Raw genomic sequence first — 144,179 nt, forward strand, 5'->3', positions numbered from 1 at the left:
GTGAAACTAAGATGATCTCCCGGCCGTTATTGTCTGTACTTTCTCCAATAAAACTCTTCAGTGCTTTTGGCTAACAACGGTTCCAGACTCCTTCATTCTACCTCAACATTGCAACAACAGAAGTTTACCTTCACACTTACCAGTTCTGAAGATCTTTTGGTATACTGTTCGTGACGCTAATCTGTGAGGAAAACTTCTGTGTAGCAATGTTGAGGTGAAATTATGGAGTCTGGGTCGTCGTTAACCAAAGCACTGAGAGTTTATTAAAGAGTACGGAAATACAGCCGGAGAGATTACATGGTTTCACACTGCCCGTGCAGCCACCAAGTCATCTCTGAACACAAAGGGGAGACACAGCTAACCAACATGAGAAGAGGCGGAACCACAGAAACCCGCGCTTTACCTAATCAATGCCAGATGTCGGGACAAAGGTCTGTTTGTCTCGCAAATGCATGGGGACAGGAAACCCTCCCCCACAGGAAAAGCAGCGAAGCTTCTGACCTGTGACCTCAACTTACAGAGAGGATCATATGACTAACGAAAAGCATGTTTGCAATAAGACAGATTCTAAGAAAAGCTGAGAAACTCTATACAATCAAGATCGGATTAAAATATTCTCTCACACTAATGACATTCAGCTGGGGACTTTAAAAGGAGACGCTGGAGGAGAAGAGGCTCTCTTTTCCTGCCCTGATGCCGAGGGATTATATCCGTGGATTTCCTCTCACCCCACGTGTGGATCCATTATTCTTTTGCTGTCTTATACTGTGTGAACTCTGGAGGATGTTAGTGTAGGATTTTTCGCGGCTTTGTTTTTTTCCCAGTAGGTTGTGTTAGATCTCTGGGTAGAGGAGGGAAGTCTGGGTCCTACGGCCCATGGTGTGGCTGGCCCAGGCCCCCTTCTTCCTTTTTGTTTGTTTATTGCCGTCCTCCAGATTTGGTTCCTTTTTGCCAGTAGGCATGTAAGTTACGGCTGTGCTGACAATAAATGCCCGTCCTTAACAATATTCTGTGTTTGGCGTGGTTTGTTTTTAAGTTACGGGTCTTCCCACGAGCCACTACCGCTTGGTAGGGGGACGGGTCGTAACAGAAAGGTATGCTGTAATTACTGGCAGTTGTATTTTCTTGGTTTGTAGCCTTTTCTTTTTTTTCTGTAGGCAAAAGCACATGTGAGACTTTTTGTATTTGACTGGCTTAATAAATCTATTCTAAATGTCTTCTAGCATCTTACCCTATACTTATTCATGTTGATACTTTCCCCGTTTTTTTTTTATTGCATTTTAGAAATGTCGTTGCCACAAGTGTGCTACATGTTCACCTTTCTATAACAGGACACCCACATAATATCAGCTTCTTGTTGAGAAAATACTTCACAAATCGGTGTGATTTCCATGATTTATTCAAAGTAATTAAAGTGTATGATGTAATGGCTAACAGGTCCTGGGATGAGAAATGGACATAAAGCTGTGGGGTAGCAGGGCGGCTCGAATGCACTGAAGAGCCGTCCTGAACCCCAGACTCCGAAGAGGCACCACAGATTTACTGTTTTCAAGCCTCATCTTCATTAAACATGCCATTTTCATAGATCAGAATCTGTTGACATTACTATTTTTTACATTCAACATAAGCTCTACTTATCCTGGTACTTCATAAGTTGGACAATACTGTATGAGGCGATCTAATTTAACCTCTGCTGTGGGTATAGTTGCAGGAGCAGATATTTGCGGATGTCTGCTCGGACCTGAGGAATGGAGATACTTGGGTGCCACCTCATCACTGGCTTCCCGTCTGGGCCCACCAGAAACTTTTCAAAGTTCCACTTGATGTCGCTGAGCTTTATGGGCCCCCAGAACAACCTGCTGGGGTCGCCCAACAGCTCTCCAACAGGAGGGCATGATTTCTGCGTGGCACAAAGGACAAGATGTCACACAATGCAGGAAGAACTATTCAGATCTCTGACTTAATACAATAATGCAGATAACACTCTGTTACAAGTCCTGCATTAAAACTGTGCATAAAGTACAAGAGTATTAGCATTAAAATATACTTAAAGCAGGGAGACCCATTTCAGAATCTTATACTTTATATTACTGGATTATAATTATGTCTGCATCAATGCAATCATCACCCTACCATTGCAGCTAAAAATAGAGCTCTCTTTAATGCCTTTATTTACTGCTGGTATAGTTTAATCCACAAGGATATATTATTATTTGATTTGTATTCTGTATTTATAATTTAGACATTTGCAAAGTAAATAGTAACTAAAGTATAAATAAAGTAAAGTGGCAATCAAAAAACCAGAAGGCATTTCCGAGTGGGTGCGCAAATCATCCATTTTGCTTAGTAAACTAAACCTTTAAATTATGCTGGAATAACTCAGAGTTGATGTATATCAGGTATTTAAGAAAGTAATCACACAGAGACGTACCTTAAGGAATGTGAAAACCTCTTGCTCGTCTTTTCCATTGACATCACCTTTCTCAAACAGCAGGAAGTTTGGAACAAATCCGTTTCCTGGTCTAACATGCCTGGAATTCAGGAAGAGGGCAGATTATCAGTGGACAGAACTGTGAGCACTTTGGGCTTGGCAGCTGCCACTACATTCACTACAAGCTGAGGAAAAACACATCTCTTGCAGTGGCTTTGCTATGGCTCGCTGATGGAACCTGAGACATAAGATATATGTGTGTAACAGAGGCCACTAACAGAAACTGATCGTATTGCCAAAGGATGTTTTCCCTGATTAAATGAAGCTTTGGTGATTGAAGAGGATTTACCATTATTGCAAATTCCTCTCTGCATCCAGCTTTGTAGGTTCTTAAGTTACAGAACCGTACAATGTATAGGGTATTGTGACTGAGGCTTTGAGACTTAAATTCTCATGTTTTCATGTCTTAAAGCAATACAAAAAATCAAGTATTAAGGACTTCAAACTTTCCAAAAAGCTTTCATTTAGGAGGAAAAGGGAACGTTACTTTATTTATTTGGATTGGGTTCAATGTGTTGTTTTTTTTACTGAGTTGTGGCTGTCCTAATACTGATTTGCATTAAAGAGAAACATTTCTCACATTAGACCTGGCAGAATTTCATGTTTTTGCCCTGGTTCCTGCTTCCCAAACTGGTTGCAGGGAAAGCCGAGAATGGTGAGTCCAAGAGGTTTCATCTCTTCGTGCAGTGCATTCAGTTCTGATAACAAAAATAAATTAGAGAGCGCTGATTTGTTCTAATACTGTTACATACAAAATATGGCTTTTGTGGTGTTTCTTACCAGCATACTGGAAGGTGTATCCTCAGTAGGTGGCCACGTTGATGAAGAGGACACTCTTGCCCCTGTAGTCGCTGAAGTTCACAGTGCGTTCGTCGTTTAGAATGTTTGCATGGTATCTGTAAATGTCACCATCTATTGGTTCACACAGCTGGGAGTACAAATGCAGGTCACAGCAGATTAGCTTCGTTTTCACAGGCCAACAGCCAATACAATGCTTGTGTTTTTCTTAGTGTAGTACGTGTTGCTTAAAAAAGATGCTTGCTGGACATGTATGCAAAAAAGCCTTCGACTTTACCATATCTGGCTAGACAGGATAAGTTTTTGCTTTAGATTTACATTTTCTACAACGGCCATCTTCTGCCTGTTAGGCTTTGGCATGGAATTTACATATATTTGATCATGTTGGTTTGTAGCCTAACATTTCACCCACTAGTATCAATCAGGCCCGGACTGGCCATCGGGAGCACCGGGAGGTTTCCCGATGGCCTGGCCTGCTAAGTGGCCTGCTGGCCTGAAGATTTTTTTTATGTATGTATTGTGAACGCAACGCTGCGCAAATGTGGGTCTGACTCACAGAGGGTGACTGGCTGTCTACATGATATGGCCTGCCGACATGGCCACTTTCATACAGACCACATGCCCTCGATTGGTCTCTGTGTGTCATTCAAGCTCGGGAGGGTGTGTGTGTATGTGTGGCGCGAGCGAGAGAGAGAAAGCGCGTGCACCGGTTACGTGTAGGCTATTGTTGTTGTTAGCATCTGGTGCTAGCTAGCTGCGCTAACGGATATAAGGAGCTGTTTCCACAACAAGGTGGAGGAGAGTCCTCTCCTGTCAGACTGAGAGACTGATAACTACAGCTCAGGTGAGGTAAAGGACTCTGCTGAGTGTTTAGATACTTAACTTAGTTCACAGTGGGTCTCACGGTTTGGTCACCATTCATGTAAACACATATTTCCATTTGAAGGGGGAGTGATTAGTAAAATATGCATGAATAATAATAAAAAAACGTTAACTAGGTGAAAAAATGTAAGATAAACTTTAAAACTTGTTGAGAGCTAAAACTAGTCTTTGCTGCTGCCTCAAAGAGGAGAAGGGGGAGAGAGGGGAGACAGGAGAGGCTGATTCAGGAGCACAGACACACTCACAACTATAAATGAACCAAAAACAAATAAATAAACAAGTTTCAATGTTTTTTCATATTGGATATGGTATGCTATTGGTTATGGCCATGTTATTATGATTTTATGATTATTTAAATGTATACAGTTCTGTTTCATGTGGGTGTAGTCTCTCTCTTTATGTCCCCCTCAAAGTGCACCAGATTGATGCATTTAAGTCCATCCATCCATCCATCCATCTTCTCCCGCTTATCCGTGGTCGGGTCGCGGGGGTAGCAGTTCCAGCAGAGAGCCCCAAACTTTCTTTTCCCTGGCGACATCAACCAGCTCTGACTGGGGGATCCCAAGGCGCTCCCAGGCCAGCGAAGAGATATAATCCCTCCACCTGGTCCTAGGTCTACCCCTTGGTCTCTTCCCAGCTGGACGTGCCTGGAACACCTCCCTAGGGAGGCGCCCAGGTGGCATCCTAACTAGGTGCCCGAACCACCTCAACTGGCTCCTTTCGACGCGAAGGAGGAGCGGCTCAACTCCGAGTCCCTCCCTGATGACCGAACTTCTCACCTTATCCCTAAGGGAGACACCAGCCACCCTGCGGAGAAAACCCATCTCGGCCGCTTGTATCTTGCATTTAAGTCCAACATTGAAAAAAAAATCTTACCGGGGGAGAATGCCCCCGGACCCTCCTATAGGATTTGAGGTCCACCCCCACTTAAAATATGTTCACATGTATAGGTTCCTAAATAGATTTGCACATTTGTTTAAATAGTAACCCATCTCCATATGTTTATTTTTGGGTAGTAGATTTAAACTATCACTATGGGCAGCAACGCTGTAAATATTGACAAATAAATCCAGCAAAATGGCACAAAAAACTGGTAGTGGCCTGGCTGGGTGTATAATTCCCGGCCTGATTTATTGTCCCAGTCCGGCCCTGGTATCAATGATTTGTTTTCATCCACGTCACTTTCCCTGAAATTAACAACAACAAAAAACACTTTAATTACAATATGTGTATTGCAGCAGCCCTATGAGTCCCAAATCTATTTGAATATCATAGTCATTGAAAAAAACCGATATCTTTAATACACAGACCTGTTAGACATTTCATATCATTAAATCAATCATAAATTTAACAAAATAGCCAGTTCGCCTTGTGCAGTTTAATCAGGGTGAACCTACCAGCTGTGAAGTGCATCATTAGAAAATAGACTGATGTCATCTGTATATCTATCTGGAGTGATTAGATGCAGGTGTTGTGGCGGATATCAACAGGTGGCCTACCTGTGTGAGTGCCAGTGGGCATCCAGCGGTGAATGGTCGCAGCAGACCGAGCAGCAGCAGCAGCGGGAAGAGGGGTCGCATCATGTCGTCCTCTCACGACACGTTCGTTGCTCTGAGTGTCTCTCCGCTTCTCCCTGGGGATTAATAAAGTCTTCTGGCGGGGGGCGGAGGCGCGGAGGGCCGTACAGCTGCTCAACGACGCCTAGTGGCTAGAAATGTACACAGTGAGATAGGCCCATGCATGGATAAACGCTGTCTGTAATTGAACATAAAGTGCTTGTCTTTTACTTTACAATGACTATTTCAAACTCTGGAAACCTAGAATTGGTGAGAACACTTGCTCCGATGGACTTTTATGAAATCCTTAAACGTTTTATGATTCAGAATTGTGACCTACACCCAGGGCCGTTTCTAGCTTTTGTATGCAAGATGCTGTTTGGGGGCCCTAGTTTTGACAGTTTTTTTTAACTACAATGGGGGGGATTCCAAAGCCTTTAAGATGATCTGTGGAGATGCATCAATCTGTTACACTTTAATAGGAAAACAGGCTAATTTCACGAAAACCAAGCAATTGAAAATTACAAAAAAATGATATTAAAAAGGTAAACAATAAGGCTCCTCTATGTCAATAAATGCAAGAGATGCAGCATTTTCTCAGCTGTCAGCCCAACAATGATTTGGACTTTATTACCCCAAAAACCCAAGCCACAGCTTTGCTATCATTGCAGTTTAGTCGTGTTTATATCCTACATTGGATTTGTAAGCATATAATGCTTCACCGAACAACACAGGAGGGGGCTTGGCTGTCTACAAATAAAGACGGCTCATTTTAATTCTGCCCAAATATATTGAGGCTGAACCTGAACTTTGAATTCTCTGCTCCCATCATAATCTTGGCGATCTTGTTAAAATTGTTAATGCAGAATTAAAAATACTATGTAACTGGTTTGCAGTTAATAAATTATCCCTTAATGTGGCCAAAACAAATTACATGTTATTCAATACAAAGTCTGAGAGTAGAAATGACTGCATTATACGGATTTGCAATACAGAGATAGAACAAGTTGGTGCATGTACATTTTTAGGACTGCTTGTTGACGAAAAACTCAATTGGAAGCACTATATAAATTATGTACAGACTAAACTGTCAAAAACAATAGGTATTTTGTATCATACTAAGAACATTCTTGAAGAAAATATACTCTTTATAACAGTCTATTTCTCCCTTACCTTTAATACTGCTCCGAAATATGGGGAAACACTTACTCAACAAATCTACAAAAAATAATAACATCCCAACAAAAAGTATTACGAATAGTCTGTGGTGTTGGTAAATATGAACACACAACTCTCATATTTAAAAAAACTCAATCTATTAAAATGTGTTGAGCTTAAAACAGTACTGATTATGCACAACATTTTCCAAACAAAATGCCTAATAACATTCAAAAGCAGTTCCAACCCACAGCGTGAACATATGAATGTAAAAATAGTCACTTGAAAATAAGTGTTCACAATGTTTATATGCAATTATGCATATATTATTATTATTATTCATTTTCCAAGTGCATGTGTACCTATGTATATATTTATATATAGTATTTTAATTTCCAAAAAAAGATAGTTGAAACTGCTATTGACATGTGCAGAAAATGACCCTATATCTAGTTTTCGTATATATATATCCATTTATTGTTTACCTGCCCTAACTTTTATTTAATTTGTTCTCCTGTTTTCTTTATTTTTTTGTACTCCTTCATTTCTATTCGTTTTTGACGCAATAATGCCGCTGTATTAGGATGATGCACGGGAGGGCTACTTTCCACAAGCTACGCTTCTACTAATTTTGTTCATCTTTGTGTGTATGAATTAAACTTTTTTTGTTTTTCGGATGAATAAAAAAATAAAAAATAAATAAAATACTTTCAGCTTGGGGGCCCCCTAGTAGCCACGGGGGCCCTATGCCCCCGCATAGTCCGCATATAGGAAGAAACGGCCCTGCCTACACCCAAATGTCTGTTTTTACAGTAATATTTGAATTTGAATTGACAAACATTATGATCCAACGGATATGTGTTCAGTAAGCCTACTTAACTTTAAGCCTCTACCCCAGGGGTGCCCAACCTTTTTTGAACTGAGAGCTACTTTTAAAGTTGCCAGTCTGCTGAGATCTACCAGTCCAAATAGAGAGGCGTAGCCATTACTACCAGGTAAATACACACTTCTACTTGAATAAAACTATAGGTTACTTACGTAACCCCAGTTCTCAGAGTAACATGTAGTGAGATGTCTCACTATGGGATGCGCCTCATCGCGGAGCAAACAGAAGCATCAATCTCATTACGCCAATCCTGATTGGCTGGTGATCTTGACGTCAGCGTCAGGGAATCCACCCCCTATAAGTAGCTTGCGCTACGTCGCATGCGTCATTCAAAATAAGCACCTCTTCTCGCTTCACCATAGCAAGGAGGGCCGTCTGGTGAGACATCTCACTACATGTTACTCTGATAACTGGGGTTACGTAAGTAACCTATACAGTAGTTCTCATTCATAACACTCCGTTCGATGTCTCACTATGGGATATTGTAGCTCCCGTATTGCCAGACGAGCTTATCTCGAAATTCACCAAACCAACCAGAACTTAACAGGTAGAGCTCTGACTCAACAAGGTGCCCAGCACTGTCGGGCCACACTAGGTGCAGAGACGTCTAGCCTGTAAAAGCGGACAAAAGTGAGCGGCGAGGACCAGCTCGCTGCTGCACAAATGTCTTGGATGGAAACACCCTTGAACAAAGCCCAGGATGTAGCCAGACCACGAGTCGAATGAGCACGCAGACCCGAAGGTGCCTGCAAACCCTGACTCGTATAGGCCAAAGCAATTGCCTCCACAATCCAGTGGGAGAGCCGTTGCTTAGTAACGGGCTTGCCCTTCTGAGGGTTAGCCCAGGACACAAAGAGTTGGTCATTATGACGAAACTCTTTTGATCTGTCCATATAGGTGCGTAAAGCACGGACTAGACACAGCAAATCCGGCTGCTGTTCCCCGGAGGAACACAGCGGCGGAGGAAATGCCTCAATGTCAATTGGGGTAGCCTACATGAACCAACCACCTTAGGTATAAAGGCAGGGTTGGGCTTCAACAACATTCTCGTTTGCCCTGGGGCGAACTGAGTGCATGAAGGATGTACAGATAGCGCATGAATGTCACTGACTCGCTTGGCGGATGCCAGGGCCAGTAACAGCACTGTCTTGAGTTGCAAGTGCTTCATGTCAGCTTCTTCAAGGGGTTCAAATGGGGTTAGAGTGAGCCCATCTAAAACCACTGCCAAGTCCCATAGGGCACCAGTGACCTGGAAACAGGGAGGAGCCTGTGAGCCCCTTTCATAAAACGGCAGACCAAAGGATGTTGGCTAGCGGTCTTTCCCTCAAAACCCACATGGCATGCAGCAATAGCAGCCAGGTACACTTTGATCGTAGAGAAAGCTCTGTGTTTATCAATTAAGTCCTAGAAATGATAAAATCACCCAGTGAATCACCCAGCAGTGTCTGTGTCATCAGACACAGACACTGCTGATTGACACACCGGCACCCAGTGAAAATCAGCGATCTCATTCGCCAGTTGCCAAATCCACTCCCCCATAAATACGCCGACTACCTGCTAGACGGCAGCTATTCTTCTCTTGACAGTTGCTGCCTCACCTTGTCGCAGATCGGACCGGATCCCTCATAGATATATATAAACACTAGATGGCTCATGGGAGATTTTCCAGCGTAGCTCACCGGCCGCCATCTTGCTACAGTCAACAGCTACTCTGGTACGCGCTATGGTAGCTGTTGTAAGGTGAGTGATCTGCACAAAAATACTCTGAAATCGCTGAAATCTTGACTGATTTACAAACGGTTTTGTTTATTATAAACGTTATTAGCATGGCCATGACACAGGATGCTTGGACATGTTGAAATTGCAGCTTTTCTTTGTGTATGACGTGGTTGTATTTATTAGCTGGCTAATAACAAGAGGCTGTGAGTGAGACCCAGGCGCGCCGGATTCATTTTAGAAGTGGGGGGGCCAAAAAAAGTGCGTGTGTATGGCCCAATCCCAAACCACGCCCTACACCCTACCCCTACACACTCCCCCTCCGTGACGGAGTGAACTCCGTGGAGTGACACATGAAGCTCCCTCCTGTCAGATGGAGGGAGTAAATACAGCGGCAAGCTTTGGGACAAACTCCCCTCTCTCCGGCAGAAACAAGAAATACCGTAACTGTATGTAGGCCTAAAAACGGTTTCAAATCAGCATCTCTTTGACAAAAAATGTAAATGAATAACTCAAATAAAACTCCAAACATCTTTAATTGTGTTACTTTTTTGTAAAGCTCTTTTAGTTTTAAACCTGATGTTTATAAGCTTCTTAGTTTTTGCAATAGTCTGTACATATACATAACTTTATAATAAAATGCACACATTTACCTTTTTCTAGACTAATCACAGGTTTGATCCTAAGTTAAAAACATATGAGGTTATCATGAGGTTGTTAACATCGCAATTTATCACTATCGTTTAGTGGTTTTGCAAAGAATGAACCACTCTCTGTTTTTGTACCATTCTGCGTTGAAGTACCTTCTCTTTGCTCAAATAATCTACTAGCGGTCTCCTTTTTTCCGATAGTTAGCTGTACAGCTTTACCCGCCTCAATGTCCCGACAACAAACCTCCATGCAGTCGGAACCAGCCTGTTTCGGTTCAACGACGGCGGCGGTGGGGGTGGGGCCGGCGGCGGTTTTGACAGTTTCTGCGGCCGCAGAGGTGCTGCTTTTGGGTTCATCTGGCTTCGCTGTTTCTATGATTGATGAAGGTCCAGGCTCCGGAGATGTGGATGTCAGGGATGTGACCTTCCAGTTGTTACATTTAAGTTTAGATTGACTGTATTTAGTTTTCTTCTGCGCTGGTTCTTCTGACATGTTGCTTTGCAAGTGTATATATTCTTTCTATCTGGTTAACGGCTGACACACACAGAACAACGTAACAAAAAAGTAAACAAGGTCACAAATAAACAAATCTAAGCTTTTTTTATTGGTTGCAATTTACATGGATACATTTGAATGGTGTGACAATGTCCTATTTGATTGGGTTAAAATGTACATATTCTTCCTGTTATGTCTGCCTGCTTTATTTTACCTAATGCAAAGTGACCTGCTCCATCGAAATCAGTCGCATTAACCCGAAGACACATTTTGATTCCTAGCTTTCTAATGATATCAGGATTGTTTTTGTACTCCAAATATTAAGCAAAATATGTCACATTATATAATGACTGTCACCGAGTCATCATTTTGAGAAAAAGGCCTTTAAAGTTTTCTCTTCTCTGGAATCCATCATTTCTCATCATCAATCATCATGATTGATTATTAGCGGAGCAAATGATCAAAATACTACGGAGGTAAGATATTTTTGTTTGGATTACTGCACTCACGAGAAACACCGGCTGTGTATGCCTGCTGTGACGTCAAGTTACTCCGTTCTCCGCTTGTAATTATGCCGAAGCTTCAAAGTTGTATTTATCATCTGAATTTGCCGAAACAAGTTTAATATTCTGAAAGCCAAGACTTTGCTTATTTGAAATCAGATAAAAACAAACTGTAACGGACCCTGTCGTGTTATCTATGATTACTATACGCCTTACATTCATAATTTCAGCGGGAGGTAGGGGGGGCGGCGCTGAGGAACAGCAGAGTGGCGAGAGCTGTCATCTTCCCTTTACAAGCTTCAAACATGCCTGTAGCTAATGAGATTCAATATAACAATCAAAAATAACAAAATATACACAGCGAGATCAGATCACGTTGTAGATGCGACTTTAGAGTAGAGGGGAATTATTGAAACGGGATTTGTACAGTTTTCCGCGGCACAGTTTCATGGAAACACATCAGCTTTTGGACGACAGTCAATATGGATTCAGGAAAGATAGATCAACATCTATGGCACTAATGGAATTAAGTGAGGAAATAGCAAACTGCATGGACAATAAAAAACAAGCAGTGGGAATATTTATAGATTTACAAAAAGCATTTGACACCATAGATCACAATATTTTACTGATAAAACTGGAACGGTATGGCATCAGAGGGGTGGGATTAAACTGGGTGAGAGATTATTTAAACAACAGACAACAATTTGTTGAAATTGGTGAACATAAATCAGAATACATGAACATAACTTGTGGAGTACCTCAGGGGTCCATGTTGGGTCCAAAGCTGTTCATAATATACATCAACGACATTTGCAGAGTATCAAATATATTGAAATGTATTTTATTTGCTGATGACACTAATATTTTTTGTTCCGGTGAACATTTGAATGAGCTAATGGAAGTGATAACAGCAGAAATGATTAAAGTAAAACATTGGTTTGACACAAACAAATTATCATTAAATATAAGCAAAACAAAGATTATGTTATTTAGAAAACATATAACAAATCCACAGATACAATTAATACTAGATAACATACACATAGAAAGAGTATATGAAATTAAGTTCCTTGGTGTGGTTTTAGACCACAAAATCAGCTGGAAACCTCATATCGCTCATGTAAAAGCAATATTCGCAATATTGGGAAAAGCCAGATACATTCTGGACTATAACTCATTGTATACTCTATATAACACACTAATATTGCCATATCTGATTTACTGTGTGGAGATTTGGGGAAACATACAAAACCAACCTACAGCCGTTATGCACATTACAAAAAAGGGCTATAAGAGTTATCAATAATGTTGGATATCTTGAACACACTAATGTATTATTTTTGAAGTCACACATATTGAAGTTCATTGATCTGGTTAAATTTAAAACGGCACAAATCATGTACAGAGCAAGACATAATCTACTTTCTAGGAAATTAAAAACATTGTTCGTAGACAGAGAGGGTGGGTATAATTTGAGAGGAAATCTACATTTGAAACAACTCAAGGTCAGAACAACTCTGAGAAGTATGAGTTTAACAATCTGTGGGGTGATTTTATGGAATGGTTTGGAGCAGGAGTTAAAACAAAGCATAAGCATAATTCAGTTTAAAAGGATGTACAGAAACACTTTTTTGGAAAAATATGAGAATGAAGAAAGGTGATTGAAGATGAGAAATTATTGTGTATGTATACATGTAAATGTATGTAGGAATAACTTGCATAATGATTTAAAGGACAATCATTGATCAAGTAAGGGGTGGGAATGAATAAGCATTTGCTTCCTCCTGCTCCCTTTCGGACACATTATTATTATTAATATGAAGACTTTTTTTTTCTTTTTTTTGTTGAATATACAAATATTACCATGAATGTGGATAAATACTGTATTATAACAATACGGTATTCTGTTTTTCACATTTGTTATTTTTTATTTGTTATTTTTTAATCTGTTCGAAATAAAGACTGAAAAAAGAAAAAAGAAAAAAAGATCTGCTGCTACGAAAATGTGGGGCAGGGCTGAAAAGTGGGGGGGCCAATGGCCCCCTGGACCCCCCACTTCCGGCGCCCTTGGTGAGACCTAGTATTACAAAGTTGACCCAGCAACTTTACACCAGTGGGAGAGGCATAACTGCTCTTTCTTTTCAACATAATTCAAGTTACACATGATTTCTTCCAAGTGGTTGGGCTTGTTAAAAACATCTTACATTTTAGATACATTATGATACAGGAAATTGCTGGCTTTGTGTTTACAGAAGTACCTGACTATGCCTGACTTTTGTGCAGCCTACGGCTGCTCTAATCGCCGCAGTCTGCAAACAAGAACCCGTGGAATCACCTTTCACGTGTAAGATATGACAATATTATGACTATAATTAGGATAATCGTTAATTACTTAGTGGATGTATGTACATTACAAGTCCTGCTACACAGGATCAGTGGGGCTATGTGAGATAATAGTATTGCAAGATTGATGTTGACCCAGCCTCTTTAGAATATGTTGCTACCATTTCTTTACACAATTATGTAATGTTTCTTTTGGACACCTTTTTTATTACTCTTAGTGTGGTTGTCTTATTCTTAAAGTATACATACATACATTACATACATACATACATACATATATACATACAATTACCCCAAAAATATGATAATTTCGGTGTGTATTTTTGTCCTTACCCTTAATGTTAAAGGAAAGAAGGGCGGACAATGTTGACAATAATTTATATATCTGGCTACCTTTCTCATGTTTTTAAGGTTTCCCAAAACCGGAGAGAGGAGGAGGCAGTGGGAAGTTGCCCTAAGAAGGGACGGTTTTGTTTCCTCTGGCAGGACGCTGCTCTGCAGTGAGCACTTCAGGAGTGAGGACTTTGACAGGACGGGGCAGACTGTCCGGCTTAAAGAAGGTGTTGTGCCAACAGTATTCAATTTCCCAGCTCATCTTCAAAGGGTATGTGTATCATTGGCCAACAAGAATTCAAGGTGTATAAGATTGATTGATAAATATGTGATTAAATGTCACCCTTTAGTTTTTCTTTCTGCAAGTTTAGGAATAAATAATGTGTTGTGTATTACAGCACATTTTAAACACTCAAAATGTCTTTAATTATGTTTATTTTAGCCAGAAGCAACAAGAAGCACAACCACTTCAAGAAGAGCGGAAGATGAACCTCAGCCTAATGTTGTGAGTATTCTGAATGTGGCCAAGACTAGAGAGATGGTCATTGATTTCAGGACGGGTGAGGACGTCTCTTCTACCCCTGTGCATTCTGGATGTGGCTGTTGTGGAGGACTACAAATACCTGGGAGTGCACTTAGACAACGGACTGAACTGGAGGATCAACACTGATGCTGTGCAGAAGAAGGGGATGAGCAGACTCTATTTTCTGAGGAAGCTGAGATACTTCCACGTGTGCAGCAAGATGCTGGAGATCTTCTACCGGTCTGTTGTGGCCAGTGCACTCTTCTTTGCTCCGGTCTGCTGGGGGGGCAGCATCAGAGCCGGTGACACCAGCAGGATCAATAAACTGATCAGGAAAGCTGGGTCTGTCATCGGCATCAAGCTGGACCCCTTTGAAGCTGTGGTGGAGAGGAGGACACTGAACAGGCTGTTGTCCATCATGGATAACCCCACCCATCCTCTCCACCTGCAGCTGGACAGTCAACGGAGCTCCTTCTCCAACAGACTGCTGCAGCTCCGCAGTGCCATAACTCAACAAATCACCTCTGGCTGGAAGATAACTCTCTGCTCCATAGTTTCTCTTGAATATAACCACGTTGTACATTTTACACATATATAATCTATTTAATATTTAACATTAATATTCCATATGCCTTATATTTATGTATATTATATATATAATATCCTGCCAAACTCAACATGTATATTTTCCTCTTTTTTTATTTTCTTTATTTTTCTTGCTTATTTCTAATTCATTGTAAAATGCTTTGTCCCTTATGCTGCTGTAACTAAAAATGTTTTCCCACATAGGGATCAATAAAGTACCATCTTATCTTGTTTTATTTGCATGTGGAATGTCACTAACAAATGAGAGCATCATATGGCTTGTCATGTTAAATCCTTTATCTCGGTGGTACCCAGGAAGGTATATGATGGTGTTACTAGGAGAGCCCAATATAATTTGAGGTGGTACTCTGTGTAAAAGGTTTGAGAACCACTGGCCATCTCACTTGCTCTATGTCACTCATACACTTGAATAAACATGTGCAAACATTGAAACTACACCCAGGGATTGGCAACCTTTACAATCAAAATAGCCATTTTTGTCCAGAGCCTCAAAACATATGTTTGCCTTATAAGGGGAAAAGCCTATTAAGATCAATTTCTTAAAAGTACGCTGAGTTGTGTTTTCTGTTGGAGAATGTAAAAAAAAATCAGGCTCACAGTATTGATAAGTGAACATTGAATTGTTAAAAAAGTAACTTATTAATTTCCATATTACTATTATTTATATATTCGTATAATTGTGATAAATGAGACAGAACTGGCCTGTCTGTGAGCTCATTTTATGTTGGTTTGGTTCTTCTGATAAAGGTGTGAATATCTAAATAATATACCACCATATGCTATTGTCATTAGTTGTGTCCCTATTCTTCAAGCTAAGGCATTGCTAAATTAACAACTCTTGGCTTACAGAGTGATAACATGAGACCGATTTTTATATATATATATATAAATATATTTTAATTTTATAATTTATTTTAAATATTAACAATATAATAAAAATAAATGGAAATATATACACCGGCAAATATTTAATATAAATACCTTGTGTGTGTGTGTATAGCTATTGCTTTATCTGCTTAATGTTATTTTCATAAGAAAGTCCATGACTATAAGTATACAGTATCATAACTACATCTTTGATGTTTATAAAAAACCAAACCGTTTGAAAATTGAGCAAGCTATGGTTATTTAAATAGTAAACCATAATGTTATGAATGAGAGTACTACCTGTAGCAAGGTGGCAACGTCGGTCTCCATTGGCCAGCAGCGCGGGTGAGTCATCTAGTGTTTATATATATCTATGGGATCCCTCCTCCTGCTCCTCCTAACCTCGCAGCAAATCGAACCGGATCGGATCCCTCCTGCTCCTCCTCACCTCGCAGCAAATCGGACCGGATCGGATCCCACCTGCTCCTCCTTACCTCGCCGCAGATCGGACCGGACCCTCCTCTAACCATCGGATTCAACGCTGAAACAAACTCCAGATAAAGGGAAGTGGCTATTTCTCCTGCTTTTGGGCGTCTAGTTTTACGCAGTGCTTGAATTGGAATGAAAAAGGTGCCAGTACTCTAAAATCAGCAACTTTTTCAAGTCAATTTTATATATACAGCCCACAAACAAGAATTTGGCTACTATAATGCTGGTGGGTTTGTCTCTTTACTACTGTTTTTTTTTTCAAAAGGTTCACTGTACTTAACATTTTTTATGATAGGCAGCGGATATGGCTAAAGCTCAGTAAGGTCAATATTAACTGAAAATATAGCAATCAAAGTCTAGATCTTCTGCTGAAGACACATGAAGCAGAGACCTTTCAGGTGAGAGCCCCTCTGGTGGTGTTCAACATTAATGAATCTGGGTGTGACCCTAGATAACAACCTGTCCTTCACTGCAAACATCGCTGCTACAACCCGCTGCTGCAGATACACGCTTTACAACATCAGGAAGATACGTCCCCAGCTGACTCAGAAAGCGACTCAGGTTCTGGTCCAGGCTCTCGTCATCTCACGCCTAGACTACTGCAACTCCCTCCTGGCTGGTCTACCTGCATGTGCCATCCGACCTCTGCAGCTCATCCAGAATGCAGCGGCTCGTCTGGTTTTCAACCTTCCTAAATTCTCCCACACCACTCCGCTCCTCCGCTCCCTTCACTGGCTTCCGGTAACTGCTAGAATCCACTTCAAGACACTGGTACTTGCTTACCGTGCTGCGAATGGATCTGGCCCTTCCTACATCCAGGACATGGTTAAACCGTACACCCCAGCGCGCGCACTACGCTCTGCATCAGCCAAACGACTCGTTGCGCCCTCGCTGCGAGGGGGACCCAAGTTCCCATCGGCGAAAACACGTGGGTTTGCTATCCTGGCTCCAAGATGGTGGAATGAGCTCCCCATTGACATCAGGACGGCAGATAGCTTGCACATCTTCCGGCGCAAACTGAAAACTCATCTCTTTCGACTCCACTTCGAGCGTTAGAACGATTAACGAAGCACTTTTATACTAATAAAGGACTGGATTACCTAAAGCCAGTTGAGTAGCACTTGAAATGTTTGGCTCTATGAAACCTGATATACTTATATGATTCTGTTTTCTTCAAGGTTGTGTCTTCCTGGTCGAATGTACTTATTGTAAGTCGCTTTGGACAAAAGCGTCAGCTAAATGCAATGTAATGTAATGTAATGACAAGGAAACAAAGCTCTGGTCAGAAGCATTTTTTATAAAAAGCTTTAACAAAATTAAGTATTTCTGTACATTTTGAATGCAATCTAACTATCCAACTCAGAAAACGAAAAACGAAAAAGTGCCAAAAGTCTTCTCACATGGCTGAGCTGCTTTGCAATATACTTCACCACTGAAGAATACAAATATGTATAAAGTAAACTATGATGCAATCTAACTTTCCAACTCAGAAAAATGATAAAGAGCATGAACAAAGAACATGTAAAAACAAATGCAAAATTTGCACAATCTAAAATGAGAAACTGTAACTGCAAGTAACAAAGTCTGAGCCATGGTAAAGAGTTACATTGAACACCAAGCTGATCAGATAACTCCCTGGTTGGTCTGAAGTCCTTCTATCTCCAGGATCTGTACAAATCGGCACATTATGCCAAAAGTCTTCTCACTGGGTGAGCTGCTTTGCAATATACTTCACATTGTTAGAAAAGGCTCCAGAAGGCCTTGGGGACATCAGTATCAGGGGCTGGAGCTGGACAGGCTCTTTCATCAGCACTTCTCCTTCCCTTTGCCAGCCAGGACCTCACATACTGTTCCGGATTGAACTGTCCTAGTGATGGTCCATTACATTTAATGAAAACCAGGCTGGACAGTCGGCTGACAGAGAGAGAATTCCTTTTTGCAGTAAGGATATCGTTCATGCAGCTGAATGCCCGCTCACACTCACTAGTGGAGACAGCGATGGTTCGGACTGCTTTCAGTAGAGGCTCCATGACAGCAGGTGTACGGGATGCCCTGGTTTCCTTGTATTCGCGAAAGCCCTGAACAGTCTCTCTTCTGTCCACTTTCAGCACTTCGCACAAACGTAGCACCTCTACGTCCCCATACTGTACGTCTAACTCCTCTTCAGGCCAACTTCCAGGATGGATAACTTTCATGTCCTGGATTAGCTGATTGTCCCGGGCCTCCCGGCCAAGTAATGGGATTTCTCTTGTGCTGACATGAGAGGAGGTTGTGGAAGTCATTCTGTGTCTCAGATTCTCTACCATACTGCGGAAAAACTGACCTGCATGAATCTGTACAAGCCTGCCATTCTCACGCAGGGCAACACCCTTGAAGGACTTCTCAGCTAGAGCTGTATGAACTGTAGTCATGTGTGGGCCAGGCATGGTGACCATGGATTCAAAAACTCGTATTTCTCGAGTTAAGAGCCTATCTGCTGTAGGCAGTGTCATCTCTCTTTTTTGGAGTTGCCGAGAGAGGTCGCTGAGCTCTGTGAGCGCATCGTACATCAGTCCCAGATTGCTGACAAACGTTGCAGATGTGAGCACATCATCCAGGCCCTTGTACTTTGCTCTGTCTCTGGAATCCCTGCTCGTGTCGTTTGCAGCATTTGTGAAGTGATCATGAAGCACTCGGTAGTTTTCCCAGACTGCTCTGACGCTCCTTTCACTTGAAGCCACCCAGCGGATGGACAAAACACACCCTATCACCAGGAGACGCTGTCCGACTGCTTGCGCACACTGCGCTAACTGCCTCTGATTTTTGGGGGAGGCATGGAACAAGGAATAGAGTTTGTCAAAAAAGATCTGGAAATGATTGAGCCCTGAGACCTCCTTGACCACATCCCCAACTGCCAGCTCTAGACGATGATTGGAGCAGTGCCACACAAACAGGCTTGGGAATTTACTACGGGTAGCAACGCCTGTTCTCTTCCCTAGCATGACTGAAGCCCCATCACATGCAAAAGAAACGAAACACTGACCTAAAAAGTCCTCGTTAAAATCTCTTCCAAGACACTCCATTAACGCCTTTGTGATGTCATCAGCCGTTGTTCCATCCAACTCGATCAGCTCCCAAAAAAACGTTTCGGGCTCAGCATCAGCTAATGCTGAGCGTAGACACACACAAGCACCGTTTTACCACTAATAGTGGTAGATTCATCGACCAAAACACAGAGTTTTCTTTGGTTTTCTGTAATGTCTTTTGCCATTTTTTTCTTCAGCTCATGAGCTATGTGGTCGATGATTTCGCCACAGGTTTTATTGGAGTGCAAAACCCTGCCCACGTTCAGCCCATTCAGTTTCTGTACATTCAAATCAATTGGCATGTCTGTGAATGGCCGGCTATGTTTGCCAATTTTATATGCCGTTCGAAAAACTCTGATAGTGGTGTCTAATTCAGATTTATGCATAGACTGCACTTGATGTTGAATAGTTTCACGTGAAGCAGATGTAAGGATGTCAGCAGCTTTTACATGGGCTTGTGATTCTTTATGTTCTTTGATTTTTTTTCTCAGGCTAGCTTGTTGTTTGCCCTTGTCAACACCGAAATGAGACACTGCACACTCACCTCATTCAGTTGACAGTTTCAGTCCTTGTCCAGTGTGTATTCCCAAAGATTTGACATCTCTGCATAGCATATCCGACATCCTAGCTTCTTATCTTTAAGAAGGAGCCATGCATTGGTCTTGCAAAAATATTGCACCTGGTCCGTTGTCCAGCAGTCAGGTGCATCGCTTTGCCCGGTGTTGGTGGTGGCAGTTGAGCCAGCAGCAGCTAACGTTAGAGGCTCTGGAGGAGGCGGCGGAGCTAGTGCTAATGCTAATGCACTAGAACTTGGAGCAGGAGGATCAACCAAAGAAAGCTCCCCATCAGACACAATTTCCAACACAGGCACAGCATTCTCTGTATTTGAAGTTTCTTCCGGCGACAACCGCTGTCTTTTTGCACTTTTATTAATCCACGCTAACATTTTAGAAATGCTAATTTGTGACGTGACTTGCTTTCCTTCTCTCGGGGGCGTGCCTGCTCTGTTCTATCACTCTACATATAGCCACCCACTGGGTGGGAGTTGCACTGCATAAACACAACACACGTGCATCTAGGTATGTAAATTGTAAAGCATTAAAACATGGTTTTACTAACAGTTTTCAGTATGTTGTTACTTCGGCATTATTATTATTATTATTATTTTGAAACGTGTATTACTATTAAATCACGGTCAAATAGGTTAATTTTGACATAGTCGTTTCCACCACAGTATTTACATGGAGAAGATAAGCCCCGCCCCCTCTCCAGCACGTTCTGTTTGAATGACAGGAGTAAACAGCTGACAGCCGCTGTGAAACTCCAGCGGTTAGAGCGATGAGAATGTCCGTTCGGCACCTCATGACGCATCTACTGAGTACCGGGCGGCTGTATATATATATATGGATGTATAATAAGAACGGCGGGAGAGTATTGAGTACTGGCACGGTGCATGAGTACCGGAGTACCGCCAGCATGCCGGTACTGAGCAAGAAGTGCCGGTACTCCATGGGTCAGAACCAGAAGTGCCGGTACTGCGTACCGGTGAGTACCGGCCCAATTCCAGCACTGGTTTTACGTCACGAAAGTTACATTGTTGTCTCCTCCCTTGAGTCTCCTTTTGTTGTTTACCGAGGGCTCCGCGACCAGAGGCTGACGGACAGAGTGCGGCGGGCCGGCAACGTGGAAATCCTGGCACTGGATTTCCTGGAAGGGACTTGAACCTTGCACTTCTGCCTGGCAAAAACCCGGAGTTGAGTTCGCTTCCAAGCGGACAGGACTTTCAGGATTTTATCAGCCCCTGCTAGAACTGTAATTCTTAAGTAACTGGTTTATATTTATTGAACATTATTTTAACCTTACGTTATTTTAAGTATTTATCAAAGGAGTGTTTTTAAAGTAACTTTGTACAAATAAACCATTTTACACCTATTGTGCTGTCCTTCTCGCTGTATTGGTGTGGCCGGGAATCCGAATCTTTTAATATCAATTTGATGTTAACAGGCCTCACTAGGCTGTTACAGTTACACAACAGTGTTGTTGATACGGAGTTGGAGTTTATTCACACGTCACATACTACAAGAGGTGGGTAATGTGTTCAAGAAACATTGAACAGTGCTGCCACATATGACACAGGAAAAAAAGAAAATACTCTGAATCCTTTCTTTGCCATGATATAAAAATAGTGTTGCTACAAAAGTATAAATTAGGCTTACTAATAACAAGACAACTCAGATCTGAAGCTACACAGGAATCTGCTGCCGAAGTGCAATAAAAAAGACAAAATTAATAGAATCAAACCCTTTTTTTGTTGCATTTTAGTAGAGTATACAAATAAATGCCTTTAAAATAGGATGCAAGCAACACTAGTTACTTAACCTGAATTGATAATAGACTATAATCAATTTAAGTTTGCATTCTTATACCATTTTGTACAATAATTATAATGAATGAGTTCGTTCAAACAAACTAAAACTTACAGCTGATTAATAACGTATCCAACTTGAGTTTTTATTATATCAAAAACCTGTTGAAATGCTACTGTTTTTTTTTACTGTTCCCAAAAGCGCGTCGGCAGCCTCCAGGAAAGCTTCTTTCACAACTTCGCCGTCTTTGAAAGACTTCATGTGTTTCCAGTGGCGTTTTTATATGTACAAAAGTGGTGGGGCACAAAAAACGTAGATGTCTATAGCTTCTGCAGTGAGGTTCATGGCTGGTGAGGCACTGGCACTGACTCTTCAGGTTTACAAATATTATATTTTGACCTAAATCAAAATATAATATTATTTTCAAAAGTTTTTTTTGTCTGATGCTTCAATTAATTTTAAACAGACATGGCAGTTCAACAAAAGGATACCCAAAAAATGTAATTTTATCATTTAAATATTGAATTGTTCTCTCTTAGTAAGATCCCATTTTCAATAAAATTGCACTCTTACCTTGACTTGAAGATTAAGTCCATTTGCCTATCCTTCTGGACAAAAATCTCTATTACTTTTTTGTAAAAGTCCTCCTTTTCTTGTAGTTTCAAAAGTCTATCATAAATCTAATCTAATCAATAGATTTATGATTCGAAAATTATAAAAGTAGGGTAGACATGTGGATATTATCCGGCTGAACAAAACGTGCATTTATCTAACAGCTACGTTTTCCACAGACCTTATTTGGAGCTATTTTCTAAAATCCTATGGAGAAATCTCATTGCTTTTTTGTCGATGCGCAGCTTACTTCCGGGTTTTAGGACGCCTCACTGCAGGGTTGCATTCCAATAGTCCATTTCGCTTAGGAACCTTCCTAACGGAGTGAAATGACCCGGAAGTACGTCACTGGCAGCCATGATAAGTGCCGTTCCAATTCTCCAAATGAAAGGAAAGGAGGTTTCAAACTTCCTTTATAACCTCCTTTAGCTTAGGAACCACTGGACCTCCCTAACCGAAAGGAGAGGAGAAAATGCTGCCCCACAATGCATTGCAGCCGCAGCATTTGCCATCACAACAGTCGGCCGTTCACGGAAACAACCGATTATGACCGAGAAATTATATCATGAAAGTTACGGTGCTTATTAAGCATTTTAAAACTTATGTGGTAAGTTGCCAAAGTGCTTTTTTCTGAACGTTCATCAGTATTATAAACAAAAAGAGAAATATGAACGTTAGTTTTTACTGAAATGATCAAATAAAGTCAACATCTCACAGCCTTTACTGAGCTGTGTGGGGTTTGTTCAACTTTTAAAAGATGTTTGAATGGTGATATACACAGTGATAGATGTTAAGGACTAACGTTTATAATAAATACATCTGTATTGATTTTAAGATATTTTCATACAATCATACGTATTGGGATCATTTGTATTAATGTGGACCGGAGGGAGAGGGTGACGAGCATAAGTTTCACTTTCCTTTTTTATTTCAATTCCAACTTTGATCATGAAGAATATATTTCTCTGTTGTCCACGTTCATAAAGCATAAAGCAACAGCATCAGAGCACGGTGCAGAGTCTCTAGATGAGTTTACTGTAGTCCCTCGTTCTTATTAACCATCCATGTTGTAGTCCGCTATAGAAAACTGTAGATTCCATAGTTTCCCCACAGCAGCAGACGCACATTCATGACGTCCGCTGGCGCATCATAAACACGTCGGATAGTGAAAGTGCATTCGGATTCTCTAAAGTACCGCGGTCTCTTCTCCTAAGTCCTTTTGAATTCTCCTATCCACTATCCCTTAACCCCGTGACGTTTCACTCAGAGGTCAAGGAATAGGAGATAGGGTTAGAATTTAGGAGCTGATTTTTGGATTATCGGAACGCAACCCAGCTCTCTCGTCTCCTCTTCACACACCACACTTTTTGCGGCACACGTACTTACAGCCAATCAGCTCGGAATGATGTGAGATGACGTATGGTGGGGATGGCATCTCTATGCCCCTATGGTCATTATTTTTTTGCCACACACATTAAATAGGAACATATTCTGAGCATGCGCAGTGTAGTTTGTACAGTCACCGTTCACTTAGACAGAGAGAGGGAGGGGCAGGATCGGGTTTTGTCCCACATGGCTCTAAACAGCTCAATAGACACACACTGTAGACACTAATTAGAAGAACACAGACTAAAACAGCAATGTACAGACGAATCAGATGATTAAACACCCCAGCGCGTGCACTACGCTCTGCATCAGCCAAACGACTCGCTGCGCCCTCGCTGCGAGGGGGACCCAAGTTCCCATCGGCGAAAACACGTGGGTTTGCTGTCCTGGCTCCAGGATGGTGGAATGAGCTCCCCATTGACATCAGGATGGCAGATAGCTTGCACATCTTCCGGCGCAAACTGAAAACTCATCTCTTTCGACTCCACTTCGAGCGATAGAACTATTAACGAAGCACTTTTATACTAATAAAGGACTGGCTTATCTTTAAAGCCAGTTGAGTAGCACTTGAAATGTTTTTGCTCTATGAAGCATGATGTACTTATATGATTCTGTTTTCTTCAAGTTGTATTTTGTTGGTCGAACGCACTTATTGTAAGTCGCTTTGGATAAAAGCGTCAGCTAAATGCAATGTAATGTAATGTAAACATGATCTTAAAATATATATTATATATTTTTTAATTTATTTTTTACATTTTGTTGTAATCATTATTTGTAATACTTTCTGCTGACACTAGGTGGGGCTGTGCCCCACCTGCCCCTAATGACCAGTCGCCACTGTGTGTTTCGCTAGAACGTGACTGAGACGATAAGATGCTATGGTAGCAGCCTTGCTCTTGTTGTTGGGCCTGGTGAAAATGGACTGCTGTGCATTTAGCTGTCCTTTCAGGTCCCTCCCCTTTTGGGAGCGTAGGGCAGAATTAGGAGGGAATTCCGTCTCGTAGCTTTTGTGCACTGTTTTGAAATGCCGCTCCTAAATTACCCTTCTTCGATAAAGCCACGCTCGCATTGCAGATGAGAGAGATGGACTTTGAATTGGAATAGATACAAAAATAATCATCCTCCCACTCGGAGTGAAAATTATATATTTTGGGCTTCTTTGCTTCTGCCATAATTGCGGTCTTGTGTGTGTGACACGGACAACATCAGCGAAATAGTGCCCACTGCCCAACAGCCACGCCCAGACACATGGGGTCACGCCGGCCAATCACAAAGCTTTGATGCGTTCAAGTACATTATTCTGGCACAGGAAGATTATGTTATAGGACATTAACGATAAAACAGAATATTGTTGTTCTATTTTTAGACACATCTCGCGATCGACTGGGAATCTCCCCGACCGGTCGATCGCGATCGACTGGTTGGGCACCCCTGCTCTACCCCATGCTCTACCCCCACTGCCTCAACTAGAGTTTGCCACTTGCATTGTAGGTCCTGGATAACTTCTGTGGCAGTTTTAATGTTGACCACATGAGGTCTCCAGCGTTGTGTTTCCTCTCAGCCAGACAACTAGCGGTGACATCAGTCCTAGCAGTGCAGGCAGTCAGCCCACAGACTCGTCTGCGCTGCTCAGAGATGGCGTCCCTTCTGCAGCCAGATAGAGTTGTCTATCTGGTTCGTGGAGAAAAAAGAATCAGAGCCCCTTTATCTCAACTTTATTTCTGTCGTTACTGTAGTGAGCTACGGTCTCTGGAATGTGTGTCTCACGAGGTACGTAAACCGTTTGCCCTGCTATCATCAAGCTAGCTGTTGTTAGCTTAATTTAGCTATTGTGATGTTAGCCGGCTTGCTAGTAGTTTGACAGGTAGGCGGGATTAGTCCAACCATCTGGCCCATTGAATGGCTACGCTGCTTGTCAATCACGAGTTCTCCGCATCTCATTGGCTGCGAGCGACGGTTGAACTTCCATTTATGTTAGCATATGTCGAGCACAGCAGAATTGGGCTAACAAGCTAGCTAGATAGTTAGCTCTTTCTATTATTTGAGCTTAACGTTAAATCATTCGTCTTCCCACATTTAAGGAATATTTCCGACTAGTAAATTCTATTTTATACAACATTAGTCCACCCTATTCATGTCTTCACTGTCAAAATCCATCTTGTAAACGTGTCTCACAGACACCACACCCTTGTGCTTTAGACTTTTCACGTATTTCAACTACAAATGACCTGATGTTTCTTTGTAAACACGTGATTAAGCTGCTTAAAACCACCACTAAGCCCTCCTCCTGAAACAATTACTTCTCCCATCTTCGCCACCACATAAATGCTGTGATATTTAAGAATAATCCCATTTGTATTTGTATCACCAACACACTCAAGAACCGAACAAGTGTAACATAAGCTTTAAAATGTGGATGACTGACTCCTCTCCTGAACCCCTTTCTTGGTTATCAGGTGGACTCTCACTATTGTCCAAGCTGTCTGGAGAACATGCCATCTGCAGAGGCCAAGCTTAAAAAGAATAGGTGAGAATGACATGTACACACTAAAACTATTTGCACAACACCCTGCAGTTCATTGCTTACTTCTTAATGTTTATTTCATTAATGACCTGTCATTCATTATGGATTATCTGTGCTCTGCTGTAGGTGTGCAAACTGTTTTGACTGCCCGTGTTGCATGCACACACTGTCTACCCGAGCCACCAACATCCCAGCTCCTCTGCCTGATGACCCCACCAAGACGGCCATGAAGAAGGCCTACTACCTGGCCTGTGGCTTCTGTCGCTGGACCTCCAGGGACGTGGGGATGGCCGACAAATCAGTTGGTTAGTGCTATTATAATATATTGACATTATATTCTCACTTTAAATATTTTTCTAAGCTCACAACAACCCAAAGTCCTGATGTATATCTAGAGTTGCTCATTCATTCAGCTCATGAAGACAGCTGTCCTCCGCTGTTTGAGTTACTTATCGTTATATAAAGTCTCATGTTTTGGTGATTGTTTTTGTTCTGTACAGCCAGTGGTGGATGGCAGGAGCCAGAGAACCCTCATACTCAGCGGGTATGTTTTCCCCTGTGGTCATTTGAAATCCTCACAAGTTGCTCACATGCTTCCTGATCATAACTTGTTTTTAAATAAATGTGTCTCTGAATAAGTGAGACCCATACAAAACCAGCCAGAGGCAAAGGCAATAATAACTGTTTGTATTACTTGTGGGACCACAAATGTGCCAGCAAATCATAAAATTACCCCCTTTTACGTGTTATGTACGTTTTTTTTATAAACAGCCAATGTAGGAGGCATAATGTTTTTTGGTTTTCCTTCTAGTGAGTGCAATATATGTTGAAAGCCTAGAGGTCAAAAGACACCGCTTGGATTGTGTTACTTCAAAGTAACTGCTGTATTTTACCACATTCCTTTTAAAATTATGTTTACTAACCTCAAACCCCCCAATTCTTCATCACTCTTATTTAATAACAAAAAGCTGTTTCTGGATAATATTTTGTTCCCTACAGATCAACAAGCTGATCGAGTATTACCAGCAGCTGGCTCACAGAGAGAAGCAGGATAGAGATCGTAAGAAGCTGGCCCGGAGACGACAGTGCATGCCTCTGGCCTTCTCGGTACTTATTACTCATTCTGAGCCCTCTTTAGCCTTTTCAAAAACTCCAAACCTTCTTCTTTTACTTTTTAAAAGTCTGAAAGCTGTTGTCTCGCTGCAAGCTGTTAGAAAATGTGCAATTCTTGTTGAAGCAGAAATTACAAAAAAATAAATAAACGGAGGTTCAATAACTACCAAAGTATGCGCAATAGTATAATAGTATGATAATATACAATTAGCACACCTTTGAACCAAAGCAAGAGAGAATAATAAGCTGCCAAGTGTTTGGTTGGAGTACACAATTAACACCACGTCTATGATTTGGGAGGATAAATGAGAAATGCTGTATTCTTGTGCATTAACGTTTTTCAAGTTGCTTTCATTAATCTGCCCTGATGTGGACATGGTCTTCATGCTAATTGAGCTTGTTGGCACATGGTGTTACACCTCTGCATTCTGCTTTTACAATAACTAACATTCAATACTGCAAACTAGCCTTTCCTATTGTGTAGTAATGGAAACATTTGAAACACTTAAGCTGTGATGTCCTGCAGTTGATTTCCATTACTGATGCATTTCTGTTGCTGTTGCATGCCACGAATGTTTGCTAAATTGCTTTGGTTTCAACTGGTTCTTTATTCTCTCCTTTTTTCTTTGCTTATGCACTCTGATATTTTGGTTTTGCCTCCCAGCAACACACTATTCATGTGGTGGTGAGTTGTATTTTTCACAACTTGGATAGTCTCATTTTTGCTGTAGCACTGTCTTCTCTGCATGTCTGTTCCTGTCTAATCTGTTTCCGAGTGACCTCACAGATCACATGAATGTCTCCTTGGCTAAATGACACTGGGATGGGCACAATGGGAGCCTTTATGTTGGATAGAGGGAGAGAAGAAATAGAAGACTTTGTTGAAGTTTATGTAACCAGGTCATACTAATGAAGTCCTGAACCCTCAGTTTATCAGAGTTGATTCCCTCCCACTATCCTCGTCAGAAATGCTCCTGTTATTGTCTCTTACCACAAGATAAATGGAATTGTGTATTGGCTTGCTTATTTTTTTTTTTAAATAGCCTTATTTGCTTTTCAAAGTTGTCATAAATTCCTCTTCAATTCCAAGACATTTTGTTAAAAGTACTAGTAGTAGTGTGTAAATTGGTTTTAGATTGTGTCATTCCATAAATTGTCGTGAGTTAAGTTCTATTTTCATTATGCAGAATGCTTGATCTTGCTTTCCCCCCTAAATTCACTCAGGAAAAATATGGTCTTGGAACCAGACTGCAGAGGCAGAGGTCTGGAGCCCCCATCTCAGGCCTGTCCGGCCTTACGTGAGTGCTTCTTTGTCACACAAAGCGCATTACATCTGCTTATTACCTCAATACTACATGCATATTATTGGTGACTTAGATAAATTGATTTCTTACTATCCAGCAGCCATTGTTTCATTAATTTCAGTGTGCCATGAAAATCAATTTGTAAAGCCTTGAAACTTGGCTTGAGACACAAAGGTAATCCATCACAGTGAACGCTTCGTCACCCTTATTGTTTCTCAAAGTTCCACCATCGCCTTGTAGTAATACATTTATGAGGGGTAACCCTTTTCATATTACACAACCAGGAAACATTCAAGGACCCTGCTTAAAGATGAAAGTTAATAATTGGCTGACAAAAGGCACTTGTTTGACAAAGTGCGCTGTCAGATCCAGGAAATGCATGAAAAAAAAAAAGGACCATGAAAAGAATTGTGTGAAGTTAGTCTCTTGTCTCAAAAAGGTTGCCGTTCTTCTAGTCATCTAGAATCTTGGACCTTGAAGTTGCCACCACTGAGTTCTTAAAAGTAATTTGTTTCTTAAGTGTATCTCTAGGCAACTTAAACGTCCTGAAATACAGCTGCTGGAGTGTTAACTGGATAACTTTCCTCTGGTGTTGTTTCAATTCGTCACCATTTTGAAAACCAGTGGCTCCCTAGATTGTACTAACTAATCCTAAAGCCTTACTTTATGCCGGGTAAATGCCCAGTAGCTATGTAAGATACATATTTGCAGGTCTTTAGTAGTTGAAGGATTACTTTACCCAAAATATTACCATTTGCATAGGAAATACTCACATTGAATGAAGACACAATGCATGTTGCTAAAACTTTACTATTGAAAGTACATTTGCATAAATAGTCTCTGAGTACTGATTATGTGCAATTGTTTGTAAAGTACTGAGCAAACAACTGTATAAATGGTCCTTTGATTGTACTGCGCAAGTTGTCGACAGTTTCTAAACAGATCTTTTTAAATAGTTTTCCTGTTGTGGTCCCCATTTACTTTAGTTTTAGGATTTCTTTTTTTTGTTGATCAAAAATCTTTGTATTGCCCTCGACAATGCATAACCAGTGTTTGTCATTTAGAAATGGAAAGCAAAAATATATGCATACAACTGAGACGGTGGTTGTACTGATTGTATGTACAAAGAGAGACACAATTACAAAGAACACAAACAAACAATAACAACGACTAAAGTAATGCCCTGCATTCACTGCCAGTGAGCCTCATACACACGATTATTTACCAGGAACATTGTTAAATGAATATATATGCATGTAATACATATGCTTATAGATACATAATAATAATAATGATAATATATTACATTTATATAGTGCTTTTCCTGGTGCTCAAAGCGCTTTAACATGCAGCAAATACATATACTCATGCACATCTACTGTATACATACACACATACATATATATGCTGCAGATAAGCTATACCAATAGCAGATTGGATTTATTTTACTGTCAAAGTTATAACAGATTGTTGATGGGAGTATTTGTGTATATCTATTCCAGCCTTAAAGAGGGTGAAGACCAGAAGGAGATCACCATTGAACCTGCACAGGCTCTGGATGAAGTGGAGCCCCTGCCTGAGGACTGTTATACCAGACCCATCAGCCTACCAGAGGGTAAGACTTAGTTTGGAGCGTGGTAAAGAAATCTGATCATGTGTGTTTCTCTAGTTGAGTTGAATCTGAGATGTGTTGTGTCCTCTCAGTGACCACGCTGCGCCAGCGTCTCCTGCAGCCGGACTTCCAGCCTGCCGGGGCGTCTCAGCTGCACCCCCGACACAAGCACCTGCTGATGAAGCGCTCACTGCGCTGCAGGGTCAGTACCTCTCCAGGGTCTTACTCCACTGTATCTGTCGAAGGCTGTTGTTTTTATGAAGATTATATTGAGATAATAATCTTCTTTCTTAATTTCCTCCTCCAGAAATGTGAGCACAACTTGAGCAAGCCAGAGTTTAATCCTACTTCAATCAAGTTCAAAATCCAGCTGGTGGCTGTGTGAGTATTAGATCCTTAACATGTGTCTTCATAATGATGCTGATCCTTTTTTAAATGATATAAAAATACAAACCAGCCTGAAGCCTGATGTAGTTTAATAAGATGAAGTTCCTAAAGTTACAGTGTGGCCAAATGTAACTGTAAACACATGTCCAGGAAATGATCCATGCAAAGTTATCTTTGTAAAGTAAAATAACCAAACTATACCTGATCTATGCCATAATGTCCTGGATAATAAATCTGTCATGTGTTTTCCTTATGGTTCGCTCCATTCTGTGCAAAAAACGTGTGTATGTTTTCAGTAGGTCATGCTTTGTGAGTGGTTGACATGTAACTCTTACTATTACAGATCCACTCTCAACTCTTAGTGAGAGTGGTTGTGTTAAAATGAAAAAACAATCTGTGTGTTTGGGTGTAACTGTAATTGATTGGCATTTGCCTGTTTGTTCCACAGGAGCTACATCCCTGAAGTGAGAATTATGTCCATTCCAAACCTCCGGACCATGAAGGTCAGTGTGCACACTGCTTGGGACATCTTGTGTATATCTTTGACATGTTTTATTAATCCGTTTGTATTTCAAACCTTGAAAGGCTGAGACTATAACATACTATTCATACCAACTATTCAACTTTGTACTGTTTTCACTGACGCTGCACTGAAACACAGCTTTCTCATCAGTAACTCAGCTTTTGGGTTTTAGTCAGTCTCTTCCTTTATTGGCCTACATTGCTTTCCAGTCCAGCTATTGAACGGTTACTCAGATATATAACAAAATGCATAATTCATGAAAAAAAGACAAGATAAAAAAGGAAATGTTCACCTAGTACAAAGGCTAGAAGTGAATTGTTGACGAGGTTTAAACGCTAAGCAAACCTTGCTTTTCTTAGTAAATGTCAGCCTGATGTCCAGTGTTGATTAGGAAGCACCAGCATCCCTGATCAGCTTTGTTCCTCTACATTTAATACATGGTCTATTTTAATGATCAACTCAGCTTGAAAGGTCATTTGTCTTGTTCCCCATCCTGTCTATCTAGGAGAGTCAAGTGCTGCTGACCTTGACCAACCCTGTGGAGAACATCACACACGTCACTCTGTCCGCTTGTGAGGACGAGGATCCCGATGATATCAACAGCACTGCTAAGGTAGGAAAGTACTTTGGTATGATCCTGATTCTTAAGATGTTGTTAAATCTAAAAAGGGGTTTCTCATGACAAACCTGTGGAGCACTATCACCCAGCTCTGCTGTCTAACAGCCAAAACACTAAAGGTATTTTAAAAGCTATAACTGGATTGTCTGCAAAATGCTCTCACCTCTAATGTCACAACCACACATGAAGATGGCTGAGCCCAAATGGCTACACCTAGCATTGCTAACAGTGCTGACAGAGCAAACAGGGATAACCAGGTGGGGATCCAGAGCTTCAGTGTTACATTTGAATAACGTACCCGCTGATTGGGCTTCATGCAGGGAGGTGACCATTAGTGAGTCAGTGGGACATGAAGGCAGAGACTCACATGCTGTAAGTGAGTGAGGGTTATGGGTGCTTATAAAAAGAGGGAAGAAGAGAACCAAATTGGAACAAAAACTGGTGCATGCTGGGAAGGGGGGTGACATTGTTAGTAGAAGCCAGGGCTCTATAGACAGTAATGCCTCCTTGCCACCAGGTATCTGGAAAACAAGACAAACGACAGATCGGCAGGGAAAGGCTGGGGTCGTCGCAGGTGATCATTTGGTTCCATGTTGACTGCTGGGTACACAGTAGTTTACTAAAACCACTTTATGAGGCAATAATAATTCAGGGCGGTTTGTTTATTCGCTTGTTTAGAAGCACTTCTGCCCCACATGGTGCACATGGAGCTTTAACTGCTGGAAAGAGCGTCATGGCTGGATTAGAGAATATAAGAAATGTGGCATATGTTCACCACCTGCTGCCTGCTCTTAAATCTTGCTTATTATATAAAGCAGTTCCTGCTACGTTACCAGCCAGCCTCAGCGAGCACAGGGCCTTCTGCTGCTTCACCCGCCCGTTCCTTCTGGAGGAGCTAGCCTGGTCATTCTCTCATATGCAGAGCAGTTGGGTCCCGTTTCCACCTCCATCTGTCAGCTGTCACACGCACAGCTAAGAGAGCCGTGTTCCTGCGGTAAATGGTCTGCTGAGCTGCCAGTTGCTGCGAGGCTCTCTGTGACTACAGGCTGTTTGTGTTGGCCTCTTTAGCGATGAAGTCATCGGCCAGCCTGGGTAAGAAAGAGCTCCTGGCCAAAACAGAGCATCTTCATGACCCATTTCCATTCACATCCAGGCCGAACTCGGTGTGCAGTCATGCCATTCTGCTTGATCAGATATTCAAACACCTGTGGCATGAACCACAGCGAGCCATGCTCGGTTGGTTTTTATCGACCAGCTCTTTCCAAAGCCTACTTCGATGTCCCCTAACATGCATAATTAATACGACAAAACATTATGTAATGTTTGCTGATGACTACAGGGGAACAGTTTATTTATTTTACAGGTAAATGCAATCCAAAGCACTTCTCTTCCCCCACAAATAGCACTAATATGACAGGTTTGTTGTCTAGGCAGTGCGCACAGAAATCCCTTTTGGGACACTTTCACAAGAAGTCTGAGAGTAGCAGCAAAACCCAAAGAGCTGTAAGTGGAGCTTGTAGAAACGGAAAGGTGAACATGAAAGTGGTCATTCATTGAGCCCCAAGCTTATGTCAAATGTTCTGAGGAGATAGGATCACAGCCAACATTTTGTAAAGTGATTATTTGGGTCTTTATTATAGCTATAACCTCATCTTTTATTTCCTGTTTTTGCAAATTGCTATGCGTCTGTTAATTTAATAATAAAGTTGTCCTTTCTACAACCTTAAGTCATACAATGATACTTAAACTCAGATTTAAGCTATTTAACTTTCCCCCCCTCACCAGAGGAACTTTTTTAAACAGCCTTCGAGTGACACATTCTACGCATCCATCACTCTGCACAGTGAAAGTCAAGCTTTCAAGTGAAGCAACGAGTAAATCACATTTTTGAGTCGAGGGGGATTTTTACAAAACACACACTTTGACATTGGTATGTTTCAAAACAGAGAAGCTTTATGATGTTTTAAATCTAGGTTTGAAAGTCACTGAATGGTGAAACTTTTGGGTTTATTTCAGGTTATGGTACCCAGCAAAGAACTGGTGTTGGCGGGGAAGGATGCTGCCGCTGAATACGATGAGCTGGCTGAACCTCAGGACTTCCAGGACGACCCAGAGTAAGTTAACACACACACTCACAAAGAATTAGAAGTGTGTGTGTGTGAGGTAACTCTTAACCTGAACCCTCTGTTTATTCCGCAGTGTCGTTGCCTTCAGGAAATCCAACAAGATTGGTTTCTTCATCAAAGTGATCCCCCAGAAAGAGGAGGATGGGGACGTCACCGTTTCATTTAAGATCCGACACGACTTCCGCAACCTCGCGGCCCCCGTCAAGCCAAGCGAAGAGGGGCCCGAGACCCCCGCAGAGGCAATTTGGCTGACACATCACGTGGAGCTGAGCCTGGGACCGCTCGCTCTCTGAACACAAATAATTCTATCACACAGTGCTAGTGTTGGGTGCTTTGAACTAATTTCTGTAAACTGTGCGATGCGTTTAGTTTTTAAATGAATTCTGATTCTGCTTATTGTCATTTAAGAGCTATTTGTGATCTGTTTGGCGTACAGTGGGCGTTACCTCAAGGTGCGCCACCAAAAACATTGTGGTACATTTAGTCATTGTACAATAGCTGAGTTTATAAAACTACATGAAACCATGACTGACTGCAGACTGATAATTGCTTAAGATTTAACTTTATCTGATTTGCTGATATCTTGTTGGTTTTTGTTTCAAAAAAGCAAATGATATTTTTTTACAACCTGATTGTCCTCAGCTTAAACAATATCATTTCATTAAATAGCCCCTTTCAGTAATCTACAAGATGCACAACCTAATACATAGTTAAAATAAAAAATGTGTTGTATACATACAATATTTTCTTGAATTGGAAAGCAACTATGTATGCTTTGTCTTATTCAATGTAATTGCTCTGGATTTCTTTCTTTAGTGCTATGGTTGAGGTTATTAATGTATGTGGGAAACAGGAGTTTGCACAAAGAGGAGTGATTGGTTCTACATTATTATTATTATTATTACAATTATTATTATAACACCATAGAGATTACAGAAACAGAAATTGGGTGATGAGCAGAATCAGAAATCCTAACTGAGAACAATCTGAACATTTCCCGCCTGAGCAGCAATCTCTTCTGCGCTTTCAGCTTATGTATCCTCATCAAAATCCCTTTACGCAGACTGTAATATCGTATTAACTCGCATGCTTCAACTCTAGTGAATATCGCACATGTAAAACAATATCATCACAGTTACTTTTTTCTCATTTGAAAGGTTTTTATTTTTAAGGTGATACCTGCTCATACAGTAACCCCCACTGGCACTTTGGAGAGGATGAAGCTCTGTAAATGACATTAAATGCAAAGTGTTTATTATTTAAATGTACTCAGACACTATCTTTTTTTTTCTGATTAAAAAAAAGTATCCTTCTGGTTTGCAGAAGTATAAGTAAACAAGCTGCTTTCATATTTGGTCTCCAGTGTGTTAGTAGAACAGAGCCTTACAACACAGTTAATCTTCTGTACTGGCTAATAAAATAATGTGATACTGTAACACACCTTGTGACTTTTTTGTTGTTGAGCTATGATGATTTGAAGTAGGTGAACGTTTGTATTATGAATTAGGACTGAGACCCATCATGACTTGAAACTCTTTTTGTGGTGTTATTTTCACTCTGACCACAGGATGGCGCTGCAGGCAAACAGTTTTTAGCTGCATGGAAGAAAGCTTTGACAGGACGAGAGCATACAGGGACATGATTGTGTGATCTTGAGTTACCCTACACGCTGAAACTGTATGTCTGATTGACTGAGGAGACATTTGGATCCAGGCAGAAACATTTGGATAACAATCCAAGCAATGTTGGATGTTTCTCCTTCAGGATGTGAGTCATGGGGATACAATGTCAACATTAGGAGTAGATAATAATGGAATGTGTGTTCCAACAGGAACCATTTGTATTTACCAGATATCAGTACCTCTCAGTGATGCCTCGCACACACTGGGACAGTTTATCCTCTAAAAGGCAGATCAGATGTGTGGGATGGAAGCTCTCCAATGAAACCCGTCTGCTGGGTAAACAGACCCACTCCCTCTGGGTAATAAAGCTATGATTTTATTTTATCTTTCGGCAGATATAAACAGCTCAGAAGAGTGGCCTGTGAAAGTGCCATAAATCACCACAGAAGATGAGGTAATAAAGCACACATGGGGCGAGTCCGTACCACTGAAACAGCCAAGACCCCCCCCCCCTTCAGGCCCAGCTGATGAGAGCAGTAGCTGACTCAGTGCACAGCAGCCAAGTGTTGTACCTGCACCTGCTGGAGGTTCCTTTCAGTCATGCTGGGAATATCATAGTTTTGTTAAACTTGTATACTGACGGCCAGAGGTGTGAGATATACTCAGATCTTGTACTTGAGTAAAAGTAGAAGTACCAGAGTGTAGGTATGTTGAAAGTAAAAGTCCTGCATTCCAAAGGTTACTAAAGTAAAAGTACAAAAGTATTAGCATCAAAATATACTTAAAGTACCAAAAGTAAAAGTAGTCACTGTGCAGATCTGTCCATTTCAGAATAATATATAGTATATGTTTTGATTATAATTATTTATGCATTAAAGTGTTTATCAAAGCTAGTAAAGGTGCAGCAAGTTTTAAAGACTTTGTATACTGCAGGGTAGCTTGTGAATTCACTCCAGGTGTAATTAAAGTCTTATTTAAGGGTTGATTATATTACACATCATTATTGCAAATCTAAAAAGTAACTAAAGGTATTAAATAAATGTAGGGGAGTGAAAGTACATGATTTACCTCTGAATTGTAGTGGAGTACACGTACAAAGTAATAAATTAGTGTACTAAAGTACAGCACTTGAGTAAATGTACTTAGTTACCTCCCACCTCTTTTGACGGCTATAACTGAAGTAACATTTGGAATTGAATTGCATATGGCAGTGGAGATTGTTTGCAGTAACCTTCCAACTCATGAACAGACCTTGAATGATTCCCAAAAAGCACCGTCTGGAAGATAAGTTCTGGATTCCTCTGGTCAGGATAATATTTTCCTAGATCAAGACTGCAGTTATTTCATGCTCAGCAACACTGGGCTCTTATTTGTAGAACCTCACACTGTAAACAGCACAGAAAGCTGACCTGTGACCATGTTATGGAGATTAGAAATGAGTATGAAGGTTCTCCGGCAGTGTTGAGTAGGTGAGTGAAAGGGCTTTCATGTCTATCCTTTCCTCTTCCTCTGTTTTTCACTCTTCTGAAGACTCACATCTTTATTTATAAAGACAGACCCGGCCAGCCTTGACCAGATGAGAAATTCCTCACTGAAATACAAGTTTGACTGCACCCGGGACCTTTCCACAATTACGTCATCCGCCCAAACCGCAGTAACTCACCCACAGAATAAGCATGACACAAACGAGCAAAAGAGAAGAAAAACTACACCTTAACAGAGGCAGTAAATTCCCTCCATCTCATAAAAAGAGGGCAATTTGAAGACCGCACTGCTGTCATTTCTATGTATTACAGTAGCCTACATGCATGAGTTAAGGTGTGCTTCATTACATCTACATAGATTTAGCTCATATGATGGTCAGATGAGTCTTTTTTCTCCTGTGTGGGCAAGAATAGTTTGGTCTAGTCCTTTTTCTTACCATGAGGAGGAAAAGCACAAAAAGTCCCAAGAGAACGTTCAGCGTCCACTTGCCCCTTTTATATTTAGGTTGAACAGTCTGCCTGGAGGTGCTTTGAGTGATTAATCGCCTCCTTCATTTTCTGCTCACCAGACCATCATCTGGTTAATTAGAGGTAATGGATTATGTCTACCCAGATGAATAACTGTAACCATGTCAGCTTCCAAAGCTGGGAAAGCCAAACCTGTGAAACATTAGCTCTTTAGGAGAAAGTATTTTGTCCTTTTCTCTCCTTCTCCCTCTATTTCCTCTCACTTTCTTACAGTCTGTATTCTGATGTAGGTTAGCTGGAATGTTGACTTTGGACTGCTGGTTGAAAAAGATCGCTCTGAGAATGCAGCTGACCCTCGACACCCCCTCTGAGCCCCTTCAGACTGCAGGCTGAGGGTCCGCTTTTTGCTTTCATTTATTATTTGCTCAATTGCTCACCGGGCGCATTACGTCTGCTTGGGGCACATGGTGTCAGCACACAGGCCTCGGCAGTGACACAGGTTGGGGGGCCCGGGGTCTGAAAGTCTGCTATTTGCTCTGAATCTTCCCATCCAATGGAGAGAGCAGTGTAGAAGTAGAATAAGACAATAATTGTTAGTCTTGTTTTGTAAAAGATGATGGATAGCCCCAAATGTCACACAGCTGTCTTCTCTCTACCCGAAGAGATAACATTTTTCACAAAGCAAAAAGTTTAAACATCATATTACAGCAAATAATTAGTCATTTGACCTTAAACTAAGGTTGTGCGCTGGCAGTCAATTAGCCTAGCTTAGCACAAATACTGGAAAAAGCAAAACAACTTTATCACCGGATTAATCAATGTGATATTAGTACGTTTAAGATGTGCAGGCAGTTGAATTTCCTTTTTATGTTAGGACAGTCAGCTGAGTCCCCATGTTTCCAGACTTTATGCTAAGCTAAGCTAACAGGCTGCTTGCGGGGTCTCCAGGGTTTTGTTTTTTCCTAGCTCAATATCCTCTCAATAGGAAATATTAAGGATACTTTTCAAACTATTTTATGTTTTCATCAAGTTTTTAACAGAGGTCAAAGGTGCAATGTATGTTTCGCTGGGTAAAAATGTTTACTTCGCCCACAGCTTATAGCTTAGCCTACTGGTTATTCTCCTCAAATTTGAAGGCAAGACAGTTTCCTTTACCTTTGACATTTATATCTCCAGATTGGCCACAGATTTTGACCATCCCCGCTGCAGTTACAACATGCATTTCTCCGTTTTGCACTATGAACGACACACTTTTTGCATCACTATATTCATGTTCTAAGATCATACTGGATCAATCTTCCAATGCATCTATTCGTATGAAAGCTTATTAGTGTATTTTCCAAATAAAATAGCATATACAGTACACTTTTGTGCTGAGTTGTCTTGACCCCTTTAAGATTAGCTTGAGTTTGCTGGCATAGACACGGCGAGGCCCCACTTTCCCAAAAGGCTTACGGTCTCTTTGCACAGACGTATAATTCCAGTCACAGGACATTTCACCCTGGAGCACAAATTACACACATTTATTTGCTTATATCAGCAAACAGAGCAGAGCTTGAGATCATCTGACATTGAAAGAAAGATTAGAAAAAGAGTCATGCATCTCTGCACCTGCCACACTAAGATCTTAATGCACAAGATAATCCTCTGTGGTCTACTACAAGTATCCCCCCAAACAAGGTTCATTAATTGCCAAAATGAATTACATGCCCCAAAGAAACTCAGCCACACGCCAGCAATAATGTAAGTTCAATAAATAGAGGATTTCAATTAGGGCAGCACTTGTAATAGAAGCACTATTGTTGTCTCATCTGGGACGGTATAGCCGGGGGCTTCTTGGGCAGCTAAGCCCCATTAGGTCTCACTGAGAGTGCGCTGGCAGCGGAGGACTTGTGGATAGATGCTGAAGACAGAGGCGACTGGTTTCCTCTGTGCAGCCAGCCCTGGGGCATGTTGCCCAACCCACAGAAGCCCAGCCCAAAATGACCCAGCATTGCACCACAAATACTGTATATCCACATCCAGTATACACACAAGTTCCCATCACTGAGCAGTGCTGTATTTCACCTCAGAGAGGCTGAGTTAAATCAATGTAGGGAATCAATGAGAGCTTCATTGGATTTACCGTGCAGGAATATGAAATGTCAAACTGTCTCTGTGGATTTGTTGTAGACTCTATCAGTGACACATTTTTCAGACTGAAGAGGCCCCACTGTAGATAGACTTGAGGAGTCGACAGCAAGATGTTTTAAAGCCTTTAAATCCACATACTGTGTTAATGTGTTTGTTCTTGCAGGATTACAGCTTAACACATGATTATACTTTTTCTTTTATTGCACATGAGAGATATTTATTATTGTAAATGTCTCCGCTGTGGGACTAATAAAGGATTTCTGATTATATATAAGATGTATGGGGAAGTTCCCAACCCGGGGCATCCCAAGATAACTCTTTCTTGTGGATTATTGGATGCTTTCAGTTTCACCTCTTCAGGGGTTAGACAATTCACCAAATTAGACACATCCATAAAGGAAAAACATCACTTCTCCCATCCCATGAGTAGAGTTCACACGTTGGTCACCAAATCCTCCTCCTTCATTGCTGTTTTGTGATTGTTGATTTGTGTTTTGTTTATATATTGATATCTAGATCATCCGTATTACATTTTTAAAATGTTTAATTAAAATTTGCATTTAAATTAAAGCCATCACATATTAAAACAAGTTTTCTGTATGTGTCCCTTATTTTGTGTAAAATTGCAATGTTGACACACCCAGTTTGTTTTCTACTTTCTCATGCCATACCATTTACCCCCTATAAAAATAATGGATCAGTCCCTGACATCAGCAACCAGGAAGTGATTCCACATGTCTTTGGAACAACATGCTGCTAAGAAAGGCAAGTGTCAGCCTCTTCTCCTCATCATAGTTTGCTGTTTTTATTATGAGAATCTGATTTCAAGCTCAACATTTAAACTGCTAAATATCAAGCTCCATGTGGTGTTATTGTCTTATCTAAATATGGAGTGATGGCTACCAGCCAAAAGCTTAAACTCTGTCCCAACATAAAACGTAATCATAAAATAAATGCTTAATAATGATTGGGATTTCTGAGGTGTCTGAGGTGGGAAAATGTATTTCCTGAGCCTGTTTTTCAGGTCTCAGGCTCGAAAATGACATTCCCAGAACAAATGACCATATCTTCCCTTCTAAAAAGGGTTACATTAATAATCTTTTTTCTCAAAGTAATGATAAACCTGTGAGTTGGATGTAGAAAAGTCAGAATCAATATAGATGTTTTTTATTTTAAAGAAAATTCAGATTGAACATAGTAAAAAAACTGTAAATTATAGTGTCCGTCCAAAAATTCTTTTTTACAAATAGTGAAAACTTGGATGATGGGTTAGTAGACTAAAAGCTTTAGGAATCCAAAGTACAACATATAATAAGTACCCTGTATCAAGATTGATGCAAAACAAGTGACAATTGACCTTTTTTAGAGAGGTTTAGCAAAAAAAAAACACTTCTGGGGTCATTTGGGTGGATTTTCCATGGCTGCTTCTCAGGTCGACTATTTTCATTTCCTCGCTCCTCGGTCTCACCGGAAGTTGATTTGCCTGCGCCATCTTGAGTACCGTCCCATGGCTCTTATTTCTGCCGGAGGACCGAGGATCGAGGAGCGAGGAGCGATCATGGAGGAGCGATAACCGAGGAACCACCAGACCATCCTCAGATGAAATCCTCAGATACTCACCCCGCCCCCTTACTGTGTATCGCTCACTGATTGGACGAGGCAGTGCATGCACTGATCTGATGCTTCTTGACATGAGAGCAGAGTGAAGAAAATACATGAACCTCACGGGAGTCACTCCTCAGTTTATACCGTGTTTTGTTTCAATTCATGTTTCATTTAGTTACAAATATGTGATATATCTGAACAACAAAGTGGTCAAAAATCATTTAATTCATTTTTTGGAAACATTTTCATGATCGCTTTTTTCGTTTTACATTTTCATTTATTGTCATTTCCATTCAGTCAGTCATTAAGTGCTGTTGCAATATTAATTTACTACATATCCAAACAAACAAACAAAGTGTGCAATCCAATGAATGTTAATCTAACTGGGTTTTGATAGATTACATTACATTGCATTTAGCTGACGCTTTTATCCAAAGCGACTTACAATAAGTACATTCGACCAGGAAGACACAACCTTGAAGAAAACAGAATCATATAAGTAGATAACATATCTCTTTTTCTTCTCTCAATTATTTTATTTCTATTGTGCACTCTAATCAATATTAATCAAACTATTGTTCGTTTATACATTTTAAGAATGGCGTTTATCTTTTTTGAGAATTAGTTCTTATTTTATTTTATTTATTGGGGTCTACAACAGATGATACAAATGTTTGTGTCAGTAAATGTGTGCTAACAGAGGCGGGGGTGTGTGTGAAAATAACGGGGACAGAGCTGCTGTCAGACGATCAGCTGTGCAGCGTCATCACAAACGGACGTCGCTTCACGTGACGCTCCGGAGGAAAGGACGTCCCATTGCTCTTAAAACTCATTTCCCTGCTTCTCGTGGTTTCCTTGCGTCCCTCCATGCTTCCCTGGCGGGAGGGACTAAACGCAGGGAAACGACGCAAGTGAGGGAAGCAAGGATTTCATTTAATCGACCTGAGAAGCAGCCCATGTCTCTGGCCCCCCGTGGTCGATTTCGCTGATTGACATCTCTTTCTAACCGTCAGAGCCAATGGAATCGAGGGAAAGTTCCCCATACACACACAGCATACTAAATAAGGAGTGAGAGAGACGCGTAGAAAAACCGGAAGCTGCGCTAACCTCTGGTGGCTACCATTAGCAGCAAATCTTTCTTCTCCGATTTTTGCATAAAAATGGAATTATGGATTATCAATAATTTTTTCAAAGTGACAGACACATTGCTATAACCTATGGATTAACCTTCAGCCGCGTTTTTTCTCGTTGTAATGCCATTGAACACGACTTTTGATCAGAATAACAGCTAAGGTGAGCATATCTCCGTGTTTTGCTACCTAAAGCTACTCGTGTTGTCTGTATTTGCTTCCCCTGTCACGAGTTCTGATCGCTCAGTGATGATCCTTATATTTCTATAATCTATGGACTCTCGGGATGTTATCTAAGGTTGTTTGTGCAGATCCAATAAATATATCGATCAGTGTAGCTAGAGTTCTGTGCTAACGGCCATAAGATTGTTTCGCTCGTAGCTAATTCAGAGGCTCGGCGCTAGCTTTGTGGGTTTAAAAAAAAGAAAAAAAAAGATCAGTTAGCTGAGTTCCCGTTACATGGATATAAAACATTCATAGTGTATTGAATATTAAGAAGCCCTCAGACGCTGTTTCCTGCAGATGACGCTTTTTTTTCACGCGTAGAAGAGGTTTATCAAGTCAACCAATCTCAGAGAATCATACATCTGAGTTTATGGTTGTTTATTCTAAATAACTGTTGATTTACTTCTAACTCTAACTCACTCTTGATGACTACACATGCATAGGCTACATATTAGATTAATGACTGCTTCTTGCTTTCTGTGAGAACTTCATATGTGTTATTGTCTGGCATGACAATGCAACTAATATACAACAACTTTTGTCACCTTTTGTCTATGTTATGTCTGCTTTCTCTGACTTTCAATCATTTATTTGCTGTCAGTGAACACTTAGATATCATCTTTGGCCTGCTGCCTTTTTTGTGGGAGGAGTGTTTAGATGATTAAATATATGTTGCTACATGCATCATATGGTATTATTCTTCTAGATTTCGTTTGCCAAACTTTTTCGAGTGTGAGCTGTCATTAATTTCCCTGCTTATTGTATTGTCTAACAGCTGATGCCACAGATGCAGGGGATGCATTTGTATTCAGTATTCATTGTGTTTAAGGCCAAAGTAATCTCCTCTTCCACCTGTGCACATACTTAACAAACTCTAGACCTTCGCCCACTGAATTAATGAGAGCATGATCTGTAAAATAGTTTTATAGATGCTAAAGCTCAACTGTGGAAACAGAGTTAGAGTTAAGATCCCAAAGCGACTGTCGGCAGAGAACTGAGGGATAACTTACACATTTCTGTCATGCCTTAGGAATTTAAAACAGATTACACTTTGCTATCTCTGCTCAAACAACAACAAATAGGAACATATAATGTGATCATCATAACATAGTCTGTGTTAAAGCTAATTGTAAGCGGAGAGAATGATTGTGAAGCAGAAAAAAACTAAACTTAGGCTTGAAAAACAGAAAACCAAGATATAAGTGAAATGAGTGCAGATAAGACTGATGAGAGGATGGAGATTGTATCTACGAGTGTTTGAGACATTTCCAAAATATTTGTTATTTACATAAGGATATCTGCTGTCGGAGGACTAGTGATGTTTATCTGCAGACAGGGCAGAGGAGTCTTTCACTGTCAGGACGTCCTAAGCATTGCCAGGCCTGGTTATGGTAGAAGTGGCTGCTGAGAGGGTCTGGGTAGACAGGGGTTTGTTGGGCTCTTGTCTAAACCACCTTTAATTTCCTGTTGATGGGTCTCACAGATCTGATTTCCTGCCTACGCATGAAAGATAATCTTGCTGCCAGCCCGCTGACTTCGGTGGGGGAGTATTTCACTTCAATGTGCCACAGCGACTTTAGCTAAACCCCAAAAAATCCCTCCACCCCCATCATTGTTGGAAGAAGGACCTCGCATTACGAGTTCATTATTTAGTTTTTATAAAGGTCGATGGGAGAGTGTGCATTGGAGAGAAACAGAATAGGAGTTAGTGTAGGCAGAAGTATATAATACATTTGACTACTGAGGTAACAATATAATCCAGTTTTTCCAACTAACACTGGCAGCAACAACCTTAATAAAAAAGCTGGTTTCATACACTACGTCTGACATTGGCCAGTAATGATATTGCAGTGCAGGAGAAGTGGCTTGGCCTGGTCGCAGGGTGGAAGAATGTAAAAAAAATGAAGAGGAATAATGAAGATCAAGGACGCAGAGGGAGAGAGAGGAGTCCTGAGGGAAGAAAATATGTCTTCAAAGGAGGGGAACATTTAGGTCTGGGACCAATCTGAAGCATCTGTCACTCCTTTCCTGTACGTCCTCTGATATTGGTGGAGACTAAGCAACAAGGACTCTTCATAGGAATTCACATTTTCTGCAATTACATGCATCTTCTTCCCATGTGTGTCTGTAAACTATTTGTGTACAAACAAGATGCTAGTGGGCAACATTCATCTACCATCTCATTAGCATTAGCAGGGGTGCACAATGGTGTATGCACACAGCAGCTGACCCACAGCGGCAGGTATGGGACATGACTCTAGGCCGTGCAGTAGTAATACATCCCTGACATCTTTCCATTTGCTGGAGGATGGATGAGCTTGACCCCTGAGTACTTGACCTTGTTCACCCTCTAGCAAGAGCAACGCATTCCCCACTGTAACAACATCACTCTGTTCAGCATTAGAAAACGTTCCGCTTGCTGGATGTTGAAAGAGGAGACCACCTCTGAGGTGTAGTTTCATACAGATTGGAGTCACATGTAGACGTTTGAGTTTCTGTTCAGATATTCCTCTAAATGAGTAAAACAACATGTGGGTGTAAGCCTTAGGATTGCAGTGACTTTGTGTTTCGGGTGTAGCTTGCACAACATTGTTAGCAGGAACTTGTGTTCAACATGATGTGTTATCAACGTTTTTTTCCCCCTCCTTTACTTCACTCAGTTCATAAGTATTTTCATACTGAGGGTTATCATAACATGACCTCATGAAAAGCTAAACAAAGCATTCCTTCTGCACAGAAAGAAACATCTTTCCCCTCATATTTTCATTTTTCTCCTCTTATTCAAAGCTTTTATTGTCGTTTTTACTTTCTTCTCCTTTTCTATAATTCTGTAGCCCTCTTTCCATTTGTCCATCCCTCCTTTTTTCTCTCCTCCTGGTCCACCCTAATTAGAGGGAAGTTAAAATAGGAATGCCGTGCTAAGCATTGGCAGACCAAAAGTCCGGCAAAATCGGGTTTGCTGCCAGACGAGAAACCTTTTGGGAACGTTTGCCAGCACAATGCCTTTAAGTGGGTCACGAAAACTAAAACCCAGACATGACTTTTTAGTGCTTAAAACAACCCTCTGGAGGCAGAGAGCTCCAACCAGAAGGTCAAACATCCCCTCAATCAGGACTCCTAAATCCCAGACACCTCCGGGGCCGTGGAGCTGAATTTATTAGCGAGCTTTACTCTGGCTTGATCACCTGTGGGCTGGAACAGGAGAAGGCGGTTTTTCTTGAGTCAGCCTGAACAGGAACTTGGTACCGCTACTAGCTATTTATTTTTCAAATGTTCTTATTCAGCACTGTAACTAGAGAGGCCCAGATGGCTGCCGCTGGCTCGATTGGCAGGCGTGTATGTCAGGCTGTTTATATTTGGGTCTGTGTCTCCAGGGATACTCTCATAACTTACACGGCTCTTACACCACAACCCGATCCGATTACAAAAACAGTACATTGCCAAAGATGTTATTGTTGGTTTTTTTCATTCATTTTCATAATTATGTGATGGTTTTTCCTGTTTAACTTTAATCGATAAGGACATTTTTTCAGAGTTCTTGTTTATCGTGTTTTCTTGGGATGTTAAACATTGTATCCTTGCATGCTAGTGAGAAATAAAACACAGTACTTTTTTAGTGGCAATCCCTTGTTTTGTGACAATATGATTTTAAGTTAAAAACCTGAGCTGAACCCATTTCTGTGTTCATCAACCTCTATGTGCAGTTTTTGAAAACGGAGGCAGTTGTCACATACTTGTTTTAATGGGTTGTGTGGTGCTGCATTACATTACTAAAGGTTTATGAGGGGAAATTTGGTAAAGCCCAAACTGACAGTTAACCTTGGCTGCAACCAGTAATTAGACTTCCCATTGGAAAGCACACACAATGGTGACTGACTCAGATTTAGGAGGCAGAATGCTGGTTTGGATATCCTCCCAGAAGAAATAGTCCTCTCTTTGATTCTACAGACAATAACATTGTGTCGCTCTAGTGTGGGCTTTCAGTCTTGTGTCGACTTAATTGGTCACATCCTGCATTTAGTACGGTTAGGGCTTTGTAGTGTGATGCTCTCAAGCTCCTTGCACAGAGGAACAGCCAACATATTGTAAACGAATAGCAGGAGATTTTGGGAATCAAGCTCTTTTGCTTTTTTGTTGAAGGTTAAATGAGAAGATCGATATCCTTTTCAGGATTTTACGCTAAATAATGCTTGGTGTAGTATAAACATAGAAACAGGGGGAAACAGATAGCCTGGCTCTGTCCTAGGGGAACAAAGTCTACCTACCAGCATCTTTTAGAGGTCATTAATCAATACTTTATAAGGTGATTGTTTCATCCGTACAAAACAACATTGTAGATTCACTGCAGATGTTACTATAGGAAGGGTGAAATGTTATCATACTTACCCTTTAAATTATGGCTGAAAGTTATGCATCATTTAAACGCATTGTGTGCTGTCACAGGTTGGTAGTGGCTTGCTCTCAGCTACGCAGCGGCACTGCCTCAGCCCCACCAACAATTGGCCTCTTTGCCAATTTTCGGATAAGCCGAAGTAAGTCGACTTGGAAAGGAAGCCACAGACTTTAATACAGACTATACTAAAGCTTCATACTCAACAGAAACACGTGAGAGTGAAAATACCAATCTTTTCATCTAACTCTCTGCAATGAAGCAACCAAGCACATTTCCCAAAATGTAAAACTATTTCAAAGAGGACAGCTGAATTAGATTTTTCTTTCAACATCTAGCTGTAATTGTTTCATCTGCGTCTGAACTTCTGATTGACTTCTACTCCTCTTCTTGTAACTTCCTGAAAGATTCATTCTCTAACTATTTATTGTTTACAGAATAAATATGAGGGTTATGAGACATGTTGCACTCAGCCGAGAGTCTGAAAATGCAGCCCACACAACATTCAAACTTTGCTCCCTTTCTCAGGCAATGCTTGGCGGAAACATGGTGAGTTACTCTTTTCCTTAAATGGAGTCTGACCTAACTTGTGCTAGAATGCTCGAGGAGGAGGAGGAGGAGGAGGAGGAGGAGGAGGAGGAGGAGGAGGAGGAGGAGGAGGAGGAGGAGGAGGAGGAGGAGGAGGAGGAGGAGGAGGAGGAGGAGGAGGAGGAGGAGGAGGAGGAGGAGGAGGAGGAGGAGGAGGAGGAGGAGGAGGAGGAGGAGGAGGAGGAGGAGGAGGAGGGTGTCTTTCAGGGGAGGCTTCTTAGAGAAGCACAGTACCTTTGTATTCATTCTCGCTGGCAAACAGGTGGCCAGGAAGTGACACATGGAAGGTGCTGCTATCACACCAAACACAAACCTATTTATTTCAGCAAATCTCCACATCCTCAGTCATCTCTCAACACACACACCCACAGCCTATCATCAGGGTTTGAGACACACACTCACACCCTCTCTATCCTGTCCAAACCGTGTGTAATATACGCTGTCACATATAACTAACATCACATTGTTGTAGGTGTGTATCTTGGCTCATGGTCGCAGCTTTGAGTGAAATAATAAAGATTTGCTGCTCTAGCTCATGTACTGTATGTCTGATCAGCAATATTGCACAGTAGTACACTAGAGGATGCTGTTTTAATTTGTTATTCCTTCACCTGTTAATAGATTCATGATGTGGGTTGTCTGTATGAATCTGTATTTTGGCCTTGATCAGAGAAAAAGAAAATGTATTCAAAGAGTATGTTTTCGGGGGCAAAGAGAAGCTGGATGTGGATTTCACCATGACGGTTCCCTAACTTAAATACTTTAGTGGAAAATGAAACCAAGGTGTATTCAGATGGCATAGTACGTCACTGACATCTGTTTCAGCATCATGTTGAATAAATCTTTTTTGTACTCATCTGCCATGACATAATCTAGATGTACTGCCCATAATCAATCAAGTCTGTCTGCTTTGATGTTCTCTGTATCACTTTTGGCGAACAGTAATGCCGGCTATGTCTTGTCTGATCATAGAGATGTTACACTTTTCCAGATTTTTCGGTGGTTTTCATAATGGCTACAGTCTGTCAATCTCTCACAAGTAATCTTAGGGAAAATTTGAGTGGAAATAAATGACATTCCTCATTGAACCCCTCCTCTCCTTCTGTAGAGCATTAGGATAGAAACCAAGAAAGACAACATCATGGCTGATAAGATGCTTGGCTGCCTGCCCTGCACAAAACAACAAAGCATAAAGCATCCTAATTCTACCATATCAGTTTTGGAAATACCCGCCAGGCCTTGGATGTCTGAGTTCTTTGTGTGTTGGTTTGCTTCAAGCTTGTCCTGCAAAGAGAGGGCTAGCAGACGAAGGATTCATCCGGCTGTTGTTGAAAGGCAGATTTAGCACCCCGCGTCCAGTTAGTCAGCCATCCCAGCCTGGGCCTGCTCCATGCCTACTTTCTCCACACATCTGTAAAAGCTTAAAACTCATTGGGCTGGATCGCACAGACAGAGCTGGGCTTTGTCAGACCTCAGATTCTCTGCCAGGACTCGACCTAAATGGATTAGACTCTGTCAGAGAGCACCAGGGGAGGACCGAGTTCACTGCCCCCGACCAGCAGCCCCAGACCCTTTTTAGTTCATCAGAGCACTGGTCTGCACAGTGCCAGCGACTGGGGGACTGCTCTCCATCCAACTGAAGGGGTTTTTCTTTGAGAGCAATAGAGAGTGAGGCAATGCAGCCAACAGAGTCATGGGCATAAGAACACAACAAAAGACTGAACAAAGGCATAGAGGGTGGTCTAAATAGACTACACAAATGCCTCTCTTCATTTGATGACTTTGGCTTTTAAGCAGTAGCAGCTTACCCTGGTATTTCTGTCTAAATACCTCCTCGTCTCTTTCCTCATTCTGTCACCTTCCCTCTCCTTCTCCTAAGTTTTGTTTTCATCTCCAGGCCTCTCACTCGGGTGCCATATAATGGCATGTGTTTTGATTGGTGCAGCACGGGGAAGCCGGGCATTGTCTGGACAGGATCTAGGCTGAGATCAGCAGATAGATCGGATGGTGGTTTAGGGCAGTGCTCGAGCTACCAACGTCATCTTTGTTTTACTTGGACCTCGCGAACACTTAGCTAATCCTAGAAAAGGGCCAGACATGCAGGAAATACGAACTTATGAAAACAAGCGACCAGTCGGGCATTATTATTATGTCGAACTGATTCATTAGAAATATGTTACTGTTAGTTATGTGTCCAGATCTTATCAGACATCTTGTTTTCATTTTTGGTATACTGAAATGAAATCTAATCAAAATGATTGATAACTGGAGAAAATAATATCAAGATTGGTCATTTATTCTTGCTACTTCCCATCTGTACATGTTTTGTTTTGATGGTTTTGGACTTCACCTTTGCTTTACCCTTTATAATATTAGTTGTCTGAGCGTCCTAAATGGCTGATTTCATGGTTGGTTATGGCCCACCCTAGTGTTACAATAGTCAGAAGCTCACAGGCCGGTCTGCCTCTGGTTTTGCACAAGGGGGCTGACACTGAAAGGAAGCAGACAACTGATTTATGTTTTCTGGCAAAAAAGTTGACAATTAATTCCTGGCTTCGGGATCAAATTACAACACGCTTGGGCTGTTGTGGCAGGGGTGGCTGACCTGAAATAGCTGGTCTGTCAGTGCCATGAATCTGCTGTGATATAGAGGGGTTGGTAGCCAATATGAAACAGAGCGTGAATGGTAATATATCGTATATGGTGTTCCACACTTTGATCAGTGAAGAGAGAAGTCAACATGTTTCAAGACTTCTGTTCAGATATATCAAATAGGCTTGCAAGATGCATATTCATTGTTTACAGTAAATGTATGCAATAAAGCCCCAGGCCGCTTCAGAAAATGCTGTCCAGACACCAAAAAAGTCATGTTTTATCTTTCTGTCAACATTTTCTAATATTTTCAGTAAACTTTATTTTGCTACATGTTGTCTTACAGCCTTTCCCACATTGCCTAATAAATGTGTTGCCAGTTGTAAATAATACTGGAATCAGCATGTAATACACATTTGTAAGTTTAAAGTTTATATCAGTTGTTCGGTAGAACTTCATGCTCACTTCATAATATGCTATTGTACTGATATTAACAATGCTAACATACTATTGTTTAGCTTGTGTAATGTTAACCATGTTCACCATGTAGCAGTTTAGCATACAAACATAGCTAATTTATGCTTAGCCCATAGTGCAGCTGAGGCTGATGGGAATTTAGTAGTTGTTGATGGTTTTTGATTATAAACTGAAATACTGGACGGACTGAAATGTTGACCTGATAACGGGGGTGAATGAAAAGTTAAGGATTCACCAAAATAATTCAATTCATGAACATTTGCACTAAATGCAAATTACTTGGAACCACCAAGGCCAATAGGATACATCACCTGGGAACCATGGTTGCAAATTGCATGGCGATCCACAGGGGTTGATAGAAGTCAGTGTGAAACCAAAGTGGAGGACTGGCCAACGAATAGACCAACATGATAGAGTCAAACTCATGCACTCGTACTTTATAAGTTTACAGTGGTTTTGTTTTTCCCAAAAAGTGTAGGCTGGAACGTAAACGTTCGTTCTGGCCAAACCGTCAAATTACAACTTCTGTGTCAGTTACGGGATGCTATTGGACCAAAAAATACTTCTCCATCCTCATTGATTTACATTGGGGAAGTTGTTTCAGTTAAACAGCATATCATTTTTTGAGGTAAATTTGAATAGCCCTTATACAAATCTTTGAGCGCTAATAGTTGTGAAATAGCCAACGATTTATTTTCCTTCTTCTATTCACATTCGTTGATGCAGAAGATTGCTGGAAGGTTTAGGAGAGATCTGGGTATTTCTGTACTGCAAGTCGAGCCATTTTTTCTTCATGCAGCACTAATCAGCCCTGGTAAGAATGAATTGGCTGCCGCCTTACATGCTGTATGCAGTTCTGTTAATAATACCATGGGCAACGAAATACAGAAACATCTGAAAATCCTTAGCGTAGTTTTGCAGTCTGCCAATTCTCCAAAATAGCCGTACTGAATTTAAAATGGCAAGTCTATTCAGGTTATCCCGTGACATGCTAGTGATAATTCTCTCTGACCAATCGGTGGTCTGCAGTGTTTTAACTCCGGCTCAGCCTTGTCTGTTTTTAAGTAAAGACCTGCCATACCATCCATCCATCCATCTTCTCCCGCTTATCTGTGGTCGGGTCGCGGGGGTAGCAGTTCCAGCAGAGAGCCCCAAACTTTCCTTTCCCTGGCGACATCAACCAGCTCTGACTGGGGGATCCCAAGGCGCTCCCATGCCAGCGAAGAGATATAATCCCTCCACCTAGTCCTAGGTCTACCCCTTGGTCTCTTCCCAGCTGGACGTGCCTGGAACACCTCCCTAGGGAGGCGCCAAGGTGGCATCCTTACTAGGTGCCCGAACCACCTCAACTAGCTCCTTTCGACGCGAAGGAGGAGCGGTTCAACTCCGAGTCCCTCCCGGATGACCGAACTTCTCACCTTATACCTAAGGGAGACACCAGCCACCCTGCGGAGAAAACCCATCTCGGCCGATTGTATCCGCAATCTCGTTCTTTCGGTCATGACCCATCCTTCATGACCATAGGTGAGGGTAGGAACGAAAATGACCCGGTAGACAGAGAGCTTTGCCTTCGGGCTCAGCTCCCTTTTCGTCACAACGGTGCAGTACCGCTCCGATTCTCCGGCCCATCTCACGCTCCATTGTTCCCTCACTCGAGAACAAGACCCCGAGATACTGGAACTCCTTCACTTGGGGTAAGGACTCATTCCCTACTTGGAGTGGACAGTCCATCGGTTTCCTGCTGAGAACCATGGCCTCAGATTTGGAGGTGCTGATCCTCATCCCAGCCGCTTCACACCCGATCCAGTGAGTAGAGACCCCCTCACTCCATACTCCCGCAGCACCTCCCACAGTAACTCCCTGGGAACTCGGTCATATGCCTTCTACAAGTCTACAAAACACATGTAGACCGGATAAGCGTACTCCCAGGCCCCCTCCAAGATCCTTGCGAGAGTAAAAAGCTGATCCATCGTTCCACGACCAGGACGGAATCCGCATTGTTCCTCCTCAATCTGAGGTTCGACAATCGGCCTGACCCTCCTATCGAGTACCTTAGAGTAAACTTTCCCGGGGAGGCTGAGTAGTGTGATGCCTCTGTAATTGGCACACACCCTCTGATCCCCCTTTTTTGAAAAGGGGAACCACCACCCCGGTCTGCCACTCCTTCGGTACTGTTTCCTACTTCCACGCAACGTTGATGAGACGTGTCAACCATGACAGTCCCTCAACACCCAGAGCCTTCAGCATTTCTGGGCGGATCTCATCCACCCCCGGGGCTTTGCCAATGTGGAGTTGTTTGACGATCTCAGTGACCTCCCCCCGGGAGATTGGTGTTGATCCCCCGTCATACTCCAGCTCTGCCTCTAACATAGAGGGCGGAGTTGTCGGGTTCAGGAGTTCCTCAAAGTGTTCCTTCCAACACCCTAACACTCCATCAGTTGAGGTCAACAACGTCCTATCCTTACTGTACACAGCTTGGATGGTTCCCTGCTTCCCCCTCCTGAGGTGTCGGACAGTTTTCCAGAACAACTTTGGTGCCGCCCGAAAGTCCTTTTCCATGTCTTCTCCGAACTTCTCTCACACCCGCTGCTTTGCCTCGGCCACGTCTGAGGCTGCTGCCCTTCGGGCCTGTCGGTACCTTGCAACTGCCTCGGCAGTCCCCCGGGATAACAAATCCCTGAAGGCCTCCTTCTTCAGTCGGACGACTTCCCTGACCACCGGTGTCCACCAGGAGGTTCGAGGGTTACCGCCCCTTGAGGCACCTAAGACCTTGAGACCACAGCTCCCCGCCGCGGCTTCGGCAATAGAGGCTTTGAACACCGACCACTCTGGTTCAATGTCCCCAACCTCCACAGGAATGCCCGAAAAGCTCCGCCGGAGGTGTGAGTTGAAGGCCTCCTGAACTTGGGCCTCCTCCAGATGTTCCCAGTTCACCCGAACTACACGTTTGGGCTTACCAGGTCTATCCAGAGGCTTCCCCCGCCACTCGATCCAACTCACCACCAGATGGTGATCAGTTGACAACTCCGCCCCTCTCTTTACCCGAGTGTCCAAAACATACGGCCTCAGGTCCGATGATACGATAACGAAATCGATCATGGACCTTCTGCCTAGTGTGCTCTGTCTCTGACCTGCCATACCATACAGCGGAAAAGCTGCTAACAGAGCATAGAGGGATGGAGCAGTGTCACAGAGCTGTCATGATGTGTCGTCTCCTTGTCTTTTCCAGTTAATCAGAATTCATCTCTTGTGTTACACTTAGCACTGCTGTCAGTGACAAACTGGCCAAAGGGACAGTTACACTGAATTCAGAATAAATGCCCAGTTTGTTGAAATAACTTCCTCTCCTTCAGGGGTGGACTCCGCCTGGTATTCTGTGGGATTCAAGGCCTCTGAGGCTTTCCACAGTGTGTCATTTCCTCCCTGGAATCTGTGGATTAGTCATATCACTTCCTAATGTCATTGCCAGGCAGCGGCCCATTCGGCTGCAGCTCTTCTTTATCCCTGGCTGATTTTATGGCCTTTGGTTGTGCCACGGTCAGCATGTCCACTGCTGTCAAAAACATTTCCTTTGCTTTTCTTTTTACTTTCTAATTTAGCAGTTGGAAATGTATATGCAACTGTAATTCATTTAAATCTGATTCCCAGGCTTTGAATGGCATTTGGCGGAGGACTTTATTGTGCGGCCAAAGGCACACAGCACTTATCCAACATCTTTCAAAACCATACCCGTATATGGTGTTGATTAAACTGCTAAAAAAACATTTAGTTGCTCTGCTTTGATGGTAAGTTCAACTCTAAGTAATAAAGGCCTGGAGTGTGTCACAAAAATTGGAGAGTGTTAATGAGGAAACGGTTGCATTGACACTTTATTCCCTAAACTGAAATGCTCTCTGTGAGGCAGATACTGCTCTCTTTCCTGAAGCATGATTTGGCTGCTGGTTGCATGAAAAAAAAAGTAAAGGAAGAAAAAAACCAACTTTCCATCCAGCTCCGAGGCAGCCCCTGGATCTGCTTGTGGAAGTTTTAATGGGAGTCAGATGTGCCCCTAATCAAAGGAATATGGCGGGAAATGTTAGTGAGCAAAGGCAAAGAGAAATGGCACTACAGGAACTGTGATAACATTCTAACGACAGTAACAAATTACACCCCTTGACTTCAGAGCCAACAAACAAGCTCACTGTTTACCTCGAGTTGTTCTTACCTCTTCTGGGAACACGGTCATATGATAGTGTTAAATGAAATGTTACGAGGTGTTGTACATTATGGGGCTAAGGAGAAAATTGCTTTTGAAACATGGATAGGCTTTTTTTTTATAGTGGCTGGAACAACAGTCTTCTCACATATTTATGTTATCAGCCACGAAAATACATTTTCCTAATATAGCTTGGTATTTAAAGCGGCCATAGTTAACAATGAAACAAAAGAATATGTATAATGTGATGTGGTCGCTTGTAGTGACGAGTCCACAGAAAATAATAATCAAGCTTTTCCTTTTAACTCCACAGAACCTTGGAACTTCATTGTTTTATTGCTTACAATTTTACTATTTTAGTTCACTTCCCACACTCATCAGCAATGTTTTTGGCTTCAGTCGATTTCCTTTAGGACAATGTTAAAAATTAATACAATTTAGATAACAAAAGATTAAATTGCATGATGATATATTGTCTGTACTTTAGTAAGCAATAAAGTACAAATATTACTGTCCTTTTAGTTAAGTTTTGACTGATATTAACCAACTGCAGTCACAGCTTATTTTTAACATTCTTTGTCACTCCCAAGAGCGTCTTATATTTTCAATGTAATGATTTTCTCTTCACAAAAGAAACATTCACTGTTGCTCAGCGGTTTTTTAGCGCTGATGCTGCACATGTTCTTAACACTCTGGTAATACCACAGTAGCTTGCTCTATCCTGTCACAATGGCTTAGTGCCTATCTACTCACCCACTGCACCCAACCTCGCTTTGTCTTTCTCTCACTCACCTCTGTTTTCCAATCATGCATCCTACTTATTATACATGTCAGTGCCTGAGCATGCCCAGAGAACGTTTGACCATCAGTTAGGCGACAGCAAGAAAATGGAAGTGATGATGTAATGTGCTGATACGCGTTCACAGGCTCAGCTATTTGTATTTGTCAGACCACAAGCTCCTTTCCTCTGCCTGTAGACTAAACACAGTCACACACAGAATGGCATACACAGGGTGCATGCTCGCTCATGTGCTCAAAATCAAATGTTGCCACAGACATTAAACACATATCATATGCAACATCAGACCGACAGCCTCACAAACTGACGTGCCAAAGTATTGTATATCTAATTTGTCACTCATGTGGCGGTTCATGGGGTAGCTCTCTTCTGTGGTGACTTTAACTGTTTCTGAAGCTTCATTTGCATCCATCTGACTCTCACAGACAGACGAACCGCAGAGCTGTGACGACTTTCACTTTAACTCCCATAAAACTACTCTTTGCAAAAAGAGAGATGGGAAAGCAGCAAAATTACACACTTTTCTCCCAACTCCATTGGTTCATATGAGAACATCTGTGGTTTAAGAGTAATAATTCAAAAGTAAGTAAGTACCTAAGTGAAAATATACTGTTTCAAAAATAAGACACCATGTAGTAAGCCTGTCGAAGCAGGTTTTGTCTATTTACAACACACTCATTGCTGCTGTCTGGAATGCCTGCTTTTGACTGGAAAAGCTATAATCAAGAGAGCTTCAGGCTATGGCATCCACACAGGAGAGGTTATGGGTACTTGACGGTGTGCATGAACTATATGTCTTCCTCAGTCGTGCATTGCAAACGCTTGTGTGGGATGCCTAAAAAAAGAGCGTTTGATGTCTGTTTTTATTTAGCCCGCGGTATCATCATCCAGGTGGGTGGCTTATAACATTGGTCGAGGGGTTTTCTTGAGGCATGGATAGTTTTTCCATAAAAATGGTATCTGCTGAAAAAACACGTCTACTTAATTGGTCTTTGTAAATAGCGAAACATAGTTTCCTACCCGAACCCATATGTTGAGCAGATGGGGTTTAGACTAACCGGCATTCACAGGCAGTTATGGATAAACAACTTGAATGGCCTAAGGTGTAGCCTCCTCTTTACAATAACAAATTAGTTTACTTTAAATTAGAAAAGACACTTCCTCTGCACGCTGTGTGAATAATTTGGCTATTGATTCCACATTGTCCTGCCTTGCTAAGTGCCTGTCAGGGGTCATGTGCAGGAGCGGACATGATGGAGGGTTTGGTATTTATGGGAAGAGTCAATGATGTCAGCGCAGCAGCGTCTTCTCCAGACATCCGGTTGAGACGATGTCTGCTGTCAGTAAGACTCAGCAGGCTGAATACACCTGAGGCGGATTTTTACAGTTCTGGTAAAGGTGTATTCACACACATGTAGAGAGTGTAGAGTGAAGCTCCAGTCACCTAAATCTAACATAGTCTAACAGCTCATAAGGGAATTTTGTCTACCAAGTTAAAAGGGGAAATGTTCCTCCACACCCCCTTTTGTGCTTTGATAGACTGAATCACCCATCTGTGGTATAAAAGAATGTTTTCAGTCCCGTCTGGTTTTCAGTTTCCCAAGTGAGCAATTTCAGGAAATACGTGTCATTAACAGCCCCAATTGATGGACGGGAATTGAGAAAGAGCTTCAGTGGCTTTGTTACTTCTCTTTCTCTTGCTTTGTTAAAAATACAACCGTCCCTGTGAGGATGTAATTGTCATTACGCACCAGAAAACAGAAAAGTTGGAAGGATAAAATACAGAGACTAGTGTTCTTAAATCCTTCTGGGACTGTTTCAGGACAACACTTTAGTGGTTCTTAACTGGAGGCTGTGGCTCAGTGGTGTAGTGCGCTGATCTTCGAATCAGAGGATAGCAAGTTCGAGTCCCACTGCAGTCAGCATGTCGTTGTGTCCCTGAGACACTTCACCCCAAATTCCTCCTGTGGGGATTGCCCACAGTATTGAGTATGTAAGTCGCTTTGGATAAAAGTGTCTAACAAGTGAATGTAATGTAACATATTGGTATGAATTGCTTAATCTACAAAAAAAGTGCAAATTGTCGCCTGCAACAGACAGGGCTTGTTTTTATAGCCTAGCCGGAAATGCCTGTTGCTGTAGCAGTTGTGATTCACACTGGCTTTATCAGTAATGACAACACTGTACAGACCAAGGTAATTGCTGAGATCTGAGGATATAAATGGCTCCAACTGGCGACCAGACAATCTTACAGATGCTCCATTACCTGCTACCCCTGTGATTTCTGACTGTGTTTGTTACCATATTTATTTTTTAGCAATGTTTTCATGTTCTCAATCCTCAGCAATTATTATAGTAGGTACACTACATCAAATGAAGTGAAAAAGTTGTTTTCCTTGGAGGTTTATCCTGTGATACTGAATTGTCAGACTCAACTCAACACTGTCAGACTTGGCTCAAGACTTAGCTGTTGTTTATGGGCTTTAAATCTTTTTACACAACAATGTTCAGAACATTGTTATGTACTCTTTCCAGGAAGTAGTGTAAGACATACTTTGGTTTGCCTTGGCTTTGGTTCTAGAGTGATTTATAAGCGCTATATTGAATGCTGTTGAATACAAGAGAACAACCGTGAATACAGTATGGAAATGGTAAATTCCTAAAAGTCAGTTTTTCGTACATAAGCAAACTTCTTCAAGTGTGTACTAGTGCAGAGTGAAATCAATAAGGATCTGTATCAAATGTACCCTGCCATCAGTGTTTACATGAGCACTGAGCTGTGAATGGCATCAACAGGAGTTCAGAGAGGACACTGAACACCACAGCAGTCCTCTCAGGACGAGCCGACAGTAACATCGCCTCTCAGAACACTGAGGCATATAAAGCTGCCAGCTAATAAAACAGTTTAAGCTGATAATAATTCTGGGATTAAATAATAGACCATAAACCAACAGATAGAAGCCAGAGTAATCACCATGGTTTCAATATATCCCTCCTCTGCAGGGGATGTATAAGTCTGTCCAGCTGCCGGGATACTCTCATTCATACCGTAGTAGCCTCTTTTTCCAATCACATTTAACTGTACACTTTTTCTACCCCTTATAATTAATTTAAAATGTGATTGTGTTTGATTGTAAGATATTAAGGTTGTGAAAAAATCAATTGAACAACATCTCAAAGTTATGTTTAGGTATACACTTCATGTACAGTTCGGACTCAGTTATCTCTACTTTTTCGTTTTTGTTTTACAAAATACAAACCATTGTAGGACGTTTTCTTTAACAACTTAATCATTGAAAAGATAATTTATGACCAATTTGGCCTTTATTATCTTATTTTTTAATTGTCTTTTAACCAAAACAAAAGTCTTGTGAAATATTTCTTCAAGTGATAACATAACTTTCCCAAGAGTCTGTGAAATCTGCTGGGATAATCCAGGTGCTTAACCTAGAGAAAAGTGCACAACTGTATTCCCACAAGGGCAACTGGATTTAACTCAACCAAGTTTTATCCGGACAACTAGCGGAAAACTGAAAATGGGCATTGACTGAGACCAAAGTTACCCATGGCAATATTACTGTGATATCTATTGGCCAGGCTGGGTATGATGCACGCTGACATACAGAAGCCTCTGTGCTCCACTGAAAAAGAAACGCCACCACCTTAATATCAGCATGTTGATAACCAGATCATGTATCGGTCTTATAATTTCCCCTCCCTTCACTCTCCCCTTTTGAGATTCGATTAAAGAGTAGTGCTGGTTAACACTGTTATTACATTCATCTACGGTCACTGCCACCCCAACCAAGTACACTCTGTAACACCAACCTCCCTGATAACGAACACGACAAAAAGAGAGGACAGCTCTCTCTTATCCTGTACTGACGAGACTGATAAGACCAGCAAGGTCCCTAAAATGTTTCCTTATCAGGCTCTTCGTATGGAATTCATGTTCTCATTCGTGTGTACAGTAGAATGTATGAGATGCCCTTAGCTATTTCTGCACATTTAATTAAATATGATATCATATTTGATAAGGCCGGGCTACATTCCAAAATATCTACAGGCCAACTAAATACTTTACACTTTTTTGATGACTTGCCAAACTGCTGTGTAACCTCTACATTGACCTAGACCTGTGGAGCTATTGTTGGTGGTTTTAACTACTGACTAAACTTGTGTGGGGGACCACACAAAATATGGGTGCATTACATCAGATCATCCTTGAAATCCTCGATTTTCCACAGGACCTAAAAAGTGCAGTTATTAAGCCACTCTTTAAAGAACAATCTCACTAATAAACAATTACAAGCACCCAACAAACCCTCTATTTTTAACTGAATCATTTAAAAGACTGTTTACAACAGCCTAAAACACTCTTTGCCCTAAACACATGTGTTGTTTTCCTGTGAGTTTATGTACCAGAACTGCTCTGAGGTCTTGAATCACGTCTTGTTATTATTAGGTGCTGTATTCGATATGGTTGACCACATATATAACCAGACTGGAAAGCTGGGCTTTTTGATACTGTGCTAAACGGTTCTCTGGTCTCCTCTGTTCAACATCAGCATGATCCCACTAATTTACGTCATGGAAAAAAAGTAAATATCTGCTGCTTAGTACTGTATGCTGACAACACAAACATTTATATTGAACACTCGGATTCTTTAAAACAGCATGTTAAAAGGTGCAATACAAATAAAAGTGCCTTGCCTTCAGTAAAATCATTACAACCGTATTTTACTGCCATCACAGAATAATGACCTGTCCAATCAGACCAGTTCATAGAGTGTGGGATGGAAACAGAACATCATTATCATCCTGGGGCACAGGATGAAAGTGAGCATGACTACCCATTTTCACTCTATTATTCACACACGCACGCACACACACACACACTGACTGAAGAGTACATTCTTTCCTGGGATTGAATTGGGGATTTCTAATCTCTTTTACTGACACAAACCACTGTTGAGTAAATCACTGTGGTGAAACAGGCCAATCTCTGAGAGCCATAAAAAGAGTCACCAAGCTCCAACTGCTTGTGGGTAAGTTTCTTGACACTTACTAGATTTTCATCCTGAAATGATATGTCCAGATGTACAATTGTTCATATATTCAAAGCATAATGTAAAATCTTATTAAATAGGCTTAACATGTGTGCTGGTTGTTGCAACACCTCTTGTCAAGCCTTGTGGAATTCACACCTTTTCTGATGGCAGGGCTGAACAAAAACAGTTGTTATTATTCCACACTGTTCATGAAGGAAGTGAGAAGCTTTTGAGAGAGAGAGGTGTGAGATGATGCCGCTCATTATTAGGTATGATTCTTCTAGGATGCAGTCCTCTTTAGATACAGCATGCCGCCTGTGGTCTTTCGAGCCTTTCCAAAGAGGATAAATGACGATCTGCAGCCTCTGATGAAACAGCTTCCCCATGACCCGTCCATTGGCCTCCATGGACTCTTTTACCACTTTCTCCTTAATGGAAAATTCATGTCCTTGCCAGTATCTGCAATGGGCTCAAAGTAATGGGATCCACTGCAGGCCAGTGAAAGACCATTAAACCGCCGAGTGACAGTGATGAGCAGAGCATACCATGGAGATTCTGCTCAGACGTGAACAGCAGGAACACCTATTACAGCCTGACTCACCTTTTGGCAAACCTTTAGTCATTACCTGGCAACTGACATGACACATGAGCGCCTGCTTTTGCTCTTTGGTGACATTCCTCTCTGAATAAGCCCTGTGAATTTTTTTTACATTATGAATAAAAACATTCAAAAGTATATGGCTCACTATAAACAACATAATTTAACATGAATGTTTGTCCAGCTGCATTATTTGTACATTAACTGGGGAAAGCTTGTTACAGTAATTTATTCCCAGGTCATGGTTTGAAACCTTCTCCCGTGGCTTATTTTCCCAGGGAAATGTTGAACGAGACTAACATACAAAGCCTCTAGTGTCTTGAGAATAAATATGAGCCCACAGAATGGAAAAAAAAATCTAACCTAGTTTCTTAATTCAGAGAGTAAAAAAGTGAGAAGGCCATGCAGAGCCCTGATGGTATGATGGATTGAGTTGAATTTCTTCCAGACCAAATGCAGAGGGGGGTACCTGGTACTGTAACCGCACAGATACATCGTGAGATACTTCTGATGGGGATTATTGCTTAGTCAACACGTCTGGAACAGTCGACATGGCTTGTGATAACATTATGATCAGCAGCATCACAGTAATTGTCCACTGACCCATCATCTCCGTTAACAGTCCAAATTGTTCATGTCAGGTTTTGTGACACGTACAGTAGATTCCCTATTAAGTGCTGCTCATGTAGAAAGGCAAAGTCCTTACAGCAGGAACCCAGGAAAAATCGGACAGGTGTCCCTTCGCAGCAAGTCATCCTCTCTGTCTCCTTTTCCTTTCTATCTTCCGCTGTTCTATAATATAAAGGGAACATTCCCAAAAGATCTTACAATAGGAAATCAGTACAGGTCAAAAAAGAGGGAAAACGTAAAAGTTGTTCTATATATTTGCTTAAATGTGTAGCAACATGATGGATGCTACTTACTTCAACATTCATTTAATGTGGCATCAGAAGTTTAATACAATATCAAACAGTAGATTTCATCAAGTTTCAATCCAACTATGTTGACCATATTTCATTGTACCTATTTTACTCTTCATTACAAACAAGAAATAAGCTAACTTTGATAACCCGAAGTCCAGTTAGTACAGTTTCAGAAGTTTGTGTAAAAATGTACAACAACTAATCTCTATGAAAAGCTAGCTTTTGTGGTGCAGCTCATTTTAATTTAGTGATGTGCGAATTTACAATAACATACTTTTTATAATGAACCTATAAAAAGCTGAAGGCAAAAATAGGATCATTAAAGAATGTTTCTCTCACCTTCCCTTTTACTTTGTCTTTTCTTTGACGCTTTCCCTCTCTCTTACTCACACAACCCACAAGCTGAGGCCTCTGATATCCTGGCATTTCACTACATTACACATTCACAATGACTGCTGCAGATATTTTGGGCTCATGCACTAATGTCATTTGCAGGAGGCAAGACGACTAAATATGTTGTCTGGGCCTTGCATTGTGTGACACAGATTAAGTCCTTAGTGTGGCAGTGAACCAGATCAGTGTTTGGCGCTTTGTTTTTGTCTCCTGGTAAATGTTGATTAGATTCTGCACGGCGTTGATCCAAACAAAGAGTGAGCTTCTTGTTAGGAGAATAATTCCTGCCTTGTTCCTGTCCCAGAGAGGCCCGGCTGCTAAGCAGAAAGGCATTTAGATGGAAACGGGCAGAACCAAACAGAATCAGACGGGATGTATTTATCCATATGCTGCATATCAAAGACTGACATTATTTGGCTGCTTTAACCGAATTAACTGGAAATATGCAGCGTAGATAAGATAAAGCCTGGCTGCAGCAAAGTGATAGGTTACATGTGTGTATAGGTTCCCACCCATTTCCCCTTATTCTCCAACACTTAACATTTCAATCTGATGAATGAGGAGTTAATATGTTGCTTGACGTTCCATTGAATTAAGTAATGTCCTGTACAGATTACAGCCTGAACTGTATGTGAAAGGCGTTATGTTGTGTACCGTGCTCACACCTAAATCACTGATCTGTGATGACCTTTTATATTAATGTATTTTCACTCAGCAGACCCTAATTTAGCTTTTAGAATGAGACATAAATGTTTTTTAGCAGTACATTTTACATAATTGGATCAAAGAATAACAAGGGCAGTTAGGTCTTCCACTAACAAACTTAGACATAATCAACCAAACTCCCTTTTTTTGCAACATCCTGTGTTTGTTTGTTTGATTTGGCTGCCGGAGCCATGTGAACATTGATGAGTGTGATTTTAAAGTGAATCAGAACCAGGAATTTATTACATTAAAACATTACAAATCAGAACCAGATGCGCTGGCAGTGAAGGAAACAGTGATTGTGTCCAGTGCAAGCCTGGGAGGTTCATTGTTGGTTCTAATTTCCTCACGTCTGAGCAGCATTGTTACCAGGAACATTATTAGGAGAGTGGTGATGCTGCCATTTAGCTGATTTAGATGTTTTGTTATGTGTAAATAGCACTCTTGGCTAGTGTTTCAACATTACCCAGACAGACGGACTGCAGAGCCAGCTGATTGTGGTTTGGGCTCTGTCTCAGTCTGTGTATTAGTGCATAGGAGCTCCCACCATGCTTATGCTGCTGTGGGTACTGGCACGAGCATACAGTTCATAAATGAACGCACTCACACATATAGATGCACACAAACAACAACAAAAAGGACTCCAGGGTCCACAAGCATCTCAGATGCCCTGCCCAGTCTGTGGAAGCAATTTAGACCACTAAACTATGTCGTAGTGGGACTTCTGCCATGAAGTATATTTAGTGTATATTGGATTTGGGGAGTTTGAATATATTAGCAGGCGCCAGTCTGGCATCCAAGCCAGAAACTAACAGAGGTGGCTGACACCCTCAGATGTTGTACTTAAGTTAAGGCAGTAAAAGTCATGCAATAACAACATTACAAAAGTTTTAGCATAAAAATATTCCTAAATACTTCAAGTAAAAGTACTTAAAATGTATTATTGTGTACTCGACTTTAATGTTAAAGCTGGTGGTTATATTTGTTTTTAGTAATATGAATCGACAAGGTTAATATTATTATTATTATTGTTATAGTAGTTGTTGTTATTATTATTATTATAAGTGTAGAAGTATAAAATATCATAACAGACATCGAACTCAACTCAAAACTGTATTAAAGTACAGTACTTGAGTAAATGTACCAGTTACTTTCCAGCAGTGGGAATTAGTCAGTTGTACTTCTCTTTCTAATGAAGCCTCACAGTAGTATTCATCATCAAACCACAAGCGGCCACACCCTCATTCTGCCAGGCTTTATTCATCGTTGTTTCAGACCACAACACTCTCTGAGGTAGTTTATGAGAAACACAGATGTCTGGATGAAAATAAACAGAGGCTGAAACATGAGTGTGCCTTTAAGTGAATTAGTTCTCCACACAAACCGTATCCCAGAATATTGGAAATCAACCCATTCGGTGCAGTAGTGCACAATATGAGACGTGATCTTGACTGAGTTGCGCCAATAGAAATCGGCTCATTATCATTGAGGAACATCTACCCATCAAAACATCCGCAAGCATGGTGAATGTGTGTTCTTTTTCTCTCTGCCTTCCTCTGTGTTTATACTAAAGCTGTGCCTTTGAACAGCCCCATGGCTGTATCCCATTACATCCACAGGGATGAGCTGAGGGGTGGTATGGTGAGCATGAAGCAGAGAGGGGCTGTGTGTGTGTGATTCTAATCAATTCAGGCCTCGGCCCATAGCAAACCCGCTCTAATAACTTCTGTAGATGGATTCGACTTGAGAGGGAATGCAAACCAGATCACTTAGGAAATTCCACGACGCTCTCTTGCAGCAAAAGCCCCTCTTCTTCTGTAGGAATGTGAGCTAACATTTCCCCTCAGCTCCCTGCTCTCCCACACACACAGCTGCCCCTCAGAGAGTCACGCCAGAAGAGTGCAGGCCGCTAGAAAAGGCAGAGAAAGAGAAGAAAGAAAGATAGACGCAGCGGCTAATGGCTGCTCTCCCAGCTGCATGGGGTCTTACACATATAAACATGTCAGGGGCAAAGGAGAGAGCACACAGGAATTGTGAGGGAGATTGAAGGGGTAAATAGGAATAAGTAGCCTAAAGTGGGACTATAAAGAAAGAAAATATGGAGATAAGGAGAAGGAAAATCGATCTGGTCTGACAGATTTGTGAGGAAAGAGGAGAAAATGATAAAAAAAAGAGGGGGAGTGCGAGCAAGGAGAAAGGAGTGTTGAAGGAGGAGAAGAGGCAGGGCTGAACATTACTTAAAGATCAAATGCAAAGATTTTTTTATAATTGCCAGTAAAATCGAAATCATATAGCTACAACACTATCGAAGATATTGCAGTATTAAAATCGGAGATAATATGCGTCTGGCAATGCGCAATATTTATTTTGTTCAACCCCCAACACCAAGTCCGACGATTTATTTCTCGGCCGCTCGTCTCCGCAAGATGGCGTCGTGTGACGTCAGAGTGGCCAAACATATTTCCACCTGGCTTATCGCTCACAGCTGCTTCCGCCGATAGTACAACTTAGTTTCGTTATCATGTCTGATTCTGAGTAGACTATAGACTAAAAGCTTTAGGAATCCAAACTATAACATATAATAAGTACCCTGTATCAAGATGAATGTAAAACAAGTGAAATTTGACCTTTTTAGAGAGGTTTAGAAAAATAAAGTCCAGGCGACCTCTGGGTAATTTGGGAACCATCAGTTCCATTTGAACTTTTTCACTGTAAAAATCATTTTATTACTTTGAATTATCACTATAGGTATTCATTCCATCCAAATACAACTGTTGTGAAAAAAAAATAAAACATACTCTGTTATCCTCTTGGCCCCACGGACCCGAAATCGCGTCATTTACAGGAAACGACGTCTAAGGAACCTTAATATGTAATATCCATACGGGAAAAAACTCATTTAACTGATCTTTTTCATTTATTTAAAAAAACAAAACACAATGCTAACAGTGAGTCTCTGAATTAGCCCCGAGCGAAAAATGCTAACCTATTACTGCACCGAAAATCACTCCTAGCTCCCTTATTACTTATCCTAGCTCCACATCCAACACATTGTTTATGATCGTAAAGACACAGAATCTAACGGTGCCCACCTCAACACTGAAAGATACAAACTCGCGAGGTTATCAACAAAAACGTACATCAAAACAAGTGGCGCTAGGTACTAACATGAGCTAGGCTTACCTTCCTCTTTGTCTGGTCTAAAATGGCATTAAAACGATGATGTAGTTAATCCATAGGTTAATATCCAATGGGGCTGTGTCCCCTTTGAAATGTTCTGATAATCTATAAACAATAAAACTGCAATTCCGTTATCTGCTGTCCGCTCTGTGCGCTTTGAAATCAAATCAAAATCTGTTTACCTCAATTCTTTGGCGTTTCTGCATTGCCCGGCTCTTTCGGTTGTTTTTTGTGCTCAAATATGGAGGGGACGGCTCCGGGTTTCAGCCTCCGATGTACTTTAAATGCTTCTCCACCAACAGACTTGACGATGGCAGGATCAACATCGTATGCATCAGACGCGAAGTGGTCAGAGCACAACTTGCTCCATTTTGTCGGCTGCCAGCCAACACGATTCACTAAAATAATCCAGTTTCGGCGGATGATTTTGTCTTGGGGAAATTAATGAAAAATTCTCCCAGATCCCGCACCGTTCGAACATCCGAAAGCACAACAATAACCCATGTTTTGCGTGATTTCGCGGATATAATTCAGAGTTTTCTGCACCAGTCATGAGCGAAAAACACCGCTGACATGTGAACAGCGCACGAGACTGCCGAGTCGGGATATTTGGCCCAGAGACTGTTTGACCACAATGACGTCACGCGCGCGGAGGCTGCTGGGAATGACATGTCAGAAATTCAGACGGCTTTGGGTCGAGTTTTGTATCAATAAAAAGCTTTTTTTCGGGTGTATTATCTCGATTTAAATTAAATAAAAAATACAGGCAGTCTTAAAAACAACATTTCTATAAAAATGTAGCATATTTGGAAGCTTTGCATGTGAACATCTGTTTGAAAAGTGGTGAACCACAAGAAGAGTAACTGCACCATTAAATAAAGTAAGCTTATCCTATGTCTTAAAGAAGATTAAGATGTTACTCTTCAATCTTGGCAGCCATTCAAGATGGATTTTATTTTCCACCATATGACTCAACTGCAGATCTACTACCCAGTGCCAGTCTTCATCCCGCCTTCAGTATTCAAAAGGATAGATTTTCACAAGTTTTTTTAAAGCTTCTCTGCAGAAAACTGCAGTTACACACACTTAAAGATCGAATGATTTAAACCCTCTGACACTATTACATTGAACCAGATTTTACTGAAATAGTTTTGGACGACGATCTTCTGGAGATCAGGACAGATATCAGCAAGCATTATAATTTCAGGATTAACATCCCTGCATACAAGCCCAAATGTGTGTACACAAATGTGTGTAATGTAACAAATATGAATGCTATGGTCCAAGGGTCGAGTCTTGAGCAACACATGGCGCAAACTCTCTATTTTATGTTTCAAGTCTCGACTTCTATCATTTCAAAGCAACCATCGACAGCATCAACACACTCTGTGGGTTTAGCAGGAATTTTTTCTCGCATAGTTTTCACTCTTTATTTGGATTTCTCTGCCCGGTGTGCATGGCGGGAAAAATGGGTCAAGAAAGGAAAAGAAAGGGGTGGGGGGGCGAGAGGGGCTCACTGGTCCCTCAACATCCCTGTGTTGAATATGAAAATATATTATAGCATAATGTGTTCAGTATGCAGGCTTGAAGGAAACCATATGGAAAGATCCCAGACAAAGAGCCTTCTGTGTTCCAACTGACCCCCTCCCACCCCCATCCTTCGTCTGCTTCAATTTGGAGAGAGACAGAGAGAGGGAGAGAGAGAGAGGTAAAAGGGGAGGTGTGTGCAGAGTCGTAGGAACTGAAAAGGGGCAGTACACACACTCGATGCCTCACACAGCCAGACCCACCGGAGTACAGGTGAGCAGCATGACTAACACCAACACAAACAAACAGGAAATAGCAGAAAGTCCTGGGATTGTATCTGTCGCTGAGATTGAACCATGATTGCTGCACACTTTGTCACCTGCAGCCCATTATAATTATCTTTAACGGGGTAAGACACTATCTTTGTTTGGAGAGGGAGAGAAATAGTGCAGTGAACTGAAGCAGAAGAGGAGGGAAACTTTGGTTGTCTTTGTTTGAGTAGATGACAAACATCTGTGGCCGCTGTTTTCCCCTCGGTGCGGGCTGCAGGCTTACAGAAGGGGCTCTGCTGCTACATTAGCACTGTGGTCACTGATACCCCCAACCCATTGTGTTGACTGCAAGGAGCCCGCTGTGTCTCCAGGTTATAGACTTGAACTGCACTGTGTAACATTAGATGGTGTATCCAATTTAAAGACCTTGCTGGAGCCGCATTGACTTACTTATATAAGTAATTGCTTCCTGTTAACACAACAGGCGAGGCCCATTTTCTGCTTTACAGGAGGTCAACTGTAGGTTTTCTTCAGCCATATGTTACCATACATATTTTAACTAATGATACCCTTTAGTTAGCTTTGACAGGAGAGGCTTTGAAACTGTAGAAAACTCCTTTTGCAAATGTCGTGCTTTGAAGAGAATAATGATGCTAAAACCACTTCACTAATAATCCATGCAGCATTATTTGCACACATTCACATTTTTTAAAAGTGCTTGTACTTTCTGCCTTTGATGTCTAATAGCTATCAGATTGTGACTGATTGTTTTAGAAGGTTCCCCCCTCCTGGCACTGGATCATACACACCTACTCCAAGTATTTTTCTGTGCCTCTTGAAGTTCTCCACCTGTGACTCTGAGAGTAGGATGAGCACCACATGAAGCAGACACTTTATTACAAGGTTTTCCTCTGCCTTATTTATGATAGCACTTACACGATTCTTGAAAGGGCAAACAGAGAGAAAGAGATATTTGTGACTTTTATTGGAGTCGCTGATTCCCAGTGTGTGTTAGATGTCACTCACCAACCTGCACAAGCTGTGGCATGTTGAATATCACAGCCTCCTGAGGAATTATGACCCAGGAATGCCAATTTTGGAGCACTACCCAAAATGATTTCTTGGTGCTGCGAGGGCCCTTGAATGGTTCTTTGTCTGAGCGAGAGAGAGCAAAGGGCCCAGCTAGGCTTTTAGCTTTTACAGCTGAATGATTTTTCTTGCCAAACTGTAAAGGATCCAGGCAAAAGGAAAGAGATAACAGACACATAGCAGCTCTGCCCCTCAGGCATTCCATCATAAAGGCTTGCCAGCCAATGTCCTGACCAGATGCCTCATAAGCTCAGTAACTGATGCACCTTTAAATCTTACAGTAGGTAGAATGCACACTTACTGTACCTGACATCCACACATCTCACATACTGCAATGTGCACCCAGAGCAACTGATGATGTACAGATGTCATACCTGAGGTGGCATGCAGTGTTTGAGCTATTAGGTGGCTGACATGCTGTCTACAAGTTGGCTATTGATGCAGATGTGTAATAAATGTACAAGACAACGGCCATGAGGGACAAATGAATGATTACAGTTGGTACGGCTGCCAAAGCCATTTTTTGTCTGCGTCATTACTAAGCGAGGTAGAGAGCTGTGGGATAGATTTGCTGTCTGAGTATGGATCAATCACATGTTGACGATGTACAGGAATTCTGTGATTACACACTAAATCGGCCTACGGGCCTGACTGTAAATGATATCCAGCTTCCACCCCACACAGGACAACTGTGCGGGGTGGAAGCTGAGTGGGACAGGTGGGCACTTTGAAATACCTTTTGAACTTCAAGATAATTGGAGGGTAGAGAGAAGAGAAGAGATGACATCAGATCTTGGGTATGACATGTACTGGAGGCCTGCAACAAAAGGCTTGTACAGCGGTTTACCAAAAAGTTATCACTCTTTTTTTGTGAGTTGTCATTAAATTAGGATTAATGCAATCAATTCTAGGTTTACATTTGACATGAATAACTGTCTCCTGGATGAAAGTCCAATTGTATTACCTCCTACCTATGTGGCATTTCATATCTTGTATAGGCCTACTTCCTGATTTACAGAGACATGAATGACTTTTTTGGGATGTATACGGAAAAAGGTGGGATCCGTTTGATTGGAGATAGAACACTCAAGCTGGATAATAATAAGCTGGGACCAATGAATAATAAAACCAAAAAAAAGATTGTGGCAGATGAGGATTTTTAAGAGTCCATGTGTTGGCCTTTTATATTATGAGCTAAATCTGCATCTGTGCTCACATCAATTTTGAGTATCCAAAATCTGTTATTTGTCTAGTAGATAATAAATATTTGAAAGACAAGTAATCAAACCACATTTAAATCAACCCGCGACAGCAGTGTAGGACACGCCCTCAACATGTGTTCACCTCTGTTACCATGATTACAGAAAACATGAAGACTTGGAACAAAACTGACTGTGAAAAAAAGGAAATGTAGCAAGATGGGGTGCTAATCTAAAAAGACATTGAGATTCAGATAGAACCAAACACATCTGGAGTAATGAAAGGGCTGTTGTCAGAGTGTCGAAACAATAGCCCGCCTTCATCTCTTCTCACGTGACACAATCACGCCAGTAAGCGAGAAGGATTTGTGTGTCTTTCTGCAGGGATTGTTTGGGTTGATTGTGTTCAGGGGCCAATGAGCAGTCCTCCTCCACACTGTCATGACTCAGCTGTCATGTCAGAGGGAGAGCGTCTCCACAAAAACACTTTTTCAAGAGATGTCAATCAATCAACAACTTGATTAATCCCGCAAGGGGCAATTGGTTATGAGCAGCAGCTTATGTCATGTACACAGGCAGGAACATACAGGAAGAAAACATACAGATACACCCGGGAGCACAGATGTGGATCATTCCAATTTACACTATAAATAGTTCAAAGCATCACAATAATAAATAAATAAATAATCAAGTTAAAAGCCTTTCCAGAATTTAAAAGTTTGAATGCAGAAGGGATGAATGATTTTGAAAAGCGATTAGTCTTTAGAGCAGGTAGAGCATATCTTCGCCCTGATGGCAACAGACGAAATTCATGTGAAAGAACATGACCTGGAGAGGCCCGAATGCTCTCTGCTTTCCACAGAATCTGTTGGTTGCAGAAGGAATTTAAGTCTCTCTGTTTCATGTAAACAACTTTAGGCTTGCACACCTTCGCATGAGATGAATGTGAGCGTGGTTGCTATGCCTCTGAGGAATTAAAAAATAATGATTATGTCTCTGCACAGCCCTCCCACTCCTGAGTGTTACAGTGGTGAATCACACCAGAAAACAAATTCAACCGTGAGCTTCTCGCAGAGGCAAGTCTGATCAGGGAAAAGGATGTGTAAACACATCATTATCATCACAAATGTTGTCAGTGGGTATTAGCTTTGAAGAGAGAACATGACACTGTGGATCTAATTAAATGCTCCATCAGATAAGAGGGAAGGGTGCCATAGATGTCAATGTAAGACATTCAAATCCTTGTCTCTTTACTTGTTGCTACTAATCTTTAATACACATTTACTTTCTCAGCATTCTGTTTCATATCACAGACCCAAAGGCAGGGATAAAGTTCATTTTTTGGCAGGTTTAATGCATACATAAATACATTTCCAAACGTATCGCCTATTTATTCTGACATTCTTTATTACACTGAGTAAATGTGGCGCAAAGTTTTATAATGGTGTCTTTTCATTTCCGTTTCCACATTCTTAACCTGATTGCAGATTAGACTGAGAAGGCTGATCTTTATCTTTAAAGGCAGGAAAATGCACTTTCATTGTCTCATAAATGAACAAAGCATTAGATTAATGCTTTTATTGGAAGCCAACCAATGTTCATTAAGCTCTACTGAAGAGCACATGTGTTTTTAAAAAGCAGGAAATAAAAAAAGAACTCACCTTGTGATAAACCCGCAAGAAAAAAAGTATTTGAGCTCCATACTGTTTCAGAAATAATCGTTGATGTGGTTTAGAACAGGATGGCGTTTTATCACAGCCGAATTTAACTTTATCTCCGGTAGAATTCTGATCAGGCATTAGCTCCGCCTCTCTTTTTTTTTTTTTATAAGCTAAGGACCCAAAATCCGCGTTTCTCTAACAGGGCTTCAAAAGAGGGGTTTGAGCAGTATGAGGGATGGCTACAATGGGTGAACTGTTTGGTATTTTGAAAAAAACACTTCACAGACATGTTTTGTATAGGTATGGCCCTACAATATGTGTTTCAAATATAGCATGATAGGTCCACTTTAAGTGAGGTTTTTTGGACTGCTTTCTAGAAACTATCGTTTCAAATCCTGTACAAAGCAGTTGGTTTAAACCTTTATATATACAGTCTATGGTTTAAACCTATAATGCCCTTTCACAAACAGCGAGAATGGAAAATGATGTAGGATTCTTGTCCAGCTGATTGCCAAACCTGCACTTTGCCATGCCAAAGTTGTGGGTAGATGTAACATCTAGCCTTTGTCTTCACAAATTTCACATTTAAATCATAAAGCTGAAGAAAAGTTTGCATAACTTAGTTTTAACCTGCATATTTTTCTTTTTTTGCAGATGGTTTTGCACACAACATGGACATGGAGAGGAATTAGATTAAACACACCAGCCTTTCATCCTTTTGTGTACAGCTGAAGCTTGGTCCACCACCAAAAAAACTGTTTGAATAATCAGAACACAGATGTTTTCTACAAGGAGCCAAATAAACCAACAACAAATCTGAATGGTGGAGCTGCTAACCGCAGAATTACTGTTTTCTTGACAATTTCTTAGTTTTAGTGTGCTGAGGCATTTCAGTATTAATCGAAACTACCCTCAGAAGAAATAAGAACCTTCCTTCTCACTTGTGGTTTTGTGAATAAACAAAAGAACAACATTGATTATCCTGCCCTCAGAGGCTGTGTCTGGCTTTCATGTGTAATAGATAACACAGAACACCAGAATAGAGCCACTTTAGTTGAATACATTGGAGCTCTGAATACAAACGCGTTTCTGGACTGACCTTTCCTGAATTAAATGTTATTCCTCACCTAACAGCAGGAAGCTGCCATATACACAGTTCCCCTTCACGTCACTGTAGAGTTATGAACTCCAAGATAAAGGGCAGATCCTTTTCTCCGAAAGAAAAATAATCTGCGGGCTGGAGATTGCGATGCAGACGAAAAGCATGTTTTGGTGACCAAAATAGCAGAGGAGGAAGAGCGACGTCTGAGAGAGAGAAAAAAGGACTATTAGGGAGATGCAAATAGAGAAAGTGAACTGTTTCTCAGCCCTCTCTGCCAGATTTTCAACAGAGCACAACAAACTTGAGCAATTCTCGCAGCAGTTGTCCATGGGAACTTATCCAAGGCACATCGGAGTGGACCCTCCTAGGAAGTTCTGTTAGATTGAGAATAGTACTTTATGAAGACCAAAGTAATAGAGCACTTTCATCCAAATTTCAGCAAACTACAAGAAAACTTTGGGATTATAGCTGAAAAAGGACCGGAAGCAGCCACTTGGAAAGTAGAGCTACTCCTTTCCTTGTCCTTTTTTTCTGTGTTTTCCTCATGTAATGTATTCACTGCCTGCCAGCAAGCACTAAACTTCCATCTTCCAACTGGACCACAGTTTCATCTTATCAGGAGAGGGGATTGAGCTGACTGGAACGAAACTCTCACATACTCCCCTGCCAAAGGGTTTTGTTTCGCTGCCGCTGATAATTTTACCGTGTGTAACATGGAGATGGAAAAGGGACATACGTCTATCCGGAGAGGAGTGAGCTGGAGTCCAGGAGGATTGAGGAAACCTCTCCAGGCAACCCAAAACACTCCTGGGACGGAATGCAATGCATCATGGGAGACAACAGGATTCAACAAAGAACAGATGAGCCGGAAAACAAGTAAGTGTTGTTTATCTGGCATTTGCCGTCCTTTTCTGGGACGCTCAAGCAGCAGCCAGAATGTGTATTGTTACCAGTGGTGGAAGAAGTACTCAGATCTTTCAATTGGAGTGTAACGATAGTTTTTACAAGTTAAAGTCCTGCATTTAAATCCTTTACCAAGTTAAATTGCATAAGTCAAAGATATTTAAACTTCCAAAATAGCATGTATTCATAATGCAAAATATCTTAATTTAGAATAGTTACAATTATACTTCATCACTTAATGTAAAACAGCTGGTAAAGCTAAAGCTTGTGGGGCTATGATAATTACTTTATGAACTACTGGGTAGCTTGTCAATTCACTCCCTGGGGATCAATAAAGTCATCATAAGTTATTCAGCGAATATATTTTGTATTTTTAATCTTAGCTGTGAAAATAAGTAAAGCTGACAAATGGAGTAAAAGTACATACATTTCTAGATGAGGTGTAATGGAGTAAAAGTATAACATTGCATATAATGGAACCACTCAAGTGAAAGTACACTTACTTCAAAATCATACCTACATGTAAGTACAGCATTTGAATGTATTTATTTAGTTACTTTCCACTCCTGATTGTTGCTTTTTTTTACTTCATAGGAAATGTAGTTGTGAACACATTTCCGGTGGTTGTTTGTAGTGCTGCCTTAATGCTACAGTGTGGCTTGAACTGCAATATATCATCATATCAGATAACCTATAACTGAGGGGAGTAGACAGCAAATAGACAATACAGACAGCCCTGCCTCCTCAGTGCAACTTGACACAGTGAAGCTCTCTATGAAACATCTGTTTCCATGCTGTAAAAATACAGGCAGCCCCAACAGCAATGGAAATGCAATCATGCATCACTGCTAAAGGGCAGTCTGAATATACAACACAGCCACTGAAAATAATGGGCTAACCTGTGGCAAAGCCGTTTGGAAACTTCTTCAGAAACCTCTTTTTACATTCACAGACGGCAAAAGGATTTCACACTGCATAATAACACCAACAACATTTTGTTGGTAAATGGAAAATGGAAAAACAATGAAACAATCCTTATCTGGAAAGGTAATTAACTGGGCTGGAACATCTGTCAGGCATTATTCAAAGAGTGAAATGCATTGTGCATTGAGGAAGTATTACAGAAAGGTCATGGCCATCAGATAACTGTCCCTGATATAGATCTAAGTATAGCCTCTGTACCTTCAAAACTGCTCCCTTCACTCATTACTCACTAATTAGTTTCCTCAAAGCGAACACAGATCACCGATAATAACACTAAAGACAGTAATTAGTCGACTACACCTTTGCAGAAACCTTTCATAATAACACACAGTTGTTACAATACGAGCGGCAGAGCTCAGTCTTTTATTTCTCCCATGGGATCCAGTGGGAGTTTGAGTCACATTCAGCAGGGTAAGATCCCAGGACCCCTGTTAATCCGTGCCTTTCCATACCGCTTCACACATCACCCACGGGGGCTAGTGCTGTCATCCCGCTCACCCCACAGCCATCGCCCGGATAAAGATAACATCCGACAGGGTAATCTAACCTTTGATACACAAATGCAGAGTTGGCCCCCCTGACTTAAATCCTCCCGCTGTGGGGGCAGTTAGCCGTCTGCTGTCACCCACGCAGGGATGAGGGGATGGGACAGAGGGCAGGGGGGTGAGGTAGAGAAAGTTAGAGGTAGGGAAATGAGATTCTTGCATCAGTGTCGAGGTCTGACTTTTGTCTCTGCTGGAGGACAGGACATTCCTATCCTGCCCTTGCAGGCTGGAGCTTAGGGCCCAGAGGGTTCAGAAAGGGCAGACCCTCGGTTGGAGAGAGTGCACCATAAACACACACACTAACATGGTGATTTCCAGACAGACACAGAGGGCAGCAAAGGTCACAAGCTGAATCTCTAGAGTCTTAGTGGTCTGACTCTAATCCATAAGCTGCACATTTACTGGAGTATCTCTGCTCTCCCCTTCCCCTTCAAAGACTGCAACAAGGGATCACACACTTCCCTGCCATCACAGGACATTAGACGGAGATAAGCCGCTCATTACTTGCCATTGATTGGACAACTCTCCAGAACTGTCAAAACAACGTGCAGTCTGTGTGTGCATCAATACTCGAGCTACTAAAGCCCCTGGGCTCTTTTCTCTGAGGCATATATCTCCGTATTTATAATTAATGGAAACCCTGGAGGTGGTGGTGCAGATTTGAAAAAGGGAAACAGAGCTGGAGGCTGAATGACAGACAGCACAGCCTCCAGCTACAGACCACCTCCCTCCCTGCCTGTCTGCCTGTCTGTGTGCTGGGCTGCGGAGAAAGAGAAATCCGATCCTGTGTCCCGCTACAGAAAGGGGGTGTGAAGCTATCAGACGCAGTTACATTGAAAAAACTCTTGTGGAAGTACAACAAAAAAGCGGAGCTCTGAATTTGAACATAAAAAGGTAAGGGAATAGGCTCTAAATTGAATCCAGCCATGCCATTTAAACTTCCAGTTAACTTTCGGATCTTTATAACCTTGAATTAAAACTTCTTCTTTACTTTTTGGGGGAGAAATATGACATGACTTAGTAGCATCCTGTTGTTTTTGGAACTTGTGTGATTTCCCAATCTTAAAACTTGGAGGTTATTTGTTTTAATTCATAAATGAAAAACTTTTAAACAAAGTCCAAATAACTTTTCAGATTTTCTGTGATCCGTTCATTCAGATCTGTATGCCCTGTAGCTTTAAGAAAATGAATTCATTTCTGTAACATATTTATTAACATTTATTGGTTGTTATTATGATTTTTATTAGTTTACAGTTTATATATTTGCTGGGAATTAAATGACTTAGTGGTTGGTGTCATTTTATCTGATAATAAAACGTTTTCTACGCATTTTCATTTAATCGTTTATTTGGCAGGGACAATGCACAGTAATGAACACTTAAAACATTCAAATGTGTCAAGCGTAACAGTGCCAGATTTAGCTTTGAGCTAATTTCCATCCGCAGTCCCTCACATAAAACATTTAAGAAAATTACATTTTACAAGCATTCTACGCATTACTATCAATTCTGCTGAGAGAAATATGTAAATCATGATGGGATTTGCACCTGTGTGTTACTTGATAACCACTCTGGCACCCACTAGAGGTAACTAGATGTGTACAGCTGGAGGACATTTGATTTCTAGCCTTACTGCTCTGGTTCTGGTATATCCAAGTAGTCTGATTTATCAAATTAAATAGCTAATAAAAATGTCAAGACCTGTGCTGGTGTTCGCAGCTATATTAATAAATAATATGGTAGGTTCTCTCCGGCAGTCTATAAAGGAAAGAGATTTATGCTCATGTCAACAGGACTGCTTGTTTAAAAGGGTTGTGTGAAAGTGCTTTCATCCCTCTTATATTGTTGTCACCAATATGTGAGATGGTTGATATATCCCCTTCTAATAGCGTCCCGTTCTTTCTTTCCTCTCTCACTGTCAGGTTGAGTGATTTATCATAGTTGACACTGACATTGATGTATTTCCAGACATAAGCATTGTCAAGCGGTAAACTTTTTTGCATCTAAATGCACTGTTTATAATCCAGAAGGGCCTATAGTTCCCATTTTATATATTACATTAATGAGATGATAAAGGCATGCTATTGAACTTTAGATAGGTCCTTGTTAAAGGAACTCATGGGTGACCTACAAAGAGTTAATTCAATTACTGCTGAGGGTAGACTGAAAGTCTGTAAAATCAATGACAGATGCATATTATTCCCTTTCACTGGGGGAATGATCATGTTAGCTTTATACTCTGTGCCAGGAAAAAATACATGCAGAATTAGCTTTATATAGGAAAGCTTTACAAATGATTGATTTACGCATAATTGTTGTGATTGGCACATGATAAGGTCAAGTAATGTAGCTCCCTGGATACATCACCTTATTAAATAAAGAAGGAGTCATGGCTGTGCGAGTGAGACGTTGTCTTTCACAGGTCAGAGTTACATAAATAACATGAATAATCTACCAGATGTTATTCTCCAATAAAATACTCATCAGAGTTTCTTCTTAAAGGTTTTTATTATGTTTAAGGAATATGCAGCTTTGATTTTCCTCTTGTAAACTTAAAGTATGATGTATTCACTATATTTAAGATGGGAACACTTGATTGTATATATGTTTATAGACAGCAGTCGAAATATGTCATTTTTGGAAGCCAATTAAAAAAAGATCGTCTATTAAGGGTTTGAGCTGCAGCACAAATTAACTACAGAGAGAAACCAAAGGCACGTTGGAAGCTCACGCGGGGAGTTTTCTCAGCGGTGGAGGAATGCTCAGGGAGGAACTGCTGCAGATGGCAGAGGAAATAGCTCCGCTGTCTGGAATGGAGCTCTTAAGCTCCAAAAACAAACTTGTCAATTTTAACATAGGTAACAGGTAATCAGCATAACTGCCGTATCGGTTAAAGACCATGATTGACAACAATTTCTCTCGGTACTGTCGGAAAAATGACCCAGATCTTTTATGAACTTAAGTCAACACGCTTATTAAAATGTTTTTCCTCCTACGTCTGTTAGTTCTTTGTCTCAAGCTCCAGTCAGCTGAGTCAAGTGTCCACAAAGCTCTATTTTTCTCACTGGATTGGTTGTAATCAAAAGCAAAGCAGAATCAGAACCAGATGGTGCAGAAACAATTATGTGGGTTTTTAAAGAGAATATTTAGTCCCTGACTTGTTAAAAATGTGTCCTTGCTGGTTCTCTCTATTTGTACTGTACATAAAAGTGGTTTGGTGAGCTTTAATTAGATGTTGAGGGAGTTGTCTTTGTTTAAGGAGTAGATGTAGCCCATTACTAAGTCGGCCAAAGTTAGGGGTCCCTTTCATCACAAAAAAGACAAAATCCCTTGTTTCTCTCATTAATCAGATTTCCAACTTTCTCTCCCTTTCTCTTTTACTCCAGATCTGACGAGGAGTGCCAGTCTGTCAGAGAAGGAGCTAAAGGAGGCCCGTGTCAGGAGTCAGATCATCGCTGCTCAGCTCACAGTCCCTTCAAACTCCAGCTCCAGAGGTGTGCAGCTTTTCAACCGGCGCAAGCAAAGGGTCAGCGCCTTTACACTCGAAAGCTGTGGAGAGGGGTCAAGGGGTGACGGACCTGAGAATGTGAAGACAGACCCCTCTAGTAACAAAATAACATGGGCAGAGAAGAGCACTGAAGAAAAGGATAGACACCTGAACTTTAAGAACAGTAAGCCACTCTTGTCACCACCTGGCAGGGCACATTCAGTAGGTGATATCATGGAGGAACCAGCTAAAGATTTCGACAAGGTAGTCGAAATGGAAGACAGTGTTATCCAAGAGAGACATTTCCTACCTGTCAAGGAAGAACAGGAGGAAGAGGAAGAGGCAAGAGATAAACTCTCAGTGGAGCTTGAGGACAAAGTCAAGGATGAGATTCCCCCTGGAAGTAATAATACTGATCCGGTTGTGATGAGACAGGCTGAGTGTGAGGCAGAGATAAATGAGGGCCACACAGGGCCAATTCGCCCTGGAAAGCTTCATAATGGCTGCCACAGTACCTCTGGGCCTGAGAGGGTTCTTGTTCCAACAACCAAGCAGACTAACACCATCATCAATCGAACGGCCAGGCCTTTTTTCTCGCCATTGACAGTGCAGTCACCAGAGTCCTCCAGCCCTGTCATGGATGTTCCCCCTCCTCCTTCTTACGACACTCCTCCCCTCCCTGTTTACACTGCTCCTCAACCTTCGGCGTTCTCACCACTGCCTCCGCCTCCGTCATATCCCACACCTCCTCTGCCGGCTTTTACAAACCAGCCGCCGCAGAACTTCTACTCCAGTCCACCTCTGATGTCTCCCGTCTTGTCTCCTCCACCCCCCCAGTTCCCTGTGTCTTCTGTCTCTCAGTTCCCACCCATGCCCCATTATGGCCCTCCCAACGTCCCAAAGCCCTCCACCTTTGTTCCTCAGCCTGCTCAAGAGAGGAAGTCTATGACACCAATCAAAACGGGAATACTTGAGGAGGGTGCTGCTAGAAGAGGGAATAGGAAGTCAATGTTCACCTTCAAAGAGAAGACGGTGGTAGCTCCGAACCCTGAGCTTCTCTCTCTGGTGCAGGGGGTGGATGAAAGGAAGAAACATGGACATATATCTGTGCCTGAGCCAGTATCCGAGGAAGAGTTGCTGGCACTGGGTGCTGAGGCCTCCAACTTCCTCGCCAAGGAGGAGGACAGGGCAGAAGAGGAAAGAGCTCCAGAGTGGGCTTCCAGCCTCAAGGCCTCCAGGACCCGTCCCAGGGCAGAGCATGTGCCAGATCATAGCCTCACCAATGTATCAGGAAAAGGGGCTGAGCTGTTCGCAAAGCGACAGTCCAGGATGGAGAAATATGTGATTGAGAAGCAAAATTCGGGACAAATGAGGTCTCCTTCTCCCACTATGTCTCTGCCACCATCTTGGGTGTACCCAGCAAACATGCCTGGCAGGGTGAAAGCCATTGCAAAAGATTCTGACATGGGGGCTCAGCTTTCAGAAAAACTAAAGGCCCAACAAGCTGTCCAGCAAAAACCAAGACAAAAAGCCCCAGAGCCAGAGCCAATCGCAGAGCCTCCGTTAGAAAATGGTTGCTCCAAGTTAGAGATGGACTTGTCAAGGCACCGGCCTTACCAGCTTTCCTCTTCCCTCTTCATCCTCAACCCAGTCAAGGACCCCCTTAGTACCTTACCCAAAGGAGCACCACAGTCCAAGAACCTGATATCAAACCAGCCTTTCTCTAGACAGACTTCCTTACCTCATAACCCTCCTTCTCACTTCCGTACCCAGAGTATGTCACCACAGCTGCCCCTCAGCCCCACAAGAAGAGAAGCTGAATATCCACCAAATCCAGCTTATGGGCAGCCAAGGATCAGCTCTCCTATGTCGGCCTTCTCTCCAGAGCGAGTGTCCTCTCCACGGTCAGGGGTCCAGGCACCAAGGCCTATGTTTTCTGCAAAGAAGGCAGGGATTGCACCACAGGTGTGGAGACCCTCTCTCCACTATTTCTAGAAAATGTGTTTACATCTGAAGGATAGTTGGAAAACTGAAACTGAATTTAGTATATAGGGCAGTTTGATGCACTTTTCTGTTTAACCTGTGCCTTCTAGAACTATTTATTGTATTATAGGTAAATAACAGAGCGGAATATTTGATATGTGAAAAGTCACATGATTCAGTAAGCAATTGATTGTATAAGAAATGATTAATAATAGATGCAATTAGGGCCGTACCGTGCCTGCTTCTTCCAGGATTATCTAAGTGACAACAACTAAATTGTTCACTGAATCTATAATTGTACTTTCCCGCAGTAATTACCTGCAGTTAAAATTAAAATGTGCCAAGCGCGTCAGCACTAAAATACTTACATTTTTTGTATAATTTGAAATATGATCAGAAACAACCTCACACTTTTTCCACTTTTCTCTCCCAGTCCTGTGGGCACCAGGGTGATGCTGCTTCATAAAGCACTTTAACAGATGGTCTGGCATCTGCTTTATGATCTATGGTTTGCAATTTAATTCTGCTCACTGACATGAAAGTTGCAGGGAGAGAACTCCTTTTATGTCTTTATGTCTTAGGGGTAATTTACTCTGCTTTCCAGCTTTTCCTACATAAATATATAGTGTGTACTTTGATTCTTTGATGTTTCAATTCTACAGGCTGCATACTAATTTGTATCATGGACATATATATTGTTTTCATGACTTAAAGTTGTAATTCCAGAAGTATTTTCTCACATAACATCATCAATCACTGTTGTTATAGACTACAGGGTTTGTGTTTGTTTCATTTCATAAACTTTGATTCACTGCTCTCTTCTGCTTTTTTCCTGTCTGTAATGATTGATTTCTTTGTGTGAGTGAGTCTTTCCTTCTCTGATTAAAACTTTGTGTGACCTCTTTCTCCTTTTCTCAGTTCCTGACTTCACTTACTTCTTTCAACCATTAGTTTGACTGACTACTGTTTGTTATTTCACTTTCCTTTCTTTCTTGCAATCACTGCAAACACTTGAACATGCAAATAAACGTTATGTTTCCGTTTAGCGCAAAGATAATATGCAGCAGGAGACTTGTTCTATTTTGGAACACAGCATGTGACTTTGAAATCAAAATATGTATTCCATCTTGCCATTGCAAGATATTTGAGCCATAATAATAATTTGAGTTATGTGTGTTCATGTTAAGATCTGATCCTTGTTGAAGTGGGGGGGGGGGGGGGGTCGGGGGTCTAACATTCAGACACATGGAATAACCTTTTACCTGGGTCTGTTTATTTCACAGATGCGCTGAACCTTAGTAATGTGATCAGTGACATTCATCTTAAAGACCATACATTTACAGGATACTAAGCCGAGCAGTTCAGTCTATAACACAGTGTTTTTGCTTACAGAGTGGAGATTGTTTGCTCTTAATTAGTATGTGCATTAGAAGGAATGCTGTCCTTGCTTCAGTCGAGTAACTTCATATCCCCGTAAAGGTTAACCATCTAGGCTAAATGACAGTAACCTGAGAGAGACACTAAAGACTGTGCATGTGTCCTAGCAGTGTCCTAGCCAGGCTTAATGAAGAAGACGAAGGGAGTACACAGAGATAGGCTGGATGCCACTGGGGGTCAGACTTAACACTTACAAAATATTTGACACAAAATGCACCTAGTCGCGAATAGACTTAAGGCCTGTTTCACTGTAACATGTTGGGCTTTTGCAAGTTTAAGCAAAACAAAAAATCTCGACATGGTCAAATCAAAACCTTAGCATTAACATAACTAAGACATTTATTTATTCCAAATGATTGTATAACCATTTGTTATTTGCATGTTTGTGTGATGTATTTTTGAATGTAAGTCTAAGATATATCATTTGTCCTGGTCCAACAGACACCAACGGATTCCTCCCCAGTTGAATCCCGCAGTCAGGCTCCAACACCAACCAGGACGCCCAGCCTGACCAGACGTTTCAGCAGCCCAGAGGGCCCGGCACCTGGGACCTGGGCTCCCAGCCTCCAAGCTAACCGGCCCTCCACCGCCATCTCTAGCGGCTCAGTAACTTCCCCTGTATCCTCTACCAGAGGTACCAGATGCCAATCCCCTGTGGCCAGTCAGAATATCCAATTGTCCATGGTGACCTCCAGTACAGCATCCAGAACCTCTCAAACATTTACAGCCACTTCTTCACGCTCTTCTCCTTGGGGTTCAAGATGTCAGTCGCCAATGGTTAGCCAGAATACCCAGTCTTCCACCAACACCTCTATTCCTGGTTATAGACCATCCCAAACACCTACAACTACTACCCCTTTTTCTCCTCCTTGGGGTTCAAGATGCCAGTCCCCGTTGGTGAACCAGTGTACACAATCTTCCACTGTATCCTCTACATCCAAACCAACCCCAACATCTACAGCTGCATCACCACGCTCTCCTCCTTTGGGGTCAAGGTGCCAGTCCCCTAAGGTGAGCCAAAAAAGCCATTCTTCCACAATTACCTTTGTTCCTACATCCAGACCAACCCAAACATTGACAGCCACCTCTCCTGTGTCTCCTCCTTGGAGCTCACGTCCCCAGTCTCCTGCACTCTCCCAGACTAGTTTATCCTTCTCCGCCACTAAACCTCTGCACATATTTTCTGCAACCTCTCCTGTTCCCCCACCCAAAGACAGTCGCTGCATGTCCCCCATTGTTGATAACCAAGACTCTAAAGCCAACCACCGCCTCCTGGCCAAGAACATCATCAATGCAGCCAAACGCAAAAACAGCCCCTCCCCTGGAGCACTAAGCGGCCACAGCCTCCCCATCTCCCCACTGGGAAATTCTCACCATGGCTACGACTGTAACAAACCACCCATGAGTCCTTTCCAGTCGCGGGCATTTGGGGCCCAGTCCCCTACCTTCACCAGCCCTCCTCCAACCCCAACACAGAGGATCTGTTCACCTGTGAGGCTCTACAACACTCGCTCCCTCACCGACTCTGATGCCTCTGTTGAGTCTGAAGACTCAGGCCTGCGATCGCCCGGCCTGCACTCCTACAACACCTGTCCCCGTGGCTGGGGCGGCAGCCTGAGAGTGAAGAGAAGCACTGTCTCCACGGACCTTTGAGGGTATTAATGGCAGGCAATCAAAGCATGATTTAGGTTCATAGACATTTTGGGCATTGGGTTAATCAGAAAAAGAGTTTCTGATGGCGCATTATTATACTTTTCCTTTGAAGATACCTTTCTATAACTTTGAATACCAATCCTTGACAATGGTAAATATTTTATTAAGGTAGTATTAGTACTTTATATGACTCACATTCAAAGTATGTACTGACAAGAACAAGCTTTTTACATAACCCAGTTGCTGTGGCTTGTACGCTTCTTAAATGCCAAAAAGACAAAAAATAGAGTAACCAAAGATATTTGAATCCGCTTCAATATGATTCCTTTTACACAAAACATACATTCACACTGTTCTAGTTCAATTGTGTATGATTACATAGTTTTTAATGTTATAAATGAAATATCAATATGTTTGCTGGTGTGACGCAAGTCAAAATGGGAAGAGACTTGAAGAATTGTAAGACATAGAAGGGACACATTAAGTAAATAATGTATACATATTTAGCTGACAAAAGCACAGTGGTAAGTGGTACAATGCTAATCACATTATCATACAGTATTCACCATAGTTTATTATCCATTTTAATCAATGGGAAATAACTCATATGCATAATTATCGCAGTGCAATAATCAATTTAACACAGCGAATGTTATGTATGTTATATGTTGATTTATGTACTGCATTTTCTAAAATGAAGGTAAGCTTTACAGAGAGATTGAGGGGGAATGACAAGGAGATGAAGAGACGAAGAGTTATGTAGAGGTTGGGGCATTTACGCACATGTTCAATCAAGCACCTGATTCAGGACAAAGAAATATTCCAAAGACTTATTCCCCTATGTAAAACCATTGATGGTGAATAATTCAATAAACAATATTAGCTGTCAAAATGCAAATGTAATGGCATATTGATTGTAATAGTCGCATTGGAGATTGATGGTTGTTGATATCTGTCATGAGGAACCTTTTAATATGTTCTGTGCCTGTGCTTATTGTACAAAGTGCCTGTTTGGATGAGAAAATGCGTATGTCAGAAAAGGTATAACAAATGTTGTTAAAAAAGGTTAGAAGAATGTTGTATGTTGTGAAATAATAATCTAAGTGTTTGTGAGAAAATTATAAGAGGAATGGATTGTATTTTAAATACATACATATCTGAAATGTACATTCTCTTTTACTTCTAAAGTTTCTTTTTATACTTGATTTGCACTTCTGTTCATTCCATTTCAATGGCTCAATTGGCATTATGAAAACATGATTTCCTTAAACAAACAGGTGTCATTCACAACAGAAATAGCAAATACATTTTATTTTGTGAAAATGAAAATATTCCTGCACAAAAATATATGTTGACAAGATGGTAACATTTAGCTGTAAACTTGACTGCTGCCTTCAAACCACATCTGGCTTTTTGTTTACACCATTCGCACATTGCCCAATCCCATACCATCACACACACAACAGATCAGTCTTCACTCTGACGTGAAGGCCAAAAGCATCAGCACATTTATAAATATTTACTTCTGTGTGTGTTTTTGAGTGGCAGGGACACCTGCTTCACATTGACCTGGCTCCTTCAGCAGGATTAAGCCTATTACTGTCATGGATAGGTTTCAACTTGGGTCACCTTTGGACAAACCAAACACCGCCGGCATCCTCAGACACAGAGTAAATAATCACAACATGTTTTTTCTTTAAATGTAGCTCATATTTCTTTCATTTTATAACAGTATGATGTCTGAAAATAAATGCAAATAAAAAGTGATGACACATTAATTCAAATAATGTATACTTTGTCTTTTGTGTCCTTAATGCACTTCAACAGCATCTCCATTACAATTGTAGTTGATAAAGTATATTTTATTGTGGTTTAATAGTTTGATTGATATGTTTTAAATTGCCTATTTTCAGTCCCAAAAAAAGTGATTAACAACCTCTTCTTGTATTAAATTCCTGTAACATTATAATAAATAGGCTTCGAATAAGCTTACAAATTCTGGCATACAGTATGTGCAGGATAACCCTCCGTATTTGTAGACTAACTAACTAATTTTGTTTTACAGAGGCTTGCATCATGCTTCACAGTGCAACATACTACATATTTAAGGGGATAGTTAGGCGAAATAAATGTCCCTTGCAGCATCTCCTTGGCGTGAAAAGAAAACCAAAGCCAAATGTATCATAGGTTCAAAGACTGCCATCTGTAGGACCCCAGACAGAAGTTCAAATGAGGCGACGCGGTTTGAACTTAAGTTATGTTATGTGGCCTGGATGGCACTGTATCAAAAATAAATTGTATTTTTCATACGTACTCTCAGGGTTTTTCTTTTTTTTTCAAGAATTCCTCATAGTATTAAAATGAGGCAAGAAAATAATATAAAGAAAAACAGTATTACTATACTTGTTCTTCTACGCACAAATTCTTTATTCTTATTCCGCCGGTTATTCCGCCACATTCCACATCGCAGAAACTCCGTTCAAACATCAAAACGTTCATCTCGGTAGGGAATCGATGGCTATTACTTTTCTCATTCATAACTTTCATAATTACCGAGATATATCCCATAATCCATCACATTTTTAACATGAAAGTCAATGGAGAAACTCTTCAGACTTGAAAAATCTTCATGCGACTTCAGCTGCTAACTGTTCCTTCATACTTTCACTCAGAAACCTCATTCTAACTTTAAGATGTTACACATCTTTCTGACATTATTCATATTAAACAACTTTTAAATCAGATTCATACTTTTAGAGATATTAAACATTGTTCAGACCTTGGTAAAGAGGCCTTTTTCAGATTTTAACATTAGTGCGTATTGCGCAGTTCGTTAAGGCTAGAGTGCGTGATATCACAGGTAGAGTGGAGGAGAGCTTGACATTTGCCTTCATATTTCTTTTTAAACCTGCCATAATTCCCAAACCCTACACTCCTGAGACATCATTTTGCATGAGAAACGTAGGAAAACATCTCGTAGCTTGAAAAATTAAAATTAATTAAGCAAAATAATAGAAGTGACAAAGACTTTCAACATGTCTCCATTAAAGCCCATTGTACATTCAGGCTGGTCTTACTTCACAGCAGCCGCCGCACACCTTTAGTTAATCTGCAAAAGTACACAAAAAGCACACTTCAGATGCTCAGGGTCCTTAAGATGCTTCACGCGTTGCCATTTCACCAATATCTGTTACGGTTCTTCAACAAAACGTTCACATGTAAGAGGTTTATCTCTCATTCAGAACAATGGAAAGGCTCTCCTCTTACTGATTACTGCATATCACCATGGAATCCTTTGATCTCTGGGCTCAAGCGCAGGTGTTTCATAACGTCGTTAGCTCAAACACAAACACCTGTGTGATGGAACACGATAATGTCATAACTCCAACTGACATGCTCAGAACGCCACCAAACATCACATGATGGTTAACAGTGGCCCTGAACAGCTCTACATCAAATCTGATGGTACGTAATGTTGCCATAAAACACGATGTCGCTGTAACTCCAATGGACACGGTCCAATCGTCCCCCAATCTTCACTTGTATATCACCGGTCCATGCCTCACCAGCTCTACGCCAAATCTGAGATCTCACCATATGCCGTTTCCATGGAAACGCATCCCTCGTCATAAAATACGATGTTGTTGTGATACCTATGCAAATGGCCTAAAACAGCACCAGACTTCAGATAATGGTTAATGGTCCGGCCCTCAACAGCTCTATGTCAATCATGGGGTGTCATCATATGCCGTTTCCATGGAAACGCATCCCTCGCCAAAAAACACGATGTTGTCGTAACTGATAGGAAAATGGTCAAAACACCACCAGACTTCAGATGACGGTTAATGGTCCAGCCCTCAACATGTCTATGTGCCATTAGTGAGTTTTCCTCAAAAGCTGTTGCCATGGCAACGCATCCCTTGCAATATTCCACAATATTGCTATAACTCCAATGAAAATTGTCAAAAAGTGCTAAACCTTCAAATGTGTGCTAACAGTCCAGCCGTGAAGACATCTACATGTACGTGACATCTACGTGCCATGAAACACGGTTTTCTCATAACTTCAGTGAAAATGCTACAAACAACACAAAACTTCACAGGTTTGGTAACGATGCAGCCATCAACATATCTAAGCGTATTGTGGGGTGTCATCAAATACCGTTGCCATGGCGACAGATCATTCGCCATCAAGTTAGTTCCATAGTTTGCAGTTCAAATATTCTGATGCTTTGCAAAGCCTTTTTACTTCCTTACACATTCAGTCACTACTACTTACATTTAATATCTAACTCCTTCAGCCTACTTTCAGCTATAGAAACCATTCAACTATTACATTATTCAGCTATTTCAGGACATTGAGGCAATACATGTTGTTGTTATACCTTTTTTAAACCTTTTCTTTTAAATATTAAGCTTCTTCACTATTTTTCGTGCTCTCCCAGTTTAACATTTCACTTTCGAGTTTTCACATATAATCCTCAATGCATTCTTAATGGGACTCAGTGCTGCAGTTGGTTACCATGGTGTTGCTGGGCAGATTTGGGCCACACACCTGAGTGACATCATCTAATCAGAGCAGACACGCCCACAGACAGACTGGATGTCTATACCACGCACGCACGCACACACACACACACACACACACACACACACACACACACACACACACACACACACACACACACACACAGGATGTCTCTAATACCTATGTAAAGACACACACACACACACACACACACACACACACACACACACACACACACACACACACACACACACACACACACACACAATACCTGGGAAGACAGAAGGATGGAGTATTAATCCCCTCTGGGGTGGGGGGGGGGGGAGTGGGCACACCCCTTTTTATAGGCGAACCTCCCAGTTATTGATGTCAGACATCTCATTTTGTTTTTCTACACCTCATACTCCCCAAAACCACACACCCCTTCAAAATAAAAGCCCTATAGATGTAATGCTACTTGAAATCACACTACTACGTACATCTGATATTTAACTCCTTCAGCCTACTTTCAGCTACAGAAACCACTCAATTATTAACTTATTCAGCTATTTCAGGACATTGAGGCTATACATTTTTTGTGTATACCTTTTTAAAACCTTTTCTTTTAAATATTAAGCTTCTTCACTATTTTTCCTACTCTTCCAGTTTCACATTTAACTTTCAAGTTTTCAACAAAGTCATTGCAATGCATTTGAGCTGTAACAATTTTGATTCAAATCATTTCACTTTTCTGCATTTCTCCGCAAAGTTCAGCAAAACACTTACTTGGTTTTTGTAGCTAAAAGCAGCTACAGAGACCATTCAACTAATAACATATTCAGCTTTTTCTGCATTTTCAGCTAAATTCAGCAACAAATGTACACAGTTTACAGCATTCACACGCATTTTCAGCAGAAAATGCATTTTCTAGTTAACATCTGCTTTTCCTGACAAGCCCACATATCTGTAAGTTCTGAACTCTGCAGTGTCCACATTAGTCATACTTGCATCATCTTTTTACTTTCAGTCACAATATGTTGAGCAGTGTAGGCCTACGCATTTCTAGTAACCTGGATGCTCACTTATTCAATTAAAATGTCATGATGAATATAACTTGTGCGATTCTGGCTCAGCTTTGTTGAGGGATAAAAACGTGAGATCTCTGTGTTAAATATCACAGGTTTAATTTAGCTCAAAAAGTGAAGAGAACTGTCAAGAGAACTGCAAATAAGATGGCATGTCATCAGCTGTATAGGTTTGGGGGCTCATATTCACATTAACCCTACAGCAACATTTAAACAAGTTTTATATTTCATCTTGTCCTTTAACCCCTTAATGCATTCCACAGCCCGTCCAATACTATTGGACGGGCTGTGGAATATATCTATTGGCAATACACTTATGTGAAAGTTAAGTTAGTTTAACTTCCTAAACTCTCTTTTCTTTACCATACAAAGAGGAACAGGCTACATATTCTTAAATATAACTATTGGGATGGGGCATTTAACAACGTGGTCTGTATATCATGTAGTCAAAACTGCTGAACATACATTTTTCAACACAAGCTAACCTTTGCAATCCCTGCCGCTGCTACACAAGTGCACCTATTAACCTACAAATATAGCTGTTTTCTTTGGTTTGCTCAATTTCGGCGTATACAATTAGATATATTGTTGGTATAGCTGCCTATGCTGTTCACCCAGTAAAGTGAAAACCTGTATTGAGACAGTAGATGCCGCTCTTGAGGTGAAAAGGACGAACGCCAGCGCAGTGGTTTCCTCGTTTGACAGCAGGGGCTTGTTTTACTGCACAAAACAACAAGGATGAAGATTTCAAGGGACGATGCGGCAACAGAGATAATCGAGGAGGCGTTTAGCTGAAAGGCCAGCAGCGTTATCTCCATTTCCCGGTGTGATTTACGCTACGAAAGTAACGCCAGGCAACTTGAATATCGACTGAACTGCAGATGAATGCCTGTGCCTTAAAGTGTCCCTGCATTTGTTGTTATTAGCTGCTAATGCTAACCATAGAAGTTGCGAGCTAGCTGGGCTAGCAAGCTAATTGCTAAAGCGAGGAAAAGATCATTAGCCTCCTATGTTTGATTTACTTATCGCTGTCCGGGGCGAGTAATCTCGGCGTCGTGTAGCCTACTGTAGCTGATGGAGCCAGCTAACCTTGGCTTCAGTAGTTCAAGAACTGAAGCTTTGGTTAAGCTTTTAAAGTACCAGCCATAGTAGTTAACGTCATCTAGTTAGCTTGCCAGTTAGCCACCACTATACTTGGAAGAATGAATAGAAAACACCATCATTATAAAGGGGCAGAAGTCAGCTGCTGCGTGAAATACTTCTTATTTGGATTCAACATTTTATTCTGGGTAAGTAAATACACTTTTTAAATGTCCTGTCGGTGCCACAAGCAAAGAATAACGCTAATGTTGCTAACTTAAAGTCTCATTAAGTACTTGGGTAAGTTAGCTTTACGTTAGCACCTTTTTAGAGTTAGCCAACTTGGATTTAGATTAATCCTTAAGTTTTAGTTTCACGATCTTTTAAGTTACTTGAAAAGTATTAAATGAGTTCTTGCTCATGCCATGTGTTGTTGTTGTTGTGCTGGTTTTGTGTTGTTGTTAAGCTTTGTATAGTAACTCATTGTATACGTATAACAGATTAGCTTGTTTACTTTACTGTCCTACAGGAAGTCACTAATTACTTACTAGTGTAGGATAGTAGTTATATGTGCTAGAGGTCTTTAGAGCATTATTGACATGACCTTTTAAAATGTTATTTTTGTCAACTTTTTTAGCAGATGTCCATTTATTGTACTTTTTTTTCTCACTTTTTGGTCAGCTGCATCTTTTACCCTTCACAAAACTCATATACTAATATTGTGGCTAAATCACTGATGTACATATATTAACATTTAATTGGCTAACTACAATAGTAAAGGGACCACTATTAATGATTAAGAGTTGGTGGCTGGTGGAGATACAAACTAACTTAAACAAAAGCTGGACTAATGTTAGTTTCTCTCCCAGCTCTGACTTGGCTGTAAAGACGGTACCATTGTGTTTGAGTTTGAGAAATTACATGTGTCTGTATTGTTAGATCAGTGGCACATCTCCTTCACAATGCCTCTCCATATGTATCCCTTCTAAGTCTGAAAAGTTCTTCTGTTCAGTCTCTTTCACCCCACCCTCCTTGCCCGTCTGCATTGCGTCTGTGCGGCTGGTGTATAATAATGTCTATGGGTGAAGGAATGGCGTGTCTCTGTGACCCACAGGGTCTTCCCACACATTGTTGGAGCTGGAGGAAAAAGCCACACAGGCCTGAATACCATCCAGCCCTCCTCTTTTCAAGCACCCCTTTTCACTCCCTCCATTACTATAGTGCCCGGGCTCTGTGGGATTGCATTGTTTCTCTCACTCACACACCCACAAACGCACAAAGAGGGCTGGTGATAACAAAGACTTGGGGGGGAGGACAGGGTGTGATTCTGTGTTTTCTCCCTTCCATATGCTTGTTCTGACGGACTCAACAGGCACATGGGGTCCACATGCAACTGGATATCTTCCTTTTCCTCCTTCGTCACCACCTCTTCGTTGCTCAACACTCCCCTTCAAGATGTAGGAGTTTCACAAACTGCTACTTTATCTCTGTCTTTTTCTTCTGAAACTGAGGTGCTATGAACTGACAAACATGCCTCAGACTGGAGCAATGCACATAATAATTTTACAATTGGCCTCACAAATGAAAAGTGCTCTGTAATTCAATCTTCCAGGAAATATTGAGTCATAGGGCCATAGTGTTGTCTGACTCATATTGTGTTTCACCTAACTATCCCCTTAACTGTATTGACACTCAGGCCAAGCCAACAGTCCTATGTCTGAGCTGCAACAAGTTCCAGCTCGCTAGCTGTTTCCGTTAATAATCGCTAGAAGTTGTTCTCCCCTTGTCTGTGTGCTGCTAAACACGATTTGACAGACAAGCTAGTGCATTGCCGAAATAGAGAGAGATGGGGTTTATTCTCTCCAAATCAACCCATTTGTCTTTCCTATAGTGATCTTGTCAGGCTTGAAAATGCTGTCTAAATTGAGACAGAATGCTTGTGAGACCTTACATTTTGTGAACAAAACAGAGTGCTAAAACCTAGTTTGGATTCTTCCATTGCTCATGCTCGCTGTTGACAGCCAGACATTTTCACCCAACAACATACCTTCTCACGTCCTCACAAAAGACACAATCCTCACAAACATCCCCTTAATTAATCATATTTTCTGCCTGAGCCGCAGAACTGTTTTTAGAAGCTCTATTTGCTGTAATTAAGGGCTTGTTACCAACTGGCTGAGTTGGTTGAAGGCAGGCTGTGTGTTATTATAAGTGCGACTGTCCACATTAGGGGATACATGCAGAATGGGCTACATTCAAGTGGACAGCTCAATGCACATAATGAAGTAAACATCAGTTCATGTTTTCACATGTTGCATATGCAGCATGTATCAGTGCATTGGAAGAAAGCCTTGTATTTCATGCTTTTATCTGCGCGTATAGTAGGACAGGAATAATTTGTTATCTAAGCAATTAGTCAATTGACAAAATAATTGGAAAAAAGTGGAGCTGATTGCAGCTTCTCCAATAAAAAAGGGGTTATCGGAATATAAATTGTGCTTTTTAGACAGATTATCAGACAAAACAAAAACGTGTAATATGTCATCTTGGGCTCTGGAAAATTCAAATAAGACAGAGACTTTAATCAACAGGTTAGTCAATAATACAAGTAATAGTTGCACTATAGTGTTCAGCCATGGCTTTAAATGTGTATCAAAGAAAAGGCCTCACAAAACAAAATTGTTCCTCTCCTCTAGTCTTATGTCTGAGGACGAATGCTAATTTGTTCTGTTTTGTAATATTTGCCATTTTCCACAGATAAAATCAGATGTGGACAGGAAGGCAACGTTCACTCACAAGGGTTTTTTCTTTTCTGATTCATTTTTATTTCAAAATGTTTTATATCTAATTTAGGTCAACACAATATCTAACTAGGTGGGGCTATCTCTAGAATCTATTCCACTTAGATATCATTTGGCTCTGAAACCTGTTTTATTTAAATGCTGTTGTAATTAATCAGGCACATGTCAATAGATTTTTCAGTGTCAAGTGTTGTGAAGTTTTAATTCATAATGTCTGAAAGTGATTTCTTCCTGTGAAATCGGAAGAGCTTCTCATTTAATCCACTGCGCTGGCAGTGACGCTGATATCATATCATATCATTAAGAATGGCTGCGTTCACACGGCCAGCCGCATTAGATATTCAGCTTTTTAGATAGTCAGCGAAAGGGCAGTCACACTTGAGTAAGTCTATACCCTGTGTATTTGTGTGTGTCTAGGCAGCGTGGAGCTTGGTGTGTCTGCTAGTTAGTTGAGGTTAATGGGATCAGCTGGCTCATGGAGCATCTTGTCAAGTGGTGATAATCTCTATTTCCACACGGAGAGTAAACCCTCACACTGGGACACACACATTGCAGGGGTACTTGATAACAATTCAAAATAAACTTGAAAGGTCTGATTTTAACAAACAAAGCGCATACAGGAACATCTAGTTCCAGACTTTGTGTATTTGCTCAGGGATATAAGCACATAGATTAGGTTAAATGTTCAAACATTGTACAGAAGAAAGAAATAAAGTATCTCGTTAGAGCCGTTGTGATTAAAGAAACTTTCAAACACCTTGTTTACGAATAAACAAAGCAAGAATAAGAATGTGCTATTCTTGGTTTTATTGCCTAATGGATAAAAGGGGATTAATGTGGATCTCTATGTTTAGCATCTATATTTTAAATGCTTTGTTTTGTATCTTCTTCTGGCTAAAAATCACTGATTATCAGGAGGTTATTTTACTCTTAGGAAGCATTGACAGAGTTTTCGCAGATAGTGTGCTTCAATGCCACCAACTGACCTGAATATGACTCTGGCTGCTCGGCCTGTGGGAAAAGTTAGATAAAAGAAAACACAGCGAGCACTGCACAAAGGCATGTTCAGTTCCAATGTACTCATTCAGTCAATTTCACTTCAGTCCAAACCATATTTTCCCATGAGGGATGTTTTGCTGCAGATAGGTCTTTAAAATAGGAACATAATACGGGTACAACATTTGCTGAAAAATAATGTGTGAGGCTTATATAGTGACAGACACTGCCTAGAAATACTTTGAGGTAACAGTTGGATTTCCTGCTTAAATTGGCTACATTTTAGTTTAATTTTAAGTATGACTCAACTTGCTGACCTATCCAAAAGGAGACTCAATGATTATCCATTTTATAAATAAAGACAATCGAGCTCAAATAACTAGTTGGGAAAGAAATTGAGACATAGTTGAAGAAATAGAAATCCAAAATGACAGGGCCTTAGGTTTGGACACCTTCATAGCTGTCTCACTTACAGCTGCCTTCAAGAACACCTCAATTAATCTGGGACATGGGGGAAATGCAACATGATATGCATTATAATACTATTGAATATAAATATTACTTACAATATAAATTAAATGGAATATTGTATGGTACACTGTATGTCAAATCACAGTGAGTATTTCTGTGCTGTTTTTCTTCAACATGCAGCTCTGGTATCACCAAAAATGTCGTTCCAAATTACGGGATGGACACTTTTTGAAGCATTTGAAGGCAGCACCAAATTATAATAATAATAATAATCCCAGTCATGTGCAATCTGTTCCTAAGTATTTCTGGTTAATTATAAACATTTTAAATGTCTCCTAAGTGAAGCAGTGGTATCATTTTAAACTTTAAGAAGGAAATTAAGTCCTTATGTGTGCCAGATATCACCCAACCGTGTTTCATCAACTCTTCCTGGTGCACTGTTGAGGACAAAGTAGTGCAAATAATACAGGAAGAACCGTTAAATGGTTGGCAGGCATTTACTAGAAAAGCTCCTCCCTTTACAACATACGCAATTATATATATTTACTGTGAACTGAACTTAACTTCCCTCAGTCAAAGTTGTCTTCCCCTTTTGAATGCTGAAATAAGCAACATTGATGCTACATTTTTTGTGGGAGTGCTACAGTTCCTTATTTTAGCATTTATACCCGATGTAGGGAATGATAATGTTTATGCACTTCCCTTAACAGTCATGTTGGCTGATAACTCTGCACAGGGTGATAACAATTCAAGCTTCATTGAGGGCAAAGTTCTAAAGTTGCTCCTTCTATGAAACTTTGGTTTTGGGCTTTGTGCCTCATTTGAAAGTAAAGCGAAGGTTCAGTTTATCCTTCAGGTTCTCTCAAGGACAAACCTTTGCGGTCTGCCTCTTTTTTTCTGGAATACTAAGTAGTTTGGTAGGATGGGTTTTGGAGCGCACAGTTGTTGTTTAACAAATGCAGGTGTTTTGTTGTTTTACAATGGTGGGCAAGGCTTGTTGCAATGACATCCAGACGCTATTTAGTTTTCATTTGAAAATGAGGTGCGTGTGCTGCCTTATATTTTCATATAATGGTGGAATTATTTAACTGTTGTTTTGAATGTAAATCACAGTGTTCTAGAAGCTAATCTTCATAGCATATGTAAATAATATCCCACTTTGAATTTTCACTAAATTACCTATATTATCTAAAGAACAATTCCATATCATTACACTTTAGATACCTTTGTGTAACAGTAGCTTCCATGCTGTAAGGTAAGAGTTGTTTTCTCTGTCTCAGTCTTTAATCTAGGTGGATTACCTAGAGTCGGACGCTAATTGGTTTAATACTCCCACTGACTGTCGGTCTAATTTCTTCTACCTGATCTCCAGGAGCTTACACTCTTCCTGCATGTCTCTTTCCAGTTAAATCCACCACACCCTTTACTAAAACCCCACAGTATGTGAATGCCCTGCGGCAAGTCTTGTTAAGTGTGTTGATGGATTGCCATGAGTTTACTTGCTTCCCGATTTAATCAGCTTCCCAACAATATGATTTAATCCAATTTCACTGGAGCTATTATATTTCAGACTTTGCCATTACGGTGTTCCTTAGTTAAGTTAATTACCATCACAAATCTCTTAGGAATGTCAATTTGGCTGGAGCTAAGCAGTTAATTTGACAATAACGTTATATGTGTAAAGCCCCACTACCAAGAAATGGGTGATTTTTACTGAATTGCTGTCTGATTAGTGAGTATGTACAAAATGGAATTCCTTTGACCTTTAGGTTTTCCAGCTATGAAAGTCTGTCGTCATATTTTATGATGCCGTAAAGAGATGAAAAAAATAGTTGATCATATTAAATGAAAAGTTGGTATTTTTCAGGTCACTTTTCTTTTAGGACTTTAACTCATCAGTTGGTCCTTTTTTCTGTGGCAACTGGGAGATTATACCGTTTTCTTCACGCAGCAAAAAAACTGCATTATAAAAGATCTTGTGATTTTTGGAAATTATGACATTCATCTGTTTCCAGTAAATGTTGACTTTTGGAGTTATTTGAAATGTTTGGAGCAGAAACAATAGTTCTAGGAATAGTATAATACAAATGTTATGAGCCTAAGGCCACGTTTACACGGAGACGGAACGGGTTGTATCCGCTACAGTTTTCTATCGTTCACACAAGGCCGTAACGGATCCGCTGAAACGGAGTCCTCAAACAAGGTGGATAAATCTGCGGACGGAACGCTCTTGGGGGCCAAACGGCTCCGTGTGTACACCCTATACGCCATAGCTCTGCCTCTCCCCACCTCTCCTGCTCACCCCGCGTCATTGCTGATGTGTTTCGCCAACAACAGTGTTCCGTGTGTTTCGAGCCAGGTCCCGGTATCTCTCAGGACAGTGCACCCAGCAGGAGTCTCCAGCTGAGGTGGGTGTTTTTCATGTGCTGGTGGACTATCGGGGAGAACGTCCAGCTCGGGAGCCAGGCTCAGAGTTAGTGGCAGCGGGTACGGTGCACCTGCCTTTTACAGCAGGAGCACACGCTCTCCTCGGGGAGGGAGAAAAAGAGAAACAGAGGCCGCCAAAACAGCCAGAGGTCGGCCTCTCCCCACCTCTGCTGCTCACCCCGCGTCATATCTACAGCTCCTCTACCACAACCATCAGCAACAAGTGGACATGGAGAACTACATGAACTACAAGCTGCTAAATCCACCGCGGAGAATAAACAGAAAGGCAACCATGGCAACCATGCCCGGGAGGTGCCATGGTTGCCTGGTTGCCCTTCTGTTTATTCTCCGCGGTGGCGCCACTTACAGGCCCGGCATATGTACTACAGCGGGTCGAGCGGTCTCGTTTGGATGGACACGTTTATTGAGCCGATTCCGTGAAGACTTTTTTTTATATCGAATTCTGTTCGTTTTAGTTTTTGTCTCCGTGTAAACGGAGCTTAATCTTTGTCTGCAAATGTGCAGTAATACTGTCCTCCAACAGAATCAAAAGACATGAAATAATGTCAGCTAATGTCAATGTTATGAAATAGGGCTTTGAACGATTCTGTACATATTCCTATAATCCTTGTACTGTTCTTTTTCTTTCAAAAAGTAGTAAGTTGGCTCTCTCAAGCCACAACCCCAGTGCTTTTTGGCATCTTTTAAACTGTGAGCCCTACATTCACTGGGACAGGAGGCTAATGCCGAAGGGATTTCCCTTAACTCTCAGGATATCAGATCCTCCAGCCTATTAAGCGGAGCAGTGCAATGACTCTAACCTGCAATAACCTGCAGAGTTAGTGATTTACCCTTTCCACGGAAAGTTAAGGAATCTACTCAGCTGTCCGTTTTGCTTCAAGGCTCTAAAAGCCATTTGTTTCAATTGAACGCACTATTATCTGCTCGTTTTACAAAATACTAGTTATTGTCACAGAGATTTGTCTGTGCTCTTATCACTTGATGTGATGTGGGTGAGGCTATTGGAAAAAGGTGATGTCATGGATAACTGTGGATCAATCGCAGTTGAGTTTAACAACAGAAAGTTGTTGGTTTGTTTGAGTTTGTTGCATTGGAGACATCACTGTGATCAAACCACACCTACAGTCCTGATTCTGTTCATTTGTCAAGAAAGGCATTTTTTATTAATTTCATTAACTTGATCTAACCTGATCCTTATTTAGTGTCAAATATTGATTTTCTTCATTACTTGGCTGTTGCGTTCCACCCTACAGTGAAGTCTCTTCTGTGTGCTTTATTTTACAGTTACTAGGAGCCACATTCTTGGCTGTTGGCCTGTGGGCATGGGCGGAGAAGGTGAGTTCAAACCATAGGTTCAAACACACACTGTTGAAATACATGATTGCCTCAACAGCATAGCTCAAATTCTTCTCCACATTCCGGCAGAAATAAGCTGGAAGTAAAATTTGCACGAACATTTAGATAGAAATAGGGCTTAAGAGAGAAGTGGTGTGGAAAATAAGGGCAATGTTCCTGTAATGCTTTGTAGCACTAAAAGGCATATTACCGGAAAGAAGTCCTGGTAAACAAGTCAGGGTTGTCTCAGGCAATAAATTCAAATTTTGTTGGGCCAATACGTTTTTCCAATTGTCGGCAGTTAACCATAATCTAGTGATAAGCATAGTTACAAATAAGGACACATTAGTTCAAATTTCCAAACTCCTTTGACTTATATTCACCAAGATTACAATGCCTTTTCCAGGTAAAAAACAAATACCCTACATTTGCATTGAACATTTTTCCTGTTTATTTCTTCAGTATACCAACTACAAAAGCCAGGTGCTACCATTAACCTCATGTGCAGTGGATCATGACCACATTTAAAACTCCCTCCAATTGAGTTAACAGTCAATTTGTTCATTAATTAGCTAGAAATTGTACCGGTCTGTTCAGTAAATGCTGTGGAAGCGTGTACTGATTAGAAACGTCTGGTCGTGAACTCTGTACAAATAGGCCTGCATATACCTTGGTGGAAGAGCGTGAATAATTTAAAGGGATTAGGCCCAATGATGAATAGCGGGTACTGGAAAGGCACAGTGGTGGTGAGTTTGGGTCTCAGTGACTAAGACCCCGTTTACACGGGAGCGCAAACGGACCGAATTCATTATCAAAAAAGTCTTCCGTTTACACCATAGACTGTATATATAAATGGACGTAGGGTCCCTGACGTCACCCATAGGATTCTGCAGAGTTGCAGAGAAGCCCTTAGTAGGCGGAGACGACCACTAACGGCTCGACAGTGACGTCAGAGTTCAACTCCCGCCTGCTCCAATTCAGGGCAAAGAGGCGGAGCCGAGGCAGGACCTCCTGCCACCGAGCTGGAAGTTCCAGAGCTACCTGAAGCTACCAAGCTAAGCTAACATGCTCCCCGTCTGCACACTGCCGTCGCATTTTACGTTTCTAAGGTAAGCGGACATGAAATTATTCAGCAAAACTATAAATAATAATCTAAGTTATTGAGTTTTTAGCATAATACTTCAGAATCTTAAAAACCCTTAACGTTTGTATGCAATTGTGCTAAATTCAACACTGGAATCAAGCAAATATTAATGTTTGCATGACATTAGTTATTTATATTTTGATATCACTTAATTATACATTTTTAATACATTTAAGTCAAGCTAAGGTACATGTGATGGTAGCTAGTTAGTGCTCTTACCTGTGAGGCCTCCTCCAAACAGCATAATAACCAGACTGTATCATTAAAACTAAGTACCAGTTTTAGATCCTTGACTTTAGACAAACAATTCAAAAGACAAAATGTATTTAAAGACCAATCTTTATTTGAATGTACCTCTTAACCTGAGATATTAGTTATACAGTAATAGTATTGACAATCTAAAAAAACTGAGCAACTCAACAGTCAACTTTATATTTCTTATTGTCTAAAGCATTTATTATTTTCATTTTCCCCCTCTCATATTCAGTGTGGACGGATTGAGACAGTCTGGTGTCCAGAGAGCAGGAGAGACTTCAGGGAGAAACCTCCGTGTGATGGACGTCCTGTCTGTTGGTTTGGAGAGGACTGAGGGTCTTTCCTCAGCGAGGAGGACCAGGCCTGATGGAGGAGCCCATGCTGGGCATAGCTGATACCAACTGCACAGGCCTAGTCTGTCACTTTATTTGACTAAATGTGTTTACTTATACATTTAATTGGTTTACACTTTCTGTCCATATGTGCTTTTTATTTAAAACATGTTTGATTAATTTTTGGTTCATATTTCAATAAATTGTATTTGTATTTGCACTCCTTTTGTCCATTATTCTTACTGAAAATAGTTAGATTACACATTCACATCTGACTGAAGATTGGCCCCATTTATTTGTGATGTTGCAAACTCTGCGGTACAAGGCACAAGTGATGTGAAGCTCATAAAGTGAGGCAAATAGAAATAATCAGCGGATGGAATGTAGATGTGGAAATAGATGCTGACTATGTTTTCACAATAAAAGTAGTTTCTTAGTGTACTGGTCTTAAAATCTCATAACATCAGCATTTAATGTTCCTCTTGGACCTCTTCTTGACCCTCAGAGAAGGAGAAAATGTTGTGTCTTTCAGGCATGTCCTTTTGTAACAAAAATTACAGGAAACATAAAACATATTATTGCAGAACAAGTGTGTTATTTATGAAAGCGGTGTGTTTGTGTGTTTAGGGGCTGTAGATATCATTATTTTGTAATTGTAATGTTTTTTTGTTTTTTTTCAACTGAGCTACAAAGACAATCAGAATATGAATGAACAGTATGAAGTTAATCAACATTGAAATATATGTTATCAAAATAATATTTAACTGTTATCAAAACGTAGTGCAACTGTAGAAGCTTGCTCTGTTGTCTCACTGAAAGAATAACTTTTACCACGTTTTTACAGACAATATTGAGAGATAAATAGTAGCAGTTCTCACTATGTGTTAAATATCTTTGCCTTCAATACATTAAATTAGAAAGCTGACAAAATCATAGTGCTTGTTAACATCTAAATGTAACTTTTTGCATGGAAAAAACCCTCAACTTAACTGATGTGTAGGTGATCTAGTATTTAGTATTATTTAATGGAATGTATATCAGTGTATTCAAGTCAATACTTCATTTATTTAAACCAATATCTTTCTTGATTCTTTGTACAGTATGAAAAAAAGAGTCTTTGTACCCGTGCTGAAGTTCACTGCTGTGAGGAGTCCAGTTATGTCTCTCACTCTCTGGTCCAGCCTGTCTGCATCACCTGGACACCTTAAATAAACAGATATATATATATATATATATATTAGGGCTGTCAAACGATTAAACATTTTAATCAGATTAATCACAGTTTAAACATTAATTAATCATGATTAATCACCATTCGAACTATGTCCAAAATATGCCATTTATTTATGTATATTGTTGTGGGAATGGAAAGATAAATGAAAGAAGGCAGATATATCCATTTAACATACAGTATCTATGTTTATTATAACATTTGTCTGTGTGTCAAAATGAAAGACAACCCACACACCTATCCAGTGGCGTTTTTATATGTACAAAAGTGGTGGGGCACACAAAACTTAGATGTCTATATATAAGCTTCTGAGGTTCATGGCTGGTGAGGCTCTGACTCTTCAGGTTTACAAATATTATATTTTGACCTAAATCAAAATATAATATTATTTTCAAAAGCTTTTTTTGTCTGATGCTTCAATTAATTTTAAACAGACAGTTCAACAAAAGGTTACCCAAAAAATGTAATTGTATCATTTAAATATTGAATTGTTCTCTCTTAGTAAGATCCCATTTTCAATAAAATTGCAGTCTTACCTTGACATGAAGATGAAGTCCATTTGCCTATCCTTCTGGACAAAAATCTCTATTACTTTTTTGTAAAAGTCCTCCTTATGTTCTTGTAGTTTCAAAAGTCTATCATAAATCTGATCTAATCAATAGATTTATGATTCGAAAATTATAAAAGTAGGGTAGACATGTGGATATTATCCGGCTGAACAAAACGTGCATTTATCTAACACGTTTGTTTCCCACAGATCTTATTTGGAGCTATTTTCTAAAATCCTATGGAGAAATATCATTGCTTTTTTGTGGAGGGAAGCCATGCGCAGTTTATTTCCGGGTTTTAGGACGCGTCACTGCAACTCTCTCGTCTCCTCTTCACACACCACACTTTTCGCGGCACACGTACTTACAGCCAATCAGCTCTGAATTATGTGAGATGACGTATGGTGGGGATGGCAGCACTATGCCCCTATGGTCATTATTTTTTTGCCACACACATTAAATAGGACGTGGTATCGGGGTAGGTAGTCTCCCTCCGCAGCCGGTTGGCGTAGTTTTGGCACAATTCCGTTGTACAGACCGACGTTAACAGCAGCCCTGTCTGTGCACACGGAGACCGACTCTGTCGTCCGGTGATCTAACCGCCTTCTGGAAAAGCTTCACAAGTACGTCGGTACGCAAATGCGCTTTGTGACACAAGTGACGGTACGCATTTCAGATTACGCATTTCAGATTACGCACATAACCTGCGTACCAGTTATGTGCACCCCTGTAGCCTACTACAGCAAAAGTATTCTCCGTCGGGACTTCCTGCAACAACACCACGCCGTTATCAAAGATGTTCTATTGAGAAGACGATCACTACGTGACAAAAGTTTTCAAAACCGTGGCTACTGAAATCAATCTTACTAACTGCTGTCTGTGCAATTTACTCCGCGCGAGTTGGCAGACTTTATTTTGCATCATTTTTCATGGTGGGGCTAAGCCATTTCTTGGTATGGGTGTAGCCTACCCCAGCCATACCCTGTCGCTGCCACTGGTGGCACGTATGGGGCGGGCCATTCTGCACATGCATTAAATGCGTTAAATATTTTAACGCAATTAATTCAAAAAATTAATTACCACCGTTAACGCGATAATTAAGAACCATGTGTACAAACAATATAACTGATTATCTTCTGTTCAACATGTTGGATTGTGTATTGTCCGAGTCAGGGTCCTTTTTATTTTACTGTAACTTTGTAAGTTGTGTTACCAATGCTTACTGTTTATTTGATACCAATTTGGTAATGCAATTAATAAAAACAATAAGGTTTGGGTTTGTTCTTCAGATGACTGTGACGTTAACGTGTAAGCTCAATAATGAACTCCAGCTCAACGAACCATATTGTAATATCTAACTAATCATCTTGAAATATGACATTAATAATTGTAATATACACACATCTTATTGTGAGGTTGATTTCACATACACTACTTCAGTGGTTCTCACAGTGTGGGGCGCGCCCCCCCCTGGGGGTGCAGAGGCATGCCAGGGAAAGGCATGCCAGGGCGAGAGACCAGGAGGAAAAATGGTTATAAAATAAATAAATAAAAAAGACACACTCCGTGTGTGTGTGGAACGAGCCATTTTGTGTGCGCGAGAGAGAGCGCACCGGTACCGGAGATCGTTGTCAGCTTCTGGTGCTAGCGAGCTACGCTAACGGATATAAGGAGTTTTTTCAACAACAAAGTGGAGGAGAGTCCTCTCCTGTCAGACTGAGAGACTCAGTGAGCTAAAGGACTCTCTCAGTGTTATCTCAGTGGGTCTCAAACGTTTTGGTCACCATTAATTGAAACAATTATTTCCGAGGCACACATTTATATGATCATTATAGTTATAAAAAAAATAAGAGAATAAATGAAAAACAGCTATGAAATACAGTAAAACAAGAATAAAGACAGTAAAACAAGAATAAAGTTTAAAAGGGTGATTTGTAAAATATCCATAAAGAAAAAGTAAATCTGTTTACAGTTCTGTTTCAAATGGGTGTTGATTGATGTATCCATATCTCTTCATTTTGCTCTCAAAGTGCACCAGATTGATGCATTTAACTTCAATATTTAAAAATAAATCTTCCCGGGGAAGCTTGCCCCCGGACCCCTCTATGTGAGGTCCACACACCACCTATAAAAATAGCACTTGACCCCTGCTTACACCTATATGCCGTGAGCTGATTATCAAGCATTCATTGTAACAGTCGCGGGTACATTGTGTATTTGCGTGGGGATTGTTGCAGTAGAACATTCCACTGTAGCGCCAGATACATTAATGGGAAACCCTAAATGTTTGAGCACCCTCTATGAAACGTCAAGCTACCCCACAGCACCCCCAAAATAAATCTCTGGTGCCGCCACTGAGCCTGACTATTTGTGTTGGGGGGGCCCGACTTTTTATTTTCTCCAAAGGGGGGGCCTGACAGAAAAAGTTTGAGAACCACTGCACTACTTCGACATTAGCTTGTCTACATACTTGAGCATAGCCAATTTAAATTAACCTTAGCGATGCATACAGTTCCTACCTACATAATAAAATATCTCTCTAAGTTACAAGGATGACCTTATTTTATCAACCTCAAACAAAAGCCGTTTGTTCAACAGTATTATCCCACTTAACGCTTAACACTTGTCTATTTCGTTTTAACCTTTATATATATAGTTTATAATTTTAACATGGAGGCTATGATTAGCATAGTTAGCACCAATGTAGCTACCACTCGCTTACACCCTAACCCAAGCCTTAACATTCATTACGTAGCTGATTCAAATCATAAACACATCAATAAGTACTCAAATTTCACTTACCGCAAAACCGCATTCATGCACCGTCTGTTTTACCGCAGAGCGAGTCACAATAGTCCGATATATAAGCATGAAGAACAAACAACCACGGCCGGCTTCAAGTTGTGTTCCGTAGCTAGCTTCACGGAGCAGCTAGCAGAGAGACAAGAAGCTAACAGCAGCAGTCACTTGACGGAGCTGTCACTCAATGTGACCACGCCGTAATATATGCAAAAACTTTAAGACCTAATATAAATAAAAGGGTCGCGTTAGAAAACAATTCACTCACAGATTCATAATCATGAAGGTGGAATCTAACTATATCCATAATAATATTTATTGCATCCAGGGGTAGAAACATGTTTTTTTCTGCTGTAAAATTGGGCATTTTAACATGGGGGTCTATGGAAATTGCTCCTTTCTGCAGTCATCGCCTATCGGCCAATATATGTACTGCAGTTGGTGGCACTTCCGTATTGGCGTCTCGGCTCTTCCCCAGAGTTTGACGCTTGGTTTACACGCATTCAGATCATTTAACGTGTCCGTTCACACGAAACCACTGGAGAAGCTGTAGTACATATGCCGGGCCTGTAAGTGGCGCTGTACTTCCGCACGAGACCGCTCGTAAGCGCTGGAGACGCTGTAGTACATATGCCGGGCCGTACTTCTGCCACAAAATACACCAAAAGCAGCGAAGAAGACCCCTGAGCATGGTTGCCCTTCTGTTTATGCCCTGCGGTAGATTTAGCAACATGTAGTTCATGTAATTCTCCATGTCCACTTGTTGCTGATGGTTGTGGTAGAGGAGCTGTAGATTTTGCACTAACATCTGTAGCATGGTCGAGCTGTAGATTTTGCACTAACATCTGTAGCATGGTCAGTAGCAGTAGCACTAGCAGTAGCTACTGACCATGCTACAGCAGTGAGCAGCAGAGGTGGGGCTATGGCTTCATCGTTATCAGGAAATGATCGTATAGGGCGTACACACTGAGCCGTTTGGCCCCCCAGAGCGCTCCGTTTGCAGATCTATCCACCTTGGGACCCGTTATCGTTTGCGGGGTCCATTTCCGCGGTTCCGTTACGGCCTCGTGTGAACGAACGGGCTATACGCGAGAGAAAAGTAGCAGATGCAACCCGTTTTGTTCTCGTGTAAACACCGCCTAAGACGATTAGTTTCTAGCCTTCTGCGTTCCAATAGATGACATTGTTTCTGGGCTTCATGCTTTAATTAAAATGAAGGCACTCAATTCTGCACGAGTGCCACAAAAACACAGGAACCCAGTTATGCCTCTGTCATATCGCTGTCCCTTAGCTCAGTGCAGTGGAGCTTACTTTAAGCAGAATGAGATTTCAGCTTCTTGGGCTTTAGCTTCAAGAGTTTGACATGTGCACTGTATGTGACAAGCAAACAGGATATCAGAGTAGAGAGCAGGCGCCTGCAGAGGCCCACATATACATATCCTTCAAGATGGGAAAGAGATATATGAAGAGGTGGTGAGAGATCATGCATGAACCAGAACACAAGTTATGTATGAACAAGCATTTTTTGCACCTCCTTCTAATGTGCTACCCTGGAACATTGACTCAGCGTACCATGAACCCGCTGTTTGGCGTCTGTTTGTGAAATGTGTCAATGCGAGGGATGATGCAGACCAAAAACTGACAGGAAAACATGTCGGAAACACTGTGGCCTGGGGGCTGTGCAGCAGGATATGCAGAGAGGAAGGACCAATGTCTGTTAGTGAATGTTTGATGACTGCTGTGGACTGTGTCTCTCCTGATAAAAGTTATTTTTCCCATAGGTCTGACAGAGATCTGCCAGAGAGGGAAATTGTGTTGTGGTTAAATTGATTACATTGGAAAGCTGTTATTGTGTTTAGAAAGCAATACACTTTGTAGATACCGTTCTAATCAAATAACAGTATTGCCTTTTTATTAGATTTTTCCGCGCGGCTCATGCATCTCTGAACAGTGCAACACCAGTTTGCCTCGTGGTTGTGTCATTACATTACAATCTCTTCTCAAGGTTAACTGTGGTTTGTCTGGATATGACTTCAGTTTGGACCTTGTAAGTAAGGTTTGATTTCGGAAGTATTATTGTCAGAGTTCTAACCTATCTTTTTATCCTTTTATCTTTTGCCTCAGGGCGTGCTGGCCAATCTGTCATCCATCACAGACCTCGGGGGCTTCGACCCGGTGTGGCTCTTCATTGTCGTAGGAGGGGTCATGTTCGTCCTGGGCTTTGCCGGCTGCATCGGAGCGCTCCGAGAGAACACCACCCTGCTTAAATTCGTAAGCCAGCTCCCGACTTTCTGAGCACAGACACCAACTCAAGCACTTCACACCCCCTTAGTCTGCAGTTCACACCAGAGCCGAGGCTGTCTCTGCAGCAGGTGTCACTTTGACTCACCCGAGCCAAATGCTATGGGTGGTTGCATGTCACAAATATGTGTTAGCTCTTCACACAACCAAGTCCTGTTTAATTTGAAATTAATGATCCATGCTATATAATCCACCTAGACATTTTCATGGTGTCGCGTAATGTTTTTCATCATCATTGCTTCTGATCTGTGAAACAAAGAATAATTATTCTAAAGCCCAAAGCCATGATGGTACCATTTTGGGAGGCTTGTTTGTGTTTAGCTGTATTGATAACCGCATGTGACTGACAGAGACAAACTTGCCTTGTTGCTGGCTGCAAGAGTAGCTATTAACTCCAGCCGATGTCCATTAGCAGCAGTAAGTCAGGCGTCTGAGAGAGGAGCTAATGTGGCTTTTGTGCATTTATCATTAGCCCCGTCTCCTGCTACATTTACTGTAAAGGGATGATATAACGGCACTTCTGGGACTGCAGTATTTGTTGCTATAACCTCAGTCGCCAAACAGGACAGGCCCTAGAACCAGACCCGGGACTTTTCATCAGACCTGTTGTCCTTTTAATTATTTTACAGAAAATGCTAGAAATAATGTGATTTAATGTTTTGATCTTTAAGAAAACAGGATCTCTCTGTGGGGCGCCCAGAGTCCCTGATTGAAGTGACAGATTTATTGTTTTCTGCTTGTGTGTTTCATTTGTGTGCGTCAGTTTTCTGTGTTCCTGGGTTTGATCTTCTTCTTGGAGCTGACAGCGGGGATCCTTGCCTTCGTCTTTAAAGACTGGATCAAAGACCAGCTCAACTTTTTCATCAACAACAATGTAAAGGCCTACCGTGATGACATCGACTTGCAGAATCTTATTGACTTTGCCCAGGAATATGTGAGTACACACCTACTGACTGAAAATGATTTGTAACAGAATTTCCACATCAAAATTCCTTTTAACAGCTCAGCTGGAAAAATCCACTCCCTTCTTTAGAAATGATGTTTCATACAAGTTTCAAAGCTTATCTTGAATCAGCTCAGTAGTGAGCAGGGAGGAGACACACACTACAAATGTTCAGCAAATCTCATGATTAATGTGACTGTATTCCTCTCAAATGATTATTCAATTATATGAGCAAGACAGTTAGATAATAGACTCCCATGTGTAATTACTGGGCTCTGTTATGACGCACAGTTAAGGCGATTTAGATTGGCTGTTGTCCCTCCATTTGTGTCTCACTATCTGTTGTTGCTTCCCGCCACAGTAAGCTGGCTACCCACCCAGGCTGACTTGAGCCCAGATATAAAGAGCTGTTTCAAGATCAGAGAAAATATACCTGTCTGTTAACCGGAGGTAGCCGCTTAATCTCTGCCTGTTATTTCTGCAGTGGTCCTGCTGTGGAGCTCACGGGCCCGACGACTGGAACCTGAACATCTACTTCAACTGCACAGAGCCGAACCCCAGCAGGGAGCGCTGTGGAGTCCCCTTCTCCTGCTGTGTCAAAGACCCTGCAGTGAGTCATCCCGCCATAAAGTGCATGATTAATCCATAATGGGCATTTTTTGCTGCTTTCTAAAATGACATTATTTTGGGGCTTTTCAGACAAATAACAAGTCCAATATGTAGCAAATCCTGCAGCCATTTGATTTCAAGCCATCGTTTACCCTTGGTTTATCAATAACGTAGAGTTGTTCTTTAAAGCCCGCGTCACACTGTCCCGAAATCGACACCAGATGGACACACGAATATGGAATTGTGAATTCCGCACGAAGATAGCCCCAAACTTGGCCAACAGCCAAGCAACAGCCGATGCCTACAGAAGGCCAGACGATGGCACCCGAACCACACACGAAAATATGATCGTAGACTTTACTGATGATTTAGAATATATCCAGACTCAACGTAAGAGCTTGTGCCTCTTCCGGGGGTGCTAATATTTAAACATACACTTTATTCTTTACTTTCTCCATCTTTATATGTCATATTTATATGTCCGTCATGTTGTTTCCATAGCAACAACAACTTCCTGTCAACAGCGTAAACTCGCCTTCAAAATAAAAGCATCTAAATAAAACAGGAAGTTAACCTAAATTACAATTAAGACATACAACTGCAACGCAAGTAACAAAAACAATGTAATATCCTTTTCAGTTTCACAGAACACAAATTGGGTTATTTACATAATATGTTTACATGATTTTGTTGTGCAATAAATGCAATCTCGATGTCATCGTATTATAATACGATGGCTACACTACGTCATTGCGAGGGCTTCACATAGTCGTGTTGCCTTCCTAAGGCAATCGGGCAGCTTCTTGTTTCCTTTGTATTGTCTTCGTGAGGCGAAAAATGCCCGATGGCACCGATGATCACACGAAGTAAAGACGAAGATGACACGATTTGACAAGATGCCCTCACGATGGCCTTACGAAGGGCAAAATGGACACACGAATTAAACACGAAAATGAACCTTCGCAAGGTCCTTCAGCAATTTGTTGGCATGCCAAAGATTTTGCCACCGCTCACGAAGTTGCTGCCGGAGCCTGAGAAACTCCACCGGCGGTCATACGATGGCTTAAGATGCCCTCACGAATGGCCCGATGTTGTTACGATCAGAGTCGAATTTGAACATTTCCTTTATCGTGTGTCCATCTGGTGTCAATTTCGGGACAGTGTGACGCGGGCTTAAAGGAAGGTAGTTCTTAATGTAATTCTGCTTTTGTCCCTCAGACTTAAAGTGAGCATTAATAACACTAGTGTGACCAGTAGTTGAAATAAAGATGACGTTTACATGTTTGTGTTCTTACAGGAGGATGTCATCAACACGCAGTGTGGTTACGATGTTCGGCTTAAATTGGTTTGTACACTCTCTTACCATTATATTCTAGTTACAACTCTTCCAGTCTTATCTGGACCCAGCTTTCAAAATTAATAATCATAGTATATTTAAACATGTTAATGAAATGATAGCAGCTAAACCTTTGACAGTTCTGTGAATGCAGAGTGGGGTATGATTGGCAGGCAGTGTGTGATTTCTGCTTAAAATGACTCGAAGCTGCTGAATGGAATTACTCCTGAGGGCGAGTTGATTGACAAGCTGCAATCCTGTTTGATTGAAATGGTCTGAGCATCCGTGGAGGGTGGAGTGGTAATCCGCTTCATTTGTATTGTAACAACATTCAGTGGAACAAATACAAATAAGATTTCTCAACATTTAGACCTCACGTTTATTGATTAAAAGATGTTTTTTTTTTTGTTCTTAATGCACACAGAAAAAGTAAACCCAGAAGCAGTTGGCCAACAGAGCAGACAGAGTGTGTGTACAGGGTTAAGTCACACACAGGCTCCGCTTCGTGCTTCTTGCCTTAATAACAGATTGTTCTTCTAACGGGGATAATTAGGCTCCAGTTATAGCCTTGAGAGCAGCCTTACTACACTCTGTAATTGGCGACTCAGTGGGTTATGCCAGTCCGTTCCCTTTTCCTCTGTGTGTGGGTGTGGTGGTTACAACTCGCTGCACTGCAGTCAGGGAGATTGCTGTTGCTAGGCGCACTGCAATACAGTGAACCACCTGCCACTGAGTTGGTATGAATTAATTTTCTCTGCATGCTCTTCTGCCAACGCCCTGGCCTTTGACATTTTTGCTGGAACTATCAGTGATGTGCAGCAAGTTCCTGTGCTGCCTGTTGTGTGGAGAGCAGGCTGAGGAAGAGCAGGAGACATGGGGAGGACAGGGGAAAAAAGCAGAGGGCTGAAATAGCTTCAGAGGAAGTTCACAGCCAGAATAACATCATGTTTCCTGCTTTTTTATTGGCTGCCAAAGGGCTCCCTTTGCCTCCCATTGGTTGAAAGATATCTTTCAGGTTTTGCAGGAGGACAAAGGGTTTGCCGGGTTGACTTGTGTTAGAGAGTAACAAAGAGAGTATTGTATAGAGTCCTGTTCACATCCATTCTTACCCCCCTGTTTAGAGTCTTTGCGGCTCTAAATAACACCTTTTTATGTCCCATCTCTGGACAGAAGACGTACATCATCATGTGAAAACACAAGCAGACATCTGTCCGGTAACAGGAAGCAGCTTCTGCCTGTTTGCTCAGTCCTGACAGGGGCACTTCCAGAAGCTGAATACACGGCCTTGATATTCTCCATGATGTGAACACACTGACATGTTCTAATCGCAGAGTGACTATCTATCTCTCCTCATGCCATCCTCAGCGGGGAAAGAGACAGTGGGCAAAATGCTATCTGTCTGTTTGCTTTGTCCATCATGAGTCATAGTTCAGAGTTGGTTTTTTAAACCATGACAACAGCCAGTGTCCTCTCTAAGAGCTGATCATTGTTAATGTGGTTTTACGAAACAATTGATTTACTCCTCCTATGAATTTACTTATCTGTTTGTTCTGTTTTTTAAAGGAGCTGGACCGGCAGAAATATATCTATACCAAGGGCTGTGTGGGACAGTTTGAGAAGTGGCTTCAGGACAACCTGATTATTGTAGCTGGAATCTTTGTTGGTGTTGCACTTTTACAGGTAAGAAGTCCATGTTTGATTAAAGGGAACCTACTGCATTTAAAATAAAGTGTGTTCCGAAAACTAAAATGTTTGGCTGTGATTTTGTATAGTGACTGCCATCTAGTGCTGACGGCAGGCACTATTAAGCAAACCACTGCAATACAGCATTATTTTTTCTTTCTAAACAACATCCTGTATTCTGATCAAATTTGATCTAATGTCGTGACTCCTGTGTGTTTTCCTCTTCAGATCTTTGGTATCTGCCTTGCTCAAAACCTGGTGAGCGATGTGAAAGCTGTCAAAGCCAACTGGTGACATGAGAGGTGAAGTGAGGGAGGTCCGCCCCTCACCCCCCAGCCAGGTCAACACCGCACACAATGAGGACGCCGAGAACCTTCAACTCTGTCTACTTTGCCTTTGAGCTAAGCAGCACCCACGCACTCTCACACTAAACGTGCAGACACAAAGAGTTTACTCCCTCTTTATCAGAGACACTTGAATGGGGTGAGGAACATCCCACACAAACCAAACAGTCAACACTTTGTTTACCACTCTGCTGGGATTTTAACCCAAATATACAGAAGACTGTCCTGCCTACTTCATAGTTAGATTCTTACTTTTTTTAATGTTTTTTCTCATTTTGTTCTTTGGACAAGTGTATTTATGGGGCGCAGTTGCACACGGACCCCTTTTCAACTGGGAGTTTGGAAGCCATGGATAAAGCAAACAAAAACATAGGAAAAGGGACAATAGGTCTCCATTTTATGGTCAAGCGACATTGTCACCGAGCCTCAGTGAGGGGCTGAACACCTCATTCTACAAACAGCCTGTTTTAAACGTGCTTGTCACCACTTCCTGCTCTGGGGAATCATGGGCGACTGGCCGACCGTCAAAACAAACGCACGGATTCCCCTGTGTGTCGTTTTTTCTCTCCATCGTGACCTTTTATGACCACTGAAAAAACTCTGAACACTGGCCGGTCAAGTCTGCAACTTCAAATGTTTTCAGGAGACTTAAATTCTAACTCAAAATGTAAAGAAAAGTGCCATTAATTTCCAGTGATATATTTGTCTCTTTCCTATTCTCTTAAATGGAATTTCTGCACCACCCCCACAATACCTCAGGTCTGAAAACATGTGCTTTCTGCCACTGGTAAGAAAGCATATTTATCTGTTTCCATCCATGTCTGTTGAATTGAGAAGACTAACTTAATGCAGAACACTGACAGTTCCTCGAAAGTCACCCTGTTTGCCCTGCAGTGATTGTATTATCTGTAGATTTACTGAAGGATGTTGTATTGTATTACATGAAATGGCCTGGTGTGGTTATGATGGTGGAACTATGCTATACAGGGAAAGGGTTTACAGATAGTGGAGATTGTTGTTATCTCTGAGCATCCCTCAGGCACATGGGATTGCTGGTTTGGGGCCTTTTTTACTTGGCTTACGTCACCGCATATGTCTTATATTTTGTCCTCTGCATTATGAAATAAGAATATTTGTCTGTTTTAAAGATGTCCTTTTATTAATCCTTTATATTCTATCTTTTCATAGACTAATTTTTTTTCTGGGTTCATTATTTGACTTCACCAGGCACCTGCTTTACCTCTGAACCATCAGTCAACTGCAAAAAAGCTTTTGGAGACCAAAATTAAATCATACGGCCACAAGCTAAATGCATATGATTTTGTCTGGCTACATATTGTGATTATATTAGGAATGCCATAATAACAAGTAGCATTTATAGATAGCCCAAATGTGAATTTATTGTCCCTTTTTCTGTGGGAAGTGCCAGTTGAAATGAAAAGTCAAACAAATATTAAAAAAGTTACAGAACCGATGTTATCTTTAATTCAATGTTGTGTCTTTTGTTTGGACTGGTTTTTAAATAGAATAGTAAAACCATGCTGTGAGCTTTTTATATTAGCTACAGCCTCAATATAACATGAATGCTGCTTTAACCTTGCCTCGATAATTGATATGTAGTACAATAACCATGCTAACAAGAATTTTCACATGATGGCATTGAATATTTTGCCATTATTTCCAGACTGAGGCAATATTGAAGTTAATTTTTGAACACTTTGTTCTCAGCTTGTGTTGCTGTTCATTATAAGAAAAAGCAGATTATTAAAGGTGGGGTAGGTAAGAATAGAGAAACCAGCTCGAGTGCGCAAGTATGCAGCCGAAAAAAATCTGCCCCTTCCTTCAGACTTCCTTACAGAGCCCCTCCTCCAACACACACGAACACGCACATGACCAATGAGGGCACGAGATAAGTTTGTGCACAGATGGAAGGCTGACAGGCAGGTAGGCCGTCCAGTTATTTTAGCCGGCCGGCTAAAATGATTGATTGTGCTTTTTACAGTACTACAGCTTCCACGGATGACAGTTTTGTATGTATTTATTGTCAAAGCATTTAATGTATTCATTGCTATCGGGATGTTAAGAGCATTCCATGGAATATAACAAAAAGTGTTTCTGAAGTGAATTACCTACCCCACCTTTAAGTTGCCCTCACAGCTTTTCATCATCGTCCATGATCCTTGCAGAATGTAGTTTCTGATATGACTTGATTTTTGTACATTTCTTTCTACATTTAACAGTTGTTTCCGGCTGCAGCAGCATCATTCAGTCACGTAGCACAGGCATGATTTGGGTGGGTTTCACTGGACCACACACAGCCGCATATACAGACTGGCTGCCAAAAGAAACATGATGAATCGTGATGCATGTAAGGTGAAATGTGAGTCACGTTAATATTCTTTGAACAGCACACGCTCCCTCTTCAAAACTTTATCTGATCCGACTTCGCCTGTCATTTTGATGTATTTTTACACGCAGGGCTCCTTTGGAAAATAACAAAAACAGCCACTCAAGACAAAACAACAACCATAGCATAGATCCAGAGTAGCACACTGCATCTGTTCTGAACTGAATTAATGACTTCTCTCAGTTCAAATGGATGACTTTTCGTTGGAGAGGCTCATTCATTTCAGCGCTTTAGGTGTAATTCAGTGAGTAAGAGCCTCCAGCAATCTGAGAGAACACACATTATTTTCCCCCGTCAGATCTGATGTAGAAACATGTGAAATTCCCACCCAAAGTCGCCACGTTCGCCTGATGTGCCGGGATTTATTTCTGATTCAAAAAATGTGTGTGGGCCTCTTTGATTTCACGAAGCGTTGTAAATCAATCTGTCCCACTGGAGTCGAGCAGATCAGGATGAAAACTGTTTATTTTCCCTCCACACCTTTCTAGTTTAATCTTTTTGAGAAGTGGCTTGAAACTAATAATGTGTCATTAGTTAATTAAAAAAGCTTTGAAGTATTTTTTCCTAAATCACCCTTAGTTGGAAGTGCTTTCTCAGGGTCTCAAGCGCCCCTTTCATGAATAAAAAAAAAACTGTGAGAATATTCTGTTGTACATGATAAAATGGTGGGCTGCTGCCTTTTTGAGTGATGCCGAGGATCTGGCTGAATGCAGATGGAGGCCATGGGTGTCAGTTCTGCTGCAGCTCTTAAACAAAAAGCACTCCGGCTCTCTCTCTCTGCAGCCACTGCCGTGTCTGGATGGATATGCCAATAATCAGACAGTCACCTTGGTAATAAGGACAATAATGCCATAATAAGCCGTTCTAGCAGCGTGGCTTTCATATGCAGACTCAACAAAGGTGACTTTCTGGCGTATGTTTGTTTTAACAGCTTTGGGTAATTCTGGTTTGTATTCCTTTTAATGTAGGGGGGAGGGCGAAAACAATGCTAATTAGGCTTTGTCCTTTATCATAATGGCCTTGCATTATGAAACACCCTGTTAATTTCTCTGCTTTCCCCGTGGGCAGTTAAATCATTCCCAAGGAGGAGCCTTATGCATATGAATGTCTAAGTCTGTATCAGCCTGGACTCCTGCTCCACGCTCCGTTACAAGTTCTGCTTATGCAGCGCAATGCACAAGACAAGTGAAGCTCAGCAATGTGAAATAAAGGCTCGTCTCCTGCGATGTTTTAGATTTGTTTTTTTTTACATTTTTTAATTTGTTTTCGTGAGCATGAAAGCAGATGAGCATTCCATTTCCTATGTGTGAAGGCGTGTGTGCAGACCTTATATGCAATCACAAAGAATTTAAATGATTAGAAACGACCGGTTTAACAATATTTTCTCTTCAGTAGCTCGATGCGGACGGTTTCTGAATATCATCAAAATCATCACTCCAGGACTTTATCTTTCTTTATTGCTGTGGAACTTATTTTTGCTACAAATTGATTTATGAATGACTTGATTGACCTCTTTTGTATTTTCCTTTATGCATATGAATACTAAATAACTGTCCTTTTCACCCACTATATGGAAAAGCCTAATTTGATGCATTTTCTTTTGACATTTCCCTTTATAATCAAGCAGCACATCTGACATTCACAAGTTTTACCTCATCATGCGCAGATGCTGATCACAGCACAGAGAAGCAGCATAATTGACTTGTTAGTGAGCACATTAACAGCAATATCACAGTTGTTAGTACATTCATGACATTAGATTAGGACAAGCGTGATGTGACTGGAACGAAAAGCGTTTTAAAGTTGAACGAGTTTACAGTTGAGGAATAAGGATGTTGTACACAGAAACCACTATGAATATCTTTTCTCAGTTTGACCATGTTATCGATCCATTCTCTCGGTTTAGACCTGTCTGCATGTATGGGTAGCCTTGTAAAGAAATGTTGTATATGAAAACTGGGACACGGTCTGTTACACTGTATATTGTGTTAAAATATGCCTCTTTTCTATATTAAAGGATTTATGAAAACAGACGAGTGTTTCTTCTTTTCTTTTACTCATGGTTAACTCAAGGATTGTGTTTACAATGATGCACTTTTCTTTAATATATCCCCTTATTTGTACCTTTTATTTGTATATTTACTGTATTTGATATCTTAAGTTACTGATTATTTTTGCAGATTGAAACCGTACACCAACTCATGAAATGTAATTTGTTATAGAACAGAAACTATTAAACATTGTATACAGTATATTGTTTAATAGTTTCTGCTCTATAAAAAGCATATTAAAGTGCTCTACCAGCTACTCAATCAAAACATGTTAATCTATATGCCGTTGCTGTTAATATATATAATATGTATTATATCAGTCAGTGATTTAACTTTTGTTACATTTTTCTGATAATAGTAGATTGACTTTAACAATGCTATTCTTTCCCCTGTGTTTCTCTGGCTTCTACCGAGTGTCTGAATACTTCTTCCACAGTTCTGTGAGGAACGGGGTCAATCAGCGCTGTGCTCTTTTTCTACTGATAGAAAATGAGGAATGAATGCTAATTGTCCCAGTTACATTGGAAAGTTGTTTTAAGGTTTTCTGTGATTAGGAAATGCTTTTAATTTATCATATGATGGATGAGTCAGCCAATAGAGGGAGACAAATAGGGACATTGAGCTCAGGCTCTGACACACTGATGCTGCGATTTCATCATTTAATCCTGTAAAGCTGCAAAGACGCAATGCAAAAACTGCTGAAAGAAAAAAGGAAATTAGTGTGTGTGTGCAACAATGATGCCATTAGTGCCTTTTTTTTAGACGAGCAGAAAGCAGCTATACAAATCCATTCAGTTACCTGCTATTAAAGCTGTGCCTTGATGTTTAGATCAAAGAGTTACCCTCCATCAACTTCAGAGACTATTGATTTTGAACAAGCAGCTCAAAAACAAAAGACTCCTGGCGTCGGAGCTCATGTCTTTTATTCAACACTTCCTGGCTATGGGGAACGGCAGCGAATTATCTTTTGTGCCTAGCCATTCTTGAAAATGCTTGAATTTAGTGTCGTACCTGTTTACATAAAACATGCCGCTTCATGGCCGCAAGGACAGCGACTGCAGCCAAGATAACTTATTTTTGATTAGATTTAAAGCAGTTGCTACCATGAACAAAGTCTTTCCAATAAATACGACTAGCCTTGTGTTTTTATCTGCAGAGGAAACATCATGTGCAGTGACAATCAAACATCTGCACTGTAGTTCGTCATTCAGAACCAGACTGTTATTATCTAAAAGGATATGGTTAAGTGATATTACTGCTTCATACATCCTCTATTTCCTTTTTATGAGTGAAGTTTAAAACGTAATCACCACAGTGTATCACAGATGTTCTACACCCTTCTCTTTGTATCCTGCTTCAAGTTCTTAGCAGGGCACAAAGCATGAAAATGCATCTGCTCCTCCTAATGTTAGTGTACATTTACAGCATTCTGTTCCATGTTACTGCTATCTTGTAATTTCCAGTTCACTTTAAAGATAGCTCAAGCACCAGCAGAGTCATAATTGAAGCCTGAATCGATGTGCTTGTGGTTTGTAGTTCTGTGAGATTGTGTTAAAGTCAAGACAGATTTGTGTGCAATAAGAAAAGTGTCTTCTCTCTTGAGGGTATAATGTTGGAATCATTATGGCACTTGTTTTGTGGTTGACTTTACACGATGTGCAAACCAAGTGTCGACAGCAATCTTGCTTTAAGCATGTTGGCCTTATAAATAAGATTAGGGCTGTCACAGTTGTCCTCGTAGCCCACAATCATTTCCTAGAAAATGTTCCCAGTACCACAGTACAAATGTTATGATGATGCTAAAAGGCATTACAACTGAATTATTATAAAAATAAGTATGAATCCGATGATAATAATAGCATTTAACTTTAACAGGCTTTACAACTAAAGCATTTCAGCTCACATGTAAGCAGCACTGCTATATTAACTAATAAATGAATGAATGTTAGCTTTTTGATATATTCTGTAAGTGTTCCTTTCTTAACATTCACCTCACTGAAACACTCACTTGTGTTTTTTCTACGATACTATAGATAAGAAAATGTACACTGTACGAGAACATCTTTAATACTGCAGTATAATGTTACAATCCTGACCATTTTCATTACAGTAGAGTAGATCATAGCAATCGTATCCTTTTTAAAAATAAGATAACAATCAATGTTATATAAATGTTATGTTAAAGAAACTAATAATTCATATTTTAACCCATAAGAACCCAGACCCATTTCTACTTTTGGGGAAATTATGGGGAACATAATGTAGACTAAATAGACCACATTTCTGACATTGTTTTCAAAATGACCCCCTCTAGTGTCATAGATCTGAAAAGTGACATACATTTAACTTAATAATTTGAATCGAAATATATCAAATACATTGATTTAATATAATTGAATCAGCTAAATTAATTGAGCAGATCGTACTAATATTTCTTATTGAAACATGTATGTTACTCTAGATTTTCTTAAATATTTTAAGGTTAAGGTCCCAATGTGACATTAATGTCAGAGCGATATTTATCTTACTTGTTTCATATCAATTTGATCAATAAATGTTCTCACAACAGGTTAAATGTAATAAAGGACATGTTATATAAGCATTATAATTCCTAAATGGCTTGAATCTTACCTTTTAGCAACAAAAAACAAGCTTTTGAAATGTAGCATGTAGCTGTGTTGGTCTGGCACAAGGATATCTTGGACTTTTTTTTTTCTTTTGGACATCTTGGACATTTTGTTATGGCAACACAAAATTACATGACCCACCAGACTGTTCAGTGTGTATCACTTAGGGACTTCATGAGTTAACATAAAGGCTAAAGCTGTATAAGGAATCTTTCAGAACATTTAAATGTTACATCTGTGTCACTGTGTTTTGTTATAGGTAAAATGTGAAATATGTTCAAGAATACACATGTATGCAATTGTTTAACAGATATGAACATTACAGTCACATACTAATAGTACATATACAAATCATATAAACATTCTATACAATGTTAAACATATAGCACTAGTATAAAAACAAATATATATAATAGGCCTAAAGTAAACATAGTTAGTGTGTTTGGTACCTTTCATGTCAACTGGAGGTCATTACCTCCAAGGCCTATTCTAGGAACTAAATACTACTCGTGTGCTGTTCACATGAGAGGCTGCTGGACAAGGATTTCTGTCTTCTGTAAGAATTTAAAATGTGAATGAAGTTAAAATCGGAAGCAGCATAGATAGAGGTCATGCATTATTGCTGTATAGCCTCAAACCACATGGCATTTTGTCTAACTGACAGGCGCAATGATCAGACTGCATTTAGTGGTTGGATAGTAAATCATGTCTTTGTTGTTTGTGTTGGTTGAGGTCATCAATTACATAAATAAAGCTAGAATTAGATTAACCAAGGGTTGTTTTTTTTTAGCTGCTACTGCAGGCGAGGTGGTGGTGAATTGTTTAATAATTGTATAAAGCACACAATCATTTATAGAGTCTAGCTCTCGGCTAATATCATATAAACTCAAACTGCGGCGTGATGGCTTTTACCCCAAGTAATGTAATGTACATGTAATGTAATGTAATTTACACACGGCATCTATTGCATGTCTGTCCGTCCTGGGAGAGGGATCCCTCCTTTGTTGCTCTCCCTGAGGTTTCTCCCATGTTCCCTTTAAACTGTGGGTTTTCTCCGGAAGTTTTTCCTTGTACGATGTGAGGGTCTAAGGACAGAGGGTGTCATATTGTCATACTGATATTCTGTACAAACTGTGAAGTCCACTGAGACAAATGTAACATTTGTGATATTGGGCTATATAAATAAACATTGATTGATTGATGTAATGTTGTAGCCAAGTTTATAGGAAAGTGAAGCTGCCTAATACCAACATTTGGTGCTTTTAAAGTCATTTTCGTTTCAGCAAACAGGTGCTACACTTGCAGAAAAACACAAACATAGCAGCTTTATAGAAATACTGTGTAACATTCATTGTTAGGCTGCGCAGTCATCAAATTGCAGCAGAATTGTATTTCTTTGCCTGAATGGGCCACATCTCTTCATCATCTTTTGCAGCTATTAAACTCCTGCTTTTGATTTCCTTATTCTCAGGATGACGTTTAACATCAATTTATAAAATAGGTCTGATTGAAGAGCTTTTTCTAGTGAAGAATCGCCAACCTGTTGACCGTGACTATGTGAAGACCCGATTCCTTGAGGTGCTTGTCAATATTTTAGATTTAATAAATTATTTAATTTCCACCTTAATAGTTTTTGTATTAAGTACCGGTAAATGCACTCTACTATATTTTTAAAACATTAACTGGATTATCTTTGGCTGTTTTTAAACATGTGAGTCTTTTTCTGATCTAAAGCTGCTCTGCCAAGGAGGTCTAAAGGCTGTTTTTTTACCCTGCAGAAATGCAAGTTATATTTCAGTTGGTCGACTATATAAACGATCATGTGAATGACAGCAGGGGCTCGGTTGCACATCTTGGCAGTCATGCTGTGTCCGACTCACCAAAAGTCATTTGTGTTCAGGATTTCACTGAGTTGTTTTATTCCTTTTCTGAGTAGCTAAGTTAGATCCACAGTTTGGAATCAGCCAATTAAAGAGTATGTTGGCGGCTCATTTCGCAACCTTGAAGGAGCTGTGTGGCCTCCATTCAACACCAAGAGAAAAAATGCCTCTTTCTCCCAAAAGTGTGTCACTCTGAGCTCAACCTTATATATTTATCCAAAAAGAAAAGTGTTTGCAATATAAATACAATCCATGCTTTAAAAAATCCCGTTGCAATGTCTAAACTCTTCCACAACAAGTTAAATGGAAAAAACACAAACCTTAATATGGTTACACCATTTAAGCAAGCGTAGCAAATCTTTGGTTCAGACACAAATTAAACCCACAACTTTCGAGTAATAGGTGGACAACCTGCAACAGATTCAAGATTCAAGTGCTGATTGATCTGAAGGAGCATCAATCATCCAGGAACACCAACCCATTATGAGACAGTGGGAAAAGTTCCTATGGTTCTCCACGAGGGAAGGACTATCAGCCTCAAGACAGGGAATGTTTGTCCCGCTGGCATGGACAGCAATTGATTTTATTGATGCGCTCTGCAGAGAAAACTAACCCCACCAAACTGTCAAAGGCGCCCTTTCAGTAGCGGGTGACATCACATGTGCAACAGCTAACTTGGAGAAACAGACATCACATGACAACACTTGCCTTTTCATGTGGTGTGTTAAAGGCACTCTTTGAGAGCATCTAGGGCAGAGATGAAGCGGCATCAGGAAGTTATTGATATTCAGAGGTTGCTAGAAATATTTGGGAAAAAAAACATGAATATGTTAAGTTGTGATCCTTCCTCCTAATCTGTTTTCGTAGTTTGAAAATAATTTAAATGTTTGTCTCTTATCCTTTTAGATTCAACCACTCATAATCTGCAATCAATTTAACAGACGATGGCCTTCAAACCTGACAGGTAGACAGCAATGATGTCATGGTGTCTGAACTCAGTGGCGTTTGCTGTGGTCTACAGGACCTGATCGGTTGATGGTGTAATTGAATGGGTTTCTGGAGTTATCTGAAAAACAGTGATCGAATCAGAGGCCAATTTAATTAATGGCAAGAAGAAGGATTGTGGCCCAAGCACAAAACTCGCAGCAATGCTCTTAATCTGCTGGCACCTCGGTCACAGGAGCGTGCCGTGGGGTTAAGTTGAAGGATAGAGCTTCTCAGGCCAACCATAATTCACCCAAGAGGCTCTGCTTTAAAGACAGAATCACACAGGAGCTAATTGCATGTCAGCCATTTTTAGCTGGAATATTTATCTCTGCTATATATATTTATAGTGCTTTCAAGGCGCTTGACTGTGTGTGTGTGTGTGTGTGTGTGTGTGTGTGTGTGTGTGTGTGTGTGTGTGTGTGTGTGTGTGTGTGTGTGTGTGTGTGTGTGTGTGTGTGTGTGTGTGTGTGTGTGTGTGTGTGTGTGTGTGTGTGTGTGTGTGTGTGGTGTGTGTGTGTGTGTGGGTGTGTGTGTGTGTGTGTGTGTGTGTGTGTGTGTGTGTGTGGTGTGTGTGTGTGTGTGTGGTGTGTGTGTGTGTGTGTGTGTGTGTGTGTGTGTGTGTGTGTGTGTGTGTGTGTGTGTGTGTGTGTGTGTGTGTGTGTGTGTGTGTGTGTGTTTCTGAGCCAGGCCACTTATGGTGACACAGGTTTTACATGTAAACCAGTTGATGGAGGGCTTTTTCGGTCTAAGTGGGGACCAATCGTTTCCACTACAGTTGCATTTGTTACAATAAACACATGCTTGGGAATGGTTGCAGTTGAACATGCATTCGTCATGGTAAAAACCTGTTAAACCCCGAGCCTGTTTTTCAGGTTTCAGGCTCAAAATGACATTCCCAGGACAAATTACCATATCTTCCCTTCTAAAAGGGTTAAATTAATAATCTTTTTTCTCAAAGTAATGATAAACCTGTGAGTTGGATGTAGAAAAGTCAGAATCAATATAGATGCTTTTTATTTTAAAGAAAATTCAGATTGAACATGGTAAAAACCTGTAAATTATAGTGTCCGTCCGTCCAAAAAATATGTTGTATTTATAGTGAAAACTAACCTTGGATGATGGGTTAGTAGACTAAAAGCTTTAGGAATCCAAAGTACAACATATAATAAGTACCCTGTATCAAGATTGATTAAAAACAAGTGATATTTGACCTTTTTAGACAGATTTAGCAAAGAAAACCCTCTTCTGGGGCCATTTGGGTGGATTTTCCATATCTCTGGCCCCCCTTGCTGGATTTTGACATGTGACATATCTTTCTAACCATCAGAGCCAATGGAATCGAGGGGAACTCCCACCTAGTCCTTATTTGGTAATGTGTGTGTGTTAGACTGCCGCATAGCCAAGACCGGAAGCAGCAGCCACTCTGGTGGCTACCATTAGCAGCTAACTTTTGCTCTGCGATTTTTACATAAAAATGGAATTATGGATTATAAATGAAATCATTTTTTTTATACAAAAACGTTAAAAACCTATGGATTAACCGATTCAGCCGCGTTTTTTCTCGTTTTAATGCCATTGAACACGTCTTTTGATCAGATTGACAGCTACGGTGAGACGATCTCCCTAGAAGCTCCGTAAAGGTACGTGTTGTGATGTCTGTGTTTGCTTCCCCTGTCACGAGTTCGGATCACTCAGTGATGATACTATATACCTAAATAATCTGTGGAACCTCAGCTTTAATCGGATATCTTGTATGTGCAGCTACGATAAGTAATAAGGGTACTTTTATCTTGAGTTCTGTGCCAATGTCCGTTAGCATTTTTCGCTAAGGGGTCATTTAGATGCTTCTTATGAGACTTGTGTTTTGTTTTGGTAAAAATGGTTTATATCGTCAATTAGCTGAGATTATTTCCGTTAATCTGGTATAACACATTAATAGGTTCTTAAATATTAAGATCCCCTGAGACCAGTAGCGTGGCGTGGGGATAAAATTAGAGGAAGCCAATAATACGTCCTTTCTTTTGGGTCGGGGGTGTGGTGGTCAATGTAATAACGTAACCAGATGAGTGATTACAGCACCCGGTATCATTTTACACACATTTGTATCAGATGCAGGATTTACACACGCCTGTTATCTAACCGACAGGTCTGCACGCACTCTCCAGCCGAACCTCTAATAAGCATTCATTCACAAACTAAATCAGGAGACCTTTAACGTTTTACGTCCGATTCGCTCCTTTTTTCCTCGCTGTACACAGCTCCAGTTTGGCCATTAGCCTGTCATCAGATTTTATTTGTTGTTGCTGCTGTAGCGGAAGTTTAGTTCAATTATTTTTGATTAAATACTCAAAATCTCCACCCTACATAATTGCACTTGCTTCAGTTGCTTGCTACTTTCTAACGGCGGTGAGTGAGGTGCAGTGGCGCTATCTATCTTCTATCGATTAGATTTATGATTCGAAAATTATAAAAGTAGGGTAGACATGTGGATATTATCCGACTGAACACAACGTGCATGTATCTAACAGGTTCGTTTTCCAATTACCTTATTTCGAGCTATTTTCCAAAATCCTATGGAGAAATTCCATTGCTTTTTTGTCGAGGGAAACCGAGCGCAGCTTACTTCCGGGTTTTAGGATGCGTCACTGCAACACTAAATTGATGCGATTTGATTGGATTGTGAGGCAAGGGAAACCGGAGCCCAGCCGCCTCTGACTTCCCTTGGCATGGCCCTGACCAATCACAGGTTGTCAGGGGCACGACGTGAGCCTCATCTGATTGGTCAATCCCTCCATTGTGTTTCACCAAGGGAAGCCAGATAGCCTCCTCTCGCAACAGAGTGCAATCTACTGTTTCACCATAACATCTAGAGGGGCGCTGTTTCACTCTTTGTAAAATACTCAATGTGAATGGGGGAGAGACGGGCCGGCAGCAACACACAACAAAGAATTTCCGAAACTAAACGAAGTGTTTTTATTTATTTATTAAAATTATAACTACAATCCGAAAAAACAGGGGAAGCCTGGCTTCCCTTGGCCTCCAGGAGAAAACGCCACTGCCTGAGACACAGTGTCGTGAAAAAACAAAACAGGGTTAGCCGGCGGGGACCTTGGGGTTTAACAGGGTCAGCCTTTGCTGAATTAACGTACTTGTAATTCTTCCTAATAAAGTCTTTGAAAGACTTGTTGATACGACTCTCGCTTTCTTATGGGAGTCAGTTGCCTGGCAGGAATTCACTTCATCTGATACAATGTTCTTATTACTAGTTTTTCTGCTTGTAGGCCAACTTTGTTGTTTATTGAAATTATTTCTAGCACCCGTAACTAAAATTGTAAACACAGTCAAACTTCATGCTAATCATCTGCATGTTAGCATTTTCATTATGAGCATATTTGAATGCTTACATTAGCATTTAACCCAAAGCATCACTCTGCCAAAGTTCAACCTCACTGACCGGCTAGCATAGCTGTAGACACAGTGATGTATAACTGAAATGTAACTTTGGACAGACACAGGAATGCAGTTTTTCTTGGCTGGTGACAGTGTGTATGCTAAGCTAGGCTTACCATTCACCAGACTTTTCTTCATATTTCAGTACAGACATGAGATCATTGCATGCCTGTTTTTGTGTGATCTTAGAGCTTGAAGAAGTTGCCCCAAAACACTAAAAAGTAGTGCCTAAAAATAAGTCTTATTTTTCATCATAAATACTGAAGAATTAAAGTGTAAAAGTAAAGCTTTTTAAAGAGCTTGAATCGTGTTAATTAACGAGGCAATGGCTGCCTTTCCAGAATATTAGTCATGTCACACTCCACCATGAAGGGATCAGCTAATGGTATCCTGAAAAAGGCTGAAAGTGAAGTGCAATAAGAGTTCCTTACACACTTCATGTACCAAGCAGTTTAAGCTTTATTTAGCATGAAATATGGATTCCTATCCACACAGCCGCATTATCTGCAGGTCACCCTTGAAAAAGACATCTTTTGATCTCAAGGGGCTTTCACCTGGTTAAATAAAGGCTACAAACAAGGCAAGGTTACATAACACATGCAGCTGCCAACAAGTCCTACTTAATCATATTTGTGAGAAACAGGTTTTTCAATACCTTCGACTTATCCCTTACCATCTTTAGAGCTGCAGATTTGTTTATCTCCTGCCTGAATGTATGTTAAGTTAAAACAAGGCCATTTCAGCACACGTCTCTTATGTTTGTTTTTGAGTGAAGCCACAGACTGATAGCTACTGTAGCTGAGAGCGACATCAACCGAATAACACTTCACAGACAGTCAAATCTTGAGACAACCTTGATGAAAGGGACCTTTGTACTTCTCAGGAATGGATGAGGGAGGTCGAAAAGCACATGTATCACAAATTCACAGAAACACGTGCACAGACACTAAATAATTCATTCAAACAGTCCTGCCATTTTGATCCAATTTATATCATATTTTCAGTCAAATTTAAAGCCCCAACATTAAAGCTTTCACATAATCTTCATCAACAGATTGAGTCTGCCTGGTAGACAAGAAATTCAGAAATTGTTCAGGAGAACAAATGGAAATGTTCTTAATTTCCATGAGAACTGGATAAACTCCATCTGCGGATGAAGATCATGTGATATGATCAAAGGCAGCATAACAGCTAATTAGGCTAAATGGACCCTGTGTTTACTTGCGAATATTTGTGAATGTAACAAATAAAGTTATGAAACTGCAAATCCTTAAAAGTCTGACAACAAAGAATGCACAAAAGACTAAAGTAAAAAAGAATGTCCAGCAATAAACAGTTTTCTAATAGCCCTAATGCTCTTTCATATCTCCACTGTCATTCTGTGAACTTTAAATCACGTGTTTTTTTTGTAGCATAGTAAGCATACACACATTTACTGCAGCCAACACACACACACACACACACACACACACACACACACACACACACACACGCACCGTCAGCATGCCAACACTGTTTGAATGATGTGTGGTTAACGATCTATATAATAAATGATGTACTGTACTCCAAGTGAGCACAGCGGCCTTGGTCTTGTCATTACTGTTGGCGGCCATATTTATATTTTAAACTCCAGAGCAGATTTGTGCACCGAGCGTCTGCACCCACCTATTTAACTGGTCTGCTGGTTTTGGCTGCCAAAACTCTCGTCTTCTGGCCATTTATGGCCCCCTGAGCTCTGAGCCAATACCTTAAACCATATTCTCCCCTTTAAGCTCCACAGCGAGAACAGGACGTTCTCTGGCAAGCCCACTGCAACCACCACCACTGAATGTATTTTTGCAGATTCACAGTTGCCTTAATGCTTCAGAGAACAATATTAAAACTAGAAATGAAAAATGCTAATCACGTAGTTGCTATTGAGGAAAGACAGAAGATGATATTTTCACAACTTTTTTTGCCTGAAATTTATGAATGACTTTCTGTGGTCTCATAGAGTTTGATAAGAAATAGAATATGAACAACAGCAGGAAACTTTGAGCGGCATGTATTTATCGGCAGTAGACGTGGCCGACCAGCATGCACTGTGTAAGGGCTCAGCAGGAGTCCCTCTCAGCAAGACAAACACTACGGCCTCAGGCTGTGCGTATGAAAGCGGAAAAGTGTTTTTCAGCGCTGAAATTGAATGTCGAAATCGATGTTCAGATTTAGTTTTGATATGGCTTAGGGTTGTCATATCACATTAAGATGGATACCCTGTGGTATTGCCAGGAAGTGTGATGAGGAGAATCCTTTCCTCCAGGAGCAGCTAATCAATATGCCTCTCAGACACTCTATTTTTCAGCCTGAGCACCACTTTTTTTAACACTGCTGACACAGTTCAATTAAACTTGTGCTGCAAAAAAAAAAATGGCTGGATTCAGTGGTTGGAACTAATTTCAATTTCAGTACACTCAAGCATTTCCATCACTATTTAATCTAGATCTCACAACTTCCTATAAGTGGATGATCAAAACAATAAAGGTTTGATGCATTTGGATCAGCGCTTGAATGTAACTTAATCTCAGTCTCATAACTGGTTTATGTGTTTGTTTGAATGCATTGAGTTATGACAAATCACACCTCGCGAGTGTGGTTGCATCCTCTGCCATCATTCCATCAGCCACGCTCAGAAGGAGACGGAACAAGTGTGGAAGTGATTATATTGAGGTGCCCCAAGGCTCTACACAGGGTGCCTGATCAATATTCAATATCAGTTATTTCACCCAACATTACCATCCCACACAGGGCTGCTCGATGACTGAGAATCGCTTAATCAGAGGGAGTAACCAAACACCGTGCGTCAATAAGTGCATGTGAGCTTGTGTGTTTAAAGTAGGTGGAGATATCATGTTCAGCTTTTGATGCCCTTTAATACATTTAAAAAGGACACCTTCCATGATGAGAGAAAAATATTTGTTGGTAGATGTGCCAATGTGGGTTCACATGGGTGGATGTGTATATTAGTTAGCTATTAGCTGTTGTTTGTTCTGTGGATAATTGCAAAAGTGGTAGATATAGAAACATTTGCTTGGAAAGAATTTCTGCTGGGATGTGAGAAATGTGGCATTGGTTTGAAAAGATTCTTGAATCACGCAGGTTTACATGCATGAGTCAAAGAAATCTAATTGTCCAAAAGTTTTGTATCTCAATATCCTTGTGAAAAATCTCAGGGCCATTTCCACATCAATTAAACAAACTGATGAAGACTATGAGATGTGACTTGAGATTTTTTTAACACAGATCTTTATTTGATCCCCTTCTTTTGAGCATCAAACCCTCACCACATGTAGGTTTGGAAGATGACTGTCAAAAGTTTGTAGTTTGCTTCTACGTTGAGAGCATGTATTCTTCTATCTAATTTGTCATTTTTAACGTACCCACCAACAGAGGTTATATACACGAGTTTACTTGCTTGAAACGCAGGTACTTACAACATAAACTGTATTTGAGATTTGGTCGATGTATGCATACTGCAACCTACAGTTACCCATTACACCCTACTTGTAACTCCACTTTAAATCCACTGCTTCCGTTTTCCGCACAACCTTGTGCTCGTACGCAGTCACAATTGTTGGTTTGTGTGCTTTTGAGCACCCAGCATTTATTCTCCATTGGTCAGCCCTCTAATTGGTTCACATAAAAACACCTCAGGCCCGTCTGGTAGTCTGTATTACTATTATTTTTGTCTCATTAGAGCTAGGGAAGTGGTATATTTCTGGCATCAATTGGCCAAGAAATTCATCAGAACCTCTTATCTAATTTGTAATTCAATGGGGTACCCCAGGGTGCGCAGTTTTCTGAAAGAGTCAAAATTGGAAATACAGCCGTCAATAGCTTCTAGCTATGGTTAGCAGTGGGCTTAATTATTTACAACATTTACTGAAATTCTACCAATATTAACAGGCTCTCTATTTGACAAGTTTATCTTTCTTTTTTTGTGTTGCCTTGCAGTGAAGGAGCTGTTGCCAATGCTTAAATAGCTACTTTTGCTGCAGGATATTTTGCCATTAAATACGACTTTCTAAAGGGAAGTGCACACACATCTGCATTTGTAGATCAGCCAATATGGACGCCATCTCTCTTAAAAGACCTGTGATAGTCTCCTCTCAAGGGCTAGATCTTCCAAAGCCTGAAAACAAAGCCAAAAGAAGGTGAACATGTCTAGTTGTCTCTCAAAACACTAAAATATATGCTGAAAGGTTACTATTATATCTTCCCATTTAGTTTCTGTCATATTTCTGCTCACTTCCCTTAGTCTTCACTCCATGGGATTAACCTCATATCGAACATCTTCTTGGCCACACTGTGTTTTGTATGAGAGCAGCTTAGGGCAAGTGCTTTACACAAACACTCAGAAGATACAGGTATCTTTGTTGCACTAAATCACCCGGCACACTTAAGTTCTCAGAGAAAATACAAAAAGCTTTATAAAATGATTAATTTAGTTCTTGTGTATTCTCCTTTAGAGACAAACATAATAGCGGTGCCATGTTACATTTTCTCTTTGTTTATGTTGTGGGACCGTGATGTATCCAATAATCTTGTTTACTGGACTTTGCCTGGAAATACTGCTGAGCAGCTTGCTGTTGATTATGGCAAAGAGAGTGGGGACTTTTACTAGAGTATGATTTTCCTAAAAGCCTTCACGAGAACACAGCACACTTTATTGATTCTTAAGTCGTGCAAGAATTACACAAAACAGTCTTTCAACACAGACTTGTCTTAGTTTTCTTCAGAATGCATGAATGCTTGAATGCTGGATATACAGTCTTTGTAACTGCAGATTCATTTTTTAACTTCATCCAGGCCTTCATTTGCAAGGCCTGGAGGAAGGTATTTATGAGAACAAGGCCGGTCATTATGTCTAAATGAAAGGATTGCATGACTTATGCTTTATGAAACTAGCTCAATACACAAACAGTGTTGTGTCTCGGCAGATTTGTTAATATTATTTCTCTGTTTAGTTTAAGTCCGTGTTTGCTACCCTTTTTGTTGTCTGCCATTTCCTGTTTTACTTTGTCATTTCCTTTCTCATTTTCAGGTAGTTCGACTCCTACCTTGTCACTATGCTCACGGACCTGATTACCTGCCCCGCCCTTATTGTTTGCACCTGTAGAGTCCCTTGTTTGTGTATATATTCTGTGTGTTCCCTGTGCCCAGTGCCAGATCGTTTTTGAACCTTGTGTTTGTATTGCCTTGCTTATTACCGCAAGTAAAAACCTTTTTTAAATCATCTTTTGTCTGGAGTCGTGCATTTGGGTCCTATCATCTTTGTGTTTGCCCCAGTCGTAACAAACAGCTTCCAGTGTGGATCATTGATGCACACATTTATCTACATGAAACACTTGTCAAGTATTTTTTCATTTAAGACACCATGAACCGGTTTTATATTGCTTTAAGTCACACTTTATTATTGCAATGAATAGTGGGAAGTATGGCTTCATCTCCAGAGCTACAGTAACTCTAATATTGTGCCGGGTTGCTCTCTATGCCAACCACTTTGGACTTAAGTGAATTATTTTTGATTGATTAAATCAATATTGTTCTATTTTTCTATTTGCTTGTGTTCTGGAACTGGTTGTACTCTTTTGACATATTTAATGCCTAGTGTATCCGTTTTTTATTCAGTGACTTTACTACATAGCCTTTTTTGTGTGTGTACCTCTTAGTATTACATTATAGTGTCAGAAAGCCTTTCATGTTGTCTGACTGGCGACCAAACTAATTTGACCTCTGAGGATCAATGAAGTTATCCAATGTAATCTAATTGATACTTGCACATAGAAGAACTGAGGAAATTATGTTTGTTTTGTTCACAAACATCCATAGTTGCTCCCCTTCCCTACAGTATGTGTTGCCAAACCGTTTGTGACATTTTCAAAAACATTTAGCTAAGTAAACTCGAGCCTAGTTGTTCTGCAGAGCCAAATTCTACACTTAAGAGGATTTAACGTGACACTCTGTAGTAATGCTTTACCAACCTTTATGAGCTGAAACAAAGGGATACAAAGCCAGCTGACTGAAGAGCTTAAGAGCAGTCAAAAGCTAACAGGATTTAGTGCAATAACAGCATTTTCCTATTCATTGAAAAAGCAATGAAAACAAAACTAAACAGGTCAAATTAACCAAAAAATACTTTCTGTAAGCAGTCACAAGACCTCAGCTCCAATCTTTGGGAAAATTGAGAAGGAGAAGAATTCAAAAAACATCACAAGATAGACTGGGATGCTCTAAAAGAGAGCTGGAATGTGTTTTTTTAAACGTTTCCAGAATTGGTTGAAAAAAAAAGTCTGGCTGCAAACTGTGTGTATAGTATATATGATAAATAGCGGGATTTACAGATTTGTGAACTTTGCTTTGACAGGAGAAATCTAATTTATGACCAACTGAATGTGATCTGGGGTTATGGGCTGCGTCCACATTGATGGAAATTCAACCACAGGCAACTTGTATCCTTTGTGTCAGCCCATACCATTTTTTAAACGCTTGAAAAACAAGCCAACCACCATGGAGGAACTTGTTAACACACCGTCCCTTGTTTCAGTGTAGGCGAGGACAACTGAGTATTTACAACAGATATGATTGGTTGTTAACCTTCACTGTCAAAGTTAGTACTTCTGTGTGGCAGCAACATGAAGAAGCCTTTCATCTCTCTCTTTGATCGTATCTTATTCCTGCTGTTAACTGTGATGGTTATTCTCGTGTCCAGGAAAGAGAAGCTTAAAAAGGAGACTAAATGGAGTCTCTGAGATGTTTTCAAATTGGTACTTTAATTAATAAAAAAGGCGCAGTAAAGTCACAAACAGGATATTTTCTGACAGAAAAGCAGCTGCCTCTGGCTCCCCGCTAGCAGAGAAAAAGAGGCCGAACCCCTCAGGTTTCGTTGTTTATATAGCCTCTCCTGGCTCCTCCAGGCTCTCCGACTATTTAATGTCCGTTGTTACACATATCACAGTATACAGACATTGTACATTCAATATATATCTAAACACTCCTTTTCTCCTCCTTAACTCTTTCATGACTTTCCATTCAACACATTCCAAACGCTGTAATCAACACTCCAAAAAATACAGGAAATCCTTCACAGCAATTCGATTTCCGGTCGCTCCGAATGTTGTGACATGCTACCCACATCTGTAAACGATAACGTACTCAAATAAACTGTACCTTCATTTAATATCCAACAATAATAATATCTCGACGTCTATAGTTGTAGTGTTGAAATCAGTAGGTTTCGGTGTGCAACATCATATCATATCGCTGCTAAATTCACCTCTATAGGAAATGGTATATTAGCCTCATGCTAACCGGAGGTGAAGGATTTTCAGAATAAAAGTCTAACTGGTTGTGCACAAGAACTTCTGTTTTTTCAGTATAAAACAGCATTTAAACTAAAGGTACATTTAAGGTACATTATGCCATTAAAACATTGATTTTAATTTCTAACAGTCCCTCCTTACACACCTAAAAGGTGTGTATAATACTGAAATCAATGAGTTCTTCATCTGAACTCTGCATAGTACATAACTCATATCAAAAACATACAATCAAAATGGAATGGTTCGAATATCCTCAACTTTACAAAAATACAAAAATACTTTGACTGTGTTCAAACATAAAAGTTTTCCCTTGTGCATAACTTTTAGTGTTAACATTCAATATGGTTCTTCAAAATAGCAGCAATGGCTTGGTATCAGAACATTTCTTCCTCCCTCCTTTCACAGAAACCGTTCTCATAATACGCTCAGTGTTAAGGCACTTGTTTTACAAAGTGAAAAGAAACGACCCATTTTAAAATAGCAATGATTTATAAAACATGGGATCCATCATATTAGAACAGTATAGAATAAAATATCTTGTACCAGTGTAATGTAATAATAAAAAATGAAAATACACTATCTTGGAACAGTATAATAATGAATAAAATAAACTATCTTGGAATAGCATAAGTAAATTGAAATGGATTCACTCCATTTCATCATTTAAAGAATCACCTCGGCTGGACATTCATTGAACATTCTCATCTCTGAACATACATATTATTTAAACTCATTCAAACTAACTCATCATTTTCATTCATCTGTATACAGGGGTGGATCGTCCTGTTTTACTAGCATTTGTAACTGTCCCCCATGAGAAATGTACCCTCCCTCCTTTCATATCATTTAAGGTATGAAAGTAATATGTTCTCTAGAAGAGGCCGTTGTAATCAATCGGTATTTTAGGACATGGAATTAATGCAACATCTAGGTCTCCCCTGGGCGCCCCTATGCTATCCTTGTACCCTGGAGCCTAAACTCCCCCTGGGACTGGTCTCTTAGCCCTACTGGCTTTGGGGTGGTCTGTTCTAATACAGTGATAAAGTCCCTGAAATGGTGTGAAAACCGGTGGAATATCAATAACTCATTATACTAATTTATTTTCATTTCTGGTCTACTTAAATAACTATGCTAACCCCCTTTAACAGTGTGTGGAACCTTGGGTGCTTTAACAAGGACTTCAAAAACAGAAGTCATTTCATTAATGGTTTGTAGTTCAATTCAGGAATTTTCACTCATGGCAGATATGTTTCTCCTTTTAAATAACATCTCTAAATGTCAGGTCATCACTGATTAAATGGATGAGCATTAGGAGGTGGTGGCACTTGTCTTTTAAAACTCATACTCTGGTGCCGTGCGCTCCCTCTGAAGCTGTAAGTAAGATTTAAAACATCTGCAGGGTGGGTTGAGCAACCCCTTCTCCCTGAACGATATTTGTTGTCGAAAATATGCACCATTAAAATGAGTGATCCAAGGCCCCGCATGTATTACTCCCAATTATACTAGTTTTTCAAAATTAAAATCTTCAATCGCTCTTTGCCTAGTGTCTTTTTAAAACTCTACATCTTGGACGACAAACAAATGTTATTTCCACCTTAACAGTTCTCCTATGGTAATATCCATGCTACAATGGTGAAATCAATACTCTAGATTGGAATACTTTCTTTGGCTTGGTTCCAGCTCTACCTTTAACATTTTCCATTCAAATAAAGATTTGCCTGCTATCTATATTGTAACAAATTAAATCTTCCCCAAATTCTCACATGAATAAGAATCTCTATAAGAATAATTTGTTTATATTATGAAAAGATTGAATAATATGTTCTACCCTCCGTGTGTTTTTAGGATTATTTTCTAATAAGTGTGTTTATGTGTAAACTCACTCACTCCTGTGTTCCTTCTCTCCCCCTCTGGTCGTCAAGCCACGACCCCCTCAGGTTCTGCTGGCCCATGCCAACTCCTCTGGTTCTGTCTTCTCCTCCGTCCTGTCTTATCTTCCCGCTGTAACCCTTTCCAGTGGCCCAACTGCTTTGCATTTAATCTCCTCCTTTTCAGTCTCTACGCGGTTGCATGGAGTGGTGTATTCCGCTCTTATGTCCCACACTCTGCTATTGTGCCAAATCTGTCAGTTTGGAACTTCATGTCCTATTTGAGGGACCGATGAGAGTTTGCCTCTTTGTCAGCATGCTGGTTTGGTTCTGGATGCCTCAGGTGGAGATGGTTCTGGATGCCTCAGGTGGAGATGGTTCTGGATGCCTCAGGTGGAGATGGTTCTGGATGCCTCAGGTGGAGATGGTTCTGGATGCCTCAGGTGGAGATGGTTCTGGATGCCTCAGGTGGAGATGGTTCTGGATGCCTCAGGTCGTTGTTGGTTCAGCTCGGGTTCTCCCGTCTGTTCGATGGAGGAGGAGGAGTCTCCTGTGGTGAGGTCATTTGTCTGAAGATGGGGTCGTAGCAGTCTGACAGGCAGAGAGAGAGAGAGAGAGATCTCGGGACGCATTACCTATAGCTAATTCTAACACACTGAGGTAAAATATATCCAATCCTTTCCACTCTATTTTCCTAATCTTACTATCTGTCTTAGATGTTAAATGTCATCTAAATCCAATTAATGTCTACTAATGGTTGTGCCATATCCCTAAACATTGTTTCCACCCACTGCAACATGGCTACTCCAAATAACTCTTTCAGGAAACCATTTTCTTCTATAAATTAAAAATACCTACATGTTTCAAGCACCACATATTTCACACACTATAAAAGAACGTCCCCATATTTTCTCCATTACTTTAAATCTCACTGTTATTTAGAACATAAGTAACTTTTGTGACTGAACATATCTGCAATGTCGCCACAATCTGCTGGGGAATTTTGTTCATAGAGTTTGTACGTACAAAGCTGTACTTGTGGGTTAGTAGCCTGTTTCTACTGTAATCATTTTCAATAATTGTGCTCAGGTCACCGGTCGGTTGTCCATAAACTTAACAGGGGTGTTTCTGGCACAGACTAAAACATGGATCCAGTGTATTTTTAGATTCCCCTAATCTGTAAATTCCCATCACCTACATATCCCAATCACTTAAACCCATCTCATCATTTGATACAAGAACTGCATATATGGGGGGTGAATCATCTTGATTGTAATCGCCTCACCTTTGGGACTGAGTATTTCTAACTCCTCCTCTTGTTGCTCAGCTGATCTTTTGGCTCTGGGGATAAGTGAAACTCTCTGAAACACAGCTGGAGTTTTGTTAGTGATGTGGGCATTCTCTATGAGTGGACTAATGGATCCATGTCTTACTTGATATTGTACTCCCCATCCAACCAGAAAGGTGCCAAGTGTAATGAGCACAATCAACAATGCTATTCTGACTCTTATCCCTAGGGGACCCCACAATAGCTTTGGCTTTGTTCTTGACATCATCTCTATTTTCTCCCTTGGTGTCAGTTACAGAATTTAAATAATGAGTACTATAATAACGTATACAAAAATTGGACTCTTTTTCAGATGTAAAACAAAAATAGGTTTTCACTTTAGTGTACTATCTATAAAAATCTATAGACAATTCGTCTTTTGAGCTGTTTCTATCTTTATCTTATTTCTATTTATCGTTTTGTTCCAGCTCTGCCAAATCAGTCCTAACTCCCAATAATGTTCTGGAAGTTGCCAGTGAAGGGTGACAATGTGTGAGGTGGTGTCAATTTGCTCCTTTTTCTTTACCTTTAAACCGGAGCGCGTGTGAAGTTCGTTACAACTTCTCACTGTTCCGTCCACCGGGGATCAGCTCACTGTCTTTTGTGAACTTTCACCCTCACCCAATCACCTAGCAGAACAGGAGTCTCTTCTAGTGTCTCGTCTGGTATCTCTGTAGCTTTCTTAGCCTGTGTAGACAAAACTTAGATAATATTACTCAGAGCTCTGACATATTAATGCACTTCTATTCGTCTAATATCTAAAATTGGACCACTCCCTCCTTGGAGGAGGCCCAAGCTTTGGCATACCTTTTGTCGTTATGAGACCTATTATTAACTCCATGTTATTATTTATTAACTACAACGTCACTGAAATCAATATATCTGTATAATCATGACACTCCCTCCTTTGAGCAGAACATGCTCAATTAATATTGCAATGATTACCCTATTCTGAACAGGACATGTAAAACGCATAACGTTGCATTAAATAAATATAACTTCTCCGTGTACCCATAAGGCGTACAAAATATCGTATGATGTATGTTTTCTGCTGGTATAAAAGCATACACTAAAATCTGCCATTAGCACAAAAAATGGTTTACTTGTTGCAATAATGGCTTTTGTCCTGGTATTATGCATCATTGTTGCTGCGAAAAACAATACCCCTGGTGTCGCTAATGCGTCTCAATAATTCTAGGATTAGAGGATTGTTTGATACTGCTGAACAAAGATATAATAAAATAATATTTCTCTAAACTAGAGGGAAACATACGAACCATTCTCACAGAGGGTGACATGCATGAAGGGCTGGAGGCCCTCGCTCAAAATGAGAGTGCCTTACGCACTACATTATAAATCAGCAAAATTACTCAAGAATAAATAAATAAAAACTGATTCTTGAAACTGTTGTAAAAACCCTACAACTTCTTCATCCAAGCTATCAATCAGTGTTATGTTATTTAATCTGCAGCTCATTGCCTTAAAACAGATACTTCAGACCGATTATAAAATTGTGTTTATGAGAAAAATGTAATCTGACTCCATAAATCACATAATTGTTTGACTAAAAAAAACTACACTTCCACTAACAATAAATGAAGTTCCCCTTTAAACACAGCCCCGGTCTTCTGACGGGGTCTATCTATGTACTGGCTGGAAAATGTTGTGCTAGTCTCTGTCGCTCTGTCACTGTTCTCCCGCTAACAGTCACTCTCTAGTTCTGCTGGGTTCTTGTTGACTTCTTCACTGGTTTGAGACAAGCGACCCTATCGGACACCTCCCTTTGTAGCCAGACTGTCACCACAGCAGAATCGAGTTTCTGTTTTTAGGTCTCAACAGCTCCACGTCAGGTGTATCGCCGCCCCTTGAACTGCAGTCGGCGTAAACAGGAGGATTTGGTATGGATCCTCCGTCTTGGGCGAGTACTAGGTTTCCGTCTTCATATTTTTTGGTGGAAACCCGTCGTCTTGACCTCACTAGCTGTGTGGACACAATCGTTTTCTGTGTGGGGGAACAACATCACTCGTAATCTCTTTCCTTCTCATAATTACAAAAATAGTCTGCTAAATGTTCTATTCTGTGGATGCTTTATGTGTAAATGCAAATGCTACTCTCGATTTTGTTTTTACATTAAACATTAAACCTCTCCCTTCTGTGGTGACAGATATGGCTCAATGTAGCTGGATTTCAAAATACCCTTGTGCTGAAGATGCATCACCTGGTGGTCTGGCCCTCTGAGCTTCCTCATTGTTGTGGTTGATACCAGGGTGTCAGTGGCATTTGGGTCATGTTTGGCAATACTGTTCGTCTTTGACATCTCTTGGACCCCCTGCCTCCGTTGTCATCATGGAAACCTCCTGGTTGTTGGTTCTGCTTCTGATTTTCTGGCACTATCTGAGATTTAACAGTTTGAGGTGTCTGCCCTGCATTCTCTGGTTCTTCCTGAGCTTGAATTGTTGGAGGTGTCTGCCCTGCCTTCTCTGGAAGTTTCCCCTCCCTTCTCCTCGTCTTGTTCCTACAAGTTACGGTGTCTTGTTTTTTCTGCTATGTCTTCCCTCACTGGCGGGTCTGCTACTCGGACCACATTTATGCTGTGTGCCAATAGGCTGGCATATTCCAGATGGAGTATCAGACTTGTAACTCTTATAAATCTTTCTTCATCTTCACTCCACATAGTTCTTTTAATTGGAAAGGTTAAAGCATCTGATCAGATTATTACCCTTTCCTTGATATCTGCGGTTGAGCCTGGCTCTGCGTCTAGTCCCAGCTTAGTTTGTTTTGGTGACATGCTCTCTTCCTATTCGAATGAATATTATTAAGTTATCAAAGATTAAGCACCAATCTTCTGACTAGCACCGTCGTTCCTGATCAGTAATATCCTATGTCATCCGAACTTAACTTTAAATCTGGGTAGGGTTTTTTTTTTTATGATTTAAGTTGTTTTTTTTTGTAAAATATTAATAAATTAAAAGCTAAACAATTATGCAAATTTTAAAATCTGAAATTATAAAATAAAAAATTGTACAGTGTATGGTTTTGACTTTAAAATATGAAAATTAGAAATCTGGTGAAAATCTAAATCTAGTGTGTACAGTGCATACCAAAGTGTATGAAATTATGTAAATGTCATAATTTGTGTTAGCTTTCATCAATTGGTGTTTGAATATTCTACAGCCTAGTTTGAAAGTTTCTCATCTTTTAATTAGAAACCACTTTGTAATTCTGTCCTGGCGATTTGCGCATGTGTTCATTCATAATACTCAAAATCAAGCTTCAAAATGTTATAGTATCTTTGTAATAATTCTGTATTACCAGCAGAGTGCGCTGTTGTAATTTCCAGCTCAATCCACTAGGGATAGCTGTTGCAAAACTGACCTCTTTTTAACAAGAAGAAGCTTATTTCCTTAAAAATGAGAAGAAAATTAGAATATGGTTAAACAACACAGCACATAACCGCCAAAACACATTTGCAAACAAGAATATCTCAAATAAACCGCCAATACGCACTTGCAAACAAGAATATCTCAAATACAGACTCCTACAAATATCAAACTTCCCACGGTAAGATAACCTGTCTATTTTATAGTTCCAACTCTGCCAAGAAATATGATTTGTCCTTCTCAAGATGGAGTGCCTAGGCTCATGTGAGTAGGACTGAGTACTTTCAAATGAGCATTTCACGAAATGGCGACTGCCATTGCTCATTGTAAACACGAGGACAAGACAAGATGGCAACTGATTTTCCAACCTTTGACCTGAAGAACAAAGGGATTTGAAAACACCTCGTGGCTCTCAGAGCGGAGTTGAAATAATGAGGGTGATCTTTTAATTCTCAACACAAAACAACACTGCAGTTTAAAATAACATTTCTATGTAATTTACAATTATAAATGGGCCTTATACCCTTACGTCACAGCCTTCAACCTGTGTACGTAATGTTTTGACTTTAAGAGCCAGTATAGTTATCTCCTCTGTTTAAACACGCTATCATGGGACAAAGTAAGGCGCCAAGCAAACACAATCAGCAGAATATCGTCGTCTAACGCACGAATGTCGCACTCCTTGTCGTAATCCACGCGCAATGTCTGTTAGAAAACAGAAAAAACAACCACTGAAAGCTTCAAACTTCTCAGGCCTTTTCCTCAAAAAGGACCTTTTTTAAATAAGAAAGACCCTTGCTGTAATTAAAACACTCACTCAACTGTGTTCTTGTCTCAACCAGTCTCCACTGATTAATGGCCTAGAACCATTCACGTTTAAATTAGGACGTAACAAGAAACACTTTAAATGATTGCCATCATCACACAAAGAACTTGTAAAAAGTAAAAACAGCCTCACACTGTCCTTAACACAAACACTCACTCCGTGATGTTTTGTCCACTGAAAACTTCAAACTTTTCAGACCTTTTCCTTGAAAAGGACTTTTTTTTTTTTTTTTTTAATAAGAAAATCACAAACACTCACTCCAATATTCTCAGCTTCCACTGTGATTGTGTTCTTTGTCTCAAGCAATCCCGATTGCTAAATAGCCTCAAACCATTCACGTTAACTTAAAACGTAACAAAAAACACTTATTGGAGCAATTAGCCTCGCCGACATGTAATAACAGACAAACAAATAGCATGCAGGGTTAAATATAAGAAAAATAAGTAATTTGAACTCACCCTGCTTGTGAAAATGCAACGCCACGTGTTATGGAATTCTTATTGTTATAAATTTGGTTGTTTTAACATTAAATACACAGCTATTTTCAGGATCCGCTGGCCTCCGTCCAACACAAACCTATTTTGTACTGCATAAACTATGAAGAATTTGATTTAACAGGTTTCCTCTTACCAAGTATTCGAGCTCGTTGTGTCGAACGGAAGCCGCGTCTCCGGAAAACAGCTGGTTGTGTAGTCTCTCCCGTCCAACGAGAATCACGTCACGGGGCACCAATTGTTAACTGTGATGGTTATTCTCGTGTCCAGGAAAGAGAAGCTTAAAAAGGAGACTAAATGGAGTCTCTGAGATGTTTTCAAATTGGTACTTTAATTAATAAAAAAGGCGCGGTAAAGTCACAAACAGGATATTTTCTGACAGAAAAGCAGCTGCCTCTGGCTCCCCGCTAGCAGAGAAAAAGAGGCCGAACCCCTCAGGTTTCGTTGTTTATATAGCCTCTCCTGGCTCCTCCCTGGGGGCCGGCTCTCCGACTATTTAATGTCCGTTGTTACACATATCACAGTATACAGACATTGTACATTCAATATATATCTAAACACTCCTTTTCTCCTCCTTAACTCTTTCATGACTTTCCATTCAACACATTCCAAACGCTGTAATCAACACTCCAAAAAATACAGGAAATCCTTCACAGCAATTCGATTTCCGGTCACTCCGAATGTTGTGACATGCTACCCACATCTGTAAACAATAACGTACTCAAATAAACTGTACCTTCATTTAATATCCAACAATAATAATATCTCGACGTCTATAGTTGTAGTGTTGAAATCAGTAGGTTTCGGTGTGCAACATCATATCATATCGCTGCTAAATTCACCTCTATAGGAAATGGTATATTAGCCTCATGCTAACCGGAGGTGAAGGATTTTCAGAATAAAAGTCTAACTGGTTGTGCACAAGAACTTCTGGTTTTTCAGTATAAAACAGCATTTAAACTAAAGGTACATTTAAGGTACATTATGCCATTAAAACATTGATTTTAATTTCTAACACTGCATAGCTTATCACACAATGGAGGTGTTGACACACTGTATCTTCATATCTTCACAAAAGTCTTCATTAGCAGTGACTTTACTAAAGAGCTCAATGCAGCAGATCTGGTATCACCATCAGCCATGGTGAGGTAGCACTGTTAAGCCTGACAAGTAAACTATCTTTTTTTTTATAACAAGTAAACTATCTTTTTTTTTATAGTCCTCAAACAACAAAATATAACGATGAGTAGACCGAAACGCTCATATTGGATGTGAAAACTGTGATCATAGAAGGGAGAGAAGACTGAATACCTGCTGTGAAAAAGCACAACATGTTCAGACATGTTTTTCAAACGTGTCTATTGATCTGACCCCACTACCTACCAGATGATGGCTGCAATGCACAATGATGTTGTTAGTCAACTCAGGAAGAAGGAAGCAGCTAGGAGACATTTAATCGTTTTTCTTGTTTTATATAGAAAGTTAACTTTTAAGTTTCAATTTGTGGATGATATTTGAGATAGGGAGCATCTTCATCAGTGTTGGCATGGTAGTGTAATTAGATTTTTGGAGTGCATATAAATACTTCATTAGTAATTTGGTCCCCCGTCTGGTCTTGAGAACACCAAGAAAGTTTTTTTCAGTGGTTCATATTCAAGAAGTATTCAGTGCAGTGTGTTGCACCTAACTGCTTAAGGGTTTTGAGTCCACACTCTTAAGGCCTCTGAGTGCCCTTATGTTTAGTTTGTACTTCATTGGTGAAAGTGTCAAACACTACAGGTCCCGTTCACATGTACTTCGCTGGGTTGTGAGTTGAGCTCAGTTGGAGCGCATTAATTCTCATTCATTCACTCAAAATGTGCAAGTACTATACTATATGCCGTCAGTCTTTACACTGTATTTACCATAAAGGTACATCCTATTTTGGGTCAAGTTCTGAATCATTTCATACAAATGTTCATACAATTTATGTAACATGGCCTCATGAAGCCAACAAATATATAAAGAGAACTTTGATTGTGTTGTTTTAAAATGTATCACACCAATGTTTAATTGATATTAATATGATATCTGTGTGTATCATTTTGGTCGAAAAAACAAGTTTTGAGAAAAAATTGTTTGAGTTCAGTGTTTCATCTTTTAAGAGATTAGTGGAATTCGGACAGCGCGGGGAGAGTGCTTGTGAGAAGCCAGACGGAGAACTTGAATGCTGTACATATTGTACATTTTCTGCTTGAGTTAATCAACTGAAATGCAAAATTGTAGTAAGGTTGCTGATTTTGAGCTTACATGAAATCAGCAAGCGTGGAAGAAGTAGCCATATCAACTGTTGGTTGAATTAAAGGATAAAACTGGTGTATTTTCATATTTTTCTGATTATCAACAAATCCTTTTTTTTTGTCTATCACTGTCATTTCTTTAAAAATGGTTCACAAATATATAACTTTACAAACAAAAAAAGGCATAAACATTTCCTAAAAAAAGTGTGGCCTTTGTTCATAGTACTCATAGTACTCATAATACTCAGGAACAGGATTGAATGATGTATTTTTGAGGAACTAACTTAACCTGCGGATGAATACGCATTTGGTGCTTTAATGAATATTAGCTTTAAAGAAGCGGGATGGTTTATTAGAATTGACTACAAATAAACTGCCAATGTTTGATGGAAGTAAGGAGAGTTTCAGCCAATGCACTGGTGTAGCTTATCGATGTGTTTTATTTCATAGTTTGTTTAATGAATCAGTAGAGGAATAGGCTATGTCTGGCTCGAGCTACGCAGACCATGCTTATTAGTAGGATCCTGTGAGTCATTTTGGCAAAACAGTTAACAGATAGAAATAGCAGCGTTGTGTGGGACAGTGTGATATTTTTAGTAAAGATTTAGTATGGACGATGGATGAGCATGAAATGTACTATTCATTTATAGTCAAGCTCCTGG

The 144,179-nt window shown here is 40.6% G+C and overlaps 4 protein-coding genes and 1 long non-coding RNA gene across 10 annotated transcripts; 4 read left to right on the forward strand and 1 right to left on the reverse strand.

The window, feature by feature from the left end:
- Positions 1–1,381: 1,381 nt before the first annotated feature.
- Positions 1,382–5,780, reverse strand: LOC117556930 (glutathione peroxidase 3-like). Its single transcript, XM_034232533.1, has 5 exons — positions 5,671–5,780; positions 3,272–3,419; positions 3,072–3,189; positions 2,432–2,531; positions 1,382–1,900 (listed from the first exon to the last, which is right to left on the reverse strand). The coding sequence occupies exons 1-5, from the start codon at positions 5,752–5,754 to the stop codon at positions 1,679–1,681; spliced, it is 672 nt and encodes a 223-aa protein (XP_034088424.1). The 5' UTR covers positions 5,755–5,780; the 3' UTR covers positions 1,382–1,678.
- Positions 5,781–9,395: 3,615 nt separating this feature from the next.
- LOC117556931 lies at positions 9,396–14,078 on the forward strand. The gene is made up of 3 exons (XR_004570640.1): positions 9,396–9,511; positions 13,392–13,483; positions 13,894–14,078. It is a non-coding gene; the product is annotated as an uncharacterized LOC117556931 (long non-coding RNA).
- An 11,172-nt stretch (positions 14,079–25,250) lies between these two features.
- Positions 25,251–35,373, forward strand: dctn4 (dynactin 4). Of its 2 annotated transcripts, XM_034232662.1 has the most exons (14): positions 25,251–25,499; positions 26,186–26,256; positions 26,380–26,558; positions 26,754–26,797; positions 27,253–27,360; positions 28,031–28,051; positions 28,591–28,664; positions 30,173–30,285; positions 30,375–30,484; positions 30,590–30,663; positions 31,118–31,172; positions 31,698–31,805; positions 33,828–33,925; positions 34,011–35,373. In XM_034232662.1, exons 1-14 carry the CDS (start codon positions 25,260–25,262, stop codon positions 34,228–34,230), a joined length of 1,515 nt encoding a protein of 504 aa, XP_034088553.1. In that variant the 5' UTR covers positions 25,251–25,259; the 3' UTR covers positions 34,231–35,373. The 2 variants fall into 2 exon arrangements, with proteins under 2 accessions (XP_034088553.1, XP_034088554.1); XM_034232663.1 differs by lacking the exon at positions 28,031–28,051.
- A 6,823-nt stretch (positions 35,374–42,196) lies between these two features.
- LOC117556990 (synaptopodin) lies at positions 42,197–86,123 on the forward strand. Of its 3 annotated transcripts, none has more exons than XM_034232645.1 (4): positions 42,197–42,542; positions 72,898–74,221; positions 79,163–81,228; positions 83,125–86,123. In XM_034232645.1, exons 2-4 carry the CDS (start codon positions 74,059–74,061, stop codon positions 84,334–84,336), a joined length of 3,441 nt encoding a protein of 1,146 aa, XP_034088536.1. In that variant the 5' UTR covers positions 42,197–42,542; positions 72,898–74,058; the 3' UTR covers positions 84,337–86,123. The 3 variants fall into 3 exon arrangements, with proteins under 3 accessions (XP_034088536.1, XP_034088535.1, XP_034088537.1); XM_034232644.1 differs by lacking the exon at positions 42,197–42,542 and adding an exon at positions 68,182–68,295; XM_034232646.1 differs by lacking the exon at positions 42,197–42,542 and adding an exon at positions 68,312–68,431.
- A 4,508-nt stretch (positions 86,124–90,631) lies between these two features.
- On the forward strand, positions 90,632–114,069 carry tspan17 (tetraspanin 17). 3 transcript variants are annotated; one of them, XM_034232593.1, is made up of 9 exons: positions 91,159–91,216; positions 92,380–92,464; positions 99,008–99,058; positions 107,492–107,638; positions 108,432–108,602; positions 109,096–109,221; positions 110,518–110,565; positions 112,120–112,236; positions 112,468–114,069. In XM_034232593.1, exons 2-9 carry the CDS (start codon positions 92,384–92,386, stop codon positions 112,531–112,533), a joined length of 807 nt encoding a protein of 268 aa, XP_034088484.1. In that variant the 5' UTR covers positions 91,159–91,216; positions 92,380–92,383; the 3' UTR covers positions 112,534–114,069. The 3 variants fall into 3 exon arrangements, with proteins under 3 accessions (XP_034088485.1, XP_034088483.1, XP_034088484.1); XM_034232592.1 differs by lacking the exon at positions 92,380–92,464 and having other exon boundaries at positions 90,633–91,216; XM_034232594.1 differs by lacking the exons at positions 92,380–92,464; positions 99,008–99,058 and having other exon boundaries at positions 90,632–91,216.
- The last annotated feature ends 30,110 nt before the right edge of the window (positions 114,070–144,179 follow it).

This window comes from Gymnodraco acuticeps, unplaced genomic scaffold (genome assembly GCF_902827175.1).
Source record: "Gymnodraco acuticeps unplaced genomic scaffold, fGymAcu1.1, whole genome shotgun sequence".
Taxonomy (NCBI): domain Eukaryota; kingdom Metazoa; phylum Chordata; class Actinopteri; order Perciformes; family Bathydraconidae; genus Gymnodraco; species Gymnodraco acuticeps.

What these genes read in the sequence shown, in the direction of transcription:
- tspan17 (XM_034232592.1), top strand. Translation starts at nt 91,130, where the DNA reads ATGAATAGAAAACACCATCATTATAAAGGGGCAGAAGTCAGCTGCTGC. An exon ending in TGTGGGCATGGGCGGAGAAG is followed by an intron (nt 99,059 to 107,491) that starts GTGAGTTCAAAC and finishes CTTTTGCCTCAG; the next exon opens with GGCGTGCTGGCCAATCTGTC. An exon ending in TTGGTGTTGCACTTTTACAG is followed by an intron (nt 112,237 to 112,467) that starts GTAAGAAGTCCA and finishes TTTCCTCTTCAG; the next exon opens with ATCTTTGGTATCTGCCTTGC.
- LOC117556990 (XM_034232645.1), top strand. Translation starts at nt 74,059, where the DNA reads ATGGAGATGGAAAAGGGACATACGTCTATCCGGAGAGGAGTGAGCTGG. An exon ending in ACAGATGAGCCGGAAAACAA is followed by an intron (nt 74,222 to 79,162) that starts GTAAGTGTTGTT and finishes CTTTTACTCCAG; the next exon opens with ATCTGACGAGGAGTGCCAGT. An exon ending in AGGCAGGGATTGCACCACAG is followed by an intron (nt 81,229 to 83,124) that starts GTGTGGAGACCC and finishes CTGGTCCAACAG; the next exon opens with ACACCAACGGATTCCTCCCC.
- dctn4 (XM_034232662.1), top strand. Translation starts at nt 25,260, where the DNA reads ATGAGGTCTCCAGCGTTGTGTTTCCTCTCAGCCAGACAACTAGCGGTG. An exon ending in AGCGCTCACTGCGCTGCAGG is followed by an intron (nt 30,485 to 30,589) that starts GTCAGTACCTCT and finishes TTCCTCCTCCAG; the next exon opens with AAATGTGAGCACAACTTGAG. An exon ending in AAAATCCAGCTGGTGGCTGT is followed by an intron (nt 30,664 to 31,117) that starts GTGAGTATTAGA and finishes TTTGTTCCACAG; the next exon opens with GAGCTACATCCCTGAAGTGA.